The sequence below is a fragment of the Schistocerca serialis genome, chromosome 2 (assembly GCF_023864345.2).
Source record: "Schistocerca serialis cubense isolate TAMUIC-IGC-003099 chromosome 2, iqSchSeri2.2, whole genome shotgun sequence".
NCBI lineage: Eukaryota > Metazoa > Arthropoda > Insecta > Orthoptera > Acrididae > Schistocerca > Schistocerca serialis.
Window position 1 is genome coordinate 641,159,850 of NC_064639.1, and position 144,179 is coordinate 641,304,028.

At 39.2% G+C, this 144,179-nt stretch overlaps 1 protein-coding gene across 2 annotated transcripts; it reads right to left on the minus strand.

The window, feature by feature from the left end:
* Positions 1 to 1,853: 1,853 nt before the first annotated feature.
* On the minus strand, positions 1,854 to 119,457 carry LOC126455654 (arylsulfatase G-like). 2 transcript variants are annotated; one of them, XM_050091421.1, is made up of 11 exons: positions 119,242 to 119,457; positions 118,857 to 119,054; positions 117,949 to 118,289; positions 116,342 to 116,529; positions 111,481 to 111,624; positions 55,204 to 55,354; positions 40,645 to 40,832; positions 24,282 to 24,454; positions 20,222 to 20,371; positions 10,200 to 10,290; positions 1,854 to 2,148 (listed from the first exon to the last, which is right to left on the minus strand). In XM_050091421.1, the coding sequence occupies exons 3-11, from the start codon at positions 118,251 to 118,253 to the stop codon at positions 1,871 to 1,873; spliced, it is 1,668 nt and encodes a 555-aa protein (XP_049947378.1). In that variant the 5' UTR covers positions 118,254 to 118,289; positions 118,857 to 119,054; positions 119,242 to 119,457; the 3' UTR covers positions 1,854 to 1,870. The 2 variants fall into 2 exon arrangements, with proteins under 2 accessions (XP_049947378.1, XP_049947379.1); XM_050091422.1 differs by lacking the exon at positions 118,857 to 119,054.
* Positions 119,458 to 144,179: the final 24,722 nt, after the last annotated feature.

Here is a 144,179-nt window from a genome sequence, read left to right on the forward strand (position 1 = left end):
TTTTGTATAGTAAAAGTGAGGAGTGAAAGAGGACTCTAGGGCATAAGCTGAATTATTAGAAAGGGGAACATGAGTGTAAAGTAGATTTGTAATTTTACCAGAAAGTATTTAAGTATAGTATACATAAAGATGTATGTTAGGACAATGAACCAGGAGGCCTGCTCAAGAAAGACATGGAGGGTGCACTCGACATTTAGTGGGTGAGAAAAAGGGCAGACAGGCAGACCTATGAAAGGCTGACCTGCACTGCGCAGACAGGGGCACCAAGGAGGGGATTGACCTGTGCCATAGGAGGATAGGAATGAGAAAGATGTATACCTACCAAAACAGAAGGAGAAAGGGTACTCCTAGGACCAACCCATGTAAGATATAGGTACTGTTCCTAAAGGGAAAAAGGGCAGTGTCATGACAGAAGTCACACATTTAAAGGAATGAGTCTGGAAAGTTTAAATTCTATGCATAAATAGCCTCTTAAAGTTTTGGGGTTACAAATATCCAAGAAGGGAACACTTTTATTCTACCCAGAGTTCCTCCAGAATACATTAGTTGATGAATAAGTACATACTTAGAAAAAGTAGTACAGGAAGTAAGAACAAAGCAGTAGAGTATTCATGAGTAATGTACACCTGTAATTTACGATTGTAAGAGGAGTAGCAAACAGAGTTAATTCCAACATGGATTGGAAGGCTCATGTATTATAATTGTGGCAAAATATGCACAGTTATTAGTAGAAAGAGAGGCATTGTTAAAAAAATAAAGAATTATCTTGTGTAACTGTACATAATGAATATGTATAAAATATCGCATTTGAGCTAAGGGGAGTAAATTCTAGAGACACTCGGCTTTCCACCATCTCAACACCTGATATTTTAAGTGTGAGGTTGAGAGAGTGGAGATGTGTCTACCTCACCACCAGTTTCTGTGTTTGCGTGTGTGTGTGTGTAGGATGGACATGTACTGGGAGAACAAGACAATAGTGACGGCCGATTTGCGTGGACAAGTGTTTGCAGTGCGCGCCTGAGAAGTTGTATGTCCAGTACAAGGAGCAAGCACACTCTATTCTTTGATCGTGTAATGGCTGTATTGTTGTGAACAAATGAATTATATATTGAACTAAAGACTTTTACATTTGACTTTTGGTTGTTGGACTTGCAAGAAGCAAGAATTGGTTTTATAGTGATTATTAAACCAAACACATTATAATTGTATCTGTTAGTTTCTAAAGGTCCAAGATGGGGTTGATTTGTGAGAGTTGAATGCTTGTGTGAATCTTGTGAAGTCGTTTTATTGTGGAGATGAAAATATAACAGAGTTGAACAAAATTATGCTGAGAGTACAGAATAATTTCAAGAGTAGAAAAGAAGTCTATTTTGAAATTGCCTTAACCAGCTAGAGTCTTTGGAGAAGAAGAGTTTGTGAAGATCAATGCAGCCGTCTGACCCAAGAAGAAGATCAGCTGCACACAATATGTGAGTCGACTGTGAGAGACTTGTGAGTCTTGCACCCCAGTACCGCACTGTCTCTACTGTCATCCGAAGACTGTTAGAACTCATGACTCCCTAGATTAATGCTAATTAGTTCTCCTTGTTTGTGTGTGTGAGTTTAAAAGGAGAACTAAAATGTTCAAGTTCTTGTTTCTGTGCCTACCCGTCACTCAGTGTATCCCTAATATGGTCAGTGGTTAAGTTTCTTTACCCCACTGTTTGATTTCGACAAACAGTTCTCTAATACTGTAACAATTTATTAATTCATTGAGTTCACTAATAAAAAGGAGAAACAGATGTTTCTAGAAATATTTTTAAGAATACTGTTCTTTATTGCGAGATTTATTTCAGTACAAAAAGCATCACAAATTAATGTAGCTGAAATATTAGTCCCAAGGACAGCGGCAAATGGAGTTCTCTATATTACAACATGGCCGGACACTGGGATCAGTGGTGTAATTTACAGTACTGGTGTTATCCTGTTGCAGACTGATCTCTAATGAAGTCAGTGCCTCTTCAGCTGCCTGCACTGTTAACAGCCATTCTGTAGAGTTGACACTCAATGGAGTGCCTTCTTCAGGGTCATTTTTAATGTTGAACACCAGTGGGGATGAAAAGTGAGACATTGTGGGACCAGTATTGTAATCACAGTCTTGAGAGCCACCTGTAAATTGAAAATTAAGAGCAATTGAGAGCATTTTAATTTGAAATGTGGTAACATATGATTGATGATAAAATAATGTAGTGACAAGCTGAATGACTGCACGCAGTCAGAAATGAATGGCTTTTATTAGAAAGTGGAAAGGTGATATGGAAAGGGATACAACAATGCCTCAAAACATGAGCTGCATAGACTGTATAAAATTGAAAAATATATATCAATTATTGGCCTTTATTAAACTGAACCAAAACCAAATAACATTCAAAAATTTCAATCTTAATCAAACAATGCAATTTTTCAGGGCTGGTGATCATTTAATTGCCGTCAGTTTTAAGGAGTTATCATGAGGAAATTAAGACCAAAGTACCACATAATTCCCATAAAACATTGTTTCTTATGTTCAAAGAGCATAAGTTCCATAAGATACTAGCAAGGAGAATTTTATCAGCATGTTGTGCCCTTAGCGTGCTTTCATCAGTGCCTTGTAGTTACACAGAGCTATTGTTACTGTGCAGACTCATTCCTTAGTTATTGTATCATTTTGGTGGGCTCCAACACACAACATATGGCAACAATATTCAAACTACAGAAAAGGATCATACTTATAGTAATGATAATAATAATAATAATAATTAACAACAATAACTGGACTCCTTTTTCATATCTGTTTAAAGAGCTGGGCATTTTGGCTCTGAGCACTATGGGACTCAACATCTTAGGTCATAAGTCCCCTAGAACTTAGAACTACTTAAACTTAACCAACCTAAGGACATCACACACACCCATGCCCGAGGCAGGATTCGAACCTGCGACCGTAGCAGTCCCGCGGTTCCGGACTGCAGCACCAGAACCGCACGGCTACCGCGGCCGGCGCTGGGCATTTTAACTTCACTACTGAGCACATCTACCACTTCATCATGTACATACAAAACAGGAAGAAACTTCAGTAATTGTGAAACTAAAAGCTCTCTTCATGATCATGGAACAAGAATCAACTTAATTTATACGTGCAGTACTGAGAAAAATTAAATGAATAACTAAAATAGTATTTTCTATCAGAGCATCAAACTTCACAAGGAAATGAAAAAAAGGGAGATAAATAGAACCATACTGGTCAATAAGGTAGTAAAAGTGCATAATAATTTTATAGTATTAGACATCACCCTAGTTTGTACATTTACAACACTGATATTATGCCATAAGTATAATTAATACACACAATCAGCAGTATGTAAATATTTACCAGCTAATACACTGCACTGTATAGAAATAGTAATATCAGCTATTGAGTTCAGAAATCCTTCAGTGAGTATAAACATTTTTTTATTAACAACTGTTTAAACTTGCCCTTGAAAAGATTTCCATGGAGTTGCTTTATGTAATGCATTTTACTGGAAAATATGATGCCCAAGATCTGTGATAGAAAGAGCTACTCTCTTTTCATCTCCCAGAACTCAACATCTCTATCTTGGAAGGATGCTGACTCAGTTGCATAGAAGGACAAATAGGAACACACAAAGAGCATAATGGTTATGCAGGAGTATGATTATGGCCCTGATGTCAGCCAAAAGAATGTGAGTGTAGTGTGTGCAACGAATTCAATGTGTGCAGTGACTTGTGATGAGACGTAAATAAATAATGTGACATTAATTGTGGAATTAACAAGACCCTTGAAAAATTTCTCACCTGTCTGTGTGTTACCTTTTAATTACATTTTATTGTATTTTCAAGTTAACATATGAAATTTGGCTGGCAAGCTTATGGAATAGACTCTTCAGTATTTAAGTCTATTATGCTGACTGAGCTGAAGAAAATAGTTCCTGACCTATGTATACTACCAGTAATAACTTATGGCTGTGTGCCATGGACATTAAATTAATTCATTTCTACAAAACTTACAGTAATGCAAAGAGGATGAAAATACTAATTTCGGACTCTGCAAAGAAAGGCAGAAAGAAAGCAGTAGATATCAGACAATACAGCTAAGGTCATTGATTAGTGTAAAGAGTAAATGCCTTGAAAGGGAAGTGGGCTGTGCATGCTTTATATAATACATTTTACTGGAAAATATGATGCCCAAGATCTGTGATGGAAAATGCTACTCTCTTTTCATCTGGTCAAAAGATATACTATATTGGAGCCCAATTTACCAAAAAAGGCTGAGAGGAATACGATTGGACAGATGTGACAAAGACTTTAGAAAGACAACTGTATTCAGCTGTAAATTTGAACCACAAAATAGGCATAAATGGAAGAATGTGCTGGGATTGTATGTTGTGTGCTGACTCAGAGGTCCCACTACATCACCAAGTGACTGACTGGGCTGTTGCTGCTGCTAATGATATTTAAGCTAACATGTCCAATATCATTGTAAAATGATCTATGAATGAATAAGCAGCTAGCTAACCAAGGAATAAAAAGATAGACAAAAAAGGAGAGATATGTGGATTTGGACCATGGTTGATGAGAAAGGGGAGGGAGGAACAGAAGTGACACTGAATCCTGAAAAATCAGGACTACTGTAACTTGAGACAAAGGTGTATGAATATGATGAACTGTGACTACAACAATACAACATAGCAAAATTGTAATAACTCAGTAAGGGTGAAAGATAAGTAAGGAAAAAGAAACTGAAAAAATTCTGATATAAAGAAGTTGACAAATGAAATACATTAAAATATGTAAAAGAAAGGAAAGATAACCACAGGTGTATGTATTAGGGGGTTGTGTGGTTGTGTGTGTAAATATGTGTAGTTTTACTAGAGAAAGAGCAAGAGCTTGAAACCTAGTGGACATACTGCTTTCTGTTGTGTGCTTCTATGCATTACACATCAGTAAGCTGTAGGTGAGTGGTTGCCTTTCCTTTATTTGAAATATTATTCCATCCTGGAATTTCAATTGAATTAACTAAAATAAATTAACACACCAGTCAAGTTATTGTGTCTTGGCTGTAAGCTGCCCTTTTACAGTTGTGGCATGTAAGTAAATAAGGAGTCAAGTGCCAGAAAATGAAAATTTGAGTTATTGGTGAAAATCCACTGCAAACGCCAAGGCCAATAACACACATTCCGATACAAGCACCAGAACAGTGGGAACCAGTGTTTACAGCCATCACAAATGCGTAACACCTAAATTAATGTTCAAATAATGAGTCACATACCAAATCGCTGTTCTCTGTTAGTGTCTTAGCACAAACTTGTATGAATTGCTGACAATTGAAGTAGCTCTGTAGTTTGTTTGCAACAGTAGGGCATTGCTAAAGGAATTATTACAGATACATAATACACAATATTTCAAAATAAGAGAGGAAAACTGCACCACAGTGGAGGAAAAGAGATGAAGGTAGTGCTCAAAGAGAATGTTCAAGTATATTAATGCATTTAATTTATTATTGAAATGAATTCCATGTCAACAAAAATCATTGTTCTGATTATGAGGCTTTAATTAACTACTTGAATGCAATCATTTACTTTCTTGCAAAGACCTAGGAATGTTATTTTAAAATTTTTATTATAGATACTATTTCACTCTTTCAGTTTTCCTGTAAATGTTGCTTTAAATGCACACAGCTTTCATATGACCAGTGACTTAAGTTGTTTGATGATTTCTACTCACTAGAAGATACGGTGAAGCAAAGTACCCGTGCAATGTCTCACATATATGTTTGCAAAGTGAAGAGGCGAAGATCAAAACTAAATAGTGACAATAATGAAACTGCTCAGCTGTCTGATGCTGAATAACCAGTAATACCAAAGAAGAAAGAAGTAACTGTGTGATACACATTGCCTGATAGTGAGGAAGATAAAACATGATTATGTAAAGGAACATTTTGTGAGGTTCTCAGATTAACAAAAAGAGGAGATCAGACATTAACGCAATTGAAGCAGAATGGTGAGATTGTCTATTAAGAAATGAGAGGAAACATACAGAAGAAGATGAAAAGCTGGTTATTGTTCACATTTATGCCAAACCAAGCCAAGGCAAGAAAGCTACTAATTGAGAGAAAAATCAGCTGACAAAGAATAATTAAGTGAAGACCTGACTGTTTTTTGATCATTCAAGTAATTTCAAAAGCAACATGAAGACACTAAACTCATATATTGCTACAGCCATTAAAGACAGATTGTCCAAATTAAAATTTCATAATTTGTCAATTGTTACATGTTATACGTCATCTTCTTAAAGCCAAACTGAGGGGTGATCCCAGTAATAAAGACAATAAGCTGCAACTAGAACTCTAACCCCAGAAAGTAAACAAAACTATGGGTTCCATGAAAGCTCACACAAGCACAAATCAAATGCCTAGGTCAGAAGTATGTATAGCTACAATGGATTTATAGAAATTGATTTCTCTTCCTTCATTAAGGCATAGTGAAATGTACTATTTATGACAACTCTCAAATTATAACTTCTGCATTCATGTTGGTGAAAATTAGACAGTCAGATGATTCTCTGGCATGATGCTATACGTGGCAAAGGGTGGGTATGAAATTGCTTTACACTGATCTTGCTTCTAAAAAAGAAACTGATAGTGTGGAGTGACAACTGCTGTGGACAAAACAAAAATAAGATTCTGACTTTTTCTAGGGTTTACCTAACAGCAAAGGGTTACTTTATGGAAATAGAACACAAGTTTTTGGTTAAAGAGTACTCTTTTATGTCTTGCATTCATAATTTTCCTCACATTGAGAAGGAGAACAGGCTAACTGAGTGTGAAATTCCAAAAAAATTAGTTTGCCTCATCATTGAAGGTATGCACACAATGCCATTCATAGTGGCTGACATGCAAGAAACAGAGTTTCACAGCTTTAAGTCAGCACAAGAAAATTCTGTGGACAAAGCCAACAATATTTAAAAAAAAATAATTTCAGGTCTCCCACAAAAATTTCAGAAGCCTCATAAATAGAAAGGATGAAGTTCTTGTGTCCATACAGAAAAATGAAAGGATAAGTGGCATTTCAGCAGACTTGTTGGGCATATCAGAAAAACACATGGGTATTGCTGGAACTGAGCAGTTTTATCATGAAGAAAGAATCTTAAACAAAAGCTTAGTCACAGTGTTTAGAGAGAAAAATACTTGAGAAAGTGGGATATGATTGAATACTGTCTCATTTAACTGAGTAGAACTTTGTAACTGTCTCTCAGTTTTGATTTTGTAAGAAAGCAACACAAGATACCATCAGTGAAGTCCTAACAAAGTTAATCAAGAAAAATTAGCTGGTAAGTTTTTAATGATGTTGTCAAAGCCTTTGATTGTGTGGCTACATAATTGTACTTTACAGACTAAAGTGTTATGGCAGTAATGGTATTCCTCTTGTGTGGATGGAATCCTACCTTCATAACAGAATGCAGAGTATCTCATTGACAGACCGTTTCAGAGGCCTGAAACTAGTCTCACAATAGGAGAAAATAATATGTGGAACATTACAAGAGTCAGTAATGGGCCCACTCTTGTTCTTAGCCTACATAAATGATCTTCCAATAACTTTAAATGGGAGTTCAAAAGCTTTCACTTTTGCTAATTGATATAAACATACTACTAATGGTTTTATTGCTGGTAGTAAAAATCAGCTTCAGCTGAACTGTGATTTCCACAGCCACAATACAACACACAAAAATAACTTTTGCCTACTTTGCACCTTGCTTATAGTTCAGAATGGAGTTATGTAATTTGGTGGGATATATTCAACAAGCTGCTGTCTAACGTAAAGTAAGAAATTGGGATTACTACCAATTCAAAAGAGAATTAAAACATGCTTCATTAGTCACTCTATCTACAAATGATGTTAATATCTAGATTCTGGGACTGAAAAAGTAACAGTGTTCATTGTAAAGCTGCATGGCAAGCAATAGTGTACTATAAATAGAACTCAGTATTTAGAAATCTAGGCAAACATTTCCTTTGAAAACACCATTGTAATCAGGTAAAATACTAAACTAACAAGGGCAAACAAACTAACTGGATTAAATTTAAAAAAATGTACATAAATTTCACTAAGCAGTTTAGTTAATTTTTAACCCAGTATACAGATTAAGTTTCTACAATTTCCTTGACTTTTGTTTACATATAACACAACTCTTTCCACATCCCTACAGCTTCTCCTTCTTCAAGGGATCTGCAGAACAAGACAATGAATGAATTAGTTCTTCTAGCATCAATGGGTGCCAGTAGAGGGGAGGACCGTGCTAGGGACACTTACCTTTGAACTGTTTATAATTAGCTCTAAAATGCAAAACATTGTTCTTCAGATCACACCTCAGTTGTCCTCATAAGGAAGAATAGTTTCTATTTCAGCTGTCCCACAATAGAAAATACTCACCTCTGTGTGACAGGCAGGCATACCAACTGTTGAGATATACAGGCAGAGGGAATTATGTCATATTAATTAACGATAGAAACAAAAATATTTCTACCAGATTGTATATCTGATATTTAGATGTGTCTTAAAATGGGCACCAAACACTAATTTTAAGACTTGTTTTTAATAGAAGAATTTTATTGAAAGTAAAACAATATTACTTCCTCAAGCCATTTTCCGTTACAGACAGAAATACGGTATGTTCCTGCGGTGAAACTTACAGTACTTTAAATTTTATACACTCCTGGAAATGGAAAAAAGAACACATTGACACCGGTGTGTCAGACCCACCATACTTGCTCCGGACACTGCGAGAGGGCTGTACAAGCAATGATCACACGCACGGCACAGCGGACACACCAGGAACCGCAGTGTTGGCCGTCGAATGGCGCTAGCTGCGCAGCATTTGTGCACCGCCGCCGTCAGTGTCAGCCAGTTTGCCGTGGCATATGGAGCTCCATCGCAGTCTTTAACACTGGTAGCATGCCGCGACAGCGTGGACGTGAACCGTATGTGCAGTTGACGGACTTTGAGCTAGGGCGTATAGTGGGCATGCGGGAGGCCGGGTGGACGTACCACCGAATTGCTCAACACGTGGGGCGTGAGGTCTCCACAGTACATCGATGTTGTCGCCAGTGGTCGGCGGAAGGTGCACGTGCCCGTCGACCTGGGACCGGACCGCAGCGACGCACGGATGCACGCCAAGACCGTAGGATCCTACGCAGTGCCGTAGGGGACCGCACCGCCACTTCCCAGCAAATTAGGGACACTGTTGCTCCTGGGATATCGGCGAGGACCATTCGCAACCGTCTCCATGAAGCTGGGCTATGGTCCCGCACACCGTTAGGCCATCTTCCGCTCACGCCCCAACATCGTGCAGCCCGCCTCCAGTGGTGTCGCGACAGGCGTGAATGGAGGGACGAATGGAGACATGTCGTCTTCAGCGATGAGAGTCGCTTCTGCCTTGGTGCCAATGATGGTCGTATGCGTGTTTGGCACCGTGCAGGTGAGCGCCACAATCAGGACTGCATACGACCGAGGCACACAGGGCCAACACCCGGCATCATGGTGTGGGGAGCGATCTCCTACACTGGCCGTACACCACTGGTGATCGTCGAGGGGACACTGAATAGTGCACTGTACATCCAAACCGTCATCGAACCCATCGTTCTACCACTCCTAAACCGGCAAGGGAACTTGCTGTTCCAACAGGACAATGCACGTCCGCATGTATCCCGTGCCACCCAACGTGCTCTAGAAGGTGTAAGTCAACTACCCTGGCCAGCAAGATCTCCGGATCTGTCCCCCATTGAGCATGTTTGGGGCTGGATGAAGCGTCATCTCACGCGGTCTGCACGTCCAGCAGGAACGCTGGTCCAACTGAGGCGCCAGGTGGAAATGGCATGGCAAGCCGTTCCACAGGACTACATCCAGTATCTCTACGATCGTCTCCATGGGAGAATAGCAGCCTGCATTGCTGCGAAAGGTGGATATACACTGTACTAGTGCCGACATTGTGCATGCTCTGTTGCCTGTGTCTATGTACCTGTGGTTCTGTCAGTGTGATCATGTGATGTATCTGACCCCAGGAATGTGTCAATAAAGTTTCCCCTTCCTGGGACAATGAATTCACGGTGTTCTTATTTCAATTTCCAGGAGTGTATATTTCCTTTTCCTAGGTGATACACAACTTACCAGTATAGTAGACTACTTTATAATCACCAATTCGTACTGCTCCAATTTCACCATCTGGTCCTCCTGATCCACTGTTGGGATGAAATAATACCTGAAAGAATAATAACTGATAAGCTTTAAGAAGAAAATATAGGAGGACAGCAACATCAAACTAATACTGCTCTTAACTTTTACTGTTGTGTCAAGTGCAGTTAATGCATATCAGACAAGAAGTTAAAATTAATTTATTTGATATTTTTTGCATCTTTCTCTGTTTAAAATCCAAGTACCATTTCTTTTATCCATAATTATAATGTTTCAACTTTCTAGTTACAATAAAATGATGCTGAGGTACACTGGGAGTAGTGACTCCCAAATAATCTTATATTCATGTGACTGTAGGTTATAGATATCTGTCTGGGAAGACCTTTGAGATTTGGTAAGAATACTGATCTGGCAGGTAGTTCCCCACTTTTGAGGTTAATCTACGTATTGTGGATATCCGTAGGCTCTATTTGTGAAAGATGAGCCTGTGTTGCACACTTCTCAACAAAAGCCACATCAGTGCCTAGAGTTTTGTGACCACTTCATGCAATACCTGTCTCTAGGCTATTCCTTGAATGTGGAGTGAGTAGTGGCATTTACAGTGTCCCAATGATAAAATCTAATAATGTGCTCCTGTGTGTTCTGCCAAGTTGTTTTTTCCAAGTTCTACATTATACAGGGTGATTCAGGAGGAATGTCACATAATTTTTGAGGTGATCCTACATGTGAAAATAAACCAAAAAAGTACTATGAACATGTGTCCAATTTTTGCTCATTAGGGAACTGGAACAGGTTGAAGACTACACACATCTATGAATAAATTCGAAGACAAGTGTGAATGTTACTTACCAAAATGCTGTTTACGCACTATAGTGGACAGAATAATGGTGGGAGAGATGACTGATCCATCCTACAAGAGGTGTTGGGGTTCTCCAACAGATGGCAGCACTGTGATGTCGCACTGAGGCAACAGCTGCAAGCGCGCCCAGTGTGCAGTCATGGGTTGGATTAGTCAGCAGTTGTGAGGCCCCGTACGTGTCTTGTTGCTGAACTGAGCAAGTCCATTGTTTCCATGAATATCAACATGCTGCATACATTCACTCATGCAAGATATGCACACATGTTGTCTGTGTTGTTGTTGTTGTTGTGGTCTTCAGTCCTGAGACTGGTTTGATGCAGCTCTCCATGCTACTCTATCATGTGCAAGCTTCTTCATCTTCCAGTACCTACTGCGACCTACATCCTTCTGAATCTGCTTAGTGTATTCATCTCTTGGTCTCCCTCTATGATTTTTACCCTCCACGCTGCCCTCCAATGCTAAATTTGTGATCCCTTGATGCCTCAAAACATGTCCTACCAACCGATCCCTTCTTCTAGTCAAGTTGTGCCACAAACTTCTCTTCTCCCCAATCCTATTCAGTACCTCCTCATTAGTTACGTGATCTATCCACCTTATCTTCAGCATTCTTCTGTAGCACCACATTTCGAAAGCTTCTATTCTCTTCTTGTTCAAACTAGTTATCGTCCATGTTTCATTTCCATACATGGCTACACTCCATACAAATACTTTCAGAAACGACTTCCTGACACTTAAATCTATACTCGATGTTAACAAATTTCTCTTCTTCAGAAACGATTTCCTTGCCATTGCCAGTCTACATTTTATATCCTCTCTACTTTGACCATCATCAGTTATTTTACTCCCTAAATAGCAAAACTCCTTTACTACTTTAAGTGTCTCATTTCCTAATCTAATTCCCTCAGCATCACCCGATTTAATTTGACTACATTCCATTATCCTCGTTTTGCTTTTGTTGATGTTCATCTTATATCCTCCTTTCAAGACACTGTCCATTCTGTTCAACTGCTCTTCCAAGTCCTTTGCTGACTCTGATAGAATTACAATGTCATCGGCAAACCTCAAAGTTTTTACTTCTTCTCCATGAATTTTAATACCTACTCCAAATTTTTCTTTTGTTTCCTTTACTGCTTGCTCAATATACAGATTGAATAACATCGGAGAGAGGCTACAACCCTGTCTCACTCCTTTCCCAACCATTGCTTCCCTTTCATGCCCCTCAACTCTTACAACTGCCATCTGGTTTCTGTACAAATTGTAAATAGCCTTCCGCTCCCTGTATTTTACCCCTGCCACCTTCAGAATTTGAATGGATACTGTAATGGCAGTGCTCATTTGGCTGTGTGCCTGTGACAGAATATCAGACGTTTCCCTGACAAATGTTATGTGAATCCGGAACACTACCCAGTGGACAAGTAACAACAAAATGTGAGGCTGTCCATCAACTGGGCAAAGGGAAGGCAGTACTGCGCTGGTAGAAAGGAGTCCCACCCCCAGTACATGGCATATTAGCTGTCACCTTCATATTCCACAAACATGAGTGTGGTGTACATTACATTCCAAGGACTAATACCCATTCCATGAGTAGCCCATGCAACATCTGCATCCAGGTGACTCAGTAAGCAGACAGCAGCCTTGTGAATGGTTGGCTGTAGGCCTACACAGAGGCATCATGCAATACACTTTATTTACAGGTGAAGCTACATTTACATGGAATAGTATCATGAACACTTATGATTCTCATGCTTGGGTGAAGGAGAACCCACATGATACTAAGTAAACAAGATTCCAAATTAGGTTCTCATTGAACATCTGGTGTGGTACGATTGATGACTTGGTGATACGGTCTGGTTCCTGCCAAATTGCATACCAGCCACACCATGCACATGTTTCCTGAAAGGAGATCTGCCTGCACTCTTGGAAGATATGACATTAGAGTAATGACAGCAAATGAACCTGTAACATGATGGACCACTGATTCACTGTACCAGACAAGTAACACATTTCCTCAACAGTGGACTGGCCTTAGCAGATCCATTAACTGCCCTGCCAGATCACCTGATCACCCCATTAGAAATGTGTTTATGGGCCTGCTTAAAGGGGGTTGTGTATGCTACGAAGGTGGGTAAATGCGAAGAACTTGTCACTCACATCACCCATGCTATTGCCTGCATTAAAGCCCACCAAGATGATATGTGATGGACAACACAACACACCCTCCATTGCATTGACAAGTGCTTTGAGGCGGGTGGAGAACTTTTTGAACACCTCCTGTAGGATGGATCAGTCATTTGTCTCGACATTATTCTGCCCACCACAGCGACTACACACCATTTTGGTAAGTAATATTTACATTTGTCTTCATTATCACTCATAGATGTGTGTAGTCTTCAATCTGTAATGATAAAAAATTGGACAGTTGTTCGTAAGACTTTTTCAGTTTATTTTCACATGTAGAATAACTTCACAAATTATGTGACATTTCTTCTGAATCACCATGTATTTTGACAACTGATCCAGCCATCTTCTTCAATTGTTGCCAGTTTTGCTGGTACATGTACGCACTATCTGAACTCCAAGCAGACAACTCATGGTCTGGTTACAGTCCAGGCATTGAGCACATATAATAGCAAAACTTGCAAATCTGAAGATGACAGGTGGATTGGTTATCAAAATATTTTGCAAAAAAATGGGATCAACAAGTGGGCAGAACATCCTGAAGCACATTACTGATCAGTCATATTGAGATAACCTCAGAGATAATACGATAAAATCTGCTTGTTGCTATATTCATGGGAACACTTACAGCTTAAGTAATGCCGTTGATGCTGATACTGTTATCTCTTTTCAGTGTACATTTCAGCAAGACATACATTTTTCATAAGCAATAATGAATCAAATATAACTACAGAGTGTTATTCAGGGGATTACTTGTGGTACATGATCTGTGTACTTGTCATGTTGTTGTTTGCCGATGTTGTGGCCTTCATTTTGAAGACTGGTTTGAGGTAATTTTCCAGAGTAGCCTATTTTTTTTTTTTTTTAAGTATTTTCATATGTGCATAACTGCTGCACCTTCCATACACTGGAACCTTTTTACTTTAGTCTAACCTTGGTTACTGTCCATGATTTTTACCCCTCACGCTTCCATATATTACCAAATTAACTATTTCATGGTGCCTCAACACATATCCTATCACCCAAACCATTCTTTTATTCAAGTTGTGATATGGAGGTTTCTCCTCGATTCAGACCTTTTATTTCATTATCTGATCCACTCATCTAATCTTCAGCATTTTTCTGTAGCACCACATTTAAAAGCTTATTTTTCAGTTCTTGTCTGAACTGTTTTATCATCTTCATTTCATATGCAACAAAATACTTTCAGAAAAAATTTCCTGGATCCTACATATTTCTCTTTTTCATTATAGCTCGTGGTGGTCATTGACCACTAGAAGCGAGTGCCAATGCAATATGCTATGAACTAACCAAAATCTTTGACTTTTTTCGTGTCCATGGCTCAGCTGAATCTCTTGTTCGCCTTGTGCTGCACCTGGACATTTTGCATCATGGATGTTGACTGCCCATTAGTGGCATGGATTTCTTACACAACTTTGGGTTCTCACCAAACCTCGAAGCAGCAGCCTTCCTGCACCAAAATCATCATGATGCAGATGCTGCAGACACCCTCACAGCAATGCCTATTCCCACAGTCAGTGACATTCCAGCTTTTAGAGTCACTAGTGTTCCTACATCTGCCCCCACTGATGTTGCAGCCATGCAGAGTGGCCGTGTGGTTAGAGGCGCCATGTCATTAATTGAACGTCCCCTCCTGCCGGAGGTTCGAGTCCTCCCTCGGGCATGGGTGTGTGTCTTGTTATTAGCATAAGTTAGTTTAAGTAGTGTGGAAGTCTGGGACCCATGACCTCAGCAGATTGTCCCTTAGGAATTCACTCACATTTCAACTGATGTTACTCAGGGAATCCCATTGGTGGTAAGCCCAATTACTAATGGTATTTGTCACTGACTGAAGACCAGGGAAGGCCCCCTAATACACCACAAGGCTTAATGCCTTAACGTCACTAAATTAAAGCATGCAAAAATCACGGTACAAGAACTGATAGACTCTGGTATTGTCCATCTGCCCAACAGTAATTGGTCCACACCGATCCACTTAGTTCCCAAGTAGGATGGTTCATTTCATCTGTGTGGCAACTACAAACAACTGAATGTCTAATCAATCTTAGATAACTATCCCAATACCGCACATACAGGTTTTCGCCCAACAGTTCTATAGTGCGCAGGTTTTCAGTGGGATAGATTGTTGGAAACCATACCACCAGATCCCAATGCATCGGCATGATGTCCCCAAGACTACAATAATCACCCTTTCAGACTCTATGAGTACTGTTACATGCCATACAATGTTTTATTGATTCCATACGATTGTTGCTCTCACACTGTTATGCATACATAGAGAATATTCTTATTTTGTCAACTACATTCAAGGAGCATGAACAACATCTATCAAGAGTCCTTAACATACTTGCTGTGAATGGGGTCATGACCAACAATGATAAATCACAGTTGTCAGCAGCTAGTGTGATATTCCTAGGTTATAATGTCTCTGTGAAAGGGATCCATCCCACTTTGGAACAAGTCACTTTTATTCGTGACCTTCCTCTGCCTGAGACTTACTGTGATGTATGCCTTTTCCTAGGCATGATAAATGTTTTTCAACAACACATGCCACACACTGTGTCCCTGTAATCACCGTAGACTGTTGCACTTACAGGACAGAATGCTTCCGGACTTCGCAATGTTCCATGGTGTGATGATGCAATGCATGTTCAACGTATTAAACTGTTTGCACCAAAGCTGTCACTCTCACACACCTGGTCTCTGATGCTCCAATATCGATCACAGTGGATACGAGTGACATAGCCATTGGCACTAAACTTCTTTAGCAGGTTGAGGGTTCTGCACAACCAATTTGTTTCTTTTCACATAAGTTATCTGCCTCCCAGCACAAATGGTCCACTTTTGACCAAGAACTTTTTGCCATTTATGAAGCAATTTGACATTTCTGCAAGGACAGCAAGGGTAAGTCAATGATCATATATACAGACCACAAGCTGCTGGCCAATGCAGTGTGTAAACTCACACACGACCTACTTCCCTGATGCTTCTGACACATGGAACTAATATGTCAATTCACCACCAATGTCCATTAAATGAATGTAAAGGACAATGGTATCACTGCCTACATGTCACAAGTTAGTGTGATCTCATTCTCTTAGGAATTCGATGAACTATCAGTCCAACAGCAAATAGATGATGACATACAGCGGTTACTAGACAGTGAGTCTACCTCACCCTCAACTGAGCCTCACCAAATTTTGGATTCTTTTCTATTGGTCCTCTGCGACACTTCCACAGGTGCAGCCTGCCCCCTAGTTCTGCTGTTATCCATGACCTTGCGCATACTAGTATTTCGGCCGCCACGTGCCTAATAATGAAGTGTTTCGTATGGGCAGGGTTTAGGGCAAACTGCAAAAGCTGGACCTGTGCATGTGCACCTTGACAACACTCCACTGTTTGGCTCATCTGACATATCTAAAGGCAGTCTGTCATGTACTTCTTGACCTGCTTGGCTCATTCCCTCCATCAGAGGATTTTTGATACATCCTGTCTATCATCGACCACATTACTCAGTGGGTTTAGGTCATTCTGATCACAGATATAACAGTCTACTCTGCTGCATGGGCCTTTATCACCTCCAGGATCATGCAGTTCAGCCTACAGTCTTTGGTCACGATGGACCAGGAATGACAGTTTGCAGCTGTCCTTCTCTCCAAGCTGTGTGACCTGTGCCGTGTGAACAAATTTTGTCCTCTGCGACACTTCCACAGGTGCAGCCTGCCCCCTAGTTCTGCTGTTATCCATGACCTTGCGCATACTAGTATTTCGGCCGCCACGTGCCTAATAATGAAGTGTTTCGTATGGGCAGGGTTTAGGGCAAACTGCAAAAGCTGGACCTGTGCATGTGCACCTTGACAACACTCCACTGTTTGGCTCATCTGACATATCTAAAGGCAGTCTGTCATGTACTTCTTGACCTGCTTGGCTCATTCCCTCCATCAGAGGATTTTTGATACATCCTGTCTATCATCGACCACATTACTCAGTGGGTTTAGGTCATTCTGATCACAGATATAACAGTCTACTCTGCTGCATGGGCCTTTATCACCTCCAGGATCATGCAGTTCAGCCTACAGTCTTTGGTCACGATGGACCAGGAATGACAGTTTGCAGCTGTCCTTCTCTCCAAGCTGTGTGACCTGTGCCGTGTGAACAAATTTTGTCCTCTGCGACACTTCCACAGGTGCAGCCTGCCCCCTAGTTCTGCTGTTATCCATGATCTTGCGCATACTAGTATTTCGGCCGCCACGTGCCTAATAATGAAGTGTTTCGTATGGGCAGGGTTTAGGGCAAACTGCAAAAGCTGGACCTGTGCATGTGCACCTTGACAACACTCCACTGTTTGGCTCATCTGACATATCTAAAGGCAGTCTGTCATGTACTTCTTGACCTGCTTGGCTCATTCCCTCCATCAGAGGATTTTTGATACATCCTGTCTATCATCGACCACATTACTCAGTGGGTTTAGGTCATTCTGATCACAGATATAACAGTCTACTCTGCTGCATGGGCCTTTATCACCTCCAGGATCATGCAGTTCAGCCTACAGTCTTTGGTCACGATGGACCAGGAATGACAGTTTGCAGCTGTCCTTCTCTCCAAGCTGTGTGAACTGTGCCGTGTGAACAAATTTTGTACAACAGCCTATCACCCGCAGAGCAATGGGTTGGTTGAGCACTGACACTGCACTTTAAAATCTGTGCTGATGTGATGACATATCTTGGTCAGAGGCTCTTCTCTGGGTCCTGCTTTTCGCCCGTACAGCCTACAAAGAGGGTTTAAAAGCCTCACTAGCTGACATTGTAAGGGAAACCTTTCATCCTTCTGGCACAATTTGTCAAGGACTCCAACCCTCCCACACAGCCCAAGCTTCTGACATTAGTAGAACGCATCTGACACTTTGTCACACATTTATGCCCCCTGCCACCAAGGGCGCACATGGTTCCTCATATCTCCATGAACAAAGACCTACATGTTTGCGACTGCATGATGTTCCATGATGACACAGTGTGACCTGCACTGCACCTGTCCTACTCGGACCCACATAAATTATTACACTGCTTGGTGCAGACCTTTGACATTCTGCTCAATGATAAAAGATAAACAGTATCTGTCTCACATCTCAAACCAGCTTGGTGGCTCAACAAAAACACAGATTTGGAGGACGACCCCCCCCCCCCCCCCCCCACCAAACCCTCCCAATCTCTCTTCCATGTGACCCCTCACTCCGAGTTCTCCTAATGAGCTGAGCTCCCCTTCTGGCTCTGATAGTGTGTATGATGATGCATATGACACTAGTTGTCCTCCATCCAGCTCGGAGGTTGTTTGTGAAAGATTATGTTGCCTGTGAAAGATTGCCCTCAGCTTTCCCCCAACCTGGTAACTCCACTGACTGGCCAAAACCGTCCGACGACACCTGTGTTGCCATCTTCCACATAAACGTGTTATCCTTTCCCATTGAGAACCTCTCTCTGGAGTTACATGATGGCACACTGTTCATCCTGCACACCCCTCCATGCACGTTGGATGATTCGATGGCCCAGGTCATGCTTGTCTGCGCATTTGTGATCCCTCCAGACACAGAGGAGACTGTCATCACTGCCTCAATAGATGATGATGGCCACCTTTCTATTCACATGCCACTCAGTGTGACATGCCCCCGCATCGCTGAGTCGCCGATCCCAGTTTATCTGTTTGGCCATCCACTCTGCCCAACAATGTAGCAATGTGACTTCATCATTAATGCAATCTACACCCATAGGTCCTCTTTCCCAGCGGGGACATCTTTAGACATGATCACAGACCAAGCACCACATCAACCTACATCACCACCTCTCCCCACTCTGCTCTAGGGGGTGGGGATGGGGAACTCTATGGTGGTCACCAACCACCAGATATGAGTGTTAACACAATGTGCTGTCTTTGAATTAACCAAAATCTTTGACTTTTCAAACTCGCACCACCACTGCAGTTTGTTCCGTAGTCTTATTCTAGCATTTGGCATGTGGTGTTGTGTCATATACTGTGTTTGTGATAAATACTGAGTTTCATATAAAGTGATGTTCAGATTATTAATATGATGACTGTGTGACCTGCTACCCATAAGTTTTTCTTGCTATTGCCAATCTCAGTTTCATATCACATCTGCTTCTGTCAGCATCAGTTATTTCATTGACCAAATAATGATACTCATCTGCTACTTTAGGTGTCTCATTTCCTAATCAATTTCCTAAATTTCACATGATTTAAGCCAAATTCATTTCATTACCCTTGTTTTACTTTTGTCGATGTTCATCTTACATCATCTTGTCAAAACACTATCCAATCCCATAACATCATGAGCATTAGGAACATTGCTGAGTTAATAGAGATGTGGGAGCTATTTCTCAACTTCAGTTTCTTCAGTTTTCATAACAATATTCATACAAACTGAAGGTCTTATGTGCCATAGTCTGAAGAGCATAATGGCCAAAATCATTATGAGTGATTTGGAAAATAAAAAAAATTAAAAAAAAAAAACACACACAATTTAACTTGTTACAAAATCTGTTGTTTGTGATAACCCTTTAGTGGTAATTAAGTCCACACATTTATCAACATAAAGATCAGTCTGCCAGAGACCTTTAAAACTACTAATAACATAGATTGTTAACCTCCACAAATTGATCGCCATGTAGACAAACATACATCTATCTGAAAAATGTGGAAATCACAAAATGTTAATGTGTCAGAATTTTATTTTTTATCCTAGTTTAGTATTTCATCCTGATAAGTGTATCTGTAGTTTCAAATAAATAAGGAAAGTAATTACAGTCTTCTCATACGAAGAGAAAGTTAAAAACTTTGTACAGATGAATAGACACAACTTGATTACTTGCACCACAAACACTTTGAAGTCTATAACATTACAGATGTGAAAACAGAAAATGAAGATTACCTCATGGCCCACACTGGACTGTCCTATTAGAATGTCTTGTATATTTATACCATCATAGAATCGATCTGACGGCAGAGAAATGTTGAGTATTGCAGCAATAGTTGGCATAATGTCAAGTGATGACACTAAAGCCTCAGATACACTCCCTGGCTGAAATTTTAATGATTTTATACATCATTTTTGTGTTTTAACTAAAAAGAGGTATAGAGCATATTAAAAATGTACTGTAGTAATATTGCTTTGTTCACACATGACACACGCTCGTGCACATGCGCGCATGCACGTGCACGCGCGCACATGCACACACATGTGCACACGCACACACACGTGCACACACACACACACACACACACACACACACACACACACACACACACACACACAGTACGTGATTTGTAATAAAAGAGTTTCCAGTATTATGATCTTCAAGGGAGGTGTTTTTGAAATTTAAATTACATTATTTTAATACTTTTCTGAGCATTTTAAAAGTGTGAACACAACAATTCTTTTACGTTACTTTAACCACAGCAAAAGCTATATCGCATCTCATCTCAGAATCCACATTTTTTCGTAAGATGTTCTGGTACAGTGTACTGGTGCATACTCTCACAAATCAAGTACTGTGTGTGTCTGTATGTTTATTAAACATCTTGAAGGTTCTGTTGTTATGATAACTTTTTTAATAGAAAGCTATGGCTAACACTCTTAAATATCTTGGATAAGCTGAAGAAAATTTAAAGAAACCCCAGAAAAAGTATAATTGAACAGTCAAACATGAATAAACTACTGTGTTCTCATATGCAGGTTCAGTATTTTACCAATGTGCCACTTCACTTAGTAGCCCTACTGAAATCCAAACAACAACTATAAGTGCCCCAAATTACATTTGATGCTCTGACTGACTCATTTCCATGCACTAGTTCCTATTATAATGTTTGTAAAATTTAACTTTGCGGAAGACATTACCATCTTAGTGGGTCACTCGAGACATCCTCATAGTGAAGAAATAGTGGTTCTGTTGCTACATTTTGGGGGGAAAAGTAACATACTTAATATATATATGATATTGATACAACCACAGTAATGATGAACTGATAAAAAATGAACTGGCACATGACCAAAACTTCTTCAAGGTACCAGTACAATGACTGACTTAAAAAATGGTTAATATTAAAATTCTATCAGTTAAGCAGAGGATAACTGTCACTTGTATCTAGTTACAGTTTGTAGTTGAAATATGAAATAATTTCTTGGGTTCTTTACTTTTGTATTGGACAAGAGCTGGTTCTTCAGCTACAAAGAGCATGAAGATGATATCATCAGAAGGAGAGATCTACACACTGGTATTTTGAGATGTGAAAGAAATTCTGTTAATTGACTGTCTTCAAAATGTAAGACAATAATTTGGGAGTATTATTCTAACTTTCTAAGGGATCTGGATGCAAGAAATTCAAGAAAAGAGACCTTGTTTACAGAAAAAAATTATTTTTCTGAAATGTATGCACCAGCCCATGAAAGTGTCTTGACAATGGGAAAATTGAAGGATCTGTGTTGTTCAGTGTTAGACCATCAACCCTGTTTCTCCAGATTTGGCTACCTCAGACTTTCACAACTTCCCAAAACTCAATGTTTCTTTCCAACCAAGATGTGACTATAGCTGCAGATGAATATTTTGCAGCTCCATTGGAATACTACAAAGATGTAATAATGGCACTGGAGTGTCACTGGAGTTAGTGTTTTTTGAAAATATAAATTCTCATCACCACTATTAGGCTGTGAACCTTTCAGACCAAACATTATGTAAAGAAAATTTTTAGTTTTTCAATTACATGGAACCCAATGGCCAATATTCTTCAAAATGTAAGGCACAGATGGTTATCTTTCAGGGTGGCCAGCGCCTGCTATATTTCAGAGGTTCTAAGAGGAGCTCATTCAGTCCATATCATAATTTTCACATTAACTGGATAATGTTTTAATAACAAGTCTGAAGTAACTGCTGTTGCACCTACAATATTTATGTACCTCATTTACTGAAGTGCAGGCTTCAGAACTTAAATGCAAATTGTATAAACGTCAAAGGTTTCAGCCTTATGCTGATTATCTGAGTGAGGATTGCGTTATATCAAGTTGGCAAACTTTGGATTTAACTGATTAATTATATGAGCCTGTCACTTGGAAATATGTACAGTCTATCCATCAGGAATGAATCTAGGGCTGTAGGGTTAGTTTCTGGAAGGGATCATAGTTTCTTACTCTGCCTTCCTCCCTTTCCTTTTAACTGTCACTTCCAGTTTTAACAAACCACTGTTGACCAGGATTTAATAATAATAACAGTAATATACATGAAGTATGGTTAGAGTATGATAGTGGAGCCCACTCCCCACAATTAAAAAAAAGATGTAACAAAGAAAGAGTCATATGGCATTACTGGCTGAGAGACACCATGCAGTAGGTTCAGTTGCCTGATTCCTCTGCACACAATGGCACCTTTCATCGCTGCTACATAAAAATGTGTCTTGCATGTAATTATTGAGTGTGGGCAAGTTAATGGATGAGTGTATAGTGTGGGGTCAGGTTTGTGTTGTATGATGATGAAGACAGAAGGGAAAGAGTGAAACCTGGTGCCAGCACATAGCTTACTCTTTTTGAATATCACCAAGGGGCTGTCGGACTTAACATCCTGATCCATCTGATGGATCACTGTCAACAGTATCACATGCCCTCATTTCATTAGACTCTGCAGAATTTATTGTGCACCCTGCTCCAAAAAATCAACCATAATCACAACTTCTGCATCCCAGTACACTGTAGCCATAGGTACACACAGTTTTGCACTTTTCCTTCTCAAGTGAGTTTTTGTGATGGCATTTCATTGACTGCTTTTTTGATTCTAGTTAAAAAAAATGACCCATGTTTTTCCACCAGTCACATTTTTTGCAGAAACTCCTCTTCTTCCAAATGGAAGCACTGCAAGAGTCAGGAGGCAGTTCTTTATCTTGTCTTTTTATTCTGATACCCAAGTTGCATAAACCTTTGAGTATCCAAGTTGTTGGACAGTCATCATCACACAGCATTTACTGAGGGAGGTAATGCAACACACATGATTTGCAGTCACCTGGCAGTCACCATGAATGATGTCATTGACTCACTGAATGTTGTGTGGAGTCACTGCAGTCACTGGCCTGCTGCTCTGTATTTTGCCTGCCAATGATGTTTGCCCTTCAGCTTTGTTACAGTGATGAACTCATCATGTAAAAGGGCTTGTTTCCTCTGTTGCATCACTGTACACATTTTTCAGTCAATCACAAATGCAAATGGGCATTTCTTATGATGTGTTTAAGAATTCTATCGCAGAATGCTGTCTGATACAAACATCGATGTAGCCACTTTGCAAGCGACTGCAGTACTTTCGTCTATTGATGCACAAAGCTACTACTGCAATGGATTGGAGAAGAAGCCTTTTGGAATAGCACCAAATTCAAATTTTTCACTTAACAAACTTCATTTAAGGAGAAAAAAATAGGAGGCATTACATTTTGACTGACCCTCATATATATAGCAGGAATGACAACTTAAGTTAACATTACAGTTTATGCAGATATTTAAAACACTTCAGACTGTGAAGGCAACTATGAGTCACTGTTATTGGGTTAGACAGTAAAGTAAAATTCCGTTAGGAGGAAGTAGGAAGAAAAAAAAGCAGAAGTTTTAAGTGATCGGGCCTTTATATAACCAACAAATTTCTGGTGTCATAATTCTCCCCAGCTGGGAATGAAAAGCAAAGAAACTATTAATTATTGTCACACATTCTTATACAACCACGTTAAAAACAGTAGAAAAGAGACAGAATGAGTGAGATGAGGAAGAGGGAGGAGGGTGAGAAAGAACAGGAGTAACTGGAAGAGAAAGAGAAGAAGGAAATAAAGAAAAGTAAAAAGATGGGATGATAAATAAAGAATGTATAAAAACTAATTCTATCAAATCTGTGTGTGAAGCCAAAAAGTATGAATAAGAACTTTCTGATTATGTTTCTGAAGAAACTGGTTCCCTAATCTTTTACCTGTACGTGATCAGGCCATAACACCAAGCTGGGAACACGATGTCCACATTCCCAAACAGTGTTCTTCTGAGCACCCCCACCTCCTCCTCCCTGCACATCCCTCTGCCACTTCCCAGCAAATGGACCACAGGATCCTGCCAAATCACATTTCATTTCCCATGGGCCATTGTCACCTGTTTGCAAACAAGAAGATCAAATGTCAAACCATAGCCAACTACAATAAAGTTCGTCATAAACCTCCCTCACATTGTCTAGCTGCATTGAGAAATTAATTCTAGAGGATTATCAGAGTAAAAAATTTGAAAATAAAAGTCAGATATGAAATAAAGTTTGATTCTTGCAAACTAGAAAACATCAACAATCCAATCTTCAAATGGCTGTTCATGAGTAGGTACACATTTGTTGATGTTCACACAGCCACAGTCTCAAAATGCCAGATTTCATCAAAGTAACATTATGTGAAATGAAGACAGATAGAAAAATTATACTCATCTTAGTTGTTGGCAAAAAAAGAGAAATGATGAGTTGTCGTAATGTCATGAAGAATACACAGTTACAGATACAGATAAGAATAAAAACTATGGAAGACCACCTTCTGAACAGATTTTAGACACATCAGCAGTACTTTTTAAGAGAGAAATAGCCATATACCTGGAACCAATTCTGTGCAAGTACTTCAGAGATGTATGTGCTGAGTATAAATAGGAAAGAAATTCAACATATGCTGTAATGCGCAAACCAGGAAACACTATAGTGAGTGAAGTGATTGATGCTGGGATTTTTTTAGCCTTGTTTTAGCTTATATCCTGATAAATAAGTAGTGAATAGAATAAATATTTTGTAAATTACTGTCACATTGACATTATTAATTTTACTGCAAAATGTGTTTACAAATGTCATTATGTTTAAAAAGTGTACTGTTGGATATCAGGTTATTGTTATTGTTATTGTCATTGTTCTGAGAACTAATTTCATAGAATATTCTTGAAAATCAGTGGAACATGAGGTCCTTTTAATAGCATTTTCAAATTGTTTACTTCAGAAACAAATGTTGTAATATGTCAATTACCAAACCAAGATTTTATGAATATGATAGTGTAGCGTGTGCTACATATGTTGCACATAATGGTTACAGTCGTCAGTCAAGATTCGTGCCAACCAGATGTCATTTTAGTCTATTGTGCTGTGCAGCATGTGTATGGTGACAAGTGAACTACGGCTGTCAGGCAGCTTCCGCACCAGTTGCAAACAACACTGTGTTTTTTATATGTTCTTAAGAATTTTCTAGGTGTTGTTTATTCTTTGATGTGTGAATTTGTAAGTTCCATGCTTCTTGTTCTGTTCTTGCTTACTGTCACTCCTGACTGCAGTAATAATTAGTTACCTCTGTGTCATGAATATTTTCATGCTCAGGAACAATTTTGCTATTTTGTTACGCATTCCTGACCAGGTATTTGTTGGACTGTAATAATTTGCATGTTTGTCCTAGATAATGAAACACTGTTATCTGCAAATAAGGAATTTCAATCCAGTGGAATCTCTAGCCTCAGAGTGAACATGGTACTCAGAATTTGGTCAGCCCAAGCTGAATATGACAAGTGAGTGACCCCAACATGATCTAAGCTGAAGTGGGCTAACCACCATTGGATTTTACTAGTTATGCAAGATAAGTGATGAGCCAATAGTGTCCAGACTAGCAGTCTATTTGCCTCCATTTTGGCCAAACAATCTGGTGCTGTGGTCTGTGCAGGTACAAGCAACCTTTTGCTGCAATAGAATAATGGCTGAGTTGACAAAACTTGCCCTTGTCATGAGTCAGCAACACCACCATTTTACTGCAGAACTCATACTAAAAGCTTAAAATCAGAATTTGTCAAGAGATTACAGCATCACAAGAAGATTGAAAATGACAAATGCTTATGCAAAAGGACTTAGGTGATTACAAGCCATCATGATACTTGCAAAGTTTACGGAGTGAGGTAGACACAGTTACCATTTCTGACAGTCCAGACAAGTTACTGTGCACCCTGTGGTGCAGCTGACCACCACAGGTCAAAGCACTCATGGCACAACCAAAGAGGTATCATTAGGTGCCATGGCAGAGATTGCAAATTGAATCCAATAGGCCATTGTATCTGCCCAGGTTCCTGCAGTGACAGTGCTGGGTGGTAGTATGGCAGTGGCAGCAATGGTCATGCACGCAGATTCTGACTCTTTGGTAGCAAAAATCAAATCATTATATAAGCAATTGGAAAGCTGCTGACACAAGTTGGTACTGGTAATGGTAGAGCGCATTACTGCAGGAGATCAAGGAGCCATTCTTTGACCAGTGTTGTATCATGTAGCACAGAACAACACATGCGCTGGTACCATCATAGGTTCAATGAGCAGGTGCAGAAATGTACAACACTGTGCTCATTTCCAAATGCCAGCAGCAGTAAGTTGTAGGTGCAGTCAACTGCCTCCTGAAGTCACAATGCCTGTTCATCAGTGACTGAAGATCCAGCCAGAAGTACCTGATAGGCACTGGTTCAGATTTTACTATATTAGTTTGAACTTCTGTGATGTGCTGCAGACTGTTGATAGCATTCTGTTTATCTGCCACTAATAATTCATGTATCTTGAGGTACAAAACATTGTGTATCAAATAGAATTTAGGATTATTCTGCTCATTCACCTGGGACTTCACCATCATGGACATCATCAGGGTTAATAAAGGAGCTCATAACTTGGCACATTACCACCTCTTGCGTCCACCCCCGGTAGCTGAGTGGTCAGCGTGACAGACTGTCAATCCTAAGGGCCCGGGTTCGATTCCCGGCTGGGTTGGAAATTTTCTCCACTCAGGGACTGGGTGTTGTGTTGTCCTAATCATCATCATTTCATCCCCATCGACGAGCAGGTCGCCGAAAGGCGTCAACTCGAAAGACCTGCATCAGGCGAACGGTCTACCCGACGGGAGGCCCTAGCCACACGACATTTCATTTACCACCTCTTGCAGCCAATGCTTGGCTGGACTGGACTGACTGCTGCAGAGTTTCATTACAGTGCAACTGTGCACAGTGCTACAATGATACAGACATGTGACAAGGAGTGTGCCTCTCTGCTAAGACAATTTCCTGCTTTGAACAGATTGCCAAGCATACCTAAACAAGTGTCACATAGCACACAACGCAGTGCATCCTACAGCCTGCCCATATCTTGCAGGCCTAGGCAGTTGGCAACTGATTACCTGGCCATTGTTAAAACTGAATTCAGCACAATACTTAGAGAAAGAATAATCTGACCACCAAGTAGCCCATGGTCATCTGCTGTACACCTTATTCTGAAGAAAGGAGTAGCCTGGCATCCATGTGGTGATTATAGTGTATTCAACTCTAGAACTGTACCTGATTGCTATCCTTTTCCCTTGTTGCCAGAGTACAGTTACACGATACAGGGAGCAAGAATATTCAGTGTTTAGCACTGCACCAAGACTTAAATGCAGATTCCTGTAGCAGAGGAAGACATCCCAAAAACGGCAATTATTACTCCATTTGAACTTTTTGAAAGCAAGTTCATGACTTTAGGTTTACAGAACACAGCTGAAACCTGGAAAAGATTTATTGATTCTGTCCTGCAAGGCTTGCCATTTTGCTGTGTGTGCCTTAACAATGTACTTGTGTTTTCAACCATCAAGGAGCAACTCCACCAGCACCTTTAGGAAGTATTCAAACGTTTGGAACAGTATGATGTGATGTTAAACATGGCCAGGAACATGTTTGGGCTACCCAGTGCCACATTCCTAGGCCCTTGGATATCATATGTAGGCTTCCTACCATTAACTGAGAAGGTCAAAGCCATCTTAGAAGGTCAAAGCCCTCTTGCAGATACCAAGGCCGACCACAAGTAAGGAATTATACCAGTTTCTAAGGATGTTGAGCTTTTACCACTGCCATCTACCGTATGCAGCAGAACTGTAGGAATCACTGAAATGTGGCACTCACCAGTTCAAAGGTCAGCGACAATATCCCACTGCAGTGGACCGAAGTGATGTTCTCCACTTTCGAGACTGCAAAGCAAAGTGTGGTAAACACATAGCTCCTCACACAACTCAAGCGTGACACACCCTTGGCTTTGATACGGGACATGGGCTGCCACTGCAGCAATTGCCAGATGGTTCATGGCAACTGCTTGCATACTTCTTGTTTAAAGTGTTACCATCACATAAGATGTGGAGTGCCTACGACCGTGAACAACAGGCTGTGTACGAGATGGTTAAATACAGAAGAATCTTGCTAATCTGGCCATTCCTTGCACATATGGGTTCCTGGTTAGTAGAAGTGGTGGATTGTTGACAGCATATTAAATTTATTGTAATCACTTGTATATTAAACTTCATTAAATTCAAAGACAAATTCATTTTCATAGAAAACTCAGTCCTTGAGTGTGTATATATACAGCATATCACTCACTATGAAACATGTCTCAGATTTTTAGTTGTTTCAATGATGATACATTATGACAGCAAACCTTATCACTCAATAGCTTTACAAGCATTACATCAGTACTGCACATTTCTGATTGCATAATGTACTCCAGGAAGATATCTGCAGCTTCAGCACCAGCTGCATGAGATATCCTCATGCTCTACACTCTTACATCCTCTTCTAGATATCTTTCATTATAACTTTCTTGTAGGCTTTTGATTATGTATTTGTCTGTTTAAGGTTGGTCATAAATAGTGGCTCGTCCAGAAATGGATTTCTATAAGCAACCAGTTCAACTTAACTCTAATTTTGGGTTTACACTTGATGTCTCATATAAAATGTTTTCTTTTAGAAGCGGTGACACTGAACTGTATAGAAAACCACAGTTTCAAATATGTGTAAGATTTTTAAACACTGTAATTAATTAACAACATTGTTGCACGCAAGAATACATTATTGTGTGCATCAGCGACTAGAGGGTGGATGCGGTAAGATTATTGGAGGTCTGGACTACTGGGGGCCAGATTAGGAAGAATTTACTGTACTTGAGGCCACCGATAGAAGCAAGAGAATTTATGATCAGATCACAAACCATTAATCTATGCCTTCAAGCAGGACAGCAACAATAATTGCTATCCTTGAGGAAGACAATTTAGTAAGGATATTAAACACATTTCTGGTATTAATAATGTAGTAGCTGACTGTCTCTTGCACACCAGCATATTGAGACCTATAGATTTTTCAGAACTGGCCAAGACTCAGCAGGAAAACCAAGAGCTTTGGACTTTCAGTGACGCCACTTAATTGTTACAGTTACAACTTGTTAATGTTCCTGGAGAAGAGTCCAACTATTCTGTGATGTTTTGCAAATAAGATCAACCAATTCCTACTTGTCTTGTTTTGGCAGTCAGTTTTCAACAGTCTCTGCAGTCTGTGTCACCCTGGAGCCTGTACAGCTTTACATCTGGTGTCACAGCATTTCATCTGGCTTGTTTTGGAGGAATACTGACAGGAGTGGACAAGGACATGTCCCTAATGTCAGCATCATCAGCCGTCAGCCCATCAACAAATGGAACGACTGAGCAACAGCATCATTCCCTGAAGGCAGCATTCCTGTGCCATCAAATTTCTTGAATTTCCATGCTTTTGATAGTTCTCCTTGTCCTACAAGCCACATACTAGCTGGACATGGAGTCCTTAGTTGCAGATATGGTCCATGGCAAAACAATGTGTCTTCCTGGAAAATTTGTCAATGCCAGTTCTCTACAAACATCAACACAGGACCAGCCGGATTTTCTACACCAGTTAAGAGAGCATGTCACTCATATCCAACCTTCCAAAGCATCAAGACATGTACGCCAAACAGTTAGGTTCACCATGGCTTAGACAGCTGCTCACATGTAACACTTCAGACAGAGAGTGTCAAGCCACAATTGGAACCCTGTTACACTGTCTCATACCATATCTTAAGAAGATGTACTCAAATGCTGCACATTGTGGTAAATTGCAAGTACACAACCATTTCACTCTACTGTGTCAAGCCAGCATGCATTTCCTGTGAAGCACCTCCATCCACAATGGCATCAAGACCTCAGCATCCTCCAGTGCCAGCATCACAATCTCCACTGCAGGTGCAAAACCCAATGAGTGCAGAGCACCTACTAGTATGCACAACCTGTTCTAGCCACCACATCAATTTTCCTGCCTGTTTCCAAGATGATGCACTGCATCCACTGAGAAGGCTGATGTAGCATCTGCTACACATGTTGTATGTCATGGTTGCAGCCATCAATCAAGAATCACACCAACCAGAGACATTATTTGCATTCTGTTGTGCAGAGTCACATGTATGTGGTGACAAGGTAATCATAGCCATTAAGGAGCTTCCGAGCCAGCCACCAGGGCCACTGTGTTTTTGTATGTTCTTATGGTTTTTCTACGTGTTGTTTATTCTTTGGTGTGTGATTTTTATATGCTTTTGTATGTTCCATGTTTTTTGTTCTATTTTTGCTTACTGTCACCCCTTGTTACAGTAATAATGAGCAACCTTTGTCTCAAAAATATTCTAATGATCAGGAATGATTTTGCTATTGTGCTAATTGTTCATCACCATCTATTTGTTGGAGTGTAATGAGTTCCTTCTTCATCCTAGATAATTAAGCACTCTAATTCATAAATAAAGGATTGCAATACAGTGCAATCTCTAGTCTCAAAGTGAAAATGTTATTCAGAGGTCAGTCAGCCCAAATTAAGAAGAGCCTGACAGTATTATTAAAAGTTGATTGAGTCAGGTACGTATTTTGCTGAATTTTGTTTAAAAATACATGTCTGCTGTAATTTTGTTTACATAAAAGCTATCAATACACTTTTTAAGATCCAAAATGCATGTCTGGGCTCTTACAGAATGATAAAAATATATTATTAATCACATTAATGACATACAAAAATGTAATAATTTTAATATTTGAGTAACCAGTGTGGTACAAACAGGCCAATAATACAATAAGAAATGTATGATACTGTTAGACAAAAATCAAACAATGGAAAATCCAGGATGGAATGTAACAATATGAGAGAAGGGAAGCTGCTACTCACCATATAGGGGAGATGCTGAGCCGCAACAGGCACAATAAAAAGATTCACACAATCATAGCTTTCGGCCATTAAGGCCTTTGTCAGCAGTAGACACACATACACACACGCACACACACACTCATGCAAGCACAACTTGCACACACATCTGCAGTCTCAGAGAGCTGAAACTGCACACTGAGTTTAGGCCAGGAAGGTTACAGGAATGTAGGATATATTGCAGGGAAAGTTCCCACCTGCGCAGCTCAGAAAAGCTGGTGTTGATGGGAAGGATCCGTATGGCACAGGCTGTGAAACAGTCATTGAAATGAAGGATATCTTGTTTGGCAGTGTGTTCAGCAACAGGGTGGTCCACTTGTTTCTTGGCCACAGTTTATTGCTGGCCATTCATGTTGACAGACCACTTGGTTGTCATCCCTCCATATAATGCAGGACAGTGGTTGCAGGTTAGCTTGTAGATCACATGGCTAGTTTCACAGGTGGCCCTGCCTTTGACTGGGAGGATGTATGGGACGGGGGTATGAGCCATGAGGTAAGGGGTTGGGAGCATGGATTGTGTCAGGATGGAAGAGTATATTGTGTAAGTTAGCGGAATACCAATGTGGGAGGGGTGGGTAGGATAGTGGGCAGGATGTTTCTCTTTTCAGGGCACAATGAAAGGTAGTCAAAACCCTGGCAGAGAACGTAATTCAGTTGCTTCAGTCCTGGGTGGTACTGAGTTACGAGGGGAATCCTCCTCTGTGGTCAGATGGTGGGAGGTGGTGGGAGACTGGAAAGATAAGGCATGGGAGATTTGTTTTTGTACAAGGTTGAGAAGATAAATACGGTCTGTGAAGGCTTCAGTGAGACCTTCAGTATATTTCGAGTGGGACCACTCATCACCGCAGATGCAATGACCACAGAAGGGACTGTTTGGTATGGAATGGGTGGTAGCTGTCAAAGTGGAGGTATTGCTGGCGGTTAGTAGGTTTGGTATAGACAGAGGTACTGATGTAGCCATCTTTGATGTGAAGATCAACATCTAGGAAGATGGCTTGTTGTGTTCAGTAGAACCACGTGAAGCAAAAGGTGAGAAGTTGTTGAGGTTCTGGAGGAATGTGGATAGGATGACCTCACCCTCAATCCAGATCACAAAGATATCAGTGAATCTGAACCAGGTAGGGGTTTAGGAGTCTGAGTCTGGGTTTTTAGGAAGGATTCCTCTAGATAGTCCATGAATAGGTTGTTGTAGGGTGGCGCTATGCGGGTGCCCATAGCTGTACCCTGGATTTGTTTGTAGGTAATGCCTTGATTGCTCCGAACTGCTCATCTCATGCCCCATAACCCTGTTATAGACCTAGATGCAAGACCTGTCCTATACATCCTCCCACCACTACCTACTCCAGTCTGGTCATGAACATCACCTACCCTATCAAAGGCAGGGCTACCTGTGAAACTAGTCATGTGATCTACTAGCTAAGCTGCAACCACTGCGCTGTGTTCTATGTGGGCATTATAACCAACAAGCGGTCTATCTACATGAATGGCCAGCGACAAACTGTGGCCCACCCTGTAGCTGAATACACTGCCAAATATGACATCCTTCATTTCAATGACTGCTTTACAGCCTGTTCCATATGGATCCTTCCCATCAACACCAGCTTTTCTGAGCTGTGCAGGTGGGAAATTTCCCTGCAATAAATCCTACATTCCCTTAACCTTCCTGGCCTAAACCTTTGTTAGTCACTGTCCTCACCCATCCAGCCCCTTCTCTGTTTCCATTCCAGCACTACAAAGCTGTCATTCCACCATCACACTCAGTCTTTTTTACTTCTCTCCTTTTCTACTAGATCTCCGCCCTCCCCACCTTTCTCTGCCCTCTGTCTAATCTGCAGCACTTAACTGTCCACCATGCCCACCATACTATCGCTCCATCTCCCCTCCTCTTTACTCCCACCCAGTCACTACTCCCATCATGCACTGGTGCTGCTGCTTGCAGTGTGGTTTCAGTTGCTTGAGACTGTGGTTGTGTGTGTGTGTGTGTGTGTGTGTGTGTGTGTGTGTGTGTCTACATCTATTGTTGATGAAGGCCTTAGTGGCCAAAAGCTTTATTTGTGACAGTCTTTTTATTGTGCCTATCTGCAATTCAGCATCTCCACTATATGATTTGTAGAGGGTGTTTCTTACGATGTTAAGTTTCTATCTCAATAAACAAATACTGTTTTATGATTCCAGATTCTAATCACTAACACAGTCTTGAAATAAAACAGTGGAAAATCCTAGATGGAATAATGACAATATTGTGAAAAAGATACAGTGTTACTCACCATATAGCAGAGGGTTGAATGGCAAATAGGCATAACAAAAAGACTGTCAAGTAAGCTTACGGCCAAAAAAGCCTTCTTCCAAATTAGGCAACATACACAGACACACATGCCCACTGCCTTTAGCTGCTGAGGCAACCAGAGAAAATGCTCTGATGCATGTGAGATGCATTTTTGTGAGTGTGTGTGTCTATGTTGTTTAATTGGAAGAAGGCTTTTTTGGCTGAAAGCTTATTTGTTTGACAGTCTTTTTGTTGTGCCTATCTGTGACTCAACATCTCCACAATGTGGTGGGTAGCAATCTATTCTTTTCATACTACAGACAGTCTTGAAATACATACACCATAATAACTGCTCACAGTTTGTTTACATATACATGCAAGGTTGACAGTTCAGTATATAATTTTTCTCACTCATCATTGTCAGTACATTACATCTATATCTACAGGGATACTCTGCAAGTCGCCATACAGCACATGGCGTATGGTACCCTGTGCTACTACTAGTCATTCTCTTTCCTGTTCCACAAGCAAATAGAGCAAGGGAAAAGTAACTGTCTGTATGCCTCCATATGAGCCCTAATTTCTTACATCTTATGTTCCTGATCCTTACACAAAATGTATGTTGGCAGCAGTAGAATCATTCTGCATTCAGTTCCAAATGCCAGTTCTCTGTATTTTCTCAACAGTGTTCCTCAAAAAGAACATCGCCTTCCCTCCAGGGATTCCCATTTGAGTTCTTGAAGCTTCTCCACAGTACTTATGTGTTGCTTGAACCTACTAGTAATAACTCGAGCAGCCTGCCTCTGAACTGTTCTGATGTCATCCTTTAATCTGACCAGGTGTGGAACCTAAATACTAAAGCATTTCTTAAAAATATGTCACACTAGCATCTTACATGTAGTCTCCTTTATAGATGAACTACACTTTCCTAAAATTCTCCAAATAACTGAAGTCAACCATTCACCTTCCCTAACACAGTCCTCACATGCTTGTCCCATTTCATACTGCTTTGCAATGTTATGTCCAGATATTTAAACAATGTGACTGTGTCAAGCAGGACACTACTAACACTGTATCTGAACGTTGTGGGTTTGGTGTTCCTACTCATCTGCATTAGCTTACATTTTTCCACAATTAGAGCTAGCTACCATTCATCACACCAACCAGAAATTTTGTCCAAGTCATCTTGTATCCTCCTACAGTCACTCAACTTCAGCACCTTACTGTACACCACAGCATCATCAGCAAATATCTGAAAATTGCTGCCCACCCTTTCTGCCAAATCATTTATGTATATAGAGAACAACAGTGGTCTTATCATACTTTCTTGGGGAAGTGCTTGTCTCTGAAGAACACTCACCATCAGTGATAACATATTGTGTTTTATAACTTAGAAAGTCTTTGAGCCACTCACATACCTGTGAACCTATTCTATATGCTCATACAGCATGCAATGGGGCACTGCTTTCTTGAAATCTAGAAACATGGACTCTATGGACTTCATCCATAGTTCACAGAATATCATGTGAAAAAAGGGAAAGATGAGTTTCGCATGAGTGATGCTTTCTAAAACCATGCTGATTTGTGGACATAAGCTTCTCAGCCTCGAAAAAGGTTATTATATTCAAACTAAAGTAATGTTCAGGGATCCTGCAGCAAACCAAAGTTAGGGATTTTGATCTGTAATTTTGAGGGTCCATAGTTTTATCCTTCTTATACAATGGAGTCACCTGTGCTTTTTTCCAGTCATTTGGGACTTTATGCTGGATGGGAGATTCACAAAAAATGCAAGGTAGGTAAGGGGCCAATGCCATAGAGTACTCATTGTAAAAGGACCTTGCCATTTATTGACTTTCAAATCTTTCAGTTGTTTCTCTATGCCAGGGATGCTTATTACTATATCATCCATACGGGAGTCTGTCTGATGGTGAAATGATGGTGTGTTTGTATGATTCTCCTGCATAAACGATTTGTTGAAAGCAAAATTTAAAACTTTGGCTTTCGTTTTGCTGTCTTCAACTGCCACACCAGACTGGTCAACAAGTGACTGGATGGAAGCCTTAGACCCACTTGGCAATTTTATGTAGGACCTGAATTTTCTCGTATTCTATGCCAGATGCTATGGTATGATGATGGTAGTTGTTACATGCTTTGCACATAGATCTTTTCAAAGACATGCAAATCTCTACTACATCTACAACTACATCTACATTTATACTCCACAAGCCACCCAACGGTGTGTGGCGGAGGGCACTTTACATGCCACTGTCATTACCTCCCTTTCCTGTTCCAGTCGCGTATGGTTCGCGGGAAGAACGACTGTCTGAAAGCCTCCATGCGCGCTCTAATCTCTCTAATTTTACATTCATGATCTCCTCGGTAGCTATAAGTAGGGGGAAGCAATATATTCGATACCTCATCCAGAAACGCACCCTCTTGAAACCTGGCGAGCAAGCTACACCGCGATGCAGAGCGCCTCTCTTGCAGAGTCTGCCACTTGAGTTTATTAAACATCTCCGTAACGCTATCACGGTTACCAAATAACCCTGTGACGAAACGCGCCGCTCTTCTCTGGATCTTCTCTATCTCCTCCGTCAAGCCGATCTGGTACAGATCCCACACTGATGAGCAATACTCAAGTATAGGTCGAACGAGTGTTTTGTAAGCCACCTCCTTTGTTGATGGACTACATTTTCTAAGCACTTTCCCAATGAATCTCAACCTGGTACCCGCCTTACCAACAATTAATCTTTGCTTGTCATTATTTGTGTATTCTCTTTTGAACTGAGAGTGAAACAGCCTCTGCTTCCTCAGCATTTTCTGAATTTAATTATTAAACCATGGTGGGGCTTTTCCATCCTTAATCCACTTAATAGGCACATAACTATCCAGCCCATGATTTACAATCTATTCAAACTTTGCCCATAATTCCCTACATCCCTCTTACTGGAACTAAGTGATGTCAGTTCACTGTCCAAGTGAAATGTTAACAGCTTTTTATCTGCTCTTTCTAGCAGAAAAACTGTCCTAGCCTTCTTGCCTGATTTATTAACTTTTTGTAACTAGCTGCTATAATGACATCATGACCACTAATCCCCATCTCTATACTGACGCTGTCATTAATGTCCGGCCTATTTGTAACTACAGGGTCTAAGATATTTGCATTGTATGTGGGCTGATGAATTAGCTGCTCAAGACGGCTTTCAGAAAATGTGTTAGAAAGCACTTTGCATGGCTGTCTGTCTGTAACCCCCCCCCCCTTTCTCATGCAATGAATCCATACAAATCCCAGTCTATACTTGGTAGGTTAAAGTCGCCTCCACCTAGTACTATATGATTTTTGCACTACTGACCATACCTCCTGCTCATTCAGATAGCATCTCTGCACAGTACACTTCACATAGGCTTTCAGCATAGCCCATGCTCTTGACTGACTATAACTGTACTAGACTGGACCTGAATTTCAGTTAACCACAGCTGCCTCCTCCCAACTCATGTCTGACAATTGTTATTTATGATTTTACTCATTGGCTTTGTACTTTACAAGAGAATTCTACAATAACTAATTATACAAAAGAGGTAACCATTCCAGTTTTTAAAGATCATTTACTTCATGTGCACAGTGTTTTGTCTCCTTGTGTTTTACATAAAAACGAGATGCTACTTTTTGTATCATAATGATACCATAACTTTCATGTTCAATAAAATTCTCTGCATTCTAAGAGAGCCACTATTTATAACTAATTTCACAAAAGTTTAAATTGTAAACATTTCCTTTATGAATCTAAAAATATATGAAATATGAGAACATCACTGTGGCCAGAAAAGTTTTGGCTACAATATTATAAAAACAGAATTTAAAAATATTTAGCAGTTTGTGTCTTGAAATTTTATCTGAACTATTAATAACTTTTGAATTATGGACATTTGAGCTGAACTAATCACTTTCCCAGAATTATGGACAACTGGTCTACAAAGTTACTTGGTTTCAATTTTGATGCTTGTAATTTTGTATGGTGATGACTTTACGATATCTTCAAATCTTGATATCGTCTGAAAAACTTCCTTTAAGTGAAAAAAATTACACCACATTGTCCCTGATTTCATACAGTACATCTGTGTAATAAAACAATAATGAGGGTTCTCTGTAGCACATTAACTGGTTGAATGAAACATGCTTTGTTTCAAACCCAATCCTTGTTTACACTGAAACCTCCATCCCTGTTAATCAGGTTTTCTGATATCTTCATTTTGACAGCTTCCTTAACTATGCTGTCTCAGAATGGCATTTGCACCTTGATAGTGGTCTAATCATATTTCATTTCATGATTATATTTGAGGCAGTCCTCATTGATAACTCAAACTGTAAAGATGTGATATTAATAACTCATTGTTTGACATAAGCTGCTTAATGGTAGTAGTTTATTTTACTGCTCTAGTTTTGGGTGGTGTCTGTATTACAAAAGACACACCTTTCTTGTAATACATTACTACTATATACAGTGGTGTTTTATGAGTATGTGATGTTTCGTATCATTGTAATGTGACTTCCCTTGTACGTAATGCTTTTTAGTGAATGTCAGTGTGATATTTCAAAATAATTGTAGAATAATATGGTTATATGATTTATATGTATATAAATGCAGTCAGCATAAGGTATTTTTTACAATAGTCAATTAATGTACATGCAAAGATTATTATTTGTTATGTATCACAGAATTTGTAATTCTACTTCTGATTTATATTATCTCTATTAGTACAACAAAGAAATGTGTTGTGACTAAAAAAATACTAGTGAAATTTTCAACAATTGTTTTGTCTTTTAGGTCAGTCTTTTTATTTAAAATATGTTTGGTTGTTTAGTTGGATGTGTTGCTGATGGGGCTTGCATCTCTCCTTGACTGTCGTAATAGTCTGCCCCACATAAGCTTTGCCACATTTCCACATTATGCAGTACACGCCAAACTTTTGGAGATTTTAATATTACGAATAAGACTTTTTATTTGTGTTGGTATGAATCATATACACTGGTTGCCATGTTTCTGTAGTCTACATCGCAGATCCCATGTGTGGGCAAGTGCTTCCTCTGCTCTCTCCGCTCTCCCCACCTCCCCTTCATTTGTGGAGCCATATGATCTCCACAATACTAGAAGCAAAAATAATTTCCATATGGACTGCATCGCTGTTGAGGGCTCAGAATGGAGTTTAATGTTCTGGTGCAAAAGCCATCAACAGGTTGATGGAAGGCATCAAACAGGAAACTGGAAGTAGTTTCTTAGCTTCTCCTTCTATGATTTATGAGAATGTTTGGACTTGGGAACATGAATTTCAGTCAACACTATCGTTCATATTAAACATGTTTTTAGCTTTAGCAGAGTATACTGGTCACTGAAATCAGTCTAGTTTCATAAATGCTTTGTATGAATAAGTAGATAAAAACAGGCTCTGCGTAGTGTAAGAGGAGGAGCAGTAGTTTCTATTTTCAAAGTAGTTCCTTTTTATTTATAATATATATGCAAAAAGCCATCTATCAGTGTTTTTTTATAATAATCAGTACAAATAGATTAACATTAGTTTTTTTCTATACTTCACAGAACAATCTCATAGTGGCTGCTTCTGCCTGTTAATGTACAACCTGAATCATTCCATATTCCTGAAGTCTCTACTTCATGATGGGATTTTTATGAATCCATGTTATTTGCTGCCAGTAACTGTATTGAGTCATAGCACCTGACAATGGGAGATTTTCTCCTTTGATTGGTACAATGAAAACAAATGAAACAAATTGTCTTGAAGATGGAAGTCAGTCATTGTGATGCTACTGAAGAAACAAGTTTTTTTGGAGAATGAGACAATTGGATCCCTCTGCACAGACTAGTACATTTAGTGAACTGAAAAGATTCAATGGATTACTGGCTGCCCTAAGAGCTTTTATCAGATTTTTCTTGTAAGAAAAGTTTACCATTAGTGAATATCATGTAAGGTGACCTAGTAAGAGAACATTTAACATTCATATTTTTTAACAAATAATTTAGAAAGCTTAATTCCGGATAACCATCTATATTCCACATTGCAGGTGATGAAAAAGCATAGTTTTACCAGTTTAATCCTGAGAGTAGGATGGAGTTATGTATTTAAAACTTGCTCACTGATCCACTAAAAGTGCAGTTAGCAGTGTTGCCTAAAGAATGGAAAAGATATTCTTTGTTGTAAAAGAATACATTGCCACAACCACACCAAAAGAAAGGCGCTTATTATCCACATACCACATCAAAGGAGTATGTCTTTGTATTACATGTTTTGAAAAATAAAAAGTAAGTGACTACTGGGGAGCTTACCATGAAAAGTTTTTTCACCATGAAAGTGCACATGTTCATTGGGTGGCGAAAAAATAAGTATTTCTTCAGCAGGCCCAGTCTGATCATTTTTGTATCCACTCTACAGTTCAACATTGTCTCATTTTATATCTTTTCATACCAAAAAGGAAAATAAACATGGGGATGATTTTCAGATCTCAGAAGTAATTATTCTGCTTACAGAGGTTTTTAACCGAAGTTCCCAAGAAGCACAATGAGTGCCTTCACTGAGAGCAAAGTACACACAGTTGTGGAAGAATACTTTGAAAACATGTGAAAGTAGGTTTTGAATGAAGCTAGGATCATCATTATTTTCTTAAAAATTTCTGGGTGTCCTCCCATGCGAGTTCTAACAAAGCAGTTAAATAATTTTTTCATAAAAAATTAATATGTGGGTTTTCATTTCAAAACTGTGAATATATTAGGGTTAACCATAGTGTTTAATGTTTTTTAACTATGTGAGTTTTATAGTGTATGTAGCACATAAATGCTCTGGTTCATATTTTGATATACAGTTTAATCTCTTAGTGTAAAAAAAAATTGGTAAATGGAAAACATCCTACTTTTAAAGTGCATAAAATGTAACACCCAAATAACAGCAAGATATCATTAAGTTCTGCAGAATAGATGAAAGAACTTACTTAATATCCAGACCAAAGTGTTTCTGCTATGATTCATAGCAGCTTGGACAACCCTCCCAACAAGCCAGTCCATTTCCAGTAAAGTGTCAGCAAATGTTCCTTTTCCAGTAATGTTGTCAAAAATGGGTCCATGTGCCAATGGTACATGAACATGTTGCAGAGCAGCATATAAGAAGAAAGGCTCTGTACTGAAATTTCAGAAATGTTATGGAAGTTTTTATGCATTCTTAAACCAAGACAAAGAAAGTAAATTTTAAAGTATTTCACAATAATTTGTTACATACTGCTACACTGCTTCAATAATTGTTCACACAAATAGTTTTTAATCTTTAATGGTAACTGTGCCAGTATTATGAACAAAAAGTGAATGTATTATTATAGCCAGTATAGAAAAGAAGACATTAAATGACCGAAGTTATATAAATATACACCTCTATTAATTAATAAGATGCAGCAATATTGTGAGAAGGATAGTTGTTACTCACCATATAGTGAAGATGTTGAGTTGCAGTTAGGCACAACAAAAAGACTGTCATAAAATAAGCTTTCAGCCAAAAAGTCCTTTGTCAAAGTATGTGTGTGTGTGTGTGTGTGTGTGTGTGTGTGTGTGTGTGTGTGTGTGTGTGTGTCCAACATTTATTTTTGACAAGGGCCTGGTTGGCCGAAAGCTTATTTTGTGACAATCTTTTTTTGTGCCCATATGTGACACAGCATCTCTGTTATCTTTTTCATAATATTGTTAGATTCTATCCTATATTTTCCATTGTTTAGTTAATGAGATGCTGAGGAGATTCGAAAAAATGTATGACGAGATAAAAGAAGTTACTTGGTTGATTAAGAACACAATAATTTAATTTTAAATGGGGACTGGAATTCCATACTGGGAAAAATAAGGGTACAAAAAATAATAGGAGACCATGGACCAGGCAAAAGAAGGAAAAGGAAGGTCACCTGTTAAAATATTACACTGAGCACAACTTAATTATTGCTAATATTTGATTTGATAACCATGGAGGAAGGTTATACATAACCAAAGATTTAGAAGACAAAGATTTAGACAAAGATTTAGAAGCCAGATTTTAAACTGAAAAACATGTTCATGAGATGCTGATTATCAAATGAAGAACCTGCAAAAAGGTAAGAAATTAAGAAGACCGGATCTGAATAACCTGAAACAACCAGAAATTGTTGAGAGTTTCAAACGGAACATTAAATAAGTGAAACAGAGAATAGGAATACAATAGATGACTTGGTTACTTTTGAGAGATTAGACAGTGAAGGTAATAGGAAAAACTAGACAAATACACAAGGCCTAGTGGAAGTCCTTGGATAAGGCTGTCCTCGCCTATGACTTTAAAGTTAACATGAACATGGAACAGAACAAACTCTGCTATGCCTTAAAACACATTTTAGTAGTTGTACTGTCATTCAAAGAATAATTCATGCCAAATTTCAGTGTATATTAAAGTAATAAATGTACATTTTAGAAAAAATTTGGAAGTAGTAGTAAATCAGCATTTCTGATTTACAGTTACTGTAAATGACTAACATATTGGGTCATGTTAGTTTTCTCATTTAACAGGGGTTTATATTGTCTGCATTCATTGAAACTGACACCATTGTTGAATTTGTCAGTGTTCATAACCTGAAAAACATTTCAGAGAAACAGTAAAATTTATACTAAGTTTTTCTGTTGTCATTATAGATAATATGTTTTGTCTGTGAATTGCTTCAGCTCTAAAAGGCTACTGGTAATATTGGTATTCCTTCACTGTTCTATGGAATACTGCATGAGGTACAATGTAGTTCTACTGTGTATGCTGTTCTCAGGGCAGGGATGAGTTAGCTGTTGTTTGTAATTGCCCTGACTACTGTCAAGTTATTGGAAGCTGCTATGAATGGGTGTTTTGGGAAGGAAACCAAGAAACATATACCAAAGGTATCAAAGGTATCTACAGTACTATCCTTTCTTGTGGATAATGTCTTGTCTGCAGGAAATACAGGATCTATCACCACTCATCCATTTGACTATGAGTGGTATGTCAATGGTAGGTATAGACATCCTGTACAGGATAGACAGGAACCAGAGAGCAGGGAGGACCAAATATGTCCCCCTAACCAATAGGTTTGGGGTTCTGTCTTCCACTGAAACTGGGCCAGTGGGACTTTCTTCACCTGGGAAACCACTTTGTCCTACATCAGGGGAAGGCAAATGCAAAAGGGTAGGGATCCATTAATTGTCAGCAGTTCAAACATATAGCGAATAATAGCACCCCATAGGGAAATGGCAACAGCACTCTGGAAAAACACCAGGCACATCATTGAGGGAACAGGGTGCAACTAACTGCAAAGTGTGGTGAGTGGAAGGATTGAACCAGAGACTTCAAATAAATGGCCACGAAGCAACACCCAGTGTGTATGCCTAGAGGCCTCATTCGGTATGTTGAAAAGACTATCCCAGTATCCATTGAGGGAACAGGGTACAACCAACTGTAGATTGTGGTGCACATAGGAAAAAATGATGCATGTGGTCTGGGCTCTGAGGTCATACTTGGATAATTCCATGGGCTGGCAGAGAAGGTACTTAGGACAGGCCTTGTGCACAGAGTTTCAACAAAGCTTGCAGTTTGGAGTTAGACTTGTGCCATAGGGTTGAGAACTGTAGGGAGATCCCCCTAAGTGGGTCACACATTATGGGCTGATATCCAAGTAGTTTACTATGTGTGCGGTTTTTTAAAACTAGGTACTTTCCAATGGTACATGTAGGGGACCTGGAATATCAGAGTAAGATCCAAAGAAATGTCACCCACAAGTGAGACTATTAAAATCCTAGTCATTAACTGCCAAAGTATTTACTACAGAGAGTCAGGGTTTGAGCACTCCTCAAAAGCAGCAAAGCACACATAAAACTATGTACACAAAGCCAGTTAAAACTTGAAGTTGACAGCAGTGAGATCTCTGAGGATAGTTTAACTACATGTAAGTAGGATAGGGTAATGATAAGTGGAGGTGATGTACTTGTCACACTAGATATGAAACTCAAATCCAATGAGATCAAAATTGAACTTGCATCTAAGATTGTTTGAACAAGACTCAGTATCAGAGGTGAGCATAAAATTGTAACTGGATACTTCCACTGACCACCAGACTTGCTTCCTGATGTAACTGAAAACTTTAGAGAAAACCTTAGTGCACTTGTACATAAGTTGTTGAGTCATACTGTAATCAACAGAGGAGACTTTAATCATCCAGCAGTCAACTGGGATGATTATAGTTTTGTTTGTGCTGGATGTGAAAAAAAATCCTGTGAAACATTACTAAATGCCTTCTCTGAAATCTAGCTAGAACAGATAGTTCAGAACCCCACTCATGACGAACATGTGATAATATTCACTGTCCTATCAGTTATAGAATAGACAGGAATACTTCAACACCTTATTGCAACTGACTTTATTCACTGAACTAGACAAACAATAACAGGTGTGCATATCACCCAGACAGAAAACCAAAGCACAGTGTTCATGCAGAGCAACACGCTTCACTGCTTAAACATTGTTTCATTGCTACTGATGATCATCACAAATGACCTCAGATGTTAAGTCCCATAGTGCTCACAGCCTCCGAACCTCTGAGAAGTAATCGCCACCACTCTGGACAGCTAACCCGTGACTAAATTTTCTACTCCCCTAATATTTCAATGTCTGTTGTGAAGTGGCTAATGTGTTGAAAGTGTCTCAGCAGTAGATCCAGCGCAGGGTGGCAAATTGCATTTGCCAAAGATTTATGGTCAGTAAATATGGTGACTTCATGAACCTCTATGTCATCGCAGAAATATTTCACTGCTTCACAAAACATCAGCGGTTCACAATCAAAGGTGGACCAGTTTCATTATGAACTTGTCAGTTTCTTGGAATAGAAACATAATAGTAGAACAGAGTTGCATACGTGTTGTTGGAGGGCCGCACCTACTGAGGAATCACTCACATATGTGGCTATGATGATATGTGTGTTCGCAACTGGATGCACAAGTATGATGGCATTAGCTACTGCAACCTTCATTGCCTTAAACAATTGGATTGTTTTGTCTAACCACTGCATCCAATGTTTACTAGATGTTTACTTCCCAGCCAATGTATCTGCAAGAGGCACCTGGATGAGGGCACCAGTGGGATGATGTCATATGCAGCTGAGGAAAAGTGGAAAAGTGGAAGGAGGAGGGACGTTCTAATTAAAGTCCACCTAATAGATTGAAAACACATGTGCTGTTCAGAAGTTCTGCAAAGTGCTGAATGTGGGGGTTTGGTAGTTGTCAGTGATAGTGAGAGCATTAAGGTGACTGTAACCACCAAGCAGCTGAAAAGAATCATCTTTGTTAAGTACCAAGTGGATTGGGGATGACGAATTGCTGCCTTAAGGACATATGATGCCCACCCAAAGGAGCTCATGGACCAGTTCTTTTGCATGGTGAACTTTATGGAACTGCAGATGGCACACTATGTCATACACTGGGGAGGGGGGTCTGTAGTATTGATCCTATGGCATGTGCCACTCATTATTGTGTTTAGTGTCATGGGTTGTGGGTAGTGTCCCTGGGGATAACATGATCACTAACCTGACATTTTGAGAGCTACAGGTCAAGCCTATGTAGAACAGCTGCCAAGGTAAGGTCCATGTCAGATGATGGCTACAAAGATTTGAGGTAAAGGAGTAGGCATTGTGTGTGTACCAGGCATTTTATCTCTTTGTTCCGCATGTGGAGGGTGTGGACCTCGGATATTCAGTGATGAGGATGATGAGTGAGGAGGCCAGGCTTGCTGATAAAGAGGTGCACTCAGAGAAAGTGGACATAAGAGAGTTGATTGTGTAGTCACCACATGCACATTGAGTGTTTGCGTCATAGTGAACTAAAGACATTTTTCACAGGTTGGGGGAGAGGCAGAACAACCAGAGGAAGTCATTACCAAGGGCAGGATCATCAAAGTCAGTTATGTGGAAGGTCTATAGACTGGCCAAGTCTGAGTTATGTGAAGAACTCTACAAGCAGTGCAAGAAAAATTTAGCCAACAGATATAAAGTGCAGGTAGTGTTTCAAAGTCTTGTTAGTCAATTATAAATAAAATTAGAAACGATGAAACAAAAAATAAAATTAATAATGAAGAATTAACTGAGAAAAATGGTGGCATTTCTGATCCCCTTCTAGTTAGCAATATTTTCAATTATTACATTGTAGATACTGTTGAAAGCAATACCTGCATAAAATCAGATGCACAATATGTATGTAAGTCAACTAATAAATAGACCAACAATACAGTACCTCCAATGCTCAGTGATGACATAGTGAAGCTTATTGATAGCATCAGAAACAAAAATCTACAATGTTATATGAAAGTTGTCCATTTCAACTGAAAAAATGTACAAACAAGACGGTGAAATATTTACCTTATACATATAGGGAAATAAATCATTTTCAGAACTACATAACTGTTGCAGTAATCTCAACATTCAGCAACTTACTAGAGAAAAATAATGCTAAAAAGCATTTTGGACATGCTAGGTGACTTCCTGCATGGTTTCCAAAGCAGTCAGAGTATGTCAGCAATAGTATAATTTGTCCATTATGGCCTTGAAAAACAAAATGAAAGGTCTCAAGTAGCAGAAATATTCCTGGATATCTGCAAATCTTTCAATAGAGTACACTGTGATGCACTGTTACCAAAAATTGCAGTGAGTGGTGTCATTGGAAAAATTATTAGAAGTGAGTGGAGTCACTGGAAAACGAATGCAATTATTAGAAATCACAGACAATAGTGGCCAGAAATTATAAATTATAAGGAATAAATACTAGAGATAAGGCAGTAAAAAACAGGAAACATACATTTTGATGTCCTTCAGGGCTCCATTTTTGGTACATTCGTATTCATATGTTATGTAAATAATTTCCCCAAACTTTTTAGATAACAAGCATCTGATCACTATGTATGCTGATGACACATTTATTGTCTGTTGTACCAAGAGTGTGCTCAGCTTTACTGAAGAGATTCAAAACTTTACTGAAATTAAAGTGCTCATTAACTAACTGAAAATTTAAAAATTAATATAGAAAACCAAATAATATTCAGTTTAAACTAGATCACCCAAAAATACCAGTTACTGTGAATGATGATGTGGTGAAGCAAGCTGGTATATTTTAAATTCCTCTCTTGTTTTGCTATCTGCCTACTTAAATTTGTTTTGTTCATTGTTGAACTAATGACCATTAACAAATGTGAATAGAATCTGCATTTCCAAAAAAGAGAAAGGTTGGCCCTCATTTTCAAAGAACATAACACCAGATCTGATTTTGTGCTTAGTTTTATGTATGTAATTGATTTTCTAATTTGGTTTGACTATTCCTAGGTAGTATCTTTTGTTATAGGGTGAAATCAGTAATTGTTTCATAACTTAAATTTTATTGTTGACGTATATAGCAAAGCCAGCCCTTAATTAATTCCAAAGTAATTAACAGTTTTGTCAAAAGTATTGTTTGCATAACTACATTTGTTAATTTCATAATTTAAACAAATGATTCGGCCTAACTCTTGTAGTAGAAGAAACTGGTAAAAAGACGGAATTTTTGATGTATACAGTTAATTTAATGAGTTAATTTTAATTGTAATTTCTGTAAATTTAACTTTATTGTGATGATATATAAGGGCCTGATTTTTGGTCATGAGACAATCAGCCCATGTCCAAGATTCAGACAAGAAACCTGTGTTGATTAGAACAACAACAATGCTTCAAATTAACTGTGGAATAAATGTTAAACAATTAGACCATGTGTAAAAACAATAACAGTGTCTGCTCCATATGTACCTTTCTGTTCTTCAAGAATTGTGAACTTTGTGGTTAGGTTTTACTGCTCATAGATGTTCAACAGGAAACCATTGTAGCAGTAGGTGGAGGTTTGCCTGCTAACTATTAATGAGGCTTATCGAAGGTTGAACAATAGTGCACTGGCCATATAACTGCGTATTATTAGGGGGTTGTGAGCAGTGAAACTAAAGAACTGTGAAACCCAACTGTGCAGCTGTCAGCTACATTATTAGCAGTATTCAGTGTCAGAATTACAGACCCCATTTTTCAGCCAGTGTAGCAATGCAGTATGTCGACACCAAGGACAACAAATGAAGAAACAAAATGAGGCAGAACCACTACAGTACATTGACAGCAAGGACAAACAACATATAAAATAAATTAAGCAGGTGGAACTGCTACAATGAGATTCATTGATGTAAAGTTTTGGGTTTATACATAGATGACTGTTTTTGTAGAAGCAGGAGTTTGAGCATGTTTGGAAAAAATGTCCACCATATTTTAATTCTGAGACCCTAATGACTCTGTATTTTGGATTATGGAATAGTACTGTAAGGTGTGACCTATATGAAAAGGGCCTTCATACTGCAGCAGTGAGTTTTGATGATGCAATGAACATGAAACACGGATATCTTGTAAAAGCGTATTTAATAATTTTAATAGCCTCATGGATTATGCAAGGACTGAAGGCCACAATAACAACAACATAGATTATGCCACATATACTGTCCAAAAAATTATGCTAGTGAAAGAAGACACTGAAGTAACAAACAGAAATGTGCAACAATTTTGCCCTAAAATAAGTATAGTACTAAATCGCTTGGAAAACCAATTGTTTTGTAAGGAATAAATTATTTTCCTACTGTTTGAATTATTTAATTGCAGACCAATGTTAAAAATTTCTCTATGCACACACAAATAATGCTCTGATATTTAGTTTGTTGACATTGTCAATGTATGTAGAATTATGTATTGGGAGAAAAAATATAAAAGTTTCTGTGGTTGCTCCTGTGACAGGCCCTGTACTGTTACTTAAGTGGTCACCTGTGGAACAGATGGTGTTTGTGATGTGGTTAGCTTCTGTGATTAGTTATTCAATAAATGTTGACTTTGTGAGCAGCTGTGTCTTTTCATGTACTCTCTGTAAATTAATCAAAACTGGAAATTTCTGAGCTGCTACAGATCAATTACTGTGTGTGTGGGTACATCACAATTACCTCTGATGAGGCTGCACTGCTGCTGCTGACATTAGAGCCTCATCACTGCCCAACAAATTACATTCTGGTCTCCCATGTCTCCATTTGACTACCAGCTTTCTGACCCACGTGGTCAGCTCTCTGGTTTGTGCAGGCTGAGGCCAGCTTTCATTGGAGTGGCTCAACATAAGAGCATACATAGTATGCTTATATTGTCAGCCAGGATCACCAAGTACGATGCCACTGACATCCTAACTGTGCCACTATGTACCAAGACATATCAGTACCTGAAGAGGGAGCTCATATGCGGCCTCTCTGTGTCCCCATCTGAGACTGTACATTATCTGAATACTGGTGATGACACTGGTGATGGGAAGCTGTCACAGCTCCTACACTACCTCCTTAGCTGAACTGTCTGCCTAGTCAGGCATGTGCAATCCTCACAACTCAGGAGGCACTTCCACTGCAACAGCTACTCACTGACACTGTGGCTGAGACCCTCACTGCAGCTCCATCTTCTGGCACAGTTCATGTTGTCACTAATACAGCTGCCTCTGACATGACAACTACACTGTCTACCAATACAGTGGACTGCAATACTTTGGCACTCACTGTGACCAGCCAGGAATTCCAGGTACTTTTGGCCTAGATAAAAGTTCTCAATGCACAAATATCTGTTGTCTGTGCATGACCAGCTGCTGTTCCCACACTACCATGTCTTTGCCAATGCAGCCATCATCATCAGTGTCCTAAAGACCAATCCATTATGTGTTGGTACTATCACATATTTGGTGAGTAGGCTTCTCACTGCTACTCATGGTGCAACCACCCAGACACCAGTGGCATCTGTGAGTGAGTGTGCACAGATGTTACGCTGTCTTGGAGCACTTTTTCATCTTAGACACAAAGTCTGTCCAGCATTTCAATGTAGACTTTTGCCCCAACCTGTGCATCTGCTGTTGTGCGGTATTCCCTGGGTATTGACCAACTGGATCTCCAGCTGGGAATTCACTATCACAGATGTCGCATTTCAGTAAGGGGCACTGATTTCTTTGCACATTTTGCCCCCCACCCCACCCCACCCCCCGAACCATTGCTGGTTCTACTCTTAACTCTTATTGACAAGGGCTCTTGTCACTCACCCATGAGGTGCTGCAATGTTATGCAAAATTAAACACCAAAGCTTATTCGTGCTTTTGATACAGGGCAGTACCAGGACTTTTTCAGACATTTCCCAGCCATTGCACTCTCATCTGGAGCAACACAAGAGATACAGCAGAGCAACTCTATCACATCTGCACCATGCCTGGTCCTCTGGTTTTTGGCAGACCACAATGTGTTGCATCGGGATGATTTGCTGCTGCTAACAACATTCAAGATTATGCTTCAGGATGGTATCATTTGGCATACAGTTCTCTCATCTCCACCTTGTACCAAAGAAGAACTCATCTTCTTACCCTGCGGTGACTATCATGCTCTTAACGCACACACCAACATGAACAGATATCCAGTCCCAAACCTCCATGACTTCAACCATGCCTCAGTGTATAGAGTCCTCAACTTCACAAAAGCATTCAACCAGATACCAGTTGCCACAGAAAATAGACTGAAGACAGCTACAACCATGTCCTTTTGTCTCTTTGATTTGCTTTTCATGACATTTGGCCTTCAAAATGCTGCACAAGAATGGAGGTGATTCATTGACACCATGCTGTGTGAGTTGCCCTTATTCTCAGACTATATTGATGACATAGTGGTATTTTCTTTTTCACATCAATGACATCATGACCAGTTGAGAGCAGTGTTTCAATGGCTCAACAATTTTGTAGTTATCATTAAGCCCTCAAAATGCATCTTTGGTGCCTTCCAAGTGACATTTCTGGACCACCAGATTTGTGCAGACTCCCCTTTCTGAAAAATTTCAGAAAGTTCAGGAAATTATGCACCCACAAACCTTCCAAGAACTCTGCTGGTTCCTCAGAATGCTAGAATGCTGAACTTCATCTCCCGCCACCCCCCTGGCACAGCTTCCCTTCAAGAACTGCTGACAGACACCCTTGCTGGTCCCAACACAAAAGACAACAACCCTGTCCCTTAGATAGACCAAATGGACACTGCTTTAACTGCTGCCAAGAACAGCCTTGCTAATGCTGCACTTCTGACTCACCCAGCACATCACACCTGGCTGACACTGGTATTCAGTGCCAACTAGCATACCTTAGGCATAGTGTTAGAGCAAGACTTCAGTGGTTCCTGGCAACTGTTGAACTTCTTTTCAAAGAAGCTTTGGCTACACAACAAAAATGGAGGGATATGCTACTTTCACCCAGTTGGAGGCCAGGAACTTTAAGATATTTATCAACAACAAACCCATCACATATGTCTCCCAGCAAACTAACAACTGCTGCTCAACATGCCAGTTCCACCGAGTGGATAATATCTCCCAGTTCCATAAAATGATAATTAGATCCTTCTATCACCCACCAACAATTAATTGAAACAATTACAGTTTTGTTAGTGTTGGGCATGATAAGGCATCCTGTGAAACATTACTAAATGCTTTCTCTGAAAACTACCTAGAACAGATAGTTAGGAACCCTATTCATGATGAAAATATATTGGATTTAATGGCAACAAATAGACCTGACCTCTTTGAAGACATCCACATCAAAACTGGTATTAGTAACTATGACACAGTTGTGGCAACAATGATTACCAAGGGTCGAAGGAGAACTAAAACAAGCAGAAAGATATATATGTTCAGTAAACTAGATAAAAATCATTAGGGTCATATCTCAATGAGGATCTTGTAAGTTTCAGCACAGGGGAGGAGCACATAGAGAAGAATAGTAGACCATGCACTGGATGGATATGTATGTAGTAGAACAGTTCATAATGGAAGGGAACCTCCATGGTATACAGTCACTGTAAAGACACTTCTAAAGAAAGAGAGATTACTGCATAACAGGTGTAAAACAAAGCATAGGCCTAGGGATAGAGAGATGTTGAATGAAATGCATTTGGCTCGCAAGATAGCAACGCTTGCTGTCTTCAGTAACTAGCACAGCAGCATATTGTCATTTTATTCCACAAAACCAAAAGAAATTCTGGTTGTATGTGAAAGCTGTTACTGGCATCAAAGTTATTGTCCATTGCCTAGTGAATGAGATGGGGATTGAAACAGGGTAGAGTTCTACTACCCTTCTTGTAGATGGATATGACCTGTGCTTTTTTCCAAGAACTGGGCACAGTTTCCTGTTAGAGGGATCTACGATAGATTATAGTTAGAAGAGGGGCTAACTCTGCCACAAATTCAGTATAGAATCTGACAGGGATTCCATCAGGCCCTGAAGCTTTGATCAGCTGTTTCTCAACACCATTGACACTAATACTTATTTCTTTTATCCTTTCAGTGATATGAGGATTAAATTTGGGTGATTCTCCTAGGTTTTCCATTGTAATGGAACATTTGAAAATTGAATGCTTAACTCCATTTTCAAATGTTCCATTACACAGGAAAACCTAGGAGAATTGCCCAAATTTAATCCTTGTATCACTGCTCAGGACAGTGGGAGAAGGCAGTTCAAAACAATGGTACACTGGAGATTTGTCACAAACATGTCACTCTTTTTTATGATTTGTTGTAATTCAATGTCTTTAAAAGCCTTCAGTTCACTAATGTATAAGTGTAACTTCACTTGCTGTAGTGCCTTTAACCTATAAAATGACATCAAAACCTATTTGGTATGCGGCTATCACCACAGTGATCATTGCAAAGTATGAAAAATACAAAATTCTTGATAACACAAAGTATTTTCACAACAAAAACCATGACAGGTGATTAGAATGTTGTAAAGAAATAGGTGCAGCAATCAGCTGTGTGAAAGTGACTGCACTGTGGATGAGGTAAGGAAGAAATTAAATGGACTAAGGAGTCTATTGTGATGTGGGATGTCAAGTGTCAATAAAAGTAGGATACATAAGTGAAATAGATGTGTTTATTTGTATTCTAAATATCTTAACTGCCACCTTCAGAAATTCCTCCTAAAGTGATTTATATTTTGGTTCATGTGTTTCTGGAATAATACACTGTGGGGTTTGAGTTCTATATTGCAAGTTGGTATAGCTTTCACCTATTGATAAGAATCTTAACCTAACCATGAGAAAATCTTTGGCAGAAATTGCATTCATGGTTTAAGAAGAGAGGAATATGGGAACAGTTACACATATAAGCATTACAAAATACCTATGTAAATATTCATTCTTGATAATAAGAATAACTTGACAGAAGACATCATTTAAACATGAAAATATATGTACTAATGCAGTGTTTCATTATGTTGATCATGAACGAGACAGTTACAGGCCTTTCAAAAACATCAGTTATGATGAATGAAATTAAGTAATGAAATTTCTTAAATGTGTATCTTGTTCGCAAATATTGAGGGGGGGGGGGGGGGCTACTTTCATAATGGCAAATTGAAATCTTTATTCACCCATTCTCAAATGATTTCATTGTTCTTTATGTACTCTCTCTGTACCCATGGAGCTAATTGCAGTGAACACTTCGAGCTCTTCCCACTATCTATGGTTTTACACAAAATTGTTTTCAAGCAATTTTCTCACTGCCAGTATTAAAATTAACTACCAACATGAAGAAATATTTTAAGACAGTGCAGTTCCTGTGAAGTAGTTTGTTCAAAGAAGTTCAACAAAATCTTTACAAAGGTCTCATAAAAGAAAGAATCACCAGTTTGTATAAATCTTCAATGAGCCATTGTTTTGAATTGGTGTCTCCTGACTTTCCAGGCTAAGCTAAACAGTAAACAGCAGAAATGGACACCCTGGACTTGCAATGGATAATGGTAGCATGACCACAGCAACATCTATTGGACTGCTTGATAGTTGAGTGACCATGTTTCTGTTGGTTCTAGATGCCTTTTGTGATGGTGACATGATTTCATTGGTCACCAGAGTGACATATTGTGTAGTGTCATTAGTGGTCACTTGAGTAACAGGGTACATCACTGTTTGCAAAGGTCACTTGAGTAACTTATTGTGTACTGTGATTTCAGTTACTGCTCTTGCAACCAGCAATGTTCAGTGGCTGAGTGGTTACTCCTGTGACATATTACATTTGTTATATTGTGGTCACCTTCCATGACTAGTTCTTGTACTTGATAGCATTATTCACTAAATGGTGACTTTTTGAGCAGTTGTGTCTTTCATGTGCCCTAAGTAAATTCTGATATGGGATCATTTGAGACAGGAATTAACAGCACATCTGCCAGAAACACTCTATCAGATCATCTAGTATGTAAGTGAGAAAGTAGCAAAGTTTCCAAAGTAGTAGCTTTTGTGTTAATTTAAATATGTTAAATTTACCCTATTTAAGTACACACAATCTTAACTTTGCAGATAGCTTATTATTAATAGAATTGGGAGATTTAATCTCTGAGAGTTGTTTCTTTTGTCTTTCCATGACTTTTACCATAATCTGGAAGATTCTTGTATATTATGTAGTCTATAGAATATGATGAATGCATAAATAAATGAATGAGCTGAACTTATCCTAGCAGATGCCCTACATGCATGCAAATTGTAAGACAAATTAACTGCAATCTTTAATGCTTTAGAAGTAATCACACGTGAGATGCAAGTGCTATCATTCCATCTTGAGAATGAACTTCTAGAATTTCCCCAACATCAAGGGAGCACAAAAATGAAGATGATGATAAGACTAATGCCAGCCACTAGAGACTTGTTGTGACTGAACCAGCATAATACTATATTCCACTTAACTAAAAAGAAACAGAGCTGCATTTTACAGAGAAAAAAATGAATCTGGGGATGAGCAATAACAATGGTGGATTGTGTTTTGAGACACAGGGACAGATATATGCAAATTTTAAAGGACAAAGTGCTCAGTGAAACATAACTGACACATATAGCAATAATTGTGATAATCATTGTTGTACAGGAGATTAATGTCACTGTGACACCTTTGCTAAAAATTTTTTGGTTTCTACACAAAGAAGCATCTCTTCAGATTCCAAATTCTGTATAGGTGGGTAGACTCTAACAGCCTACAAGGAAATTTGTGGGGAGGGGTTATCAACAGTAACTGCTCCTATTACACAACCTAGTCATATTAATTACCAATTCTTTGCTAATTGCCTTTAATAGTAAAATGTGACAAGCAATAATTAACATTTTAGACATATATCTTAATATGATGTACTTGATTAAATAGGCTATTTTAATTACCAAGATGGCAGGCCGTAATTTACAATGAATAAAAAAATATCTTCCACCTTTGCTCTGTCATTTCAAATATCATTTCAGCTGGAAGTAATTTTTATGTCTCCAGTGTATGAGAGGCACAGTAATATGGTTTCATAATAGAGGCACAATATTATTACATAAGTGTACATATATGTGAGAGGCACAATATTATCAAGTAAATGTACATAAACAGTTATTTTCCATCTGTATGATAACAAAAGATTACCTTTGTGATATAAACTCATCCGCAAAATCAGCAAATATGTCTGAAAGCTCCTCTAACTTAGCAGGCTGATGTATTATTGTCCTATTTGAATATAAAGGAAGAGCGAGATCTGAGGTGCATATTGGAAATGGGTCCATTCTGCTTACATTCCCTGTACATGAAAGGCAGAAATGAAAACAAGTAGGAATGATTTCTATACAAAGAAAAACATAAAAGGTATGTTACATCAACTGAAAATAATCATAAACATATTGTCTGCAGAAATACTCAACGTAAGATTTATTTAGAAAGAACTAAAAAATTGATATCTAATAGTGTCTATAACACTGAGAAATACATAGATTATTCACCTTGATTCCTTTCTGTTACTTTGTTAAACAAAGTGCATAATGCATCTGCTATGTGTTTCAAATAGAGAATATTTTTGTTGCTGCTTCTTTGTTCTGATGATTTCACTTCAGTTGTATACCCAATCAGCTGTCAAAATGATCCTGGTAAATATTACTAATGAATGTGCAAGTGAAGTTGAGTGGGGTGAGATCAGCCTGTGTGTGTTGTAACTGCCATTCACACTTCTTGTGCAGAACTCTTAGGTACACTCGTAGGTTATGAGGAATGCACAACAAATTCCACTGCTGTAAGGTTAGCTAAAAGGGGCCAGATTGAAATGTTTGTGATTATTTCACTGTGTTATTCTTCTCCAGTTGTAGAAATGCATTATGTATTCTCAAAGACTAAATTGCAAGTAGGTATTATTTTGATGTCCTTTGCTGTCTCTTCAATAAACAGGCGACTGATATTGATAAATATCTTCATTTATTCACTTGTAGGTTGATATCTACTCAGTGTATACATTGCACCACTTTCACCAGTGTTGCACAATAAGTAATTTTAAAGAGTTCATTGTATACATGTCTGCATCTAGAGCATACAAATTATGAGAAACTTTTGCCTCAGAGACATTTAAGGTCTTTGACAAACTCACAGTATCAACAAATCTCCTGCAATGTTACTTTCGTATACAGGTGTCTGTCAGAAAAGAGTATCAGAGTTACAAATAGAACAGATATTACGAATTCTTTAAAACAAATGAAATGTTGTTATATCCTTGCTTAGTTACTGAAATATGTATTTACAGTTTTTGTTGTCAACAGTGCATATAATTTGACTAGAGAGTGAAATTATATTTTAAAATTAACTTTCTTAAAGTTGAGACTTTTTCAGTGCTCTTTATTTAATTTAACAGTGTAAAAATATAAGTGGAATTTTAGTATTAACATCAAGATGAATCCTTGTGTTTTAAAGATATCATTTATAATGCAATTTAGTTCTTATTAATTTCTATAAATCCTCAGTCCAGCAAGTTCTTCATCACCTGAGATTTCTAGTGAGATACAAATTTCAGAAAAAAGTAAATAATTTTTGTAATATGAAATTTTGTAAATTACATGTTTCATGAATTTCAGTGTTGCTTTCATATTGTGGTTATTTTGAAGGTTATTTGTGAGTTGTGGTCAATAACAGATAATATGAAATTCTTGATACCCCACCCCCAAAGTTTGGTGCTCTGCAACTAGTGGGTTTGGAAGATGAACTGATTAATACAACGCAATAAAGATTATAGTGTGTGTGTGTGTGTGTGTGTGTCTCTGTGTGTGTGTGTGTGTGTGTGTGTGTGTGTGTGTGTGTGTGTGTGTGTGTGTGTGTGTGTGTGTGTGTGTGTGTGCCAGAGGAAATAATGGAACAATGCTTTCATTACAATGTTAAAACATTATAAAATTAAAATTGGAAGAATGTGACTCTGATAATTTTTTCCAGTCTTTTTACATAACTATTAGGAATTTGCAATCATAAACATTCCAAGTCTAGATGATTTGTCACTGGTTATGGTTAATATAAGACACTGTTATAGATCTCAAAAGTTACTTTGTTGTTGCAGTGTGATGAGTTTGGGCTTAATACACAAGAAGGATCTGGGTCATATTAGCTACAGGTCTATTTTAAGGAGCTCATTACAGAACAGACTAGTTGTCAAGTAGTATCTCTAGCTGCAGCATATGATCAACATCTTCTAACAATATAGAAAATCAGTAAACTTGTCAGTCTCAGGATAAGATGCAAGATGGCGGCGTATATACAAACTGTGGTAAATTGCTCCGTAAATTTTGAGTTATTATCATCAGTAAAGTGCTGTTCATGTGATATAGTGGAAAAAGGTATTAGAGCATGCTCACTAATGCATAAATGGTACCACTCAAGTTGTTTTGTGAAATTAAACTCTGATATTATCTCGTGCGATTGTGGTCAACTGTGTAACGGTCTCCAAGTAGCAACGGAAATGTGCACTGCCAGAATTGAACTAAATGTGTTACATAAGCTTTATTGTAATATAAATGCAGCTAGAAAATACGTAGAATTTCTGGAAAATCTAAAGCAAGTATTGAGGAATCCTCTCGAAAACAAAAACTGTGAATCAGAAAGTGCTTACAGCAGGGCTAGGTCTAAAAAACTACAGAACAATTTCGCCATTCTAGACGGTGTAAAAGCAAACAAGGAGGACTTTAATGATACTGATTGCCATCTGACAGACGCCGCTGATATATTAAAATATAGAAATAGCACTGCCCCAAAAGGCAGTAATGGCAGAAACACAAATTTTAGGAAATCCAAGTTAGTTGTTTACTCAGACTGCCATGGTCACGATCTCACAAAAATCTTGCAAAATGAACACAATCTTAGAGCTACCAGCTATGTAAAACCTGGGGCCCCTATGAACAAAGTTATAAGGAACATACAGTGTGATAACACTACATAAGAAAATTGGGTTTTAGTTATAATTGGTGGTGCAAACAATGTTAATTGCAATGAACTAAAAAGTGCCGTCCATGACCTCTGGAAAACCCTAGATACAGTGAAAAATGAAAGTGTAATAGTGACTGGAATACCACACAGATATGATGTAATATAAACGTCATGTGTCAACCGGGAAATTATTAAGGCCAACAGGCAATTTCGCAAAATATGCAAAGCATACAGAAACACAAACTTACTAGATGTGAAATTCTAGGAAAGGAAACACTTCACCAGGCATGGTATGCATTTAAATACTCATGGCAAAAAGTTTATAGGTTCTAGAATAAATGAGATGGCTGAGATGATGTACACAAAAAACAACATCGTGCCTATTATTGTATCAACTCAAAACGGAGAAGTCATCTTATCACAGATGATACCAGCAACAAACAAAGCAGCAGAACAAACACAACCAGTACCAGTTACACAAAATGCAGCAGTACAAACAATAATTGGAACAGAAATGTCAACAACAGCATCACCCTCAACAGCAGCATCACAGACAGCAGTAACAGCAGAAATCCCAACAATAGCGGGAGCAGCAGCAGACATGGAAACAACCATCCATGGGGAACCAAGTAGACAGAAAAGGACACCTCCTTCCCATCTGAAGGATTTTTTAATTGTAGATATGACACAAAAGAAGCCATCAAGATAATTAACATTAAATGTCTAACAGTACTCCACCAAAATATTCAATGTGTAAAAAAGTGAAGAGCAACAGCTGGAAGTCGAGTTACAAATCTTAGACAGCACTGTTATCTGCATTACAGAGCACTGGTGTAAAGAAAGTGAAATCTTATATATTAATTTACCCTCATATGTCCAAGCATGTTCTTATTGCAGAAACACAATGAAAGGTGGAGGATCATGTATTTATGTTAAGAACGGCATTGAATTTAAAGTCAGAAATGATATTATCATGCTAAGTGTAGACAAAGACTTTGAAGTGTCAGCAATAGAGATAGTTGCTATAAATATGCCCAAGAAACTAACTATATTATGTGTATATCGTTCTCCCAGTGGTAATTTAGAGATATTCTTTTCAAAACTTATACAAAGCCTAGAACTAGTGTTGACTCTGAAACATAATATCCTTTTGTGTGGGGACTTTAACATAAATACAACTAAAACAGATGACACTAGTAACACATTTATGAATATCCTACATAGTTTTGGTCTATCATCACTAGTCAACTGTGCAACAAGAATAACCACACATTCATCATCTACGATTGACCATGTAGCTACAGATGTAGGCAGAGAAAACTGTGATGTACTTATCAAAAATCTGGGACTTCTGACCATCTATGTCAGATTATAAAAGTAAAAGCTTGTGTAAAAAAAGAATCAAAACTGCATGTATATAAAAGAGTCTACTCTCCATCTGCTTTGCAAGAGTTTTCCTTAAAGTTAGCACATGAAAGTAGGGAAGCAGTATAAATAGAAACTAAACTTAATAGTAAGTTCTCCGATTTTATGTCTGAGTTTAAATTAAAATTTGAAGAAACATTCCACAAAGCATTAATTCCCATTGGAACACCCACCAAAAATAAATGGATTACTACAGGAATTAGAAAAAGTACTCAAACTTGTAAATACCTAAACTCCATTAAAAAGGACAATAGTGATCCAGTTTTTTTGCACTACTACAAAAACTACAAAAGGATCTACAGGAAGGTACTCAACACTGCAAAAAAATCAGCCAATGATAGGTTCATAAATTAAGCCAATAAAAAAAGTAAAGCTACATGGGCTGTAGTGAAACAAGAAACAGGAACTGTGAAGCAGAGAAGTACAAACATGCAAATCAGGAACAAGGAAAAGTTAGAAAGTATCCCAAAAGAATTAGCACATTATGTGAATACCTACTTTAGCAGCATTGCAATGAACTTACAGAAAATTTTTCGAAAAGGTGCTAATCAAACAATACAGAAGCATATAGCAAACTCAACGGTATTGCTTCCAACTACTAATGAGGAAGTATGCAATGTTGTAAGGCAATTAAAGAACAAAAACTCGGCAGGTTTAGATGAAATCCCAATGTGTGTGCTGAAAAAATGCATAAACGCTATCAAACCTCCATTAACAGAAAACATAAATGAATCCTTCAAAACTGGTTGCTTCCCTGACTATCTGAAGCATGCAAAAATTTTACCAGTTCACAAGAAAGGTGACAGAAAATGTTGAAAACTACAGACCAATAGCCCTATTGTCATGCTTTTCGAAAGTGATAGAAACAATAATGAAAAACAGGCTTTTGAGCTATCTAGGTAAAGTCAACTTCCTCTGCAATGACCAGCATGGTTTCAGGCCTGGTAGAGGTACAGAATCTGCAATAGCACAATTTACAAAAACAGTTTTAGAAGCACTTGATGAGAACAGCTATGTAACTGGCCTCTTCCTAGACCTGTCTAAGGCATTTGATACATTTGACCACCAGAAGCTGTCGCATAAATTAGAGGCACTAGAAGTAAGGGGAGTGGTTCTCAAATAGTTTCGTTCATATCTAGAAAACAGAGTACAGTCAGTAGAGATCACACATTTCTCCAGTGGATCAAAGTACATTAAGAAACATATATCTGATCCACAATATATCAATATTGGAGTCCCTCAAGGAAGTTTACTAGGCCCTGTATTATTTCTGGTATGTATAAATGATTTCCCGTAACATATCAGCCATGCAGAGAAGATATTGTTTGCGGATGACAGCAACATAGTAATCACTAGTAAGACACCAGCACAAATGTTGGAAAATTCTACTGAAGTGCTGAGGGACGTTCACAAATGGTCTCAGGAAAACTCTCAATGTAAAGAAAACAAATACAATATGGTTTAGAATGAACAGAAAATAGAGTCCCTTAAATTTAAAACTAGATAACATCTCCATAGATGACATGCCTACAACAAAATTCTTAGGGTTGCACACTGACAGCCAAATGAAGTGGAATGAACATGCTATGAAACTCTCAAAAAAGATATCCACAACATCATGCACTTAAAAGTCCTTGTATCAGCATGCAGTAGTGAATGTTTAAGAACTGTATACTTTAGTTATGTTCGTTCAGTAATCAGTTATGGTATTGTTTTCTGGGGAAACAGTGCTCAGAATTTACAAACAGTATTTAAAATGCAAAAGAGAGCAGTAAGAATAATAACAAAAAGCAGTAAGTGGGCCCACTGCAGAGAACTTTTCAAAATGTTAGAAATTCTAACTGTTCCTTGTGAATTTATATTCCAAACCATAGTGTGCATCAAGAAAAATATAGAAAATTATAGCACAAATAGCAGTTTTCATAACTATAGTACATGAGCAAGTCACTGTCTTCACCTAGAGAGGAAGAATAAACATAAGATTTAAAATAGCTTCTTGTGTGAAGGTGTAAAACTGTATAATAAACTGCTGCAGAATATAAAAGAAGCAGATAACATGTACCACTTTAGGAAAAATCTTAAATTGTTTTTGCAGGAACACTGCATTTACACTATAAGTGAATTCCTTAATACAAAATGATTGTAAATAGCTTTTGTTTCACAATATTTTGATAAGGAGCAAAAATGATTGTAAATAACTTATATGTCACAATATTTAACTACATGTAACAACAAACTGTATAAATATATGAATGTACACAACTGACAACATCCATACATTTTAAAATGTCCACGGATGGCTAAATAAATAAATATCATAAATCTCCATAACCAGTAATATTAAATCTCAGTTAGCAAGCATATGGTCCAGCATTATTACTTCATTTAAACTTTACATAAGCGAACAGTGATCCTCATGTATATTATACTGTTTCTAACAGTAGCCAGTCTGTAATGGTTTTGGTATAGTACAGACTGGGTTAGAGGATTCATTAAATCAACATGAGAAAGAACAATGTGAAGATGATTCTGGAAACTGTGTATTACATTCCAGCAAGAAGTCAGCACTTTGTATGAACCACTCTAGAACTCTTTCAAACATGAGACAGAACTGTTGAAATTATATACAAAGCAAAAGTATAAAACCGTTGTTACAGAGAATATTTAAATTCAACTGACATACTACTTGCTCTTTTATGGAAACTTTGGCTTTTTGATTGAAGTAATGAAACAACAAAGTAACGATTTCACTCATTCATTCGCCATATTCCTACTACATTCTGCAGATTATACCAAAAACGACAACCTACAAGGACGTGGAATGAATCAAAAAATATATTAACAAAACAGAAACTATGTTTACAATCTTAATCTGTATGGTGCTGAAGTAAACTTAAGGTGTCTCAGGATTGTGAGTGTCCAAAGGAAGTGTCTTTTTGAATAACAGGACCAGCTAAAGACATCTCATTGCATTCAGAAATTTTGGTGTATAATTAAGTACACCCTGTGGTAAATAACAGACCACCAATGAGTCTTGTTGGCAATGGAAGGTATTGTTTTACAGAGGAATTAGGAGAGAAAGAGGAAAGGATGGATGTCATGCCCAGCTGAAGTCAGAGCCAGAGCCAGTGACTGTCTGTCGGCCTAACACTCTGGCTACATCCTACAGCTAGCATGTGATTTCTCCCCCACACTACTCCCTGGTTGCTCAGACACAGCATGGGGGAACTTGCCTGTTGGTGTGTTTCTGTTGATGATTATAATTAGCTTGTAGGCCACAATAGGCAACATGTGAATACTGAAAGTGATAATTTAAACAGAAAATGTTATGAAATAACAATAAAAATCCCTGATATGCCCTATTCGGGCCAGATGAGCTGCACATCCTTCCCTCTCTCGTAGAAGATGGAGTAAGCATTTTGGGGACTTAACAGCTAAATGCAATATGGGTTATTGTGGCCAAAAGTGCCAGATGGGCTCACAAAGGTTATACAAGGAGTTTTATGTAAATGTTGTGGCCAGGACTGTAGTCCTGGAGCTCCAGTAGTGGTGAAGCCATAAGTTGATGCCATACAAGGACCACATAGTAGAGTATTGTAGCTTAATGTCTCTGAAACTGTTCTAGTCCATAAAAGAAGGGAAATAAGAATAGGAGTCATTATGTGAGGCTCTAGGGTTTGACTTGAAAGTAGTTGGAAGGGAAGGAATTGGTAAGGGAGATTGCTGCATATTCACAAAACAGTCACTGAGAATGTAGAATGAACAATATTAATTTATAGGAAACAGGGAATCCAGAAAACAGGAGTCGATATCTCAGAATTAAATTTTTTAATTTTTTTTAAATTTTGCATGAATAGTTTTAGAAAATGTGACTCAAACTCTTGCTTTAATCCACAGTGTTCTTTGAAGCACAATGGGTATCAATGGGATGATAAGAATGTGAGCTTCTTATGTCCTTTATTTAATACCTTAGGGGCACTGAATTTTGCTCACACAGAAGCCACAGAAATTACAGCTGGTGGCAATGTCAAATGACAGTGGTATGAGTTAAGCCCATCAAAATGAATGATCAATGTGTGCTCCGCTGGTTGTAACTTAGCATTCACAGGAGTCGTATTGCCTATGAAGCTTCCAGGTAACTTTGATATTTGCGCCTCGGGTTGCTTACACACAGGGTCTGCATTTATGATGTCATCAAGATGGCAAATAATTAAAAAATCTGTAATGGGATTGACAGGGAATTTAAAAATTTGCGATGGTGGTGCTGAGAAATTAAAAAATTCAAGATGGTGGGAAATTAAAACAAACAACAATATTAATTAAAAACAATATGATATAACTAGCCCAGCTGTGTTTTATAACACCCCCCCCCCCCCCATTTTTTCTTGCTTTTCTCCTCTCCAGTCAATCACAGCAAAGTATTAAATGCAGCTGCAATAAATAAATAAAATAACTTTAGAAAAATGAAACTAGCCCACTTGTGCTTTGGACCCCACACGCCCTCTCCAGCCAATCTTAGCATAGTATTAACATGAAGCAGCTTCAGTCACAATGTACCTGTCAAGATCCAAAAGAACTGTGTAAAAATGGTGCTAGGAGATTTAGCAATAGTATAAAATTTTTCCTTATTAAAAACAAATATATCGTTCTTTTGAATTGGCTTAATGTTCAAAGATATTTGCTAGTACTACAGTATTTTCAAGATTCTTCACATTAATTCTGTTAATTCCCCCTATTTGGACACACACACACACACACACACACACATGTGCACACACACATGCACACACACACACACACACACACACACACACACACACACACACACACACACACACACACACAGAGAGAGAGAGAGAGAGAGAGAGAGAGAGAGAGAGAGAGAGAGAGAGAGTACATGCAGTAGATGCTAACTACTTGATTTTAAAAATATAAGATCACTTAAGTTTACTGTCAGATTAAGAATTTGTTAGCTTATGTGATGGTGTACTACTGAGGGGTTGAGATGGAGTGTGTAAGCCATGAATGAAGAAGTTATGAAATCATACATATGTAGTAATGTCCGCTAGGAATATCAATGTGTGAAGGTTGTTTGAATTATGCTGGGTAAGTTTTGGTGGGATGTCCTTACACATCCTCCATATAGTACCAATCTTTTCCCACACAAATTCCATATTTTAGTCTTGAAGAAAGATATTCATGACTGTTAATTTCCTTCATGAGATTTGTCATGTTTTCAAGGGAGCATTTAAGGATGTAAATGTAAAACACAGAGACCACTAACATTTTGTTGGTGTGTAGAGGAGACTGGAAGAACACTGACATACTGGGGAATATTGAAACCATTGTTTTCTCAGCTTACTAGAACTGTAGCCAGTGGAGCTACAGTTGATTAAAATGAAATTCAGACAAGAATCCCTCCTTGGGGAGAAGATCAGTTTCTACTGCTGAACAAGGACAAGAATTAGCCAACCATGAAACTACCTAGGCACAATTATCCTATGGCATTTTCCTGATTGAGTTGCTCTGAACTGCCTATGGCCTCACCCAGAAACTAGGTTGTAAACACAATTTCAATAAAATTACCAGAATGGCTGGAGAAGACTGAGTTTCTGGTTTAAAGAGAGAGAAAGAGGAATTTGGGGGGGGGGGGGGGGGCACTGAATAGTGAGGATTTACAAAATTAAGGTGAGGAAGCATGGAAATAATTGTAGCACTGGAAAATATCTTTGAACATGACGCCAATTCAAATGAAGATTATGTATTTCACAATGTAGAAAAATATTACAGCATTAAAAAATATCTTGGAGCCAATTTTAGGCAATTCAGTTGGATCTTGACAGGTACTTGACTCAGGCACCTTGTTTTAATACTACACAGTGTTAGGTTGGAGAGGTGGTGTTGGGTACAATGCACAACTGGTCTAACTGGAGTTTCATAAATTTATTTTGTTCATTTATTGCAACTACATTCTGATTGGACTGCCTCATTTTAATACTACACTTAGAATGGCTGGAGCAGGTGCCTGGTAGACAAAAGACAACTGGATTAATAGGATTTATTTTATTTATTTATTGAAACTACATTTGATTGGTTACCACATTTTAATACTTCACTGTGGTTGACTGAGGAGAGGGGGGGCTTATGGGAGGATAATTTACAACTGGACTGTTGTTGTTGTTGTGGTCTTCAGTCCTGAGACTGGTTTGATGCAGCTCTCCATGCTACTCTATCCTGTGCAAGCTTCTTCATCTCCCAGTAGTTACTGCAACCTACATACTTCTGAATCTGCCTTGTGTATTCATCTCTTGGTCTCCCTCTACGATTTTTACCCTCCACACTGCCCTCCAATGCTAAATTTGTGATCCCTTGATGCCTCAGAACATGTCTTACCAACCGGTCCCTTCTTCTTGTCAAGTTGTGCCACAAACTTCTCTTCTCCCCAATTCTATTCAATACCTCCTCATTAATTATGTGATCTACCCATCTAATCTTCATTTTGAAAGCTTCTATTCTCTTCTTTTCCAAACTATTTATCATCCATGTTTCACTTCCATACATGGCTACACTCCATACAAATCCTTTTAGAAACGACTTCCTGACACTTAAATCTATACTCGATGTTAACAAATTTCTCTTCTTCAGAAATGCTTTCCTTGACATTGCCAGTCTACATTTTATATCCTCTCTACTTTGACCATCATCAGTTATTTTGCTCCCCAAATAGCAAAACTCCTTTACTACTTTAGGTGTCTCATTTCCTTATCTAATTCCCTCATCATCACCCAACTTAATTAGACTACATTCCATTATCCTCATTTAGCTTTTGTTGATGTTCCTCCTTTCAAGACACTGCCAGTTCCATTCAACTGCTCTTCCAAGTCCTTTGCTGTCTCTGACAGAATTACAATGTCATCAGTGAACCTCAAAGTTTTTATTTCTTCTCCATGGATTGTAATACCTACTGTGAATTTTTCTTTTGTTTCCTTTACTGCTTGCTCAATATACAGACTGAATAACAACGGGGAGAGGCTACAACCCTGTCTCACTCCCTTCTCAACCGCTGCTTCCCTTTCACACCCCTTGACTCTTATAACTGCCATCTGGCTTCTGTACAAATTGTGTAAATAGCCTTTCCCTCCCTGTATTTTACCCCTGCCACCTTTAGAATTTGAAAGAGAGAATTCCAGTCAACACTGTCAAAAGCTTTCTCTAAGTCTACAAATGCTACAAACGCCTTTCCTTAATCTATTTTCTAAGATAAGTCATAGGGTCAGTATTGCCTCACATGTTCCAACTCTTCAACTAGACTAGTTCCACCAAATTGTATTTTTTGTTATTATAATTTTTTTTAATTTCTTGCCAACTTGCATTTTTAAATTTCCCACCCACAGCTTCTTGTGTTTTTGAATCATCTGCCATCTTGATGATGTCATTAGCCACAGAATGTAGGCATGCCCCACCCCCTGCACAGGTCAAAGTGTTCCAGATGCTTCACAGGCAACACTACTCACAGGTGATGTAACTTCTAATTCAAAAGTGAAGATCAACTTTCATCCATACACAATGTCATAAGGAGTGTGTACACTCAACTTATGTATTCAATTATTGTCAGCAGACACAATATTTGGCATGTACTTCTTCCAATTACTGTGAGTTTTATTGACCTGATAAGAAAGCATCTTAGTTATATCTTAGTTATGATTCTGAGTACATGCTCACCCCTTCTGTCTGTCTTGAGATGTAAGGGTGTTGTCCTCTATTTTATAATGTACAGCAGTTTACAAACTTGTGTGAACAGTATAGACATGATACTAATCCCATGATCTGTCAAGGTCAAGACTTACTAAAGATAAAACTAAATGCATAAATAAAGCTTTTGCTGCAACCTCTGCTGTCATGTCAGAGATGGAGACAAAGACTAAGTAGTATGAGAAGTGATCAGTAACTGATAATATATTCTTAATTTCTTTCTGTATTTGTGGAAATGGCCCTAGATCATTCAAAGCCATTACTTCAAAAGGCCCAGAGGCATCAGGTAGTCTTTGCAGTGGAATCTGAGATTTAGCTTTTTGTGCTTGGTGTGTGCAAGGCACACAAATGCAAATGGGGTGGAGAATTTTAGGACTCACCTTCATAGGTCAGGGTGTTGTCTCACTACCCTTGCCATTCTGTGCGTAGCACTCCTCTTTGTCAACAAAGGACACCTTGTGGAGTGCACCTTATATATTTTTTTAAAGGGCTAGGTGGTAGTTTGAGTCCTCTGATAATACTCATCAGCTGATATGCAGAGAGCAAAATCAAACATGGTAAGAAGTAAAGCCACTTTAACAGTCAAAATTTCTACACTAAATTGTCAAAGTATTCATAACCAATTTCCTGAATTTACTGCCCTCCAGGAAAGTTGCCTTGCTCATATTATGCTCTACTGAGAGCAGGCTGAAATCCAGAGTAGAAAGCTCTGAAATATTTAGCAAGGCATGTAATGTGTATTGGAAAGACAGATTGGACATCACAGGAGGGAGAGTGTTCATGGCAGTCAACAAAAATATTATGTATGTCAAGGTCAAAATTGAGTCTCACTATGAAGTTATCTGGAAGCAAGTAACAAGTCTAATTGGACTCAAGTTAATGATCAGATATTTCTATTGGCTAACTGATTCCACAGTGACATTTTAGAATCATTCAAGGAACTTTTATGCTCAGCAGAGCAGAAATACACAATCATGCAATATTAGATGGACGTGACTGTAACCTACCAATTTTAAACTGGGACATCTATGAATTCATTACAGGTGGTATAGACAGAAAGTCTTGCAAAGTGCTTTCAAACACATTTTCTTTAAACTATCTTAAGCAGTCAGTTCAAGAACTTACACTCAGTTGAAACATTTTATATCATGTATATGAAAACAAGCCTGACTTTATCGATGGTGTCAGTAAAGGGACAGGGATTAGTGATCATGGTGTCATTATAGTGAAGATGGTTACTACAGTTAATAAATCCATAAAAAAGGCTATGAAAGTATTTTTTCTAGAAACATCACATTAGCAGTAATTAGCATTCCACTTAGACGGTGAATATACATTCTTTTGTTCCATTTTGAAGGGCATAGAGGAATTATGGCCAAAGTTTAAATGGACCGTAAATTGCACTCTGGAGAAGTATGTGCAGAGTAAGTGGCTAAGGACAAAAGAGAACCACATTGGTTTAATAACAAAATTTAAAAAATGCTGAGGAAGTAAGGGCTACTACAACCTCAGTTCAAAAAAGATGGTGAAAATGATTCAGTGGCAGACTAAGCCTGTCAGAGGCCCAGGGCAGCATAACTAAATGAGGCCACTGATCTGCTTAGAAACTGACATATTTGCAGTGAATATTTTGGAAAAAATTGAATGTTATAGGTATAATGGCCAAGAAAAAAATTAACTATTTATAATTTGTGTACTCTAGGCTCCAGTAATGTAATATAGGCCTACATACTTAAAGGTATAGGTGAGAATGTGAATCATCGTTTAGTACAGCAACCGTCAGGTAGAGTGGAAAGAAATAATAATCAACGGAATAAGAAAATTATCTTTTATTTTAAATGTCTGGAAACAATGCTCTTAGAACTATAACTTCAGTTAGTTTCTTAATTTAAGTACAAGACAGTAGTTATTATCAATATTATTACAGTACATGTTTTTGTGTCTCTATTTTACTGAAATACCAGTAGTTACTAACATCATTGAAATCTATTTTATTTGAAACTTTTCTTTCAGTTGATAAAACGGACAGACTGGCTCGTCATTCTTGTTCGTATGCCTTAGACAAGTATGTTTTGAGCAAGATCTTCAACGGGAAAGACCCACGGTGGTTTAATAGCCATGTTAAAAAACTGCTATACAAACAAAAAGAACTTCATCACAGTTTCAAGAGAAGTCAGAACGTTGCTGACAAACAAACAATGAATGTATCAAAAATGAACATAACAAGAGCAATGAGACAAATGTTCAATGACTCTGAAAGTAAAATTTTGTCAACCAATCTGACCATAAAACCTACAAGGCTTTGGTCTAGTCAGTGGTTCAAAATCATCTTGTAAGTTACTCAGTGACTATACTGGCATTGAGAGGTGAGAGAGCAAAGAGCAGATCAAAGTATTGCCGGTCGTACTGGCCGAGTGGTTCTAGGCACTACAGTCTGGAGCCGCGCGACCGCTATGGTCGCAGGTCCAAATCCTGCCTCGGGCATGGATGTGTGTGATGTCCTTTGGTTAGTTAGGTTTAAGTAGTTCTAAGTTCTAGGGGACTGACAACCTCAGAAGTTAAGTCCCTTAGTGCTCAGAGCCATTTGAATAATTTAAACCAAAGTATTGAATTTGATCTCGTGAAATTGTTTTGCCATAGAAGATTGTAACAGTCTCCCCTTTCAGTTGCTGAAATGGCAGATACTGAGGTAACTGATGTGGAGTAGAAAAGCAACTACTATTGTGCTGTAGTGGAAAGGCATCAGGACCACATGAGATATCTTTAAGATTCCACAAAGATTGTACGAAAGAGCTTGCTGCCCTTTTCACAGCAGTTTATCATAGATTGCTGGAGCAGTGAGAGGTACCTAGTGACTGGAAAAAATGTAGGTCATTTGTAGAATTATGGACCATGTTTTATGTTCAAGAATTATGATGTGATTCTTGAGTTTCTCCCGGCGTATTTTATAATCAAAATATCCACGCGTGTACTGCCGGTCTACAGTGTCCAACGGGCACAATATTTCGGCGATCATACATGTCGCCATCATCAGGTGAACTGACGGACTGAGCTCCTGTGAACGTGCCAGAACGGAGATCCGTACACTATGTCTGCACAGAAGGAACTGGGTTTGGTCGCGGCGGCGGCTGATTTAAATACCCTCCGCCCGCAGCGCACTCCTTCCGCCGTCCGTGCCCCGCGCCACGGTCGTGCGGTGGAACAGATTGCGACAGCATCTGAGATGACATCAGTGTGATGGCTCTGTCCGCCATGGTCGTCACAACTATACGTTTGCTTGATTTACTCTTGATTAACCAAATCGCTGGTTCCCAAGCCTTGCTAAGATTATAGCCACAGTCACAGTTTATGAGGTCGTCATTGGTGCGAATTTAGATGGCCTCTCTAACAACACTGTCCCAGTATCTCGACGTCTGTACCAGAATCCTCGTGCATTCATACTCCATAGCGTGATTTTCCGACAAACAATGTTCAGCGACCACCCGACTTGCTCGGATACATCAGTCGAGTGTGCCTCTGGTGTTCACGGCATCAATCATTGACGGTACGCATTGTCTGACCAATATACGATTTGCCACATTGACACAGAATCTGGTACACACTGGCCTTCTTCAAACTGAGGTCATCTTTGGCGCTCCCCACCAGTGCATGAGTTTTATTCGGAGGACAAAACACAATTCCGACCCGGTGTTTCTTCAAAATGCGGGCGATTTTCCCCAAGAGTGCGCCTGTATATGGAATAAACGCAGTGCCTACCTCCTCCCTCGTGATTTCATCCATCTCCACAGGTTGTGCTGTAGTGGTTGGGCGGAGAGCACGTTGAATCTGCCACTCTGAGTACCCATTTTTTCGAAATACAGTTCTCAGACATTCCAATTCCTGGGGTAGACTCTCTGCATCAGAGATAGTGCGCGCCCTATGTACTAGAGTTTTAAGTACCCCACTCCTCTGTGAATGGTGGTGGCAGCTGTGTGCATGCAAATACAGATCAGTGTGCGTTGTCTTCCGATACACCCCATGACCTAGGGTGCCGTCAGCCCTTCTCTTGATCAAGACGTCAAGGAAAGGAAATTTACCCTCCGTTTCAGTCTCCATAGTGAATTTGATGTTGGGGTGTATGGAGTTTAGGTGCGTAACAAAGTCAAGGAGTTTATCCATACCATGTGGCCAGATGACGAACGTGTCGTCCACATAACGGTTTCCATTCGGATGACGACAGGGCTTCCTCCTCGAAGTTCTCCATGTACAAATTCGCTACCACCGGTGAGAGAGGGCTACCCATGGCGATTCCCTCCATTTGTTCGTAGTATTCTTCATTGAAAAGAAAATACATGGAAGTCATGACATGCCTAAAAAGTTCAGTGGTCTCTCGTCAAACTTCTGACTAACCAATTCAAGTGACTCTCGCAGGGGTACTCTTGTAAACAAGGAAACAACGTCAAAATTCACCATGATATCTGACTCATCCAACCTGAAGCTATCAAGGCGTTTAACAAAATCCACAGAATTACGGATGTGATGAGGGCATTTACTCACATAAGGACTTAATATTCCCGTCAGGTATTTGGCCTCTGAACAGCCATAGTGTACAGATCTCCGTGCCGGCACATTCACAGGAGCTCAGTCCATCAGTTCACCTGATGATGGCGACATGTATGATCGCCAAAATATTGTGCCCATTGGACACTGTAGACCAGCAGTACACCTGTGGATATTTTGATTAAGAATTATGATATTTTTGAAGAATGAAAATATCCTCTACAAAAATCAAAATAGTTTCTGCAAACAGAGATCTTATGAAATTTAGGTCACTCTGTTACTCCACAAGATTCGTGGTGCTGCAGACAACAGCTCTGGTTGATGCCCTGTTCCTTGACTTCAGGAAGGCATATGACATTGTCCCATATTGCCATCTAGTGAAAAAAGTGCAAGTCTCCCAAGTATCAGACCAGTTATGTGACTGGATTCAAGACTTGCTTTCTGAGAGAACTCGACATGACCCTCTTAATGGAACAAAATTGATGATGTAAAGGTAATTTCTGGAATACCCTGAGGAAGGGTGACAGAACCATTAATGTCTACAATGTATATAAATGATCTAGTAGAAAGTATTGGATGCTTTTTAAGCCTGTTTGTGCAGATGGTGTGGTTGCGTACAAGAAAGTAGAGATGCCAGAAGACAATATTGATTTGCATAATGGCCTACAGAGGTTTGATGAATGATGCAGAATCTGAAGTTGAGAGATGTAAGGGTAATTTCTGGAGTACCCCAAGGAAGTTTGATAGAACAATTAACATTTACAATGTATATGAATGATGTAGTAGAAAGTGTCAGAAGCTCTTTTAGCCTGTTCCCAGATGATGTGGTTGCCTACAAGAAAGTAGCAATGCCAGGAGACAGTATTGATTTGCATAATAGCCTACAGAGGATTGATGAATGGTGCAGGATCTGGCAGTTGACCCTGCACTTCAATGACTCGCATATTCTGCATAAATCAGAAAAGAAATCCACTAACGTACAATTACACTGTTGATGACAATATGCTGGAAAAGTATCTACCATAAAATATCTAGGGTTAACTGTCCAGAGCAGCCTTAACTAGAACGACCACATAATACTAATAGTAGGAAAATCAGATGTCAGACAGAGATTCTTAGGAAGAATCTTAAAGAAATCTGACTCATCCATGAATGAAGTGGCTTTAAAGTGCTTGTTTGATCAATTCTTGAGTAATGTTCATTAACCCTGGATCTTTACCGAATAGGACTGATGGAACAGAAAGAAAAGGTCCAACAAATTGCGGCGTGTTTTGCCACAGGATTGTTTAATCAGCGCAAGAGCATTAGCAAGGTGCTCAACAAACTCCACTGACAGGTACCACAAGAGAGGCATTGTGTATACAAAGAGGTTTACTATTGAAATTTTGAGAGAGTACTTTATGAGAAGAGATGGACAACAAATTACTTCCTCCCACATACATCTCAAAATATGACCACAGGAGACTTATCAACTATCATTCTTCCCACATGCCACTTGCAAGAGGAACAGGGAAGAGGATATTAGTTAGTGGTACTGTAAGTACCCTCTGCTACACATTGTCAGGTGGCTTGTGGAGTATTGATTTAGATGTAGATTAAGAACAAATATAATTTTTCTTTAGCTTCAGTTTATAAAAACTTCTCCAGGGCAATGATTCATTTAAGTCCCATTTACTTATTTATTTATTTTTTTATTTATTTATTTATTCATCCGTGGAACAATAAATATTGTATGGATGTCATCAGATTACAACACAGGAGCACACATTTACGTTTACAATTAAACAGGTTTCTCATAATTTGTGTAGTTTTTATAACTAGTCATACACATATTTATAATTACATAATATTTTGGTGATAATGTCATATGTTGCTAATAATCTACATCTATGTTAAATATTCTTTTACAGTATAACAACTTTTACTTACTAAAAAGGTTTTAAGCTTTTGTCTGAAAGTGAGGGGCTCATTTATTTCTTTAATTTCTTGTGGTAATTTGTTGTACAGTTTTATCCCATTGTAAAATATACTTTTTTGCGTCTTAGCCTTGTTCTTTCTATCTAGATGGAGGTGGTGACAAGCTCTTGTTTCATAGTCATGTATTAGGCTGTTTGTGTTGTACATGTTGAGATTTTTCTTAATGAACATTATGTTCTGAAAGATATACTCACAAGAAACAGTTAGAATTCCTAGCTTTCTAAACAATTCTAGACAGTGGGCCCTATTGTTGCTATTTGTTATTATCCTTATGGCTCTTTTTTGTACTTTGAACACAGTTTGTATGTTACTGTCACTTGTTCCCCAAAACATGATCCCATAGCTGAGAACTGAGAGTAGATATCCGTAATATGTTATTTTAAGACAGGTATTATTGCATACCAGTGCAAGGATTCTAAGAGCATAGCATGCTGTGGATAATTTCTTTGCCAAAATGTTGACATGGTTTGTCCATTTCAGTTGGCTGTCTACATTCATCCCTAAGAATTTGGTACTTGTTACACATTCTAATTCATTATTATTAACTTTTATTCTAGCGGCATTGTGTTTTTTGTTCAATTGGAAGTTAATATAGTTAGTTTTCTTTACATTTAGGGTTACTTTATTTTTTAATGACCAGTTGTGGACATCATTGAGAGCCTCGTTTGCTCTTTCTGACAGTTGTGTTGGATTTTCACCTGTTATTACTATGTTGCTGTCATCAGCAAAAAGTATTTTTTCGCCATGTCTGATACTTTGTGGGAAGTCGTTAATGTATATGAGAAACAATACTGGGCCTAATACACTTCCCTGTGGGACGCCTATATTCACATTTTCTGGGTCAGACAGGTGTTTTATAAGGGAATTGTTTGAAACTTGTGATATCTCAACTCGTTGAACTCTGTTTTCCAAGTATGATTTGAACCACTTCTTTGTCACACCTCTTATTCCTATTTGCCCTAATTTATGAAGTAAGATTTTGTGGTCAACTGTATCAAAGGCCTTGGACAAGTCTAAAAAGATACCACTTACATTTTCACCTTTGTCCAGTGCTTCTAAAATTACTTTAGTGAACTGTGCTGTAGCATATTGTGTGCCTTTTCCGGGCCTAAAACCAAATTGGTCATTGGAAAGAAGATTATATTTATTCAGGTAATTTAGCAGTCTCTTTTTGACTAGTATTTCTATTATTTTAGAAATGATAGACAGTATAGAGATCGGCCTGTAGTTCTCTACATTTTCCACATCTCCGATTTTAAGGATAGGTATAACTTTTGCTTGTTTTAGGTACTCCGGAAAGTATCCAGATTCGAAAGATTCATTAATTATGTCTGTTAATGGGCCCTTTATGGAGTCTATACAATCTTTAATTACGCAGTCTGGGATTTCATCAAGTCCTACTGAAGTTTTATTTTTTAGTTGGTGTACTACTAGTACTACTTTCTGTAGTTGGCGAGAGCACCATTGAGTTTGTTGGCTGGTTCTGAGTAGGTAAATCATACGTATCTGGAAATTTCTGCTGTAATTTTTTTGCAATACTACTGAAATATGAGTTTACAAAATCAGCTAATCTTTTAGGGTTACCTACTAGTACATCTTTGTTTTTAATATGTGAATTGAGGTCCTTTTTAGCAGAGTTAGATGTTTCCTGTTTGACGATGTTCCAGGCTGCTTTGCTCTTGTTTTCAGCTTCAAGTAATATTTTGTTGTTTGAAAGTTTTTTGGCGGCTAGCAACACCTTTCTGTAAATTTTCCTGTACTTTTTGTAGGATTGCAGAACTTCTGGGTTAGATTGATTATTTTTTATGGAGTTGAGATATCTAAGAGTTTCTGAGGATTTTTTGATACCTGTAGTCACCCACTGATTTCTCTTTGTAGTTTTAATTTGATAAAGAGTTTTGGGAAACATCTCTTCAAATCTGAGTTTAAAAATTGACATGAACTTGATAAATTTCTGATTTGCATTGGTTTCTGCATAGACTTCCCTCCAATCTTCATATTCTAGCTGGGATTTAAACTGATGCAGGGCTGATTTGGAAAACATTCTTTTGTATGTACAAAGTTTAGGAGGAGTTTCTACATGAATGTTAGTTTTTAAGATCTGGCAGAGGTGGTCTGCTAGGCCCAGGTTTTGGACAACAATATGACATTTTTTACTATCAATATCTGTAGCTACATGATCTATAGATGAGAAGGATTCTTTCGTTATTCTAGTTGGACAATTAACAAGGGAGGATATTCCATAACAGCTTAGAATATTCACATATATGTTGCTAGCCTTATCAGGCTTCATCATATTAATGTTTAAGTCACCACAGATAATTACATTTGCTTTTGGTCCAGAAACCTTGTCTAAGCTTTGATTCAGTTTTGAGAAGAATATATCAATGTCTCCACTGGGAGAGCAGTACACACAAAATATGACTATTTTTTTTTTGCTATGCCAGGTCCTATTATTTCAACAGCGGAAAGTTCGAAAGTTTGTCCTCACCTAGATCTAAAAGATCATATCTTACTTTAAATGACATACCTTTTTTTACATAGATACATGAACCTCCACCATTCATTGAGATTCTGCTATAGTAACATGCAAGGTCAAATGAGGATAATGCAATGTGTTCAATTTGCTTCCCTTTGCACCAGTGCTCAGTGATACACAAAGTTTGGCTATCAAATTTTTCCAATTCTACTTCTAGCTGTTGTGCTTTGTTCTTTATGGCTTGAATGTTTTGGTGAAACACTGTTAGACATTTGTTTTCACTTATCATGGTGGTGCCTTTCCCTTTAGACCTGATGCTAAAAAATCCTTTAGATGAGCTGGTGGCATGGTTATTCTTCTGTTGATGACAGTGGAGGTGAGTCTGTTGCCGGTTTGACTTGGAAGTTGGTGTACCTGAAGGTATCTGCCTTATGTTAGTCTTGTAACTGAGGCCAGGTACCAAAAATCCTGCAGAGTTGAAAGTTTCCTGGTTCTTGTGCTTCTTCTGTTTGCTTCTGTTACTGCTGATGATGGTGAAGCTGGTGAAAAGTCTTTCACTGTTGAAGACTGAGGAGCAGCCAATACTGATGAAAGGTCATTGGCTGTTGGCACATCAGGCATTTTTTTTTTTCCTTGTTAATGATGCAGTTGCGTAGTATGTAGCTGCTTCTGCTGAAGCTGCTTTGGAAACTTCTGTCCTAGTTTAATCATTTATCTCAGCTGTTTTTGAAGGAAGTGGAGATTCTAGTGCTGGACCTGTTGTCAGTGATTCAGTTTCATTTTCTTGTTGGAAATTTTCAGTTGCTGTGTTTGGTGGTGGAAGTGGTATGGTCGTGCTATTCTTGTCCTTAACTGCCTTCACTGCATTAAGGATTTCTCGACTAATGAATGATTTTCTGAGTTTATTTCTGTGAAGCCCATGCCTTGTAAAATGACTTCTCTCTGTGGATGGGGGTTGTCCACATATGTGGCATTTGGGAGGCTTCGGCAGATTTTCTCAAATTTCCTAATAGTAACTGTGATTTCTTTGTTGACACAGGATTCTTCTATAAGATCATGTCTTTGTGGGATACTGGCAATGAAGAAGTTAACATCTGTAATTTTCTGTAATGTACTTCTTAGAGCTCTTGTGGCGAGTTTGCCCTCGTTCCTATAAACATCATTAGCACCTCCTATTATTAGACAGTTGCTTCCCAGCTTCAAAGAATGTTCACAGTCTTTTAAAACTTCGCGCAAAGGGGCACCCGGTTTCGTTACTCCACTAACCTTGAATATAGTTTGCATGTTACACAAAATGTCGGCTAAGCCCTTTCCATGACTGTCTGAAAGTATGAAAATATCTTCTTTTTTCTTCTTACCTGTATTGGTAGATATCTTGTTTGCACGATAAGTATGTTCCATGTATTTTCTGGTATTTCCTTTCTTGTTATTACAGGACTTCATAGGCCTACTGAAATGATTTGTGGTCGCTGCATTTGATGAAAGTACTTCCTTTCTTCGGCTCTTTTCACATATTTCATATTCGACACACGTTAAAAATTCAAACTTATTTGCTTGTGGGAGACGAAAGTTGTTTTCGTTACGATTAACACGACACAACTTTTTAGGCCTAATAAAGTTACCGTTTTGTTCGTTTACAACCGTTTCACTACCCTTTGAATGGTCTATCACTTCTTCCAGCTTCTGTACACTATCTATCACTGATTCAAGCTTCTCTACATATAGTTTAGCTAACATAAGATCATATTTTAATGAAGAAGTCGTGCATTCTTCTTCGCATTCCGTTTGTAAACACACGATATGACGATAGTTACAGTGCACATTTCCACAGTCACAGGTCATGTTTTTTTCCTCTAAGACATTTAAACATTGATGATGGATCCATTTCTGTGACCACGAACATAATTTCACACCATATTTCACCTTCTTACTGCATTTTACACACACAGGATTTTAAAACTCGTAATTTTCCACGGATCGGTTTATTAGTACGTCTACACGCGCTGCCATCTTACAAAGTGCTATGAACGGAAGAACGGAAGGATTTCTCAGGCTGTCCATTTCACAGCAACAGCCACACTCATATAGGATTCTAGATCTACATCTACATCTATACTCTGCACACCACCATGAGGTGCATGGCAGAAGGTATGCCCCATTGTACCAGTTATTAGGGTTTCATCCTCTTCCATTCATGTATGGAGTGTGGAAAGAATGATTGTTTGAATGCCTTTGTGCAAGCAGTAATTATTATAATCTTATCCTCATGATCCCTGTGGAGGCAATACATAGCACTTTGGTATATCCCTACAGTAATCATTAAAAGCCACTTCTTGAAACTTTGTTGACAGACTTTCACGGGATAGTCTGAGTTTGACAGTTCAGTTCCTTCACTATCTCTGTGACACTCTTCCAAAGATTAAGCAAACCTGTAGCCATTTGTGCTGCCCTCCTCTGCATACATTCAATATCCCCTGTTAGTCCTATCTCGTATGGATCCCAAACTCTTAAGCAGTATTCTAAGATGAGTCACATGAGTGATTTGTAAGCAATTTCTTTTGTAGACTGATTGCACTTCCCCAGTATTCTACCAATGAACTGAAGTCTACCACCTGTTTTACCCACAACTGAACCTGTGTTGTGTTCATTCCACTTTACAGTTTACAAAGTGTTTCATCCAGGTATTTGTATGAGTTGGCCAATACCAAGTGACTCACTGATATTACAGTCATAGAATACTATGGTCTTTCATTTTGTGAAATGCAAAATTTTACATTTGTGACCATTTAAAGCTAATCGCCAATCTCTGTACTATGGTGAAATCTTATGAAGATCTGACTGAATATTTCTCTCAGGTAGTATTTCATTATAGATAACCGCATCATCTGCAATAAGACTCATTACTATTAATATTGTCTGCAAGGTCTTAATATAAAACATGAATAGCAAATGTCCCAACACACTTCCTTGGGGCACACCTGAAGTTACTTCTACGTCTGATGATGACTCTCCATCTGAGATGACATGCTGTGTCCTCCCTACAAAAAGTCCTTAATGCAGTCACATATTTCACTTGATATCCCATACGATTGTGCTTTTGACAATAAACATAGGTGTGATACTGAGTCAAATGCATTTTAGAAATCAAGAAACACCACATCTACATGGTTGCCTTGATCCACAGCTTTCTGTCTGTCATGTGAGAAAAGTGCGAGTTGTGTTTCACATGATTGATGTTTTTAAAATCCATGTTGGGTGGCACTGATGAGGTCATTCTGCTCAAGATACCGCATTATGTTTGAGCTCAGAATATGTTCTAAGATTCTACAACAAATTGATGTCAAGGATATTGGATGGTTCTTTTGTGCATTACTTCTACAACCCTTCTTGTGGATGGGTGTGACCTGAGCCTTTTCTGAAGAACTGGGCACAGATTTTTGTTCAAGGGATCTATGATAGATTATAGTTTGAAGAGGAGCTAACTTAACCACAAATTCAGTATAGAATCTGACAGAAATTCCATTGGGGCTTGGAGCTTTGTTCAGTTTTAACAATTTCAGCACCACTGACAATAATACTTATTTCATTCATCTTTTTAATGGTACAAGTTTTAAACTGAGGCAATTCTACTGGGTTTTCCTTTGTAAAGGAATATTTGAAAACAGAGTTAAACAATTCATCTTTGACTTTGCTAGCCTCAATTTCATTTCCTGTGTCATTCACTGGGGACTGGACACTAACTCTGGTGCCACTATAAGCCTCTAAATATGACCAGAATTTCTTTGGATTTTGTGAAATATCATTTGGCGATATTCTGCTACGGTAGTCATTCAAGGCATCATGCACTTCTCTCTTGACAGTCAAATGCATTTAATTCAACATCTCTCTATCCACAGCCTTATGCTATTATGCAGTAATCTCTGTTTGCTTAGAAGTTTATTTACAGTGACTTTACAGTATGGTTATTCCCTCCCATTATGAACTGTTCTACTGGGTACATATCTATACAGTGCATGGTCAACAATTCTTTTAAATTTGAGAAAGAGTTCTGTTCCTGACCTGTGCTGAAGTTTCAAGTTCCTCATTGAGGTATGAGGTTACTGATTTTTCATCAAGTTTACTGGACACATATATCTTTCTGTTTGTTTTAGTTGTACTTTGTACTTTGGTAATCATTGTTGTCACAACCGCGTCATGGTCACTGATACCAGTTTCCAAGTGGACATCCTCAAAGATGTCAGGTCTATTTATTGACAATAGATCCAATATATTTCCATCATGAGTGTAGTTCCTAACTATCTGTTCTAGGTAGTTTTCAGAGAAGGGAATTATTAGAATATCACAGGATGTCTTATCATGCCCACCACTAACAAAACTGTAATTTTTCCAACTAACTTTTGGATGATGAAAGTCTCCACTGATGATTACAGTTTGATTAGGAAACATAAATACAAGTGAACTGAGCTTTTCTCTAAAGTTTTCAGTTACATCAGGAGATGAGTCTGGTGGGTAATAGAAGGATCCAATTATTGTTTAATGCCCAACCCTGGTACTGAGTCTTGCCAAAACAATCTCACATGCAGCTTCAATTTCTATCTTGGTGGATCTGAGTTTCTTGTCTACTGCAACAAATGCACCACCTCGATACCCCATTAGCCTATCCTTTTGACATGCACTCAAATTTCCCCAAATATTGTACTGCTATCAATTTCAGGTTTCAGCCTAGCTTTTTGTGTCTAGTATTATGTGAGCTTCATTGCTTTTCATGAGAACTTCAAACTCCGCCACTTTGTTGCGAATGCTTCAGCAGTTTAACATTAGGATTTTAATACTCTCACCTGTCACAGGCATTTCTTTTGATCTTACACTGATACTTCTGTTTTTGCTACAGCTGTCGTTATCTGGACTGGATGGAGAGTCACCTAATCTGAAAAACACTTGTGTGCTACCTGAGTAGCAGCCTCTGATGTGTAGTGCACACCTTACCTCTTTATGGGGACCCTACAGTTCTCAACACTATGGTGCAAGTCCAGAGAGTCACAGCCTAGCTTGTCACAAAACCTTCGAAGTCTCTGGTTCAATCCTTCCACTTGACTCAGAACCAAAGGGCCATAATGAGTCCCGAGGCAATGCTGCAAATTGTGAGCTTTGTTGAAACTTAATGTGTTTTGTTGTTCTGCTGAACCTTCTCTGTCAGTCTCTGCAATGACTCAAGAATAACCTTGGAGCCCAGACAACAGGCATCATTTGTTCCAATGTGCACCACAATCTGCAGTTGGTTGCACCATATTCTCTCAATGGCTTCCAGATTATCCTCTTCAACATGTTGAATGAGGGCCCCGGGCATACACACTGATTGCACCTGGTGTCCTTTCCTGTCCCTTCCTGCCATTTCCCTAAGGGATACCATCATTCACCATATGTTTGAACTGCTGATGATTAATAGATCCCCATCCTTTTGCACTTACCTCCTCTTGACACCGGACAAAACAGGTTTCCCCAAAATTGGGGAAGTGAGTCCTATTGGCTCAATTTCGCTTTCAGGGAATGGCAGCACCTCAAACTTGTTGGTAAGGGGATCGATACAACACCCTGAGTCCTCCCTGGTCCCTCTCCTCCCTGTACAGGACACCCAGGTCTACCATTGACACATCACTCTCAGTCAAGTGGATGGGTAATGACAGATCCTGTACTTTCTGCAGAGGAGACAAGATCCACATGGGAGGATAGTACCTGACACAGCTGCCAATTGTCTGGCAGTAGTCAGGGCGATTTCCAGCTGCTTACAAACGTCATATCTCACGTTTGAGAACTGTATTCACAGTGGGACTGCATTTTGACTGGTGGTGGTGGTGGCAATGAACAAATAACTTTAAATTAAACTTGCTGATTATCTTTTAATCTGATGAGCTAAAGAGTTGCTAATTCCTTATAATAATTGGGAAATTACTGAAGAATGCGATACAACCTGTCAGCTTTGACCAATAGCATCAGAAGTTACCAAAGATGATGTACTGCACAGATCTAACAGCAAAGACGAATGTTGAGAAACAAAGGAAACAGGACAGAGACGTATATCATGTACACCCATACTTCGAACATAATGTTAGGTATATCACTTCTTTGAGTCCTAGTAAGTATTCTGTTCTTAAGTTAACCTATATAGGTCAACTGAAGTATGGAATACAAATTTTTTTTCGCCTTCGATAGTAACAGTATCGACCGAAAAAATCATTGTAGTACCAGCAACAGTGAAAATGCTGACACAGTCAAGTTTGCATCCCGTACTTCAGTTGACCTACGTATGTAAACTAAGGAGTAACATACTAATGCTAGCGAAGGCAAAAACTCGATATACGTAAATTTTGTATCCCACGCTTCAGCTGATCTATATACGTCAACTGAAGAATAAGATACTACTGCTAGCGAAGACAAAAAACACCAACATACATAACACTGGCATACTCTACCTCAGTTGAACTGTGAAGGTGTGTCCTGTTCTTTGAACTGTGAAGGTGCATCCTGTTTTCCAGTTGAAATATACACTGCTGGCCACCGTAAATGCAACACCCTGAAGGAAGCATCCAAATCAAGTGAAATTTACACCATGGGTTTGCAGTCATGAGATATGCAACTGATTAGAATTTCAGCGCAGACGCACATCACGTGCGCCTGTAGCGCCATCTCATAGCGCCATTTAAGGCTTGGCGATTTCGACGAGTGTACGTTCGGCACGTGTGTTTACCTTGTGGTTGTTTCACAAGACGATCAGTTATGCCTCGTAGACAACAGCAAACATCTTTTGATCAAGTATCCGAGTTCAACAGAGGAAGGATAGTGGCTTACCAAGATTGTGGATTATCATACAGAGAAATCGCTAGTTGTGTTGGACGAAACCAAACAACTGTAATGCGGATATGTGACCGTTGGATGCAGGAGGGTACGACGGACCGACGTGGTCGATCGCATTCACCTCGGTGCACCACTGCACGTGCTGATAGGCAAATTGTGGGCATGGCAGTGACAGATCGCTCAGTGACATCCCAAACCATAGCACAGCACATTGCGTCTGTAACGCATCATCCAGTGTCTGCGCGTACCATTCGACGCCGTTTACAACAGAGTGGTCTGTCCGCAAGACTTCCATTGCTTCGTCTACCATTGACGCAGAACCACAGACGTCTCCGTCGCCAATGGTGTGATGACAGATGGATGTGGACGGCAGAATGGAATGACGTTGTCTTTACTGACGAGGCACGCTTCTGTCTGCAGCACCACAATGGTCGGATTCGAGTGTGGAGACACCGTGGAGAGAGGATGCTGGACAGCTGCATCATGCACCGCCACGCTGGTCTTGCACCGGGTATTATGGTATGGGGCGGTATTGGATATTACTCTCGCACGCCTCTAGTACGCATTGCCGGTACTTTAAATAGCCGACGCTACATATCCGAGGTGCTGGAGCCAGTTGTCCTTCCTTACCCTTCAGGGCTCGGCCACAGCCATATTTCAACAGGATAATGCGCGACCACGCGTGGCACGCATTGTCCAAAGGTTCTTCGTCAATATTCACATTGAATTGCTTCCCTGGCCGGCTCGCTCTCCGGAGCTTTTGCCGATAGAAAACATGTGGTCCATGGTTGCTCAACGAGTGACCCAGATTACATCCCCAGCTGCCACACCAGATGATCTTTGGCAACGTGTGGAGGCTGCTTGGGCTGCTGTACCCCAGGAACACATCCAACGTCTCTTTGACTCAATGCCGAGACGTGTGGCAGCGGTGATCTCCAACAATGCCGGCTACTCTGGCTACTGATTCTGGCAGGAACCACGTGTCACAGACGTCTGTAAACGTAATCATTTGATACTTGGTCAACATGTTATCTACAAAATAAATCTTGTTGTGCTACCTCTTGTCTTTCTTGGTGTTGCATTTACGGTGACCAGCAGTGTATAAGCCAACAGAAGAACATGTACTATTGCTAGCAAAGTCGAAAAAAAAGCGACATACGAAAATTTTTTATCCTACTTCAGTTGACCTATATAATTCAAGTAAAGAAGCAAGTGAACTGAATGTGAATAAAAGTTGTAGTTTTACCGTAAAAAACGGAGTTTGTAATAACTGTAACAGTGAAATCGAGAAGCTGAACGAACGATTACAAAGCCTTCAGCTAGTCGTTCATATTCTGTGGCGAGACATCTGTAATCTTCAAGAAGAAAACCGCGAGCTACAAGCAGCAAAGTAAATTACCAGGTATAAACGTGATACAGATAACTGAAGCAGATAGAAAACTCATGTGCACAACTGGTTACAATGCATCAGTGGGAAACAATAGTCAAAAGTGCGTAAAAAGACCACTCACACTTCCGAGTAAAAATAACGGCCAAAACAAATCAAATAGACATACTAGTAGGCCTACAGTGTAAACAACAGTGTAATAATATCTAACTCGGAGTCTAAAGTAAAGAAGATATTACCTGTAGGAAATGTGCAGAAACATAACATGGCTTCTGGGGGCAAATTCGTGTATTCATTAACATCTAGTGCAAAAAAATTAAAAAAAGATCTTCGTGTGTTAGGTGATAGCACAGACGTGGAATTTCTGCACCGCTGACAGAAAAATGTAATTTAAAGGTACCAGGCTTTGTCAAACCAGGAGCGCCGTTTCGTGAGATAGCAGCACAAACAAATTCTGCTCAGATATCCAACTTAAACAAAGATGATTTTGTCGTAATTTTAGGCGGCTCAAACGATGTTTATCGGAATGAAACGTACAAGTTAATAAAAGAACTGAAGAACGGTTTAAACAAATTAACACACACCACTATTCGCGGTTTAAACATACCACCTCGTTATGCGCCCAGGTTCGATTCCCGGCGGGGTCAGGGATTTTCTCTGCCTCATGATGACTGGGTGTTGTGTGATGTCCTTAGGTTAGTTATGTTTAAGTAGTTCTAAGTTCTAGGGGACTGATGACCATAGCTGTTAAGTCGCATAGTGCTCAGAGCCATTTGAACCATTTTGAACCACCTCGTTATGACTTTCCTATCTGGTCGTGTGTAAATGGTGATATTTGTGCTGCTAACAAAAAGATCTCTGTAATATGTTCTGACTTTCAGAATGTCGAATGTTTTTCACAGCTCATGGACTCCATTTAAATAAATTAGGAAAAGAACTTTTAGCAGAAAAACTATTTACCAGTCCTGTGTCATGAGGACACATACACCAAGCTCAAAAATCGCCAGAAAAACACGAATTACGGATTGGTTTAAACCAAAAACTACAATCTTGTTAGAAGCAGATCACTCTCACCAACATGAATATACACTCCTGGAAATTGAAATAAGAACACCGTGAATTCATTGTCCCAGGAAGGGGAAACTTTATTGACACATTCCTGGGGTCAGATACATCACATGATCACACTGACAGAACCACAGGCACATAGACACAGGCAACAGAGCATGCACAATGTCGGCACTAGTACAGTGTATATCCACCTTTCGCAGCAATGCAGGCTGCTATTCTCCCATGGAGACGATCGTAGAGAAGCTGGATGTAGTCCTGTGGAACGGCTTGCCATGCCATTTCCACCTGGCGCCTCAGTTGGACCAGCGTTCGTGCTGGATGTGCAGACCGCGTGAGACGACGCTTCATCCAGTCCCAAACATGCTCAATGGGGGACAGATCCGGAGATCTTGCTGGCCAGGGTAGTTGACTTACACCTTCTAGAGCACATTGGGTGGCACGGGATACATGCGGACGTGCATTGTCCTGTTGGAACAGCAAGTTCCCTTGCCGGTCTAGGAATGGTAGAACGATGGGTTCGATAACGGTTTGGATGTACCATGCACTATTCAGTGTCCCCTCGACGATCACCAGTGGTGAACGGCCAGTGTAGGAGATCGCTCCCCAAACCATGATGCCGGGTGTTGGCCCTGTGTGCCTCGGTTGTATGCAGTCCTGATTGTGGCGCTCACCTGCAAGGCGCCAAACACGCATACGACCATCATTGGCACCAAGGCAGAAGCGACTCTCATCGCTGAAGACGACACGTCTCCATTCGTCCCTCCATTCACGCCTGTCGCGACACCACTGGAGGCGGGCTGCACGATGTTGGGGCGTGAGCGGAAGACGGCCTAACAGTGTGCGGGACCGTAGCCCAGCTTCATGGAGACGGTTGCGAATGGTCCTCGCCGATACCCCAGGAGCAACAGTGTCCCTAATTTGCTGGGAAGTGGCGGTGCGGTCCCCTATGGCACTGCGTAGGATCCTACGGTCTTGGCGTGCATCCGTGCGTCGCTGCGGTCCGGTCCCAGTTTGACGGGCACGTGCACCTTCCGCCGACCACTGGCGACAACATCGGTGTACTGTGGAGACCTCACGCCCCACGTGTTGAGCAATTCGGCGGTACGTCCACCCGGCCTCCCGCATGCCCACTATACGCCCTCGCTCAAAGTCCGTCAACTGCACATACGGTTCACGTCCACGCTGTCGCGGCATGCTACCAGTGTTAAAGACTGCGATGGAGCTCCGTATGCCATGGCAAACTGGCTGACACTGACGGCGGCGGTGCACAAATGCTGCGCAGCTAGCGCCATTCGACGGCCAACACCGCGGTTCCTGGTGTGTCCGCTGTGCCGTGCGTGTGATCATTGCTTGTACAGCCCTCTCGCAGTGTCCGGAGCAAGTATGGTGGGTCTGACACACCGGTGTCAATGTGTTCTTTTTTCCATTTCCAGGAGTGTATATTATGTACTGATACAGGAGGAGAAACTATCCCACCATCAACAGCCAGCCCAGCAGCAGAAACCAATCCACCACCAACAGCCAGTATGACAGCAACAACCACTCAGGAATCTGATTCTGAGCAATAGGATACAAATGCCAGCGAAAGGCATGAGACAGCGACATACATAACATTTGTATTCCGTACGTACAAACCTTCGTAGTTCAACTGTCGTACAGGATGACAGTGTTACGTACCTATGCCACTTTTTTCGTCTTTTCTAGCACTAGTATAACATTCTTCAGCTGAGCTATATAAGTCAACTGAAGTACGGGATAGAAATTTTTCTATGTCAGTCTTTTCGCCTTTGATAGTACTAGCTATCGACTAAAAAATATCGTAGTAATACCAAGTGCTAGTGCAGGCGAAATAGAGCGACAACTATAAAATTTTGTATCTCGTGCTGCAGTTAAGGTAGATAAATCCATACCTACAAACGAAAATCAAAAAGTAAAAATTGTTCAGAATGTAAAACAAGTCTTCCAAAATACATCAAACTCAGTAAGAATGAAAGTATCGAATGAATTGCAACGAACAAATGATTTGAAGTAATAAAAGCGACAAAAATCGTACACATCGTCTAGCTCTGCCTTTTAGAAACTCATTTATTTATTTCAATTTAAAATGATGACGCCTCGCCACACAAAATAAACGATTAATTATCCGTGAATCGAAAATACACTAATGTCTATGAGTATACTATGACGTCATTGGCCAAAACCGACGGGTTGTATCCCATTCTTCAGTTGACACAAGAATGGAAGCGAGCGCGCACACATACACACACACACACACACACACACACACACACACACACACACACACAAATTGATAGTTTCCCTTTACGTTTTCACAATAATTGTAGTTGTTGGAAAACTCGAAAACAGAGTTAATTTACAATAAATGCATATCATATGTCTGGCTACTCCTCTTTACGGAAAAACTAGATATAACACAATGTGTCAGAAAATTTGCTAGAGTAACTGAATCACAAACGCCAATTTGTTACAAATTGCTAGTAGATTATGTAAAGGGCAATGGTAGCTTCCGAAAATTCTCAAAAACGCACGTTTATTTGCGTTGATATACAATGAAATTCAGAGGTGACATACTTTGGCTTTGGCTACGAATTACATTATGTAATCAAAACACTCGTACCACTAACTTACAGTTTTGTAAGCGTCCGAAAATTCTGAAACTAACCTGTTTCTTCGTAATTGTGCAATGAAATTAGAGGAAGATTGTTTTGGTCGACGATAGGTTAACTGTTCTCAAAAATTACTCCGTGAATGTTCGAAATTTCCCAGTATACCGCAATACAAAAAGGTATTGATACAATCAATGAAAGATTAGGCAGAAGAAGCGACGCGAACGGTAAAATGTGCGTATCTAGAACTTAAAATTGACACACAATCTTGTATAAGCGGTCTCACAAAGGGAAAATTCCCAAGCATGCGTATTGCACGGATTTTTCACGTAGCTGATTCTGTATAAGTTTATCTCGATCAAAATCGCTAAAATGTGCAGTACCAACAACGCACGTGTTCTGCCTGTTGCAGCTAAACAATGCAATGCTTTTTATTCCTTGCTGCGTCCACTACATCACAAATGCATCATACATTTGTACAAGATATTTCAGTGCTACAGCAAGAGCGTCAGTGGAAGCATCAAGCATAAATTTTGTTTCAACAATCTGGAAAATTTTTGGTGATTTCTTTCATGGCTGGGTATCGTTGAGATAATTCTTGTGTAAATCGTTCTATGCATTCAAACATTCATCAACGATCTTCTTGAATCAATAATCCAGCATCATGAGCCAACTGACTCGCCATTAATTTATTTACTCTCTGTGTTCCTTGTCAGCCAAAGTTAATGTCCATATCACTGCATTTTTAGTGTAGTGCAGAAAGTAACAGCATTGTGTATAATAGTAGTTTGTTCCATAACTAAAACTTATTCATTGTCTTTAATTTGGGTAGTCCTTTATATAAAGTCATTTCCGGAGACTGTAGTTACTGTTGGGCAAAATTTGCTTCTTCCAGTATTGTGTGTTGATGTAGGTCAAAAAGGTAGAATAACTTGTAGCTGGAAGGAGCAAGCTTGCTTGCCTTAGATGGATCCTCTGTATCTTTCAAAGGCCGACAGCTGTTTTCACATTTCCTTTTATGACTCTAACTGAACTAATGACAACTCTACTGAATACTGGTACCAAACAGTTGTTTCAAACTTTTTCATGGTTTTTTTTTTTCTCTATAAGTAATACCCATCTATGTACACCCCCCCCCCCCCCCCCCCCCCCCCGTGAACCATGGACCTTGTCGTTGGTGGGGAGGCTTGTGTGCCTCAGCGATACAGATAGCTGTACCATAGGTGCAACCACAACGGAGGGGTATCTGTTGAGAAGCCAGACAAATGTGTGGTTCCTGAAGAGGGGCAGCGACCTTTTCAGTAGTTGCAAGGGCAACAGTCTGGATGAGTGACTGATCTGGCCTTGTAACACTAACCAAAACAGCCTTGCTGTGCTGGTACTGCGAACGGCTGAAAGCAAGGGGAAACTACGGCCATAATTTTTCCCAAGGGCATGCAGTATGGTTAAATGATGATGGCGTCCTCTTGGGTAAAATATTGCGGAGGTAAAATAGTCCCCCATTCGGATCTCCGGGCGGGGACTACTCAAGAGGTTGTCGTTATCAGGAGAAAGAAAACTGGCGTTCTACGGATCGGAGCGTGGAATCTCAGATCCCTTAATGGGGCAAGAGGGTTAGAAAATTTAAAATGGGAAATGGATAGGTTAAAGTTAGACATATTGGGAATTGGTGAAGTTCGGTGGCAGGAGGAACAAGACTTCTGGTCAGGTGACTACAGGGTTATAAACCCAAAATCAATTAGGGCTAATGCAGGAGTAGGTTTAATAATGAATAGGAAAATAGGAATGTGGGTAAGCTACTACAAACAGCATAGTGAACACATTATTGTGGCAAAGACAGATACGAAGCCCACGCCTACTACAGTAGTACAAGTTTATATGCCAACTAGCTTTGCAGATGACAAAGAAATTCAAGAAATGTATGATGAAATAAAAGAAATTATTCAGATAGTGAAGGGTGACAAAAATTTAATAGTCATGGGTGATTGGAATTCGATAGTAGGAAAAGGGAGAGAAGGAAACGTAGTAGGTGAATATGGATTGGGGCTAAGAAATGAAAGAGGAAGCCGCCTGGTAGAATTTTGCACAGAGCACAACTTAATCATAGTTAACACTTGGTTCAAGAATCATGAAAGAAGGTTGTATACATGGAAGAACCCCGGAGATACTAAAAGGTTTAAGATAGATTATATAATGGTAAGACAGAGATTTAGGAACCAGGTTTTAAATTGTAAGACATTTCTAGGGGCAGATGTGGACTCTGACCACAATCTATTGGTTATGAACTATAGATTAAAACTGAAGAAACTGCAAAAAGGTGGGAATTTAAGGAGAAGGGACATGGATAAACTGAAAGAACCAGAGGGTTGTACAGAGTTTCAGGGAGAGCATAAGGGAACAATTGACAGGAATGGGGGAAAGAAATACAGTAGAAGAAGAATGGGTAGCTCTGAGGGATGAAGTAGTGAAGGCAGCAGAGGATCAAGTAGGTAAAAAGACGAGGGCTAGTAGAAATCCTTGGGTAACTTCACTTCCAAGATGGCGTCTAGTGCGGTTGTGTGTAGTGATCAAGTGAACAAAAGTTACAGTTGTGCCTTAAAAACAGATGTCTATGGGAATTGTAGTAGTGAAATCGTGAAGCTAAAAGAACAAATTTCAAGTTTACAAAAAACTGTGGACGTTTTAGGATATGACATTTCGCGTTTAAGAAACGAAAATGCTGAGCAGCTGATAGTCCCTCGCAACATGGCGCCAATTGTAAATAATCAGTCGAATTACTCGACCAACAAGAGTAAAATTTACGAAAATACGTGTTGCGTGTGTAAAAAGTACAACACTTTCAGTGACAGGATGTGCTTAGCTTGTACTAAAATATCAAAAGTTGCGGAAAGGAGACATGCAGAATCGGAGAAATTCCAGTGTGTAGCAATTACATCTAACGAACAAAATCAGTATATTACGCCTAAAACAACATCTAAAGCTGTGAAAAAAACTGCGAATGATTCCTCGTTATACATTACGACAAGGAACAGGTTTGATGTGCTACAAAAAGACGAAAATTGTGAACATCAAAGCACTGGGGTAAATAAAAACTTCATAGTTCAAGAAAACAACATAAGTAGCAAGAAACATTCGTACAACAGACACAGCACTAACACAAAAAGTTCACCTAAACACAAAAAAAGAATAACAGTGTTTGCAGACAGCCATGGGCGATCAGTTGCAGCTAACTTAATGCATCAAAGTCATAATAATTTCGTAATCCAAGGAAATGTTATACCAGGTGTACCATTAACTTCAATACTTGAAAGCTGTAACAACTTACAAGATCTCACAATGAATGACACAGTTATAATCTGGGGTGGCACAAATGATGTAGCCAAAAACGAAGCAGACAAGGCATTAAACGCTATTACATCAGCATTAATTAAGCACACAAATGTAATCATAGTAGGGATACCCCATAGATATGATCTTGAAAGCTGGTCTTGTGTGAACGATGAAACCAGGAGAACAAATAGGAAAATAGCCAAAATAGTGAAATCTTTCCAAAACACTCAGTTTGTAACAGTCCCTGAGAATAGAGACTGGTACACTTCTCACGGACTACACCTAAATGCTAATGGCAAGGAAGAAATGGCCAGAACTCTACTTGCATCCGTCTCTCCAAAAAATCAACTAAAGCCTGCAATATCACTAGAGCGGAAGGATCCAGATGGAACTGAGCAAATAACACCACAGCAAGAAAAAATTACAGTACCAAAAATCAACCAGAATGTTGTCAAGAGGACAGTAACAAACAATGGAGTAGGAAGATCAGTTTGCAGGAACAGGATATTCAAAAGTCCAGAAACACATTGTGCTCCTAGAAGATCCTCAAGACCAATAAAACCCAAAGTTCAAAGTGACAGGTTTTTGTGGGAAAGTAAAGCAACTAACAAATTCCCAGGACTGGGTAAAAACAACTGGCCAAGCCAGCTAGTTAAAACAACAGAAGCTGTTGCATCAACTGCAGACTCTTCAGCATCACTTACTTAATCAAATGTGGTGGAGTATACAACTCCAGTTACTGCAACACCAGGCAGCTCGGCAACTCCTCGAACTGTACGGAGCAAGAAGGCACCTCAACAGCTACCTTGACAACTAGACAGACAGAAGCCAGGTTGGGTAGTAGATCGAGAAATGCAAGATCGCCAAAGAACAGGAACACTTTTAGTGCCTGGATCCAGAACTTACGTAAGTGAACCAACTCAGTGCATTTTAAAGGAAGATAATCAGAGTGACAGGTTAAAAATACCACTAAGGCTCATGCACCTAAACATATATGTGTCTGTATATGTGTGGATGGATATGTGTGTGTGTGTGTAAGTGTATACCCGTCCTTTTTTCCCCGTAAGGTAAGTCTTTCCACTCCCAGGATTGGAATGACTCCTTACCCTCTCCCTTAAAACCCACATCCTTTCGTCTTTCCCTCTCCTTCCCTCTTTCCTGATGACGCAACAGTTTGTTGCGAAAGCTTGAATTTTGTGTGTATGTTTGTGTTTGTTTGTGTGTCTATTGACGTGCCAGTGCTTTCGTTTGGTAAGTCACATCATCTTTGTTTTTAGATAAACATATAGTACCTTAGAAATAAGCTTAATATATTACAGGTTTTTGTAAGTGAACAGTCACTTCATATAGTAGTGTTAACTGAGCATGGATTAAAATCTGATGAAATTATTTACTGTAAACTAGGGGGCTAGTCCTTAGCAAATAGTTATTGTAGACAGCAACATAAGGGTGGTGGTGTGGCAGTTTACATTAGTGAGAATCTCGAGTACAAGAAAATAAACTATCTAGACCAGTACAACAAAGAAGGCTTGATTGAAGTGACAGGCATTGAAGTCCACACCAAAGAGTGTAGAGAGGTTACGAGAAAACATAAAGTTATTGGGATTTACCATCCACCAAAGGCTGATGTAGTTAGACATATTTAGTAGAGTAGTGGGACATTGTGGTCCCAGTGACCTAACTATACTTGGTGATCTGAATATTGAGGCAAAATCTTCCAGTTTGTGTAATATGAGGTTAATAGATACTCTTAACTCGTATAATCTCATAAATGTAGTAAATAGTGATACCAGGGTAACAAAGTCCACATCTAGCAGAATTGACTACGTTATACTATGTAAACATATTAAAGACAGTGTTAGGTGCTGGAATATGGATTTTCACTACTCTGACCACAAATGCCAGCTTGTAGAGTATGTAAACACAAGCATCCCAAAAATGACAAAAGTTATCAAAAATAAAAGAATACTAAAAGAGGGTAACATCCTTGCCCTAAGAAATAAATTAGCTATAGAGGACTGGAATCTGGTTTACCAGACTAAAGGATCTGAAAACAAATGGGCCAAATTCTGTGATACTATGCTAAGACACTTTGACAGATGCTGCCCTGTTAAGAAAATACAAAGAGTGTTCACCCATAACCAAAGTGCAAAAACCAACAGACTGATACTTCCAGCAAATATGATAAAACTCAGGCAAAACATCCAGGACCTGGATGTGTTACACAAGTCAACAAACCTGCAGGTTTTTAAGGCCAAGTACAACGAAGCCAAGAAAATCTTTAAGAAAGAGCTTTCAAATCTAAGAAAACAGATATACAGCAGTGAAATAGCTCAATCAGACAATATAGCCAAGACCTCATGGAGAATTGTAAATCAATTTCGCAAAGCCACACCGAAGCCAGAAACTGAAATTTTAATTATAAGACATGAAGGAAACACAATTAAAGATCCTAATAAAGTCTGCAATGTTTTCAATGAATACTTTATATCTGCAGCTGTTAGTCCAATTAATAACACACTTGTGAGTAGTGAGGTAAAGCTCTGCCCCTTTGAAGAGCCACCTTTTGAATTCAAACAAGTAAGTGAAAAAGAAATAGGCAGGATAATAAATAACCTAAAGAATAAGTTCTCATCTGGATGGGATGGTTTGAGTAGTATTGTGATTAAAAAATGTAATTAGAAATTAGTTAAAATAATCACCCACCTGATAAACTGCAGTATCAGAGAACATACATTTCCAAATGTATTGAAATGGAACACAGTTAAACCAGTGCATAAAAAAGGATCCAAGGAAGAGATTTCAAATTTCAGGCCCATATCATTAATACCTGTCTTCAGCAAAGTATTTGAAGTTGTGCTGCTGACACAACTTAGTGACTATTTCTTGAAAAATAAGTTCCTAACAGAGACACAACATGGATTCCGAAAAGATCATAGTGCTATCACAGCAATTACGGAATTTCTTCACAAAACATATGGTGCCCTTGATCAAGGAATGCAAACAGCTAGCATATTTCTAGACCTTACTAAGGCCTTTGACTCGGTAAACCATGAGTTACTTTTAAGTAAACTTGAGTCATACAATGTAAATGCTGCATCCATGCAATTGCTGGCTACATATTTATTTAACCGCATGCAGTGTACAAAGCTGACTTACAAAATCAATATTCAGATCATTAATTTCCAGTCCAAATATGAGACAGTCACACAAGGTGTACCCCGGGGCTCAATTTCGGACCCTTTCCTTTTCCTAGTGTACATAAATGATATAGAGCAACCTTTCGACTCCCAATTGGTAACCTACGCAGACGATACCTCACTGTTATTTCTTGGTAAACAAAATGATGAGTTAACGTTGGTAGCAACTGAGGGACTACAGCAAATAACTACTTATTTCCAAGATCAAGGTTTGAAAGTTAATATCAGTAAATCTCAGTTATTGCCATTTAAACTTACAAACTCACACCAAACCTCTATCAATAACATAGGTGGAATTGAAGTAGTGGACTCAGAAGGCTGCAGATTTCTAGGTATTCACCTAGATGAAAATCTAAGATGGGTAAACCATATCAAACTTTTATGCAATAAAATCAGCAGTTCATTACATCTAATCAGCCAGTTATCAAAAGTAGTTCCACATCAGACATTAAAAACAATTTATTATGGAACCATTTTTGCACAGATTAATTACGGGATAGAGATATGGGGTTGTGCTGCCGACATACATATGAACAGAATATTAACTCTACAGAAAAGAGCAATCAGAAATATCCATGGATTAGGGTATAGAGATTAATGCAGGGAAATCTTTGTTCATCATAAATACCTCATAGTCTACTCACTGTATCTTTACAAATTAATTATATTTTTTGTGACACATCAAAACAAAGAAACAAAGTGCTCTGATATGCATGCCTATAATACAAGAAATAAAGATTGCTACTACAGACAAAGAACAAAATTAAAAACAACAGACCATAGTCCATGCATTAGTGGTCAAATATGGTACAACAGATTACCGAGCTCAAAAGGTGCCACAAAGGGAACTTATTCAAAGTGAAACTGAAACATTTCTTGATTGACAAAGTGTTTATACTCTTTAAGTGAATATTAATATTAAACTAAAATAAATTATTGTGTGTATATATATATATACATATACATACATATACATACATATATATATATATATATATATATATATATATATATATATATATATATATATATATTGTACTAAACTTGTAAAAAAACGCTATGACGTTTGCAAAAGACACCAGTTGGTGTCTCCAAGGAAAAAAAAAAAAAAAAAAAATTTAATTTAACTGATGAAAGGAGAAAATATAAAAATGCAGTAAATGGAGCAGGCAAAAAGGAATACAAACGTCTCAAAAATGAGATCGACAGGAAGTGCAAAATGGCAAAGCAGGGATGGCTAGAGGACAAATGTAAGGATGTAGAGGCTTATCTCACTAGGGGTAAGATAGATACTGCCTACAGGAAAATTAAAGAGACCTTTGGAGATAAGAGAACCACTTGCATGAACATCAATAGCTCAGATGGAAACCCAGTTCTAAGCAAAGAAGGGAAAGCAGAAAGGTGGAAGGGATATAGAGGGCCTATACAAGGGCAATGTCCTTGAGGACAATATTATGGAAATGGAAGAGGATGTAGATGAAGATGAAATGGGAGATACGATACTGTGTGAAGAGTTTGACAGAGCACTGAAAGACCTGAGTCGAAACAAGGCCCCTGGAGTAGACAACATTCTATTAGAACTACTGACGGCACTGGGAGAGCCAGTCCTGACAAAACTCTACCATCTGGTGAGCAAGATGTATGAGACAGGCGAAATACCCTCAGACTTCAAGAAGAATATAATACTTCCAATCCCAAAGACAGCAGGTGTTGACAGGTGTGATAATTACTGAACTATCAGTTTAATAAGTCACGGCTGCAAAATAATAACATGAATTCTTTATAGACATATGGAAAAACTAGTAGAAGCCGACCTCGGGGAAGATCAGTTTGGATTCCGTAGAAATGTTGGAACACATGAGGCAATACTGAGCCTACGACTTATCTTAGAAGCTAGATTAAGGAAGGGCAAACCTACATTTCTAGCATTTGTAGACTTAGAGAAAGCTTTTGACAATGTTGACTGGAATACTCTCTTTCAAATTCTGAAGGTGGCAGGGGTAAAATACAGGGAGCAAAAGGCTATTTACAATTTGTACAGAAACCAGATGGCAGTTATAAGAGTCGAGGGACATGAAAGGGAAGCAGTGGTTGGGAAGGGAGTGAGACAGGGTTGTAGTCTCTCTCCGATGTTATTCAATCTGTATATTGAGCAAGCAGTGAAAGAAACAAAAGAAAAATTCAGAGTAGGTATAAAAATTCATGGAGAAGAAATAAAAACTTTGAGGTTCACCGATGACATTGTAATTCTGTCAGAGACAGCAAAGGACTTGGAAGAGCAGTTGAACGGAATGGATAGTGTCTTGAAAAGAGGATATAAGATGAACATCAACAAAAGCAAAACAAGGATAATGGAATGTAGTCTAATTAAGTCAGGTGATGCTGAGGTAATTAGATTAGGAAATGATACACTTAAAGTAGTAAAGGAGTTTTGCCATTTGGGGAGCAAACTACCTGATGACGGTCGAAGTAGAGAGGATATAAAATGTAGACTGGCAATGGCAAGGAAAGCGTTTCTGAAGAAGAGAAATTTGTTAACATCGAGTATAGATTTTAGTGTCAGGAAGTCATTTCTGAAAGTATTTGTATGGAGTGTAGCCATGTATGGAAGTGAAACATGGACGATAAATAGTTTGGACAAGAAGATAATAGAAGCTTTTAAAATGTGGTGCTACAGAAGAATGCTGAAGATTAGATGGGTAGATCACATAACTAATGAGGAAGTATTGATTAGGATTGGGGAGAAGAGAAGTTTGTGGCACAACTTGACTAGAAGAAGGGATCGGTTCTGAGGCATCAAGGGATCACCAATTTAGTATTGGAGGCCAGCGTGGAGGGCAAAAATCATAGAGGGAGACCAAGAGATGAATACACTAAGCAGATTCAGAAGGATGTAGGTTTCGGTAGGCACTGGGAGATGAAGGAGCTTGCACAGGATAGAGTAGCATGGAGAGCTGCATCAAACCAGTCTCGGGACTGAAGACCACAACAACAACAACAAATATGTAGAAGATGAGAACAATGAATATAATTTCTCTGCAGTTCCAAAACAGGTGATGCTAAAGGAAGCACATCAGAATGCGTGAATTCCACAAAGATTTATGGAATGTTTAGCACAGTGACTGAACAGAGCTGCTGTACTGTCTTGCTGAATTTTTCTTTGCACTGTTCCATGTACACCTAACATTGAAATGCCATTGATGTAAATTAGACCAGTGCACATTACAGTATGCAGCTGCTGTTGAATACCTTTTGAGATATCCTCTGTCGTCTTTTCCAACATAACAAAGTTGCAAAAGGTTTTTTTACAGTTACTTAGGTGTGCAATTTCTCTGAGATGAGTCTTGTGTTGATCTTGATGTCTATGGTTGATGAAAACTGTCTGCTTAGATCTAGATGACTCTACTCTAGTATTTATAAAATGAAAGTAATTTTCATAATGTAATACTTTAGTTAAAAAACTGATCAGTCAAACTGTTAAGCTATTCATTGCACTAATGCTCATATTTTTAAACTGTACTTATAGTACAACTGTGTAGATGGAATAGGTATCAGAAATGTTTCATGTAGAATAATTGTGTTTAAGAGACAACTGATTATTAATCTACACATTTTAATTTTCATTCATTTTACAAAAATTTCAAAGATTCTGAACACATCCATTGAAAATTGCAATGGTTTGGTAATAGGGTAAGTTTGCACCTATGTTTATATTTTTCATACATATGGGACCTAGAACTTCAAACTGCATTGTTTGGGCTTTGATTAAAAATTGTGTATTCCTGGGATATTGAGAGCCTCGAGCTTTTGAGGCCCCCCCCCCCCCCCAGGACCAGAGGCCTGGGGCTGACTGCCACCTCCACCCGTCTCTTAATCCACCACTGAATTGGTGACGGGGAAAAATGGTAGAAATTTGTGCATCTTCAAAAAGATCAGTGCACAAAGCATTCAACTTCTACTGCTGTCATAATGTAGCAAAAGATCTTGCAGAGAACCCAAGGAAATTCTGGTCCTACATAAAAACACGACAACGACGACGGATGTGACAACATTCTCATAGAAATTTCCTGAAAAGGGAGGGAAAGTAACTGCAGGACTACTGCTCACTATGCTGGACTGTGATGAAAAAAAAAGTGTGCCGTACAGAGTCATCAGGGGTTGCTTAAACATTTAAGTCTGCTGCTTTTCTAGCTGATGATGGCCTTTCTTTTGCTTTTAGATGTTCCTGCAGTTCAGTGTTTCAGGAATAAGAGCAATTTTCTGATCTTGCAAAGTTCTAAGTGGATCACTGCTGCTCGCTTCTGCACTACACTCAATTTGTGTGTGTGTTAGTTCAGGAATAAGAGCCAATTTCTGATCTTGCAAAGTTCTAAGTGGATCACTGCTGCTCGCTTCTGCACTACACTCAATTTGTGTGTGTGTTAGTGGACTTTTTTTTCAACAAAATTGCTGACAAGGATAAACAAAACTCTGCACTATTTCCCTGGAACTCCGCTTCATAAGGGATAAAAATACAATTTTTCTTCTCTGGCAATAGCTACATCCTCGGAATCATTGGATGATGGGTTGGTGGCTGAAAAGCATTGCTGTCTCTAAGACACTTACATTAGTTGTGATGTGCAGTGATGCTGTCAATGTGGCAAAGTGGACAACCATGAGCAATGGAAAATGAACTGTCATGGCATCTGTCAGACTTTGTGAATGACATGACAGATGAGGATGGCCTGGGCGGTCTGCAGTGACAGCTGAAGGCTGGCTGGCTGCAACAAATCAAGCATCACACTTCAGCAGTGCAATACTGGATAGCAGGTGAGCTGCAAGGCCAGGCAGGAAGCAGAAGGAAGGTGTGGAGCAGCGGTGAGGAACTTGCCAGTGAGCATGGCACAGGCATATGGCATCTGAATGACCAGCTTAGATGCTGGCATATGGACAAGTGGCAGAAATGTCACAATGTAGTTTCCTGATACATGCTTGCAGCAACTAGGCTTTTTGTCTAATTCATGTCAAAGCTTATCATGAAAATTACAGCCTTCCTTATAGACTGAAACAGTTAGTGAGATACTATATGGCCCTGTGGGTGCACTTCCTGCTGGTGGAAATGTACTAACAAAACACAAGAAATGTCTTGTATCCCTGCCAAGTCTGATGCATGCATATACATGCCATGACCCCTGGGCAACATGCACACAATGTTTATGGTTAAGTCACGCAATGGCAAAAAAAATGAGTTCCTTATGCTTTAAAATGATGACCCATCAGCTAATGGAGCCAACACTAACAGAAAACATCAGCACTCCAACATCACTGGGAGTTGATGTTGGGCTAACAACGCAACCTGTAAAAATCAAATGTTCTGAAATATAATGAAGAAATAGCTGGCATGACCTGTGATACACCCCGCTAAACCCGAGGGACAGGACAGGTAGTTTAAATTGTGAAAAGGGGCGAAAATAAGGGACTGTTAGTTACACTCGAATATACAACTTTATTATTTGATCAAACATTACAAGAGCCTAAAAAAAATTTTTTTTAAACACACAGCTTTAATCTTTGGGACTTAATTACCAGCTGAAAGCCACTTTAATTTAAAAATGGCTGAAGGCCAATAACTTAAAACACAAGCATAATCAGAAATTTAAAAGGCAAGCCTTATCTTACAACAGTTCTTTATTTAGGCTGAAGGCCCAAACAATCTGAGATTTTCAGAGCAAACAATTTGAATTCAAAATCGGCTGAAAGCCCAACACTTAAGGCTAAACAACATTAATTAAAAAAAAAAAAAAAAAAAAAAAAAAAACACGGCCTTACTTAAAACAGTTCTTAATTAGGCAAAACTCAAGGCCTTAGGTGAAACAGTTCTTTGAACTAGGCTGAAGGCCTTAAGAGCAAAACAACTCAAACTCAAAATTGGCTGAAAGCACAGCACTTAAAATTCAACAACATTAAAACCTTTAAAATGCCAAAGGTCTTACATGAAACAGTTCTTTAAATAAGGCTGAAGACCTAAAGAATGTTACGACTTAAGGCAAAACAACCTTAATTTAAAATTGGCTAGAAGCCATATAAGTACAAACAACAAGAACAAATAAAAAAAAGGCAGTACACCCAATGGTGGTCAGATGTTCGAGGGTCGACTCAGAATTCAAACACTAACACTTGCTTAGGTGAGACAGGCAGTCAGGCCAACCATTCATGATCTGACGACAACCCAACCAACTGACAGTCAACAAACCCACCAACAAGATAACTTCCCACTTCACCTGTCCAGGGCACAACAAGGAGTACAATGGAACAACGTAGAAGATATTGGCGCCCACAACCAATCATACATGGAGCTGTCAAACTACACACTACGCTGGACAGCAACAACACAATGAGGAACTACACTGCCTGAAATTTACATCAACATCCAGGGCAGGTAACCAGAACATTAACGGCCACAAGGCAGAAGATTCCGCTGGTGCACTTAAATTCAAGTAACCAAATACAGTGAAACTCCCCCGGAGGGTGGCTAGAATTTTCCAACTTGAAAACCACATTGTCGCTCGCGGGAATATCCCAACAGCTGACAACAAACTCTAAACGACACAATGTGAACAGTCTTGACTTGCTGGTGGATTAAACTAAAACTGCCAGACCTCTTAGCAATGGGAACAAATGGGAACAGCCCCACACACTCCAACACCGCATAGATACCGCCAGCGGCCCCAGCCAGACTATGTCCCGTGGAGAATTCCTTGCTGCTCCATGCCAACCGACCGACTGCCCAGACCTGGAAATGGTGAAAGGAACAAGTATACATCAGCCAATGAGATGACCAACCGAACGACCAACTAACGGTTGTCCCACTCCAATCTCCCTACGTCAGATAGTTCACGTGTGTCGCCAGCGGTTGGCGAGCACTGGCTGTCGGTGCGTCACTGGTGCTCCGTCCCCGACTTCACTGCTGCTGCGTCCCAACTGCAATGCTTGTCCATCTCCAACTGACTGCCAGACAAACAATGACCCAGAAATACTATCAGTCACTCTAGAGATGGTACGACAGTGTACTTACCAGGTGTACTGGTATGAAATGAGCGTTTTTTTGTGAATTTGAAACACTAATTTTGAATTGAAAAGTAAAAACATTTTATTCAAAGTACTGACCATTGCTTTCTACACATTTTAACAACCTTTTTGGCAATTTGTGGACACCTAGCCAATACAAACGTTCGTCTTTTGCAGCAAACCAGACACCCAATTTTCAACTTCTTCGTAGGAATCGAAGTGTTCCTCAGCCAATGCGTGTCCTATTGATGCAAACAAATGGTAGTCAGAAGAGGCCAAGTCGTGAATACAGAGGGTGGGGTAGCAGCTCCCAGCCAAGTGTTTTACTTGTATCCTGAACCAGTTTTGCTTTGTGTGCAGGTGCACTGTCGTGTAAAAAAATTACTTTGCCATGTCTTCTGGCCCATTCTGGTCTTTTCTCGATCAATGCATAGTTCAAATTGATCATTTGTTGTCTGTAGCGATTAGTATTCACAGTTTCACTGGGATTTAGAAGCTCGTGATACACCACACCTTTCTGATCTGACCAAACACACAGCATTGTCTTCTTGCCGAATCGATCTGGTTTTGCAGTCGATGTTGATGGTCGTCCCAGATTAACCCATGATTTTTCCCGTTTAGGATTCTTAAAATAAATCCATTTTTCATCACCAGTAACAATTTGATGCAAAACTGATTTTCTTTCATGTCTTTGAAGCAAAATTTGACAAATGGTTTTTCGGTTTTCCACCTGTCTTTCATTCAATTCATGTGGCACCCATTTTCCACACTTTCGGATCTTTCCCATAACTTTCAAACGGACAGAAATTGTTTGTTGTGCAACATTTAGCATTTCTGCCATTTTCTTCTGACTAAAGTATCATCTTCATCCAATATTGCTTGCAATTCGGCGTCTTCGAGCTTTTTTGGTGGTATTCCATGTTCTTCATTTCTTACATCAAAATCATTATTTCTGATCTGTTGAAACCATCTTTTGCATGTTTCTTCTGATAGAGCATGATCGCCATATGCCTCGACAAGCATTCGATGAGACTCTGCAGCACTTTTTTTCAAATGAAAACAAAAAATTAATGCTTTCCACAAATCATCACTTTCTGGTACAAAATTCGACATTGTTAACACGATGAAAACATATGATGTCGTTTGTTCCATGACTTGATGTATACTAAATATCTTTGAAAGATGTCATACCAACCAAACAAAAAAAATTAAGGCTCATTGACAACAAATGTTCCCTATCGAAACATTTGTATCTGAGCGCTCATTTCATACCAGTACACCTGGTATCGATACGCACTGCTACTGCTGTTCACGGCCAGGTAAGGCAGGAAGTTAGTGATGCCAGTAAATGGAATAAGAAAACGAGGTGGCAGTACTGTAATAGAAGATGACAAACAATAAATGGGATAAATGTGAGCCGTGCACAGCTCAGCCTGTTTACGACAAACTGGCAGATGTCTAAAGGACTTGTGATTAGGATCACAGAATGTTCTAACTCTCTGCTGTGCTGGAGGTTTAAAGAAATTACTTGATCAGGTGGACGAGTGGCAACCAGGTATTTCAACTATTCAAGATGTGAGATGTTTTGGTATTGATTTTATTGTAAATAAGAAGAAAAAATATCTTATTGTGGACTTCCAGATGAAATCACACAGACTGTATAGACTCAGAATCAGAGGAAAATTTTTCAACTACAGTCTTACATGCACTCATGCCTCAAATGAAGAGAAGACTGGAGAAAAGGAGGTTGCTTTTTATGATGAGTTAGATGAAGTACACAATGGCTCTTCAGGAGAATACTGTAGGATAATTTTTGGAGATATGAATGCTAAAATAGAAAAATAAGATGAATATCAGTCTTGTATTGGTAAATACAGCCTTCATGGTAGCTCAATGTCAGTGGCATCAGACTTGCACACATTGCATCTTCAAGGCTTACAGTAGTGGGCAGTACAATTTTTAACCACAGAAATACTCATAAAATGACTTGGAAGTCTCCAGATGAAAACACTTTTATCAGACCAACCACCTCCTAATCCAAAACATCTGTCCAACCTAATGGGTGTTAGAAATTAGATAAGTGCTAATGTTGACTCTGACCCATTGCCTTGTAATAGCAACAATCAGAACTTGAATATCTATTACAAGGATGGCGTTCAGCGCATCTACCTGTTTTTTAATATGATCTTCAAACACTCTGCTCCCAGATCCCAGTCCATTATTTAAGTATGACCTGACTGGACAGTACTAATGTCAACGTTGGCTTCAATCGTCTCATTCAAGCACAATGGCCAGGTTTTCTCTGTGTATATACTGATGGCTCCAAAATTCCGCAAGAAGAGTGTACAGGATGCGCTTTTTTCTGCCCTCAGATCCAGATCCACAAAACCTTCAAACTGCCTACGAGCACTTCTATTTTTACGGCAGGGACAGTGGCAGTTTTGGAAGCACTTAAGTTTGTCTCTAGCAATTCCTTCCCCAAGATATTGATAGTATCTGACTCGCAAAGCGTTCTTAAAAACATTCAGTACAGTCGATGGAACAAAACAACCAACAGTTATATCTTGGGTGTGATATCTGAATATATTTGCAGCACATGCACGGGCCGGACGACCCATTTGTTGTGGGTACCTTCGCACTCTGGTATCCTCTATAATGATGAAGTTGATGCATTAGCCAAACAAGTGGCAACCTTAGGCACCATCCTGGATCTGCACCTTCCTTATACAGACTACTTACGTGAAGTCAAGGATCACGCAAGACAACAATGGCAGGAAATGTGGAGCGTTTCTCTACAGACAAAAGGTGGTTATTATGCAGTGCTACAACCTCAGATTCCTTCATAGCCATGGTTCATGAGGACACATCTGGACCGATCCACGATTTCTACCATCATAAGACTCCGCTTCAATCATGCCTCTTTCCCACAACATCTACATTCGATCAATGTTTACAGTTCACCAACATGTGAGTGTGATTCTGAGTCGGAAGCTGATGTCAACCACATCTTATTTATGTGCCCCAAATTTGATCATGAATGGTTGGTCTTTCTGAAGACATTGCTGAGTATGGGCTACCATCTTCCTCAATCAGCTTCTTCTCTTTTGTGTACTAAAGATGTTTGTCTATATAAAATGATAGTTAACTTCATCAAGAGTACTGGTTACAATCTGTAGGTTTTAATGGTGTACATAAATTATAAATATGTCTTGCTGATGAAGATATTTCAGAATTGATGTGAATTGTAAGCCAAGACACTTTTAATTATTTTCCAATTCAATTCAATTCAATTTTTAAAACACTATGTACAAAACTGTAACAGTTAAGCCTTTTATTCTTTTAAATATGCATTTCTGTATTTGTTTATTCAATTATGTGTATATTGTCAAAAGGTACATGGATCTCATGCAAGAAAATTCCATGTTAATACTCTCAAGGAGCTTGAGTCTACTCAGAGAGTCTCTGACCTCCTTAAGGAAGACCTGCCACAATTTCCTGACAGTGAAAGTATTGAGGAAATATGGAAGAACCTAAAGGACATCCTTACATAAGCTGGTCATAAGGGTCTAGGAAGAGTAAATTGAGCCATACGTAATGGTTGGTTTGATGAAGAGTATACACTACTAACAGCAATTAAAAATGAAGCCTTTAGGAGAGTGCTTCAGGTAAACCATACCTGAAGTTCTGTAGAAGGTTATAGAATAGCAAGAAGAGAAGGAAGGAGGCTGCACAAGAAGAAAAAGAGAGAGCATGAAAGGAAAGAACTGGAAGAAATGGAACAGCTGGAGGAGATGAATAAAGTGAGAGCTTTTTATCTGAATTTAAATAAGACCTGAAAGGATATCCAACCAAGAATGAATTTATGTAGAAGTACAGGTGGTTCAATTTTGAGTAGTGATGAAGCAATATACTGAAGATGGGACCAGCACTTTGACAAATTGTCGAATCACGGTACAGCTGAAAACTAAGGAATCTAATCCTCTGTAAACACAAGGAACTCAAAAACAGAGGAACCAGTATCAACTGCTGAGGAAATGGAGGCAGCCATCAAGAAGCCAAAGAATAATATGGCCTAGGAATGGATCTACTACAAGCAGAACTCATTAAAAATGCAGGAAAGGAATTTTTCAAATATCTGCACAAGCTTGTATTTAAGATTTGGATAGATGGAAATACTGCTTATGAATGAAACATAGATGTCATATACCCAATACACAAGAAAGGTGATACTATAGTGTTCTCTAACTACATGGGAATTTGTGATAAAATCTTCATGATATGGCAAATACTAGAAAAATGAAAACAATTGGGATAAATCACGTCTTTATAGATTTAAGATCAGCCTATAACAGTATTGATAAAACACCCAGAGTCAAATTAAAATACAGAATTAATTACAAGTGCCGTGATTACAAACAATGGAGTAAGACAGGGAGGTGCATTATCCCTCATCAGTACAAGAGAAACTATCCTGTACAAATCAGTTCATATGCTGGTATATGCTGATGATACTGATACAATTGCAAGTATGCCAACAACAATGGAAGAATCCTCTACAAGTCTTGAAAGAGCTACTACAAAAATGAACCTACAGACAAATGAAGGGAAAATTAGGTGTATGCCTCTAACTAAGAAATATTATACAAATGTACCCCCATCCACACAAATTGATTCATGTAAGTTTGATGTTGTGCATAGTTTCACTTGCCTAGGATCAGAAGTAAACTGTAAGAACAGCTCTGAAATGAAAATTAATATTGTCCACCAGCAAGTGCTACCAGGGCCACAGAAAACTTCTGAAATCTAAGTTGCTGTTCAGAAAAACTAAAACCATGATGTATATAGTTTTAGTACGACCAGTGCTGACATCTGGTGCTATACATGAACATTAACAAAATTTGAAGAAAGGCAGCTGAGCTTGTTTGAAAGAAAGATCTTGAGACAAATTCTTGGGCAAGTGAAACAAAATGGTATCTGGAGGAGGACATTCAACTATGAATCACATAATCTATATAATGAACCATATATTGTTAGCTACATTAAGACTGAAAGGCTCAAACAGACAAAACAGGTACTGAGAGCAAATAACGTAATTATTAAGAAGATATTTAGCACAGTGCCTGATGGATCCAGGAGAGTTGGAAGACCAAGGCTAAGGTGGGAGGAAGATGTCAGAGAGGATGTAAGGAAAATTGGAAGTCAAAACTGAGCAATTCAACACTAAACAGGGGAATGGAATCACCTTCTACAGATGGCCAAGACTCGCAGAAGTCTGCTACATCAGCGATGATGTTATTGATGATGATTGTAGACTGAAAGATGGGGATCCCACTTCTGATACCAGCTTGCACTGGGTATCAGATGTAAATTTAAGGGATATCAAGATGTGTACATCCAAATGGAGTGTCATTTTGAATAAAAGATAGACTTCATGACTTCTCATTATATTCTGAAATATCTGTAAACAGTAGTGCATGTCCGGGTGTAGGAAAACAGACAACCAGTCCATCAGGCTGGTCATATAAGATGTTGTTTTGCAGTGGAACAAAGTTCAAGAGCAATTGGAGAGAGAGGAAAGGATGGACATCACACTTAGCTGAGAATCAGAGAGAACATCCATTTGTTGGCCTGATGCTCTGGCCATGTCCCACAACCAGTATGTGATTCCTCACCCATACTCCTAACTGGTCTCTAAGACAAATAAGGGGAGCTTTGTCAATCAATGTATTTCATAAGAACGAACAACATCTGCTAAGACAATGATTTTACTTGCCACATACTGCACACTGTACAAGCCACCAACAGAATAGAGGACCACCTTTCTGAGAAATAACATTGTAACTACAGCTGAATTTGATTTCAATGAGGCTTTACTATGGAGAAAGCAATATCTGGTCTTATGGACTTATTTGTAATGGAAGTAAACAGAAAAATTATCCTGTTAACATTTTACATGATCTTGCCAAGTCCTTTGATCATGCAAATTGCAAAATCCTGTTAAGTAAACTAAAATCATATGAGGTTAAAGCATTCCCTATGCATGAATGGAGTTTTATTTGTTATTTTAATATTATTCATCAGCCGCTGATCATGTACACTGAAGTGCGAAAGAAACTGGTATAGGTATGTGTATTCTAATACAGATATATATAAACAGGCAGAATATGGCACTGTGGTCAGTAATACCTACATAAGACAACAAGTGTTTGGTGCAGTTGTTAGATTGGTTACTGCTGCTACAATGGCAAGTTATCAAGATTTAAGTAAGCTTGAACGTGATGTTATAGTCGGCACACGAGTGATGGGACACAGCATCTCTTTGGTAGTGATGAAGGGGGGGTTTTCCTGTATGACCATTTAGAATGTACCACTAATATCAGGACTCTGGGAAAATATCAAATCTCTGACATTGCTGTGGGCAGGATAAGATCCATCAAGAATGGGTCCAATGACTATTGAAAAGAATCATTCAATGTGACAGAAGTGCAACCCTTCCACAAATTGCTGCAGATTTCAATACTGGGCCATTAACATGTTTCAGCTTGCAAACCGTTCAATGAAACATCAGTACTGTGTCGTTTTGGAGCCAAGGGCCCACTCGTGTTCCCTTGATGACTGCACGACACAAAGCTTTACGTCTCGCCTGGGCCTGTCAACACCAACATTGGACTGTTGATGTTGCCTGGTCAGATGAGTCTTGTTTCAAATTGTATCAAGCAGACAGATGTGTACAGGAATGGAGACAACCTCATGAATCCGTGGAACCTGCATGTCAGCAAGGAACTGTTGAAGCTGGTGGAGTCTCTGTGAGGGTGTGGGGCGTGTGCAGCTGGAGTGATATGGGGCCCCTAATATGTCTAGATATGACTCTGATAGGTGACACATATGTAAGCATCCTGTCTGATTACCTGCATCCATCCATGTCCACCATGCATTCCAACGGACTTGGGCTATTTCAGCAGGACAATGCGACACCCCAGAAGTCCAGAATTGCTACAGAGTGACTCCAGGAGCACTCCTCTGAATTTAAACACTTACAATTGCCACCAAACTCCCCAGACATGAACATTATTGAGCACATGTGGGATGCCTTGCAACGTGCTGTTCAGAAGAGATCTTATGGATTTATGAATAGCCATGCAGGATTCATGGTGTCGGTTCCCTCCAGCACTACTTTAGACACTAGTCAAGTCCATGACACATTGTGCTGTGGCACTTCTGCTTACTCGTGGGGGACCTACATGATATTTGGCAGGTCTACCAGTTTCTTTGGCTCTTCAGTGTATACAACAATGAGATGTCACACTAAAAATTACACATTACATTTACATTTTACTTTAAAAATTACACACTGTATTTAGAAAACGACACTATTATAAATCTGAAGACCTATATAAGTGATATAACAAAATACTATGTCTAAATTTTTTAAAATTAATTTTTTGTGCCCCCTAAAAATGAGTTATCCCTTTCTTTCACCAAGGTCTTCAGCTCTTCTAAATCATAGACATAGCTGTTGATTAATAGGTTCTGCAGATATGCCTGAAAGGAATTGTGTGGTACATTTGTAACTGCCAGCAGTGGTTTATTATACAGCTTTATGACAGAATATCTAAAATTATTTTGGGACTTAGTTAATCTAGTATATTCTATACATATATTACTTCCATTCATTGTTCCATAATTTCAAACAGAAATTCTGCAAGTTGAAGTCCCTGGATGCTTTTCCATTGAGATAGTACAGGTTTTAATTTAGAGGGAAGATGCAGTTAGTATTTTCATTTCTCTTAAATGTGGCTTGCATGCCTTTCTGTTTGGAATACCTGCAATTGTTCACATCACTTTTTCCAACATAAATGTTTCTGAACCAGTTAGCTGACAGGATCTTTCTGTAAGCTAAGTGATATTGGAAGAATTCTAGTACGAAGACTGAAGCTGTCCTTCACTCACTCAGGATTTTAATTTGTGTAATAATTAAATCACTCGTGAAAACAGATGGTCACATTAGCAAATTATGCAATAGAACTAAATCAAAATTCATAGTGGGAAAACGTTAAATATGATGTGCTACAAGGTTTAGTATCAGGCTGACTCATGTTCTTGTTTCTGCATAAATGATTTACCAGGAACATTGTAGAACTATCCAAAAACTAATGTTTGCTAATGGCACAAGCATAGTGATAATGGGCTAAAACACATTCATGCCAAACACAGTTGGGAGAATTACATAGCAGTGTTACAATTGGTACACAGCCAACAGCTTAAGACTTGATCTTACAAAAACTTGTATTATCCAATTCCAAACAAATTAAAATGACTTCCAGGTACCAGAAATAGAGATCCATGGACATACACTTGATAAGACTCCAGTGATGAAGTTCCTGGGCATCCACATGGATAATAAATTGAGATGGCACCAGAATGTGGATAAGTTAACCAAGAAAGCTCAGTTTTGCGTGTGTTGCATTTACAAAATGCTCTCATTGTGTTTATCTACAGAAGGGATTGCTAGCATGCTTAGCATACTTTCACTCAGTATTGTCCTAGGGCATAGCCTTCTCTGGCAATGCACCTAGGTTGAAAAAAGTATGTCTTCTACAAGAAAGCACTGTAAGAGTGTTTTATAAAGTTGATAACTGAATATCATGTTGAAGCCTATCCAAGGACTTAAGGATTGTTGCACTGTCATGCTGATACATGTACTCCTAGTGGTATTTGTGCTTAATAACAAGTGGTGATTTAGGATGAACTCTCCAGTTCACAACCATAATACTGGAAGGAAAAATAATATTCATATATGCCTTGATTCCCTCTATATGACACAAAGTGGATTTTTTTACTCTGTAACACACTGCCAGTGTATATCAAGCAGGAAAAAAAATCAGAAATATTCAAAATTAATGTGAAAGATTTCCTCATGAGGCTCCCCTTCTACAATCTTTTTCTACTTTCTTACCAGTGTTGTGATCCTCAGACCCACATCCCCACCCCCACCTCCCCTGCCTTTCAGCCCAATTAAGACTTGATGGAATGGTGTCTGGTCAGCTCTGGATGGTGAGCTACAGCAATATCAGGTGGAAGAACTGTGGAACACTTTCCATCTGTAGATGATGTTTCTATGCAGTTCCATGTTTCTAGGCACCACAGATCAGTGAACTGCAGGTAAAAGTTAGCCTCTATTCAATTTTGTGTATGACATATAAACTGTAGCCCTAGTATATGGGAATAAACCTTGTTCGTGTGTGTATCACTGGTTCAGGGTGCTCACTTTCCTGTTTTCTGAAGTGCATGATCTTCAGCTATCGATCAAGTGGTCATAATTTTCACTACTTGTCATTATTATATACCACAGAGAAGAGCACTGTATGAATCGAAACGAGTTCCTAATGTTCGATGCTGGAACAACACTTGTAGATATTTTACTATCAACCATCATTCTCTAACTACCATATAATAACTTCTGTTCATACACCATATCAAATAAAGCTTTGCAGATTTATGCCTAGATAGATAAATAGAGAGAAGAGAGACAGAGAGAGAGAGAGAGAGAGAGAGAGAGAGAGGGAGGGAGAGAGAGAGAGAGAGAGAGAAGACTGAGAGAGAGGTGGAGAAAAATCAGAATCCCTGAAGGTTACTATGCTGGAAATACAAAATGTGTTTTTATGGCATAGTATAAAATGAAGAGTGAGATATAAAATGAAAAAATGTCACATTATGTTTTATTTGTGTCTGATATCAAAGCACCAAGACTCCCAAAGCTTATCATTTAATGTAAAACAAGTACTTTACCATACGGGCAAGCAGGACATGATGGATAATTTGCCCCTGGTGGATCAGCACAGCCCATATCAACGCTATATGGAATACCAAGGTAAGTTTGGAAACCTTTATCCAGTGGCTGGTGACCAGGTTGAGTACCAAGATGCCATTTTCCTGGAAAATGTTCCTATTTATTCAATGATTGTATCACAAACTACAAAACATGCATAGAATAGTAACTGTACCTAAAAATAATCACCAGAAATTGTAATAGTAACAATACTGATATAAAAAACAGGACGGCCACTGTTTCAAACACAAATACATTTTGTGTGCAGAAGAAAAGTTTTTGTGATGGTAAAAACTACTTGACTGCAGTAAAGTTCATTGCCATACACAATTATTAGTATATGTACATTTAAAATGACTGAAGTCCAGGTTTTTTCTGGGAAAAAAAACAAACAAGCAACATTTTGTCTGAACTGTGACTATGACATGCACAGTTTTACATGCAAATTTTGCTATGAGAAATAAAGCTTGTTCAGGCTCAAAACATAATGAACAAATAGAATCTCCACAATTTTGGTACATTTTCCAACTTGCATCTCCTGACAAAGATGTTTTACTTCAATATTTCTCATCTCACTGTACCTGAGAGTTTCATTCTTAAACTCTCCAGTGTAACATGTCTCAGCCCAAATTTGAGGTATTCCAAACTTCTATTTTCATATGATGTCTAACATTCAACAATATTACGAAAACATTAGTAACCAGTTGCAACTCACACACAAATGACCACAGTTGCTAGCAGCTGAAGTCAGACTGCAATGCATGATGGGAGAGGCATCCGTGTGGTGTGGGTAAGGAAGGGGATGGGGCAGGGAGGAGAAGAGATAGTAGGGTAGTCGGGGAGGGGGGGAGCAGTAAAATACTGCTAGTGGGATTGTACAGGTAAGAGGTGGAGAGAGGGTAGGATTGCGAGGTGCAGTTGGGAGGTTAGAAGATGGGCAGGTGGGAGGGGGGAGGGGGAGTTGCAGAAAAGGGGAGAAGTAAAAATACTTGAGGGTGCATTGGTGAAGTAAAGGGCTGTGTAGTGCTAGAATGGGAATGAGGAAGGTGTAGATCGTAAAGACAATGACTAACGAAGATTGAGGCCAAGAGGGTCATGGGAACGTAGGATGTACTGCAGGGAGAGTTCCCAACTGCACAATTCAGAAAAGCTGGTGTTGGTGGGAAGAATCAAGGTGGCACAAGCCATGAAGCAGTCACTGAAATGAAGAATGTCATGTTGGGTGGTACACTCAGCAGTGAGGTGATCCAGTTGTTTCTGACAACAGTTTGGTGGTGGCCATTCATGCGGACAGACAGCTTGTTGTTTGTTATGTGCATGTAGAATCCAGTGGTGTGGTTGTAGCTTAGCTTGTATATCACATGACTGGTTTCACAGGTAGCCCCATCTTCAATGAGGTAGGTGTTGTTTGTGGCCAGACTGGAGTAGGTGGTAGTTGGGGGATGTATGGGACAGGTCTTGCATCTAGGTCTTTACAGTGATATGAGCCATGAGGCAAGTAATTGGGAGCACGGGTTGTGTAGGGATGGACAAGGGTATTGCATAGGTTCATTGAGTGGCAGAATACCATTGTGGGAAGGATGGGAAGGAGAATGGGTAGGACATTTCTCATTTCAGGGCATGATGAGAGGTATTCAAAACCCTAATGAAGAATGTAATTCAGTTGCTCCAGGCCTAGGTGGTTCTGAGTCATGAGGGGATTGTTCCTCTGTGGCCAGATGGTGGGATTTTAGATGTGTTGGACAACTGGGAAGATAAGGCATGGGATATCTGTTTTCGTACAAGGTCTGGAGTGTATCTACATTTTTATCCACCACCATGGACCCTTGCTCCTTCCATCTGTGTCAGTACAGAAAAGTCTCCTTTTTGACTCCAGAACCTAAACAGATCCAAAACACAGTCATCAACCATTCTTCTGACAGCCTTAGCCCCACAAAAGTATCAGTCCTTTCCGAATGCTTCACCTATCCCCCACTCCCAAATTCTATCATGCAGGACTTTTCTCTTCTCCCTGCCTCTACAGTGGAAACACTTTCTTTTCACCAACCTTACCAATCAGACTCAACAAACGATCAATGTTGAACTTTATCTGACTCAGTTCAGTCCTCCAACCAACCGTGATCCAACTCCACCATCCTCAAATCCATTCCTGTTAACTATCCAGAATTCCTTAACCTCAAATCTTGTCTCACCCTCAGTTCCTGAATCCCTCAACATGCAAACTAACCTTACATCTGCAGAAAGAGCTGCAATCCACCACCTAATAACTGATCCTGATCTTACAACTCTACCTGTTGACGAAGGCTGTACCACTATTGTTTTGAACCATAAGGATTACCTGGCAGAAGGACTCCACCAACTGTCACATTCATCCATCTACAAATCCTGCCACAGTGACCCCATTTCAGAAAACCAGTATGATCCCTGGTCTCTCCTCTAATCCTTAGGCACATCCCAGAACCTCTTCCCAGAGTCCTTCTCCCTCCTCACCCCCTACCACTTCCCATACTCCTACCTTCTACACGCTTCTTAAAGGCCATTACCCAACCTCCCAGGAAGTCCCATTGAGACCAGTTACTGTGCCACCACTGAGAGTGCTTCCTAGTTGCAATGACCAACAATATCCTTACCCACAATTACTTCGCCTTTGAAGATATAAGTTACAAACAAATCCAGGGTATGGCTATGGGCATTCACATGGCACCATCCTATGCCAACCTATTCATGTGCAATCTAGAGGAATCCTTCCTAAACACCAAAAATCCCAAACCCGTCATCTGTTTCAGATTAATTGATGACATCTTTGTGATCTGGATCGAGGGTGAGGACACCCTATCCTCATTCCTCCAGATCCTCAACACCTTCCTCCCCATTCACTTAAGCTTATCCTACTCAATCAACCCAATAAGTCACCTTCTTTGTTGTTGAGCTACACCTCAAAGATAGCTACATCAGTACCTCTGTACATATCAAACCTACCAACCACCAGCAATACCTCCATTTCAACAGCTGCCACCCATTCCATACCAAGAAGTTCCTTCCACATAGCCCAGCTAACCATGGCTGTTGCATCTGTAGTCATGAGCAAACCCTCTCAAAATATACCAAGGGTTTCATCGAGGCCTACATAGACCATGATTACCCTCCAATCTTGTACAAAAACAGATCTCCCATGCCTTAACTTCCCAGCCACCCACCTTCTCCAAAATCCCACCATCCAGCCACAGAGGAGCATTCCCCTCATGACTCAGTACCATCAAGGGGTGGAACAACTGAAATAAGTTCTCCTTCAGAGTTTTGACTACCTCTCGTCATGCAGAGAAATCAGAAATGTCGTACCCACTATCCTTCCCACCCCACCCACAGTGGTATTCCACTGACGACTGAACCTACACAATATCCTCATCCATTCCACCACAGCCTCTGCTACCAAACCCTTGCCTCATGGCTCGTATCCCTGTATTAGACCTAGATGCAAGACCTGTCCTATACATCCTCCCACCACCATCTACTCCAGTCAGGTCACAAACATCACCTATCCCATCAAAGACATGACTACCTGTGGAACCAGCCATGTGATCTACGAGCTAAGCTACAGCCACTCCACTGCATTCTATGAGGGCATGGCAACCAACAAGCTGTCTGTCCACATGAATGGGCACCACCAAACTGTTTCCAAGAAACAACTAGATCACCCCACTGCTGAGCACACTACCCAACATGACATTCTTCATTTCAATGACTGCTTCATGGCTTGTGCCACTTGGATCCTTCCCACCAACACCAGCTTTTCTTTACTGTGATGGTGGGAACTCTCCCTGTGGTATATCCTACGTTCCCATGACCCTCCTGGCCACAGCCTTCATTAGTCATTGTCCTTACTCATCTAGCCCCTTCCCTGTTCCCATTTCATCATTACCCAGCCTTCTCTTCCATCAATGTACCCTCAGTCATTTTACTTTTCTCCTTTTGCCACCCCCTCCCCTCCACCCCCCCACCCTCATACCTTGTACTCCCCTGCCCTCCGTCTGACATCCAGATTGTACGTAGCTGCCCTACCCTCTCCCCACCTCATCCCTGTATGCTCCCACAAGCATCACTTTACCATCCTCCACCCTACCCTGATATCCCTTCCCCTCCCCACCCCAGCTTCCTCCTTACCCCCACCACCTGCTTGCATCTCCCATCATGCACTGCTGCTCACAGTCTGACTTCAGCTGCCAGCAACTGTGGTCATGTGAGTGCGAGTTGCGTTTGTGTGAGTGTGTGTGTGTGCGTGTGTGTATGTTGTCTATTTTCGACAAAAGTCATGTTGACCGAAAGCTCACTTTCCAACAGTCTTTTTATTGTGCCTCTCTGTGACTCAGTATCTCCACTATATGGTGTGTAGCAGCTATCCTTTTGATGATGTTGTTACATTCCATCCTGTATTTTCCATTGTTTGACAATTAATATTCACATTTTTTTTGTTTAATGACAGTAATTCTTATGACCAATACTTACTCCATTGTGTTTAACTGTTAGAGTCTTCAGCTACAGTTAATAATGTACAGCTTTCTTGAGTCCTCTAGCTGATACTTTACACAATTAAGAAATTACATCTTAGTTACAATATAAGTAATTACATTGTATTTGTACTGTACAAAATGCTAAATTATTTTTCTTTCTGTCTCCATAATGGGGTCTGAAAATTAAATTAGCTTCCAGGACTATTATTCATTGTAAAAATATTATCATCATTTCTCTTATTAAATAAACACAAATTTGCACATTTTCATGGCAGAGATGAGGCAGGGTGAGACGTACAAAATTAATACATACCAAACATTCCAGTTCTGTATCCAGCATCCAACAAGATTTCTGCCAGTGTTGTCTCATTTTCGGCAATACCTCCAACAGCATCAGCAGTAAGATGCTTCACAATCCCAGTTCTTAATCCCAGGCGACCTGTCAAAAGTGCACCTCGAGAAGGTGTGCATACAGATGACCCTACATGGAAATCTGTGAACCTGTTCGAAATATAAAGGCAAAAATGTTATTTAAGAGAAAGAATTGTTTAATTTAACTATATTAGTTGTACTTCATATTAGAAAAGTATTATACTCTCTGCAATAGTCCATAACAGGATAGTGATAGTCATCAAGAAGGAAATCAAAAATCTGCAGATAATCAAAACTAAAGTAAAATAATACGACAACAGTCATGCCTTCTACAATTTATTGGAACACTTGGATTCAGAGGGGTAAATTCTCTATAAGTCAAGTTTCTGTATTAAAGAGAACTAGAGATTGTCAGTGTATCAAGGGGTGATAGTGGTCCATGTAAAGTAAATCTTTGTTTGGATTATTAGATAAAAACAGCAGTTGAGTTGTATAAAACCTGGAGCAGTGGTATTTTCAATGTAGCTTTTTACAGTAATGTAGAAGTAACTGTCACAATTACTGGTATGAATAGATTAGCATTATTTATAATATGTTAATATATTTCAAAGAAAAAGGAAGCAGTGGCTGCTCCTGCCTATTAATGTAAAGCTTGATTCATGCGAAATCCTGAAGGCTCTCCTTCATTGGAATTTGTGGAATACAATAAGTGAATGAATGAATAAATGACACTAATTTTTGTGCGACTAACAGTTTTTATAGATAAACAACATTTCTTAGTATTTTGGCAGAATTCAGTAAAAACGTTTGATGGTAGTAGCTATTGCAGGCTTTTCTCTTTGAACCTATCATATTGTGTTGATAATTTGTCTTGTGTAGTTAACTGGTTTATTTTGTTTCTCAGGAAGTGTCTTGATGCTACTTTTATACCAAGGGGGACCTCTGCTATATGTATTTATTTTGCTAGTTAGAAGATTACCTATAGCTCAGTCGTTGAACTGACCTGCATCTTACATAATTTCTGAACATAGAAAGTATATTGCTTATTTTAAGGCCCTTTGCACCATGGTAATCGTTGCTGCTATAACTCAACCATGACCAATAACTCATGTGAATGTGAATGCCCTGAAGGATGTCAAATCTGTTTGTTGCCAACATATTAAATATACTTCTGCCCAGAGTATGATCTTTATTCACAGCATAATAGCTGCTTTGATCCAAAACACAAAATTGCTTAGGAATCTGCTATCAATTTTTCAATATCTACACATTTGCTCAGTTTTGTTGAAAGATGAATTTGCTCAATAATCTGTGCAACACACATTGACTTGCAGAATTCTCAAGCTGCTACAGACAAGTTTTGGTATTTAATTGTTCTTTCTGTTTTGAATATTAATTCATAATAGAAAAGTAGTGAAATCAGTAACATGAAATAAAAATGCAAAAATATCCTTGAAGTTTTGCCGTATTGAGCAAATGTTTCTGAGAAAATGTTTATTTAGTGAAATTTTTGTCACACTGCAGTTGATAACAGTTTTTATCACTAACCTTATTCCTTCCTTGGCAATGGCATCTAAGTTTGGTGTTAGAGCTGTGTATGGTGAATATGACCCAAAATCACCCCAGCCCAGGTCATCAGCCATAATCAAAACAATGTTAGGTGTCAAATTATTTTGTACTGCAGCTACAGAGTCTGTTACATCTGGTGACTGGTTTGTGCCTGGTGACTCATTATGATCTCCAGAAATGAAATTTCCTGATACATACATACAACTCAGGTGTGAGTTAAAAATCATCACCAGGAACAATACCATATCGAATTTATACCTCCGCTGGCAATTCTGTGCTGCCATCCTTCTTATAGCCAACCACAATGTGCAGAGAAGTTCCTGAAACCAAAATGAAATCCTGTCTTCAATAACATTTTGAAGTAGTACATAGTGTAAATATATCTTGCTAATACCAAGAGATTATTTGCTGTACACTTAACCAGAATCACCCTTTCCTCATGCACACAGTATAAATTGTTAACTGAACAATCATTAGAGTTGACTGAACATACCAAAATACAAAAAATACATAAGAAATCCAAAAAAGAATTCATAACTGCAACAGTTTTAAGAATAGTTATATTGCATAAATATACTGCTACAGGGCTTTAGAACAATGAAAAAAAATCTGCAAGGGAAGAGAGAGACAATTTTCAGACACACTGGAATTTGCATTTTCACCTCATTTGAAACTGTTATGCTTTATGGCAGTCAAAAATTAGATGTTACTAAAATGTGTATGAGTTGACATTTTAATTTTTGACCACTTCATGTTACCAAGTTGTAATTATGTGTATTGACTTTCATCATTCAATGAAATTAAAAGCAATGTTAAAACTGTATTAAATATTATATATATGTTACAATAGAAAAATGACATGTTACTGAAAGCATCATAAAACTTACTCAAAAACAGCCACTATTTCTCTGAAGTTGAGTTGTTGATAATTACTGTTTTAAATGATAAAAGCATCAAGAAATTCTTCCCATCAATTATAAAACTCTGCTGCACATCATTCACTTCAGTGAAACTGAATATATTTTTATTTCTTGCTAAGTGTATCTGATTTCAAACAGCAAAATGTTCTCTTTCATACTCTTGACCTGGAAGTGACAAGCAACTTGTCTCTGATACTGAATGCATATGTTATCAGATAACATGTATTGTCAATTACTTTTCACACATTACACAATCAAACACCAATTAACTGATAATTCATGTGTGTGTTGTGAGATAAAAGCAGTAATCTGAAAAACTTAATTGCACAGAAAATATTAAGTATACAAGTACCTGTAGGCCTAAGTAAATATTAAGCCACTAATAGCAGATAAATGGCAGCTATACAGGATGTTTAAAACAACTGTCATAGATTCCTATGGGTGGTAGTAATGGTCAAAACTATAAGAAAATTTCCTATAATGATACATTCAGAAATCAATACTTCTTGAAATATGGGCCAATCTGTTCTCTCACTTGCATCTGCCTGTTACATGGAAGTAGCCACTATAGGCAGTGTTTGCAAAGCATACTGACACATCCTTCAGCAGTGAATCATGCACATGCATTTGGATTGTGTCACATGCAGCTAGTCACATGCTCCTGTGATGTCTGCACATTGTCTTTGGGCTGGGCATATACCATCACCTTTAAATGTCCCCATAGCCAGAAAACCAATAATTCAGATCTGATGAACAGAGAGGCCATGCTACAGGACCTTCTTGACCAATCCACTAATCAGAAAATGTTGCTGTGAAGTTCTTCCACATGACTTGTAGAAAACAGTGTGATACCATTTTGTGCATAAACCACAGTCATTGTCTTTCTGCAAGGTTAATATTTTCCAAATATGTTGGCAATTCAGTGTGCAACAGTGAGATGCCCTACACCATCAAATACTATACATTACTCATCACAAGTAAAATGGCCAATATCTCAGCAGGCATCGTATTCTGTATTTAAAATTATAGGACCATTTCTTCTAGTTTTGACCAATACTATCTCCTGCAGGAATATGTGACATTTACTTTTAAATACCGTATAGTGTAACTGGAAGATAGCAGCTTTTTTCAAAGTAGTAGCTCCCTTTCCTGATTTAGACAATTAAATTTAAATGCATGAATAGCATTAACCAGTATATTGTATATTATTTTTAATTCATTATAATGTATCTATGATTTTTTTGTCTTTTTAGAATATATAACTTGACTTGTTCTAGATCCATGAAGGTTCCCCTTCTTGATAGGATCTATGGAACACTTTGAATGAATGAAAGAATAAATAAATAAATAAATGGAAACTCTCACAGATTTATGGTGATATAGTGTAAATACTCACTTGGAAGTTAAATTAAAAAACTAAATACAGGAAGCATTTTACATTATTCAACATCCATTCATGAGCTTTTTTATAAATAATTTGCAAAATATATCACACAATCATGTCTAGTCTCCATTATGATTTGATCATATAACTTAGTGTCATCAAGAAGTGGCCTCAGGTTTGGGAAAGGAAGTGAACTTTCATCTCAAAATGCACTAATTATTCAGGAAACACTAGACTCAAATTTATAAAATAAAAAACAAAAATAAAACAGTGAAATTATCTGGACTGAGCATTAACAAAAACCTCTTTTGGGAAGTACACACAAATCATTTGTGTGGTAAACTAGCTTCTGTAATTTTTTATTGCATAAATTAGGAAAAAAATGTGAGCAAACAATTGTTACTCCAGCTATATTTTGCTTTCTTCCATTCCCTTCTGTAGTATGTAATACTGGGATGGATTAGTTGCTCAGGAGCAAAGTGTATTTTCAGTTGACAGGGGAAAAAACTAGATGTCTATTATGATCAACGCCCAGGGGGTCCTGCAGAGACTTTTTTAAATATCTTGGTTCAATGACAGCACTTAGCCTTTACATACATGGCTGTTTAATATATGGTGTAGAAAATCAATGTAAGCTGTAGGTGTTGCATCTCTGGCACAGAGCGCCCTATCTTCAGGAACTTTTTCTTTCGACTAGTGAGTCTGGCATGAACTTTCTGCTTGTGACATGTGTAATAGCCATAACTGTCATATGGAAAAGTGTTTAATAAATTTATATTTCATATCAAAGTGAGTTATCTCTTGACTAATCTCCCATGATAAATAGATATGTATACACACCAGAAATGGTGACTTGTTGGATTTATGTTCTTAAGAATTTCTATAATCTTGATAATTATAATTAATAAGCAAAATATTGTTCAATAAATTACTGTACTTAACTTTTTCAGTACCTCCAGATTAATGTAACAGTATATTACAAGCATGTCTAGAATATCTTTACAATAATTTTTTTAAGTGATAAAGAGAACCTCATTTTTGCTGTTACAAACATACTTACTTTCTGTGACCATATATGTATGATAACTGAGCATTGTAAAAATCATGACTGTACTGTATACTTGAATAAAAAACAGTATGAAAAATATTGAAGATGTATACAGATTTGCTTCCAAAATAGGCATTACATCTGCAAAAATCAAAACAACACCAATTTTTGTCATTGAAAGGCTGAGAGAAAATCACAGTGTGTTCCGTTTATGGTGCAGAAAGTATAATAAATAAGTAAATTAAAGAAAGACCTGAAAACCTCCTGAAAAAAATGAAACTGTAATGTTTTAGAACATGAAGGTAATTACAACAGCATAACAACAATGAGACAATTATTTCACTCAGAAGTGTTTGTTTTAAATCTGGCCTTTCAACATCTTTTCAAAAAATATTGAACAAATGCAGTAGGTGGGAAGCCAGTGAAGCATGTAGCTCAACCAAAAGATTACAGAGCTCCAAAATGAATCAGCTGTCCATTCACACATCTTGTTCTGTAGAATTCATAAGGGAGAGGAGCCTTTGGCGATGTGAATAAGTAAAAATTACTGTATATTGTTAGCCAGAGAAAGCCAACGTAGATAATTTTCATAAAGTGTACTAACAACCACTTTCTGCAACTCAGCATTTCTACTACATGGTCATTAGCAACTATCCTTTTTATAAATTTGTTACATTCTGTACTGGATTTCTCATTGATAATTGTAAGAATTACTTTCCCTGTATATTAGGAGAAAATTATCTACTTTGAAACAAGCCACTGCTCTTCCTCTTGTACTGGTCAGCTGCATACTAATGCAGTGGTGGGTGGCTTAATACAACTAGCAATGATATAAGTACAACTGTAGCAGAGAGGTATGTGTGGAGAGGTCAACATAATAAATGATTCCTCAAAAGGGGCAGCTGCCTTTTCAATAATTACACTGACCACAGCCTAGATGACTGGCTGATCTTACCTTGTAATATGACCATGCCAAGTTGGTACTGAATATAGCTGAAAGCATCATGAAAATGCTGAAGAACCTGAACTGGCAGATGATTTAAAATGTACACCAACTGTCAAACAAAAGCCTACACACGCAAGTATTAAGTGTGGAATCTAGGAATACACTTCAGCCCTTTAGAATAATTCCTGTAAGGACTGCAGAGACAATTACAGCATGCACAATATGTGGTGTAATGGTACATACCTTCTACTACACTCTTCACTGTGGCTTCCAGAATATGTATGTAGGTGTTGAAGATATAAACCACAGATGTTATATCTCTCAAAGACACAGAATTCTACTGTATGGTTTAAAGATAGTGACACAGTCTTGAGTAAAATAGTCTGTAACCTAATTATCAAGTTGGGGACTCCTCAGGAGGATGTTGTCACCAGAAAGTGTATTTGTAATTATACAATACATTACCCAGTTGTACTTTAAGAATTATTTTTCTTTCTTGTCATACTTTATAAACTCATAAGACTGGACAGAGTCTTGCTGTGGCTTCAAGCAACAAAAGGCATTCTCACACAATCTAGTATGACTGGAGCAAATTGACTCCCCCAAGCTGCTTACAAGCACTTACAGGCCATCTATTGCAACCAGATTCGTAACTGTCAAACCATAGATATTTTCTCCTCGTTTCTTTTAATATTGGACTATGACATGTTCCATATTAATATGGCTAATGGCTCAAGATGATCTTTGATCACTGAGTCGCAGGTTGGTTGTGCAGTGGTCCTTACCAGATTGGAGAATTGCAAGGTCAAGTTGAAAATCGGACCCATGCATGCAGGAAGTAGAGTGCAGAGTGTGAGCTGCTGTGGCGGGTGGTCAGTTGATTGTATGTGTGGCAGTTAGTTCAAGTGATGAAGAGCAGGTACAGAGAAGTGTTTCTGTGACTGTAAAGAGAAAGTGTATGTGTGTGTGTGTGTGTGTGTGTGTGTGTGTGTGTGTGTGTGTGTGTGTGTGTGTGTGTGTGTGTGTGTGAGAGAGAGAGAGAGAGAGAGAGAGAGAGAGAGAGAGAGAGAGATACTGAAGTTATTTGTGCCCTAGTGAGTAATGCTGCTTGGGTGAAAGCAGTTGAAGGCACTGTGAGGGTTTGCTGTGGGAAGTAAGTGAATGCATTGACTTCAGGTGTGGCATGTTGAGAGGAGTCATTGTTCCTTGAATGGGGACATGGCTGTGTATTGAATCCCACTCTAATTTTACTGAAGTTTGCAAAAGCTTGGAAATCTGTTGTAAATGTGGTGAACACTGTGGAGATTTATTTAATTTGTTGAGCACTTACCTTTTGCTAGTCTGGTATGAAGTAATGAATGTGGTCTGCAAATGTAAAGCTATTGCCATCCTGGTTTTCAATGATAAATTTTCTAACTGTTGTATTCAGGAACTAGCTGTTATTGGCAACTTTAGATACTTGTAAGTTATTGTACTGTTAAGGGTCAAATGATGATTTTTCAGTTCTAGAGTTGTGCTGATGTTAATAGTTTGTGCTTCCAGAATTATGACCACAGTCAAATTGTTTGTTTTAATTTACTGTGCCACTAAGGAAACTTTGGGTGATAATAACTAATCTTGAAGCTCCTCCACCTTGGCTGATAATACTAAAATTTACTTTGTGTTGTTGGATTAAAATTTTAAACCAAGCAAGTCATTGTAGCTGGTCTGTTTATTTTGTATTTTAGTGCTTAAGCAGTTTTCATGTGCTGCAGGAAACATTCTGTATTTTTTGATTTTCTGCTGTTTAGTTGGTGGCATGGGGAGACCATGGTCATGCAGGGGCATGGCTAGTTGCTGGTTTTGTTGGATCACAATCTAACCAATCCTTCATGTCTTCATGTGTTAAAGTAGTGCCTGTCTGAGCTTGTAGCACTAATTTTTAATTATTTGAAATACTTAAGTATCTATGCTTGAAAGGTGTTTGCATATGATTGTATTATGGCATCTGCCTATTGAAAACACATAAGGAATTTTTAAGATTTTTACTCTGTTTAAATCAGTTAAAAAAATTAAATTGTAAGTTTACAATTTTCATATGTAAAAAAGGAAAAAGGTGCTGGTATTGTACTGTATCTTAATTTATTGATTCAAGTAATCATAATATTGTATAATTTGCACATATGATACTGGACAAGTCAATGGAGCTGTACTGAATTATTGTATAAGGGCACTTCTCAGGACTGTTAATTGGTATTCCATGACCTGGATATTTAATGTGCATTAAATATTTAATTGAAGGCAGTTACATGTTGTTTAACACCAGCACCTTTTCTGCTCCACAAGTCTAGTTCTGCATACTGTGGTAAATAAATCTGTTATTTTACTTAATGAAAGCTTTGACCATCTCAGTGGTAGCTAGAGTGTGGTTTTGTGCAGTGGGGTGGTTCTATTTTTTTTTTTTTAAAGGTCAGAAGGGCCTTATTTTTGGTGTCTACTGTACTGGCTTTGTTTTTTTCAGATATTATATCCATCTTCAAATTTACCTCTAATTTTAATGGTTGACACCTCAGATTATGCTATTGGTGTATCTTTGCAACAAATCAAAGATAATAATCTGCAACCATTAGCATTCTTCTCCAAGAAAGTGACAAATGCAGAGAGGAATTACTCAACCTATGACAGAGAACTCCTTGCTGCCTACTCAGCAGTGAGGCACTTTTAGTACATGCCTGAAGGATGTGATTTTCCAATTTACACCTTCATGTTCAAGCAACATATGGACAAAGCTTCTCCGCATCAGATCCAACATTAGTTTCATTGGACACTTCACCACAGACATATGTTACACTACGGGGAAACAGAACCTCACAGCCAACACTTGTTTACGAATTGCTTCAATCACTATACCTCTAACTGTTACCATGGAACAAATTGCAGAAAGCCAACAATGTGACAAAGAGTTTCCACACATCAAGAATACAACTCCCCTTGCACTTCAAACAATAATGTTGCCAAATGGTAAAGAACTTATTTGTGACATAGCTCGAGATATAATTCACCCATATGTAACTCAACAACTACAATAAGCAATTTTCAACTTGCTACACAATCTAGCTCACCCTGTTGTTGTTGAAGCAACCATTAATCTGGTGAGGAAGCACTTCATTTGGCCATCACTAAAAAAAGACGTGAAGACCTGGACTTCATCATGTGTTCCTTGCCAGCAAAGTAAAGTCTGGAGACACAGCAACAGCACAGTGGGACATTATCCTCAAACAACAACAAGATTCAGTCACATTAATGTGGATATAGTTGGGCCCCTATCTCCATTACAAGGATATCGCTGTATACTGACAATTATTGATTATTTTCCCTGATGGCCAGAAGCAATTCCATTAGCTGACATCACAGCAGAAGCAGTTTCATTTGCCATAGTCTCAACATGGATATCTCATTTTGGCGGCCTCATATCATAACTACTGATTGTGGACGGCAGTTTGAAGTCAACATTTCAAATGCCTCACAAGCACACTGGGCATTTTCCACACTAAAACTACAGCATATCATCCTGCAGCAAATGGAAAATTGAACAATGGCATCATCAGTTAAAATCTGCTTTAAAATCACAGATGTCTGATGACTGGGTTTCGAAGCTTCCTCTGGTCCTGTTAGGGCTTCGCTCCTACATAATCCCCCAAGTCAATACCTCACCAGTGAAAATGACTTATGGTTTAGCAGTTAGCTTACCAGGAGCATTTCTCAATGAACAGAAATTAGTAACTGACACCCCCAACCTTTGTCTCAAATTGAAGGAACAAATGAGGAGCCTAAGACCAGTTCCAACAGAACATCATGACCACAAGATCTTTATTCACCAACAACTGATGGCAAGCGAGTTCATCTTCATTCAACATGATGCTGACCAAACACCACTTCAGCCAACATATGACAGGCCATAATACACTTTAAGGTGGAAATGCACTTTAAGGTGGAAATGCCAACAGGAAAACAAACTATTAGCATTGACTGATTGAAACCGGCCTTCCTTCTGACAGGCTATTCATCGGACAACATGAAAGACACAGCAGGAAACACCATTTTGGATATTCCAACACATTCCATTTCAAAGACTGTCAACCTTCAGAAGACAATAGACAGCAATCTAGCCAGTGCACCTTCACCACAGATCACCAGACCAGGTTGACAGGTAACCTTCCCTCAAAAATACATGGATGCTGTCACTGTGGAGGGAGTGTGTGGTAGACTCAAGTGTTACTATTTGTAAATTATATCTCGGAACTTTCTTTACACTCTTGTTACTTAGAAACTGTTATCATCTCTGATCTTGTTCACATCAACAATGTTTTGAGTATTCATTAAACAAATAAATACATCATTTCTTGTCTTTTGTGGTCCTTCTACCATAAACCATAATACCAACTTCAGTGGGTCCTGTACATGACAGGTGTTTTTATTTATGTATTCTGACACATACAGCACTGTCTCTTGATCAATTTTCACACTATTTTTTTCTTCTGCCATATGTTTTCCCCTGCTCTGATAATATTCTGTTGCAATTTGATGTCATTCTGACCAGTGCTGTTATTTATACAGTGTTTTGAAAGTTTAACTTTAATTATAATCACCCTGTATATATAAATTAAAGACAAAATATTAGAGGAAGGTAGTTTAGGGGGACAGCGATTATTGTAGCCAAGAGGCCAGAACTGTAATAGGCAGGCTCAAAAGAGTGAGATTTTATCAACAGACATCAGTAGCACAGTGAGTTGTTATGAGAATGACAGGGAATATAAAAATATGCATAAATAATGAAGTTTTTGAAGTGGTTTGGGACCATTATGGTCACAAAAGTAGTAATAGTAGAATGAAAGGTACACTGGAAAAAGTATGTATTAGTTTGCATATAGAATGGTGGGAAGAAACAAGAAATAATTGAGAGTAATTTGAAAAGAAACTGGTACACCAATCAGTATTATGCAACCAAAGGCACAGACATACTTAAAGAAGTATAAAATAAAAGAAATGGGATTTGAAGAAATTTAGAATGACTTTTTATATAAGGCAGAAAATAAAGATGATAATGAGGTACAGGGAAGGCCATATACTTAAACTGAAACTGATAAGTGGGAAGGCAATTGTTTGTTAGAAACACGGAAACCAATTTGTGATGTATCACAAAAATTAAGCGATATAATAAAGCACAGTCAAGATTTTGTTGAGTTGCCAGTGATACGAATTAAGGTTAGAAGAGCTACAGGGAGATACAGTAAAGTTTTGAACAAGCAAATGTTACTGTCATTCAGAATTAATAACACACCATTCATTCAGGGATGCACTACAATGACAGATCTGAGTAATGACGTTATTTGGGGCATGAAGTGGATTGTAAAATATGAAGTTGGATCTAATCCGGTAACTAAATAATGAAGTTTTACTGAACCAAGAAGTGGTATTTCACCTTATATCAAATTGACCATTGCAAATGGCATGAATAGCAGCAATCATATCAGGGCTAAGTTTTTAGATGATAGAGGATATACTGAAGAAGAGAAAGATAGTTTACATGAGAAGGGAGATCTAGAATATTATGATTTAGTTGAAACAAAATTAGGAGGTGCTGCAAGACTTAACAAGAGTCAGAAAGATGATTTGAGGAAATTTTTATGGGAGTAGTATGATGTTTCTAATGAGTAACAAGAAAGAGTGAAGAATTATCAGTGTAAACTTAAGCTAAGATGATACGAATCATTTTTCATCAAAGCTTATGGAATATCGATATATAGATGGGAAGCTGTAGAAAGGGAATTACAAAGGATGAAAAGTGGGTAGTTACAGAGAGGAGTTGCAATGACTATAATAATCCACTCATTGTAGTATTAAACAAGATGGAGAAATAAGGCTTTTATTAGATTCCAGACCACTGATCAACTTAACTTTTTTTGCTCCAGAGCCAATACTGACATTGTGGGGTGTCACCTCATGCCACCTATGTACCATTCTTATTATTAACTGGTAACCTACATAGTATGTTATGGGCCCGCAAAAGACTAGCAATAGTAATGCCACAATAACTTGGCTGCTCGCCTCTGTAATCTACCCCTCCACATCATTTGTTGAATGACAATTCCTTATGGTTAACTCTTTTAATAAGCTTCAAGAGGAGTAAGATTTACAATAAACTTTTTACTTATCTTCTTTTCTCATAGTTGGCTCCAGTTCTTCACATCTATGGGCTGATTCTTGGAGCTGAAATGGTTCCAACCGATATAATAAATTTGAAGTGAGCCTGTGCTGTATTTTCTGTTTTAATCAAAACTTTATTCTCTCACATTTTTCTATATCACACTGTCCATACAATTGCCATGTCAACAAAGCCAAAAATTACATTGTTCTTCCCAAAAACAAAAACACTTCTTATCCCATTGGAGGCACTCTCTATTTGCTAATTCACTCTGCAGTACTAACAATATTCCAAAGGGCTTACAAATTTTCTTGACAAATGACTTTCTGTTAATTCATATTATTATTCTATAAATGAATCCAGAAATTAACATAATAAATAGTGTTATATTGCATAAATAATAACAGAAATTTTAAGTGTGCCAAAAATTTTGTAATTTCAAATCTTTCTAAAAGAAAATAATTTAAACTGTACATTTAATGCCAGTACGTATCGATTGTAATAAAGAAAATAAAGTAGTTTATTTTTACAGGTTTTAGCTTGAATTATAATACATTGTGTACAAAATCACATGAAATTTGTTTTAAAAAAACAGCTGACATAATATTAACCTATTCAAAATTTGATGATATTTCTGGTATCAATTTCTTCTGTTGAGGAAAAGTAATGCTAGAGGAGGGTGTCTCTTTACACCCTCAAGTACTGATTGCTAATGTCGACACCATTAAGAAAACTTCATGTCGACTGTTTTCTATTTGAGATTGCTGCCACCCTCAGAATCCCAAATTGTGGCATTGTAATTGCTTGATGAAGTGTTGTTGTGTTGTCTGTATGAGTAGGTGATAGATTAATAAGTGTAATTGTACTTATATTTAAGTGCATATTTGAATATCAGTCATGGTGACAAATATTTACTAAATGTTTTTAGTGTAGCTTTCCTTCTATTCATTACATTGTATTACAACAGCCTTAATTAAGTTTCATAATCTTTGCTACAAATATGTAGCACATTTGATGTCTGTCTCTATAAAGGATATTCGTGAATCATTGTTACATTCATTTCAAACAGTGGAAACTCTAAGCAGAAGTACCAACAGTGTAGGAAAAGGCAGATTGCTATTTACAGTAAAGAAGACACATTAAGTTGCATACAGGCACAATTAAAAGACACTTACATAAGCTTTTGGCCACAGCCTTCATCAGTAAAAGAGAGACACACGCCATTCATAGACACAAGCAAACACACGTCATGCCCAAGATGCTAAAGTTGGCAGTCATGTATGCATGGGGTGTGCTTACTTTCAATCAAAATTTATATTGTAGCAGCAGATCAATATGAGTTGTGCACACCTGTGAGCTGTCAGTACAGACAGACAAACAATAAAACATTTCCCCTCTCACATCCTCTTAACCTGAAGAGACTACAGTACTTACCTCTCTCTTTTGAGATAAGTGGCCAATTAGCGCACATTCGAATACATAAATATCAATTAAAATCAAGCACATTTCAAAATATTACTGTCATGTAAATATTTTTGTTTGTTACTGATTAGGAAAACTATGCTCTTAAGAAGCTCTTAACATTGAATGACTGTTTTGGATTCGACTCTTAGTTACTAGATGCATATTTTTTGGGCCACAGGAATACTTGATTCGAACCACATGCAGGCCGTATATGGCTTGCAGTCTGTGTAGTGGCAGCCATTACTCAATGGATTTAATATTATAAAAATTTGATTTTTTACTTTTCACTTGATGTTCGCCAGTGTCTTCTGCCCAGCGGCTAGTTTCAGCGTGTAAGTTATGTTGCATGAAATCAGACAGAACCACTTTGAAACTCACATGTTGAACCATCAGCAGCTAAACACACATGCTGCTGACGAGGTAATGCTACCGAACTGCGCGTCTATAATTTGGCTGTCCAATAAGGAGGGTTGGAGGTGGTCATGTGGGGGTGGAGCTGTGGCCAGGTGCTGGGAGCAGACACGCTGTCCGCTCTCTTCTGCTGGCAGCTTCTGATCTGACTAGACGCTCTCCTCTCCTCCTCCCTTGGGCAGCAGCCCATTCAGTTTTGGTGGCTTCTCTAGGTCTGCCTTTTTTTACTGTATTAAATCACCATGCCCTTATAAAATGTTTGACTTCTACACCTCAACAGGTGCCCACTGCTTTCCCTTTCTCACCAATCCTGACACTTTAACATCTGGTGTCAGAAGTGGGATTGCTCACCGTTAGGCCCTCTTATTGGCCTAATTGAAGTTCAACATGCCGTACCCAAAAAAGCTACCAGTAGTACTTCGTGCTTGACGTGCCAGATGCAATGCACAATAACGAGTGCACGCATTCGTGGTTCGTCATGTAGCCTTCTGCCATTTCAGCGTTCTCTCCTAACAGCTGCTGTGGCAAGCACCAGGCTGCTTGCGTGACTAGGTGTCTCATCATGACACACAGCCTGCCACCACTGCTGCCATTCCCAGGCAGTCCGGTGGTACGCTGTGCTGTGGGTAGTCATCTTCCATGCCACTCCGATGTAGCACAGTGGCATGTTCTGGCTGTGTGCTGCCATCCAGGAAACAGGCATGTTCTGGACAACTAGCTGAGGCACATCGCACAGCCATCAACACCGCCGATATCATCTTCACCACTGTTTCCTGCTGCCATCATCCAATGGGATGCAGCCATTGATGACCCACCACCACCACAACTACAGCTTCTGTAAGATTGTTGATCAATTTCCCCTCACCACTGCCTCCTTGCTGCCATTTATGCCAGCATCTTGTCAAGTGTAGGCCCTTCTTCTTTTTGTGCTCTAATTGTAATGTTTTCTGCAAGCACTAGGTGTCCTAATATTGTAACCATGCCTCAAACCTGTAGTACCGCCACTGCTGAAGGGAACTCCTCACCTACGGAGAAACCTGATCTAGAAGCTGCCCTTCAGTTAGAAATCCGTAAGTTAATGTTGAGAAAGATAGAATTGACAGAAGAATGCCAAAAATTGCTTCAAACCCAGTCTGCCAGTCTAAGTGCATCAGAAACACACCCTGCTGTGCTGCAAACGATGGCTGCAAGCACCTTAAGTAGCACAGTACCCCAGCCATCAACTGTAACTTTGGCTAACAGTTTCCCTGCAGTCAATTTGATTCTGATGTTTTCCAGGAAACCTAATGAACAAATAAATTCCTTTATACAAACTGTCTTAGTTGTAGGCCATGCTTGTGCTTGGCGAAATGATTTCCTATTAAATGTACTCCGCTTTAAATTGTCAGGTGACACCTGTACATATATCAAATCAGTTCACACCCTTAGGGACACCACCTCTTTTGCCACATTAGAGGCTGGGTTGAAAGTGAAATATTTGGACAGGCTTGATGCATGATATTACAGGGACAAGCTGTCCACCCTCTGCTAGATGTAAAGGGAGGATGTAGAGACATCTGCTGACCGAATCCGTGCTGTGGCTTGCCGCACTTGCACTCCGGGTTCGGATTCCATCCGTAATGAGGTGTCAATTGAGCAGGCAGAAGCCCACTTGACTGACATATTTATATGTGGAATCAACCCATTTGTTGTAGGAGAGGTAAAAATAGCATCACCCAACTCATTGCATGATGCCACGCGACTCGCAATGATGCGAGATGAGGTATGACTTTTTATTGCTTGTTCGGTGTGTCGAAATGAACAACCTCGTCCAATTTTTAAATAGAAGCAGGCATGCCAACGCTGCTGAAAGGCAGGTCATGCTGCCATGCAGTGTCATGCACCCTATTGTTCTCCGTGTGGAACCATAGGGCATACAAGTAGAAACTGTCTGCAGAAGACTGGAAACGGGAGCCCCTCGCACAGTCCGCAGAGGGAACAAGTCACCAGCAATTCATCACAACCCCAAAAACAGCTGGTAAAAGGTCAAGTGGGGGGGGGGGGGGGGGGGGGAGGGGGCAAGTCACACTGTCCGACCACGCCCCCTGTAAAATTCACGTATCCAGTCTGCCAGGGTGCCGTAAATGAAGCAGTGAATGTCCTCCTCAATGGCAAAGTTTGAGGAAAAAAATGTAAGAGTGCTTATCGACATGGGAGTGCAAACCAGCGTATTATTCATAGGACATTGGGATAGATGAGTGTTAAAACCACCCGGTCAGCATAGTAATGAACTGAGCGATGAAATAATCATACTCACTGGGTATTGCCAAGGTACACTGAAAATCAGAGCCAGCCACTACCGTTTTGACATGGATGTACTTTGAAAATGAAGGCGAAATTTTGACGTCATCCTGGGGAATGATTTTCTCCACCACCATCAGAGTGTAGTAGATCACAGAATCCAAACTGTTCATCTCTGTGATGAAACCCACCATTTCGGTGGCCCCCACATCATTCCACCACAAGGTACTTGTGAAACGCAGCCACTTCCATGGGTTCCTTCTGCACAAACATGGATGTTAGGTACAACTATCTCTTTTAGAGTCAGTGGTGGCATGGGATGCATTGTCTGGCTTGGGGTCAAATCCCATGAACTGCCAAGAACAGCCGTATTGGTGGACCTACTCCATCAAAACAATGTCCTCGACAGATTACAGATACATGTTAAACGTGGCTTAACAACAGCGGAAGTACAGGAAAGAAATTTTATGTTCCCATCTGTTTGGACAATTTTGGAATGAAAGAGGTAGAAATTCCTAGTGGCACCATTATAGCTAGCAGCCACGAGATTGAAGAAAACCACCCTGTACAAGAGAAGCCAAAACCTAACCGAAAACATCGGCTTCCCGGACACAGCATATGTCATATTGCTCCCATGCTGAGAGACAAATTTAAAGATAAGTTAGCTCACCTGCCTGCTTCTGACCAAAATAAACTGTACTCCATCTTGGAAGAACACTCCTGGTTATTCGAGGAATGGCATTATTTGCCAGTTACTGACCTTGTGTACCATGAAATTCCCATCAGAGATGCAAGGCCCATTGCGCAAATACCATATCACCTCCAGCCTGTTGTGGAGGAAACTATCCAACAGCAGCTAGAGACAGGGATAATACAACCCTCTGCAGCCCCTGGTCATCTCCAATCATAGTCGTCCGAAGGAAATCAATCAATGGAGAGAAGACGACCGTCTTTGCATTGATATGAGATCAGTAAATAAGGTAACCACTCCTGATGCTTACCCTCTTCCACGTATTGATGAAACACTGGATGGGCTAGGAAGTTGCAAATACTTCACTACACTTGATATGAAGAGTGGGTACCATCAAATACCTGAACAGGCTGAAAACAGTGTTTGTAATTCCATCCGGTCTATATGAATTTTTGAGAATCCTATTTGGGCTGTGCAATGTGCCAGCCACTTTCCAATGCTTCATGACTTACTGTTAAGAGGACTGAAACCTACAATGTGCCTAGTTTATCTAGATGATATCATTGTCTTTTCAGAACCATAGATGAGCATGTTACCAGGTTATGAAATGTTTTGTCTAGACTAAGAAGTGCCAATTTAAGTTTGAAAACAGAAAAATGTTCCTTTTCTGAGAGTCAGGTACAGTATCTAGGGCATATTATTAGTGCTGATGGAGCAAAGCCAGATCACCACCTAACTGAAGAAGTTAGAACATTCCCTTCCCCTAAAATGTAAAAGAATTGCAAAGCTTTCTGGGACTCAGCAATTATTATAGGCGTTTTGTAAAGGGCTGTGCCATAGTAGCCAAATCCCTTACCCACCTGTTGGAAAAAGATGTACCCTATCAATGGACCCCCGAGTGTGAAGCTGCTGTGCAGCATATCAGAGATGTTCAGTCTAGTTCCCCCTTATTGATCTATCCTGATTTTGAAAAACAATTCATTCTCTCCTGTGACACATCTGATTTTGCAGTAGGGGCTATTCTGAGTCAAATTATTGATGGCCAGGAAAGACCAATTGGTTATGCATCCCGTCAGCTGAACCAGGCAGAAATTAATTACAGTACTACGGAGAAAGAATTGCTGGTATTAATGTTTGGATTCAACTATTTTAGATGCTACCTTTGTGGGAGAAAGTTTACAATAGTAAAAGATCATGCAGCACTGCAGTGGCTATTAAGTTTAAAAGACCCTAGCAGCCATCTCACCTGCTGGGCCCTGAAGTTGAGTGAGTATGATTACCAAATGCAACACAAAGCTGGAAAATTGCAACAGAATGCTGACGCCCTTAGTAGAAAAGTAAAAGTAGCTCAAACAGACAGTGTGTCAATTGATGAATTGAAAGACTCACAAGAGAATGATGCAAAATGTTGCCAGTATTGCCCCAATCTGGATTTTGTTACAGAAGATGAAATTCTATACCACAAGACACCCCCCCCCCCCCCCCCGGGTAAACGTATAGTAATAATTAAAAATCTACAATCCAGAATTATTGCCCAGTGCCACAACAACATTCAAGCTTGCCATAGTGGACGAAGAGCCACAAACGCCCACATTTCCATGAATTATTGGTGGGACAAAAGATGGTGAGATGTTGCTAAGTATATAAAAAACTGCCTACCATGTGCCCAAAGAGCACCACCCCCAAAAATTAAAATTCCCTTACAATCTCTTCCTGAGGCATCAAAACCCTTTCAGTTTGTGGAAGTAAATATATCCTATCCTTTATCAATCACTTTTCCCGATACCTTATTTTGGTACCCATCGCTGACATGTCAGCTGAAACTGTAGCATGAGCTTTTGTGGATCATCTTGTCCTTCCTTTTGAGAGCCCTGAAGCCATTATAAACAGATCAAGGAACCAATTTTATGTGCGCCTTATTTGTCCAAGTTTGCAAATTGCTGAGAATTAGAAAATGGAGAACCACCCCTTTTCACCCCCAGGCAAATGGCCGCCTTGCGCATGTCCACCACACTGTGAAATAAATGCTTTCCTATTACATCAACTCAGCCCACAGAGACTGACAAAGATACATTCCGTATGTGGCAAGTGTGTACAATAGCCGTTTCGACGAAGCCACTGAACATACCACTTATGAGATAGTGTTTGACCGCCCTATGGAATCTCCCTTTGAGATTGATAAATTACCTCTAGGAATCGATCACACAGCTGTTAAGGGGCTAGCCCGCCACCTTAAGGCCATTTGGAAGAAGGTGCAAGGGAGCAACTGCGAGGCAGCCAGGAAACAGATGGAAAGAAGTAATAAAAATGCCATCCTCCCCCCCTATAAACCTGGTGATTTGGTTTTGCTAAAAAAAACCTAATATAAAGAAACTTACCTCTCTGTATGACGGTCCATATTCAATCATTTGGCTCACTTCCCCTGTCAATACAGAATTACAACTGCCTGACCTTCTGAGACAAGTGCCAGACCTTGAGCAGGTTCTGCCCCCCCCCCCCCTCCCCCTGAAGTGGAGGAAAAGGAAAGTTCCACACCCTCCCACTCCCCCCCCCCCCCATGAAGTGGAGGAAAAGTAAAGTTCCACACCCTCCTAAACACCCATATGCCCTGAGATCCAGGGACTAAACACCAAGGTACTTCTTCTTACTTAGGAGATTCCCAGTTATATATTTAAAAAAAAAAAAAAAAGGGCTAAAGCAACCACCTTATTACTTTCCTTTGCACATGAAGATGTCACCCTAGCCTCCCTCTCTCCTCTCTGAAAGAGGTTATCAGAGCTTTACCTGCCCAGCCTGTTCTAAGTAATCCCTTCTTTTAACCAGTATTTTTATTATGTTATTTATGTGTTATGACACGCCTAGTGGTTCAACAACAGCTCTATTTTCAATACCAATACATTTAATTCTAAATAAGAGTATCATATGGAGAAGTTATGGATCAGTATTAGAATATTGTATGAAGTAATGATTGCATTCTCTACCTTTTCATTCCAAAGACTTTCTCTCTGAAATGGCACCATGTTTCATTAAGTAATTTTCCTGTTTGAACAACCAGACTGTTAATTAATAACATGCAGTACTAACTGAGAAATTTGCTCTTAACAAAAATACATAACCTGTTGCTTTGACACCAAAAGAAATGTTAGATAATTCAATGATTATTCCTGGACCACAGCCACGTGCCCTACACACAACAGTGACACTCCACATTTCCCCTACCATCTCTCACGGATGCCCATTCTTTTTCAAGTTAACTCAGAAGGTAAGTACAGCCACTCGGCAGTAGTGCAAAGTTGTAAACACGTGTGCTCTGCCTGTCAGAATCAGGTGAATCTGTCAACAAGGAGTTGCACGTGCGGCAGCCGTAATGTAAAGGGCGGAGTCATTTCAGACACCTGGCACTGCTATTACCTCCCTGCCCCTCCCCAACCCACAGTGTTAGAAGAGACCTTACACATATTAGAATGTACTATCTTTGCTATCAACCAATGTATATCAATTAAATACAGAAAGGTATCATCTTCTAATTGTAATACCTATTTCAAATGTGATTTCTTCCACCCTCCATCTCATACCCAGGTAACTTCTACAAACTTGAAAACCCACCCCTAAATTTGCATGCACACCTAAGCCCTGCTGACCAGACTATAATTCCAAGGGGAGTTTGGAAGCAAGCACCCTCCAGCTGATGGAACATGAAGCAGAAAAGCATGCCAATAATGAAGTGCGCCATTGGGGAGTGTCCTCCCATGCACCGCCATTTAGTATGGTGGTGCTCTGAGCCTCCTCCGATGTATAATACCACCATACCGCCTTCTGTCTGGTCTGACGCATCTTAAGTACTGACTACCTGCTCCCTTTCCAAATTTTTAAACGGTTTCACCATTATGTGCCCATCACAGCCTATTCCCTTTTGCCACCATGCGGGGGGGGGGGGGGGGGGGGGAAAGGTGGGCAGGTGGGAACTTTATTAATGAGCTATAGGAATTTTACCCAATAAACCCATATAAATCAATTCATTCAAGAAAGGAGTTAGAGTACTGTTTGTGACAGTCACTAATCCCACTCTAATATTATTAATTTACATAAACTTCATTTTATAAATGGTTAATTCAAACATCCCAAGGATTCAAGAAAATTTTTCACTTATAACACACCGGAGCTGTTGCCACTACATGCACCACACAGCTGCTCCGTTGTTTCAGCATTAATCTGGAACCTGCCTCCATCGCAGCATGTCTGCTTGTGTCTCTCACCAGTTTCATAAGGCTACCTGCTTTGCCATGTACCAAATGTGATAAATTGTTTTACCACCCAGTTTTGGCAGCACCCGAAAAACTCTTACCATACATGCATCACCACCAATAACAGAACCCCCAAATAGACAAATTTAAGTATTAACACCATGAATTAAATATTACGTACCTATTCACTCTACCCCCCACCTTGAAAATAAGATTTATGAAAATCGTCTATCAAATTGTCCCCTTTATACTCTCAATAGCTTTACAGGTATTAGGAGAGAGCATATGACCCAAGAGAACCAGGCTTCAAGCGTCGGCCACAGCCAACATAAAAAATAAAAATAAAATAAAAAATCATAGGTAATTCCATCCTGTCACTAAAACAGGATACACCACCAGAACACTAAAACATTTACACCCCACCAGTAAACAGTGCCTAACCTCTTCTTCCCCATCCAGAGATATACCAGAAGGTTCAGTATTAAGTGCATTTTGTGTGATTAGAGGTTTTGACCAATGTCCGACCCACTATGCATTGCCAGTTGCTAGCTGTTTAGTAATTGTTACCCAGTAACTTGTATTTTTCTCCCCTTAAGATTTTGTGTTACGTTTAAGCATTGCACAATCATTTTTCTGCACAGCAAAGCCCTTGTTATACCCTATATATTAGATCATTCGTGTATTTGTTAAATTTATGTCATTTGTTTTGTACAATATGTACTTGTTTTTCTTTATTATTATTTTTTATTTTTTTATGACCCCAGTATGTAAAGGCCCACCACAGCCCTGGATTCTAGATATGTTGCACTGTAGCAACACTCCCATTATGTAAGATTCCCCTTCAGTTGTAATACACGATTTTGTGAGTTAGTGATTCTGCGCCATGTTCATGCCCAGAGCTGGACTGGTATGTTTAGAAGAAAGGAAGCACCCGAGTTACCTAAGATACTCATAGAGAAGAGTTGAATGCACCCTTGAAGTTGAGAAGAAGTTTGCTACCCTCTCGCTGCAGAGCGGTAAGCAAAACAGATTTTGTGATAGGATAAAATCAAAGAAGTTTCACCCAAGTAAGTGTAGAATTGTAGTTTGCACCCCATGTGCGATTTGCACATTTAATAGTTCACCCAGATGAACAAAAGTTTCGTTATTGTTCACCCTATTTTTTACAAAGTAATTTAGTGGTGAAGTGAAGATGTTATGAGCAAGGATGGAAATCAGCACTGCTACCATTTGGATACAGTGCTCCACTGTGTGTTTAGGAAGTGAGAGACACCCACTTGTTTATTCAAAAAAATACACCCAAGGCATTATAAGGTTGAAGCACCCACTGAGATAAGCACTAGATTGTTGATGATTAGCACCCATGACGTGATGTCATCACCCAAGCACAGTTATGTGTTATCTTGTGGGAAATATAGTTAGCAAGAGACTTCCACCCTAATGAATAAAAGTTTTTATTGCACAATGTTGCAGTAGTGCATGCCCCCCATTTTTCATAGCTCATCCTGTTACTTCATGGATTTTGGGAATTTTCTACTAGTTAACCCCACGAAATGTAATCGCCCCTATGGAGACAGAGCACAGTTCCTGCCTCACCCATGCGTTGCTCTGGGTTACTACCCTTGCTCTGAGTCTCTCGTCTATTCATTCCAGTATCAACCACTACTTAGTACCTCCCTCCACCAGATCCATGTGCCTTACACAGTGCGGCTAGTGGCCACAGAATGCCCAGCTGATTGGGTTATTCTTCCAGTTTTCGCTTTCATAAATTGACCACTTGGTCTATCTCTTCCATCTATGCATCAATGACACATCACAACAAGGCTCACGTTTGTCTGCATCCAGGTCAGTAGCCAATGCTACTCAGACATACTACCTCCCCCCCCCCCCCCCCCCCCAGAGGGAGGGAAAGAAAAAACCCCGTATGACTAGTGGATATATCACTGCTGAATCAATCTTATTCTGAAACCCATTACCTGAACTTGTTCCTGATTATACCTAATTCCTTATTCTTTAATGTGAGCACCCTTCCAGTTCACTGCGAGTGGGCCGCTTGGCATAGATGGCCAATATGTTGAGCTACCCTGGCGTTGCGATCGCGGACGGCTTTTCATGAATATACCGAGAAAAAAAACCTGCGTTAACTGCAACATAGTTTTCTCATTGGTCAAATCCCTTTTCCTTCTAAGCCACAACAGCCGTTACTAAAGCTTCCGATTCAGCAGATCACTTATGAAATGACTACATACTGGGAATTCCACCTATGCATCGATTTCAGGCATGGATTAATGCTCCCCACATTTTTGTACTCATGCTGATGAGGATGATGAGTAAGCCTTTTTTCAACTCGACCATACCTCCCTTCTTCCCCCACTATGCTGCTGCTACTAACTTATACCCCTGTAGTTCTTTGGAATCGCCAGTTTAGGTTTCCCAGTGACATAGTGCCCACGTGACTGTTAACCATCGACTTTTCACCTGCCACTACAACCTCAGGTAATTATTTACTACTTTTTTGTCAACTGTAATACTTCCCTTTCATAACCTAACTACCAGTTGGAGCTATCAAGATTAAATTGTGCTTATAAGTACTTATGCCTGACCACCTGCTCTCTGTACTACCATGTGATGCTATGACAACCACTATTAGTATTTTATACATCACAACCCACCCAGTAACAGCCACTATTATGTGTTACAAGTACCTTCGGGCAACCCAGCCCTGTCGTGTGCTACTCAATGGTAGCAGGTTATTATTTAATAACTCTCACTGCACAAGGCATAGCCTTTAGTTTATGATGAGATGACTGCAATATTGCTACCCCTACTGAGGAAGTGTTTGCATACTTTTCTTACGCCCATAAAGTGTGTCTCCCACCTCTCATGTGGTACTTACCAGAACAACCAAAGGTATTACCGTCACCTGACAGTTGGCCATATCTCCCCAATCACTCACATTTCCAGCTGGTCCAATCTTTAATTGACCTGGTAAACAAAGAGTCAGGGCAGATTACACTAGACCATTCCACCGTGCATATCATGGATTGGCACTACCACCAGTAGCTCAGTCATATAGTTATTCTCAGTTCTGTATGTACCACTTTAATAATTACCCATATTGGTTTATCGCTAAGGGTAGCTTTTAGAAAAGGCCTTTTTGCATTACCACCAGTATCTCAGTCATATAGTTATTCCCAGTTCTGTATGTACCACTTTAATAATTACCCATATTGGTTTATCACTATGGGTAGCTTTTAGAAAAGGACTTTTTGCATGACTTTGGTTGCCCCTTCCTGCTGTCCCTGAACAGCAACCTCCTGGGGAACATAACACTTTAGTTTTGTAACGGGAGCAGGAATGTAGTAGTCCAGCAGAAAATAGCCATGGTCTGAGTACCATGTGGGTAGAAAAGGAAAAATAAATAAAATACCTCCAAAAGAAAAGGCATAGCCCTCCTTTAGGTGTAAGCAACAAAGTCAATCACCATATGTGTGTGAAGTGATGCAAAAATGGCAACCCCCTTCCCCTTTGTGATCTGTGCATCGCCCCTTCTGGAACCCCCCACTTATACACTCCAGCGGAAGTTGCAGTGCAAAACAGTGCCCTGCTGCCTGCCATGGCCACTGACCTTCATCGCTGCCAGTGCCAACAGCTGATCACTGCACCTTGTGCCGTCACTCCACTCGCAGTGCCCCACACCACTGCCACAACATCCGCCACTGTCCAAATTTTGTCACGCAAGTTTTTATCACAAAAAAAATGTTGTCACTCTTTCAATACTTTTCCTAAGCAAAAATGCAAATTAAAAAAATAAAAAATATATTGTCAAAATTATGTAAGGCTGTCCTTTGTAGGAGCTCCATAGTAACTGTCAATTTGTCTCCCCATGTTTCACTCCTGCGGAGGGGAGAAGGGTGTATATTTGGGGCCATTACTGAATGGATTTAATATTATAAAAAATTGATTTTTTTATTTTTCACATAATGTTCACCACTGCCTTCTGCCTGGCAGAAGTTTCAGAGTGTAAGTCACATTGCATGAAACTGGACAGAACCACTTTGAAACTCATGTGTTTAACCATCAGCAGCTAAACTCACATGTTGCTGACAAGGTAATGCTACCGAACTGTTTGTCTACAATTTGGCTGTCCAATAGGGAGGGTTAGAGTTGGTCATGTGGGGGTGGAGCTGCGGCCAGCCACCGGGAGCGGACATGCCATCCATTCTCTTCTGCTGGCAGCTTCCGACCTGACTAGACGCTTTCCTGTTCTGCTCTCTTGAGCAGCAGCTTCAGTGGCTTATTTAGGCCTGCCTTTTTTACTGCATTAAATTACCATGCCATTATAAAATGTTTAACTTTTTCACCTCAGTGGATGCCCACTGCTTTTCCTTTCTCGCCAAACCTGACACTTTAACAAGTCTGCAGTTTGACAACCACTGTTCCAGACACTTAAATACAATATTACAGAGAGAAATGAACTATTACACAAATTTAAAGATATATCTTATACTACTAAACTTCATCTCACCTTGAGTTTTCACCAGATATTTGTGGAGCCCGATAGTAGAAAGTACCTTGCTTTTCCATATAGTGGCAGATCTTATCAGTACTGTGTTGTACCATTTCAACTAAACATTTTTTCATTCATCTTATCAATACTGTGTTTTATCATTTGGGTAAAATGTTTCTGTGGCTGATATATATGAAGTTAAGAATTTTTTCTGGGAAAGGAATTATTTGCTAGATTGATAATGTATGTAGATGATATTTTAGTTACTGGAAAAAGTTGAAGAGCACTTGGAATTGTTGAGAGAAGTAAGGGAAGGTGGCATGTCATTTAAGTTGGAAAAGTGTAAATTCGCAGTGGAACAGTTGATTTGTCTTGGTAATGGCATTATAGTGGAAGTAATCTTGCCTGAAGTGATACAGTTTTGCCCATAGTTGCCCCAAAGTCAAAGGAGGAGTTCAAACCTCAGAGGGATGCATCACACACACACACACACACACACACACACACACACACACACACACACACACACACACACAATGAGGCAAATGTCTTAACTTTTTGAAATGTTTATAAAACTAACACATGACACCCACATAATATGGAAAATGTCTAACTCACGGAAATATTCATACAATTAAAACAATGCCCAATATACATATACACACATATGTTTGAAACCAAAAGAATTCCATTGTAACCAAATTATTATCATAATGGAATATGGAAAGATGTTGGCACTACTTCAGAACACATACTTACCTGTGTATTAGAAAAATGAATAACACAGTGAGAACCAAATATGCTACTTGTAATTACTCTGACACATAGTACCATATTCAAAGTTATATACAGTGATTTCAGACAACTTACAAACTCAAAATGTTTGAAACAATTACAACCTATAATATTAGTTATTTTTGGTATTTATGAGTTATTTTTCCAGTGTAATGATGGATGAGACCAGATTACTGTGTTATTTTGGTACAAATTTACTTCTTGTTTCTTCTAGACTCTGGATTGCTAGCTCACTGATTAATGATGTATCACATGTATTATTACCACATTTGTTTTGTGTATGTGGGGACACAAGGTCTATGGACTTCCGTCCTCAAGAATATTGCTGCAAAAACAGTATCTCTGGACCTTGGGCAGTGCGTTCTGAGACATTATGTGTTTAAGTTGTATCTGTCCATATAATATGTATAAATAAATATTGTGTATGTGAATCAGTAACATTAACAGTTATTACACATCATGAACATCATTTTCGTTATCCAAATCCTACATTGGCCCTGAGGTTTCTGACAACTGCACTGCAACATTTTTGTGACACATTGCTCCACCTCCACCTGACGTGAGAATCCAACACCTTACCAACGTGGATCCTACAAACACTGACAGTCAGCCAGCTATAGTCTATGATAGCAAGTGTTTTGTGTGTTTATCTAATGACTTTTCACCATTACAAGACGGAAATTGCAATACTTCAATGTTTAATACCCACACAACAATGCAACCATTGTCTCATCAGCGCACATGTAAGGACAATGATAATGAACTTCCATTGACAACAGTGTTGTTAATGAACACTGAAAATAGTGGTAGGAGTGCTTATGTGGGCACTAACCTTGTCAGACTACATAATGAAGGGACAACAATGATCAGAATTATTGAAACATGGCACTATCCTGCCACCCCTGCCATCCTTGAGTTCAGTACTCCAATTGATATACATTCAGCTAGTACTAATGCTACTCACAAGTCTCCCTGTCAGTCTAGTGACTCTACCATTATTGAGATGTTAGGCACTGACAGGCTAATTATGGACACCAACCATAGAGAATTAAGAAACACTGAACAATTAGCGACAACAAACAAACATGCAGGTCAGTGTATTTGCCAGTCTCAGGGACAGAAAGTGCTGTTTAACAGTGATTTTGAACAGAATGGCATATTTCTGCAAACTGCTTTTGCTGTCACATGTCACACAGGTGACATCACGGCAGCTGCTCCGTGTAACACAGTACATGTCAGGCAGGATGTCATGGCCCCACCCATCGCACCACTCCCCACACCCCAGCTCACATTGGGATACACTGATGCCTGCCACCTGCTGGAATGGATGCAC

Coding starts and splice junctions, on each gene's coding strand:
- LOC126455654 (XM_050091422.1), bottom strand. CDS start 118,253: ATGGCAGCACAGAATTGCCAGCGGAGGTATAAATTCGATATGGTATTG. Junction 24,455..40,644: donor CACTTTGGTCTGGATATTAA/GTAAGTTCTTTC, acceptor GTTTGCAAACAG/GTGACAATGGCCCATGGGAA. Junction 20,372..24,281: donor TATGGCCTGATCACGTACAG/GTAAAAGATTAG, acceptor TTAAAATTTCAG/CCAGGGAGTGTATCTGAGGC.